The sequence below is a fragment of the Glycine max genome, chromosome 9, assembly GCF_000004515.6.
Source record: "Glycine max cultivar Williams 82 chromosome 9, Glycine_max_v4.0, whole genome shotgun sequence".
NCBI lineage: Eukaryota > Viridiplantae > Streptophyta > Magnoliopsida > Fabales > Fabaceae > Glycine > Glycine max.
The window spans coordinates 47,243,956-47,385,867 of NC_038245.2; the positions used below are offsets into that span (position 1 = coordinate 47,243,956).

The window sequence follows — 141,912 nt, forward strand, 5'->3', positions numbered from 1 at the left end:
TTAAAGTAATTTCATCATTTAGTTCAGTTTGACAAAATCTTCATTGATATTATTCATTGAGATACTACTCTTAGCGCCTGTTTGGATCCAAGCCACAAGTGTTTTTGAGAATTTTTCTACTCATAGCCTTCCTCTTTTCTTTTTTACAGGACTTAAAAATCATGCAGCCTATTTTGTAACTGAGCTCTCACCTTTATGAAATAAGACTTTAGTTGTTATTAATTCCGTTAAATTAGCTTTTTGTCATCTAATTTATTTATTAGATTCAATTTGATCTTTTAGTTTTTTTAAGATTCAATTTAGTCCTCTAATTTTTAAAAACAAGTCAATTTGCTTATACCATCTAAATTGAAACAAAAGTGTTAAGAAATTCCACTAGGTGATTTTAAATGGAAAAAGGAAAACATATCAAAAACACCAGATTCTAGAAACCCAGTTTTTCATTGACAAACTCTTCTCTGAACAATTCACATTATTCTAAACAACCAGCCCCTTTACTCCAATTTAAATGGAAAAAGGAAAACATACCAACAACACCAGATTCCAGAAACATCCAGTGAAAGTAAGGGGAAGGTTCAAGGTTGCACTGTGTTTAAGTTCAACATGAAGCCAAATAGGAAAAAGGACACATTAGTTAACCAGCCATGGGATGGTTAGAAATGTACTCAATAGCAAGATGACAAGAGTCAATTTTATCAGCTTCCTTGTCTGGGATCTCTAGCTTGAACTCCTCTTCTAGTGCCATTACAATTTCCACATTGTCCAAGCTATCCAAACCCAAATCCTTCTGGAAATGTACATCTGGACTCACCTGAGGAGAAGGAGAAAGCAGTAAACCAAATATTAAAATATTATCTGCAATGCTTACAATTTACAAGAAAGCTGCATGACCAAATATGCAAAATGGAAGAACATGCATTGCAAATCGCAATCAAATTAAAGCGAATGTTAGCAGCATTCTCATAACGTGTATGATACAGGATGAACAACAATTAAAAAAAAGTTTTGAAAAGCAAAAGAAATCTAAGGTCTTTGATGAATTGGTTTGTTCGAAAGATGTTCTGAAAACAATTTTGGAAGTTTCTGAAATGAAAATTAGTTTCTTTGAGTGGAAAAACAGAGATAGTTCATACTGTCTATCCTTAGCGGCATACTACAACATGCTGCATTTCATTATGATGTAAAATGACCTAGGGCAGACACTGCTTCAGATCAACTTAATGCATGACCTGGATATTTCATAAGTGGATTGACTGAGGAAAAGTGTGGTTGCTTCCAGCCAGTTTATCTTAAAGAGTACAAGAGAACCAAGAGATACTTAACATATAAGAGTATGTATTTTTTATGGTAATACTGAGTGTATTGAGTGAGAGACGAGAGAGAGAGAGAAGAGTGAACCTCAACTGTATAATTGAAATGGATGATTAAGATTAAAATTAATTAAAACAATCTATCATCAGTTAATCAATTTATCAATTTGAGCTCTATCATCAGTTTTTGTTATACAAACAGTGGTTAGAACTAGAAATAACATATAGCTATAGGAGTAATAAGACTCTGGGACAGCAAGCTTATGCTGTATTCTGTTTATTTAGTTGTATTGTGTTGTGTTTATCACTAGAATAAATTATTTTTATGCTAATTTAGAATGGTAAAATCTCTCTCTCTCTGTCTATATATTCATAGACAGGGAGAATGAAGACCCTGGAAACCCTTTTTATTTCTTTTGCTGAATGTATATACATGCAGAGTCATGGGTGTAACTACAACTTCCTCCACTGATATCCATCCAATATCAGCAGCAAAAGGAGTGTTTTTGTGCGAATATTAAGAAAATAGTATCTACAGATCTGAGACCTTAACAGAGATCTACAATGTTTAAATATTTGGATTCTCCTGATATTATTCACAAGACCATAACACTCTTGGCAGTGGAAGTCTTGTGAACTGGGCGCCCCTTTATAATCGACTTAAATCATTTGGTGTGGGCATATGGTAATATTGTTGTTCACTTGCAATTTGGTTTATGTTTATTTTTTAGATAAATGAATCCCTTGGGAGTTTTTCCAGTTTCTATATATGCTTAAGAGATCAATCTAGCTCTGAAGTTTCTGAATTTGGGGGAACTTACTCAAGTTTGTAGCTGTGCAAGAACTATGGGCAAAAGCTTATTATCTGAGTTTGGGAATGGAACAAGTTTTATATATTTGTTTAACAAACTATAAATATGATGAAACCTACTCTGAGCAAGTAGCCAAGTATACATTTATATTAGTGTAAATGGAACCAAAACGTACCAAAAAAAAAATATGTTCACTACTTCACTATGGAAACAATGCACATGTTGAAGACTAATCATCAGAGCTCTCCATTTAATACTGAAAATTAAGTACTGCTTATATTTTGTAAGGCCTTGTAGAAAGGATCAAACTCAACCTCTTTGCTGTGAATAAGAATAATTGGGGCCTTAGATGGATTTAGCATAAGATATTACAAAACCCACCCACCCACCCTACCCACCTCGGGCCGCTAATCGGTTAAGACTGTGTACATCTAATCCTTACCCCCTGTGGACCACCACCCGGGCACCCATTTAGGAAGATACTGAAGAAAACTATAATCAAAATACAATAGGGAAAGAAGTTTGAGCCACATTTTGCCCTAGTCATCCAGTTTTTTCTATATCATCTGTCTCAGTTGAATATACAGCTGAAAACAACAGAATTTGCTCTTTTGCATAAAATCTCTCACTAAATTTTCGAAAAATTCCCCAGGTGACCGGACACTACCCAGAAGGTCATTGAGCTAAATTATCGATCTTTCGGAAGATCCTTTTGGGTAAATCGACAGAATAATGATTTGTGATATGCATTTTTTCACACTAATTAATATTACTGACACTACCCATATGGTTACCCAGACTATGGGAAAATCCTTATGGCAAAATCAACAGATTGGGATACACAGTTTCACATAAGGCAACAAAGCATAAACACAAACCAGATGGTTAAGAAGGTAATTTTCAAATTTTGAGAAGACCCTTTGTGCACTGCTCAATAAACAAAACAACGATTTGGGATATATCCATTTCAAATTTTTTTCACATCAAATAAGATTACAAACACCACCCAGGTCAATATTGAGCTCTAAATCAATACAAAAATGGCCAGGGACACACGCATTCCTCGATTTTCCAAACTTTGGGACAACCCATTTGAACAAAAAATCAGCAGATTCACGATTCGGAATTTCTCTTTTCTTTCTCTCTCTCTCTCTCTCTCTTTTCTTTTTTTCACAATAACAAAACAACAAACCATGTAAAAAATGAAAGGGGCAGAAAAAAGAAGACACAAACCCTGGAAGGATCGACTTTGGGGAAATCTTTGACGACGGCGAGGACTCTTTCGACGACCTCCTCTTTGGAGAGATGATCGTCGCCGTGTGATGACATGGCACGCCATGGCTGCAGTTTTGGAGCGGCTTGGAGTGGCACACGAACGTGGCGGAGCACGGCTGCCCTCAGTGCCATTTCTCTCTCTTTCTTTGCAAATGAGTGAGTGTGAGCGTGAGGAGCTTTGGTGGAATTGGCCAATTGCGATTTGGGAGTAACGTAAATAACTAAACCCTTACTAAGTCAAAATCTTAGATATAAGTTTATAAATAATAAAAAAAAAAAATTGTAAGTAAAGCAAGAGAGAAAAATCTTGCTAAAAATGACAACCATGAGCGTTATGAGTACTTTCTTGGTTATTAATTAAATTAATAGATGAATTATATTATAAAATAATTAACATTTTATTATATAAATTTACATGTATATTAAATATATATTATAAATTTTAGTGTTATATATAATGACATTAATTATTTTATAACATAATTGATTTATTAGCTTAATTAATAATCTGAAAGTTACAAATTATATTTTGGTAAGGATCATACAAGTTACATATCCATAAATTTGCTAGGGATAATTTGGGAAATAACAAAAAAATGCTGAGTGGTTGGATACGCAAAGCCAAAAAAGGTTAGGATGTGTTTGGTTTGCATTTTCATTTTCGGAAAATTATTTTCATTTTTAAAAGATTAGAATTTTGAAAACATGTTTGGTTTGACTTCTTGTTTTCTGTTTTTTGTCGAAGAGGAGAAAAGCGTGTGAAGGAAAGGAAGGAAATGTATTTTTAGATTTGCTTAAAATTACATTCATTGCCACCGCGTTTTCATTTTACCCAAAATGAGGTTCTTGCTTTCAACTGTTGAAAACGAGATTTTATTGTTTTCATTTTTTGGTTCATTTGGGAAAATATTTTTACTGAAAATGTTTTCAAAAATCCAACCAAACACATCTCCATTACCATTTTTTATTTCTAGTGAAAATGAAAACAGGAAACAACCTAATCCGATTTTTCACAATCTACATTTGCTGGTTGTACCCCAAAATTTTTATATCCCCTAAATACCCCCACCATGGACCCACTCATGTTCATTCCCATTAAGTGGTGGTTACGCTTGTTGCTTGCTTTGCTTCTACCGTGACGGTGCCCCCCACTCCACCCCGTAGCAACCACCAACATTGTCGTTTTATGTTACCACCACCTCAACACACCACTATAACACCATCACTCATCGACCAACCACAATCACCATTGCACTTCCACCACTGCATTGCTTTCACACTGTGTCTCCCCAACCATCATCGTGTCGCAACCACCGCACCACTGCCTAACACACCACCAAAATTGAAATGGGATAACCCTTATGTTGTGTAACTTGGGTGTAGTGATTGTTGAAATATGTGTAACTTTGCGGATTGGGAATTATTTTGTTGTGAGGGTTTAGGGTTTCAAATGAGGGAAGGTGGGGGATTGGGTTGGGTGTTAGGGGGGAGACAAGCCATGCATGGAGGTGACGATGGAAAAAATGATGGTTGAATTTTGCAAAATGAAAAGGTGTTGTTTAGAATTGAGATTATGAACTATTGTTGTCGAATCTGATCTGAAGGGACAATTTAAAAATGATGAATTCTATTGAATTGAGAATCATTACTAAATAATTAATCCAAAATGATACAAGTATTTTGGAATACTTGTATCATTTTAGAATAATTAATCTGTATTGAAATATATCAAATATATTATGAAACATGTATGCTGGAATAATTGTACATTACGGATTAGTTGCTCTGGGGAACAATAAGACTAATAAAGAAAAAGGGAATATTAGTCCATTTGGTTTCTTTATTATTTCCTATGGAGTGCAGGAAACAAAAATTGGGTTGCAAAAAGCTTACGGTCCAGGACAGGCTAACACAATAATAGCTCATATAAAATCAGGCTTGGTCAACCCATTCTCCACAACTTAGCTCGCCAATCTGGACTACATTTTTTCCGGAAATACAATGTGAAATCCAGGATAATAGTGAGAGTGCCGGACAAAACGTTGCACCACCCTCTACTCACTATTCATCTTTTTTTTTAGATACACATACTGTACATACCTAATACGAACACATGTTTCAAATATATTCCATAACGTCAGTATTCATCATTGTAATTATTGTTCGTGTTGCTAGTAGTACTAGAGATCTTCCCAATCATTCCTCACCACGTACTTGCAAAACAAACATTTCCAATTCCTATAGAACAAAAAATTAACCTTGTGTTTGGATTAGGAATTTCAAAATTTTAGGAAATTTGAAATACCTAAAATTTGAATTGCTTTGATTTTAAATTCCTTCATTTTTCAAATGCTTTATTTGGATAAATCAATTCAAATTTCTTCAATTTTAAATTCTTTGTTTGGATAGGGCAATTCAATTTCCTCCATATGCAAAATTTCAATTTTATATTTTAAGTAGATGAAATTTTAATACTAAACTTTATAGAAAACAAACACAATCTAATTTTAAAATATTAATTAAAAAATATTTTTCAAATTTTAATAATTTAAAATACAAAATATTGATAATTTTAACTAGGGCTGTTTTAGCTTACCACAACTAGTGATGTTTTTAAACCGACATCAACCAAGACTATTTTTTGGTCGACATCAAATAGGATTTTTTGTGTGAAAGTATGCCGAGAATATTTGTCAGCTAACGTCAGCGAGGACTATTTTTCAACTAACGTTGGTTTAGTCTATTTTTCAACCGATGTTGGTTAGGTTTTTTTTACCAACATCGACTAGGGTTTGTTTGGCTGACACCGACTAGGGTCTTTTCGAATGACATTGACCAAGGCTATTTTTAGCCAACGTCGGCCTAAAAAATCCCAGCAGACATTGACAAAAAAATCTACCCAATATCGGCTAAAAAATAGCTTGGTCGATGCCAACCAATAGAACCTACCCGATGTCGGCCGAAAAACATCATTGGTCAACGTTGACCGAAAAATCCATAGTCGAAGTTAGCTAAAAAATAGCCCTAACCAATGTCGAACAAAAAACCCTACCCAACATCAGCTATAAAAATAACCTTGGCTGATGTTGGCTAAAAAATAGTTTTGACCGATGTTAACAAAAAAACTCTAGTGGATGTCGACTGTAAAAGCCTAGTCGATGTCGACTAAAAATAGTCATACCCGATGTCGATAAAAAATACCTAGCTGGTGTTAGCATAAAAAATCCTAGCCAACACCAAACAAAAATCCTAGCTAATGTGGTTAAGAAATAGCTATGACTGATGTCAGCTAGAGAACCCTAGTCGATGTCAGCAAAAAAAATTCTAACCGACGTCGGCTAAGAAAATCTAGTTGACATCAACCAAAACACTCAAGCTAACATCGGCGGAAAAATAACCCTAGCCGATATTGGCTAAAAAATAGCTTTGGCTGATGTTGGCTGGAAAAACCTAGTTGACATTGATTGAAAAACCCTAGCAGGCGACTACTCAAAAAGTTAGCCATGACTAATGTCAGTAGAAAAAATCAAACCAACGTCGGCCAAAAAAATCATTGGTCAACATCAACTGAGAAAAAACCTAGATGATAACGGTCAAAAAAATCCTTGGCCAACGTCAGCATAAAATTCCCATGACTGACGTCATTGAGAAAATAACCCTAACCAACATCATTTTAAAAAAAATCTTAGCCGATATTGACAAAAAATAGCTTTGGTTGACATTATACAAAAAAAATTTGACAAAAAAAACCTCGGCCAACATCAGTGAAAAACAACTTATGTCGATGTCGGCCGTTAAAACTTTGGTCACCCGTAATTGCAAGTGTTGAACGAGAAAGAGTCGCGACCAAGAATGTGAGTTAGAATTAGCATCTCTGAAAAAAGAATTTCAAATTCTATATTTTTGAGAGAATTTGAAATACCACTATTTTAGTCAATCAAAATGATTTATAAAAATATCAAAAATTAAATTTTCTTTCAAATATTCTATTCAAACAAATTATTTTTATCATGAATCATTTTAAATTCCTTTAAAAAATGAATTTCCTTATTGAATTGCTCAATCCAAACACACTATAAAAGTTGGACTTGGATTGTGGATCTTTCCTAAATCATGTATAAATGTCAATACCTTGGCTTTACTATACGTATCGCTTTTTAGAATAAGGACCAAAAATGTTTTATAATATTAATCAAATTCAAAAAAAAATCCACTAACATAACTCATAGAAATCATATAACTAACAATTTGATAAATACATTTATTTGCTTTTTGGCATTCCATATATTTTACTCTCACTATAAGTATTATTTACCAAATAAAATTGCTTAAATTTTATTTATAATAGAATTAAGTATCATTTATAAAAATTTATACTAATATATAATGTAAATATTCATTTTGATATAATTAATAACTATTTTTTTATTAATTATATGTTATTATTAATACTCTTATATTTTAATTTCATTAATTAAATCTGTGTATAAATATTATCAATTTTTAATTATATGAAATAACATTTGTTTTATAAGCATACCAAATTGCCAGCTAAAAAATGAAAGTAACTCTTATATTATATTATCTTAGTGTTGTTTGATTTTACATCACACATGTTATCACTCTTATGTCTTGATGTAAAATGTGAGCTGTCTAGTGATTCTATCAAATAAATTTAATTCAAATAATTGAATAAAATGTGTAAATATTGTAAATTCTTTAATATCATGATTAGGATTGACTCAAAGGTAAAGTAACTAAACCTTACCATTTAGACCTATCAGGAAAAACAATTGTTCTTAGTATTTATAAAGTAAACAAAGGCATGAGACATTGATAAAAAAAGCTACATATGATAGCAAAAAGGATAAATATATTTAGACAATGTTCGAGAAGATATTTTAACTAGTTTTTAATTTTTTTAATTAATTGAAAATGTCATTTGATTGTTTAATGAAAAAAATTAGTAACTTTCAACATTTTTAAATGTTATTTGAATAAACATTTTTTGAAATACGAGTTCCTATTTTTTATATTTTATTTTACTTTTATCCTTGATATATTTATTATTTCCTTTGTTATCTTTTTAAAATAAATTATAATTTAATTTTTTCTTTTATTTTACATTTTACAACTATTTCAACAACTAATTTTATCACACATTTATAATTTAATAAATTAAATTTTCGGTTTCTTATTATACTCTTCCGCTACTAGTTAACTTTTTAGCTTAAGTTAAATTAATTATTCAATTATTTTTATCAAACATAATCTTAAAGTAATTTCTTTTAAAACAAATTATTCTAAATCTCACTCAGTCACCGTTAAATCTAGCCAGTGTTGAATTCCAACCTATACAAAAGAAGGGTGTGGGTGATTCCATTCGAACACAAGACAACAACAACAAATCTTAAGTTGGCTTTCTTCTCTTTTGTTCGACCGTGTCACGTGCGAGAACAATGAGAATTGCCATTTTCCGCTCCCTATCTAAACCTTTGAATCTTATTCGATTCAATTTCATCACGACTTAAATACCATCGCATGTTCATTCATTGATGGTCATGTTCTTCCCTTAAACCTTCTTCAAAAAGTCAAAATTGAAAACCTTTCTCTCTCTTAACTCCTTCTCGTCATCGCCCCAAAGCTTCTCAACAACATGACGGGTACCTCAGTCTGTTTTATCTCATTTATTTGGATTTCAAACTTCATAGATAATAGAAAATAAGATATCGGTTTTCTTTCAATCATTGATTTTCCGTGTTATTAGTTTCGTGTTTTGTTTTTTTGTTTTTAATTGAGTCATTAAGATTTAAGGGAAACCGGTATGCAGATTTTTTTCATGTTTATTTATATTTCTCGCCCTGTGTAGTTTTGATTGTTCTCAAATGTTTGGCCTTTAGCGAGGTTTGTATGTATGTATGGCTGAGAGGTGCTATCTGCTGTTTCGGTTGGTTTATGTATATTGCTAGGATGCTTTTACGTTACCATCGATGTTTTGACTATGTTTGGATAAAAGTTGGGAAAGTAAGTTTATGAATTCTAATGCATAATTGGGAATTGCACAATATGAAGCAATAAGAAATTGTTACACTTTAGGAGTAAAAATACTTTTGAACTCTCTCAACTAAAATCCAAACATTCGCGAAATAGTGTAAAAGTTACATTCAATTATATTTGGTGGTAAAATAAGGATCAGGGCACCAATGACAGGCTAGGACTAGTGGACTGCGAATCTAGAGTCATTCAAGGACAGTTTTACTTAGTTGCAGCTACTCATCTAGCCCCCCTGGATGTTAGAGGATCCCCCTCAGGAGAGTTGTCCACATAGCAAGATTTTAGTGGCTTTAGGGGAAATCTAGTTGCCATCCAAAGGGAAATGAGAGTTCATTTTAGATCCTCGATGACTTGTGTAAATCCACATTGTCAAGTTGCTGTTCAATTAATTAATAAATAAATAGTCCAATTTGAGAACCAATTGTAATATATCACATGGAATTTGATTTTTAACTGAGTCCAATGGCGTTTTATAATCCATGTACCCGATCTTAGCCAGTGGGATAAGGCTAGTGCCTGTGTTGTTGAAAACCAATTGTATGTTCATTTACTATCATGAAAATCTAAAGAGGATGCTTCAAATTTCAGATAATGAAGAACCGATGATCGTACCTGGATCGATGTCTGAATTAGCGTTTAATAAATATAAGCGATGGCAATGGTGGTGTCTTGTGACACTCAGCATAGCCTTTCTTATAGTTGGCCAATCTGCTGCTGTTATCCTTGGAAGATTTTATTATGATCAGGGTGGAAATAGTAAATGGATGGCTACTCTAGTTCAAACTGCTGCCTTCCCGATCTTGTTCATTCCATTATTTACAATTCCTTCACCTCCAGAGGCTTCAACTTCTGCTTCACCTCCCATCAAAATTATTCTTTTGATATATTTTGGTCTTGGAGTCTTAATTGCTGCTGACAATATGATGTACTCCACTGGACTCTTATACCTCTCGGCTTCTACCTATTCGCTGATTTGTGCATCACAGTTAGCTTTTAATGCAGTTTTCTCATATTTTATCAATTCTCAAAAGTTCACTGCCTTGATTATAAACTCTACAGTGGTTCTCACTTTATCTGCTGCACTCCTTGCTGTTAACGAAGACACAGATGAACCATCTGGTTTCTCCAAGGGAAAGTACATTATTGGTTTCCTATGTACCCTTGGAGCTTCTGCAGTGTACTCTCTTTTGCTTTCCCTCATGCAGCTGACCTTTGAGAAGGTTCTGAAGAAGGAAACATTTTCTGTTGTTTTGGAAATGCAAATCTACACATCATTCGTTGCCTCTGGTGCTTCTGTCATAGGCCTATTTGCAAGTGGGGAATGGCGTACTTTGCATGGAGAAATGGAGGGTTTTCAGAAAGGATATGTTGCTTATGTTATGACTTTGGTTTGGACTTCAATAGCCTGGCAGGTATGCTCTGTTGGTGTTGTTGGCTTGATCTTCCTAGTGTCTTCTCTCTACTCCAATGTTATAAGCACAGTTTCTTTAGCCGTAACTCCTATTGCTGCTGTTATAGTTTTTCATGATAAGATGAATGGGGTGAAGATAATTTCTATGCTTTTGGCTCTATGGGGTTTTGCCTCTTATATTTATCAGAATTATCTTGATGATTCAAAGACAAGACATGCACAAGCTGCTACTAAGTCCCAAAATGATTCTTCATGTTGAGAATATTCAATTTGGTCATACCTTTGTCGAAGTTTCCTTTTTTCTTTTTAGATTTAAATCCTTCAGTACACCATTTGCTAGCTTTAGATTTTATTTTTCCTTCAGTCTCACTGAACTTGTGAGGTAGTATAGTTATGAAGTTATTGGTCATTCTAGATTATTGTTCTCTCATTTAAGAAATGAAAAGTTTATTGGTGTCTCGGACTGGTTGGAACTTGGAAGTCTCCGATCTTCGTATTCCAAATGTATTTTTATGGCTTTTGTGAATTGTAATAAGTTGAATAATCTCTGTATGATTAGTGGAAGTCTTAAGATTGATATAAGTTTTCTTTGCAATTTTTTTCATTATTAATTTAATTTAATCCTCTTTCAATGTCAAACTTCTTTATGCTATCATATCCAATTGAATTGCTAAAAATACTTGAGTTTCACTTTAACAACTACAGACTACAGATTATGAAGCCCACCTCTTTTTGATGATGCGGCCAACTAATAAAGAACATTGTCCTGGCAGTTGTTCAATCTAGTTACAACTTTCAACCATTCATAAGAAAATTACCAATGAATATCACCACACTCACATGTATAATAAATTATGAATTTATTTATCTTTTCCCTTTTCAATTTCATTAATGATCGCGAGCTCTTGTTTTTCTCGCTAAAGTGAATTATTCACTTAATTCATTTCAAATTTAGTTATTTTTCTTTTTCTATGGGTTTTTCCTCCTTTGCCTTCCAGAATACATGAACAAGGCTGTAAAATAAGAAAATAATTGTAATCTTAATTTAATTTCGTTATTATTCATATTTTTCTTGCTTCTCAATATCAATAAGGTTACAGCAAAACTATTGTTTGCATTAGCCCTGTTTAATTAGCAATTTCAACCCAGTTCATGGGGGGAAATATAAGTACAAAACTTAAATGTAGTTCTTTTAAGTGTTGGTTTTGAGAAGTGGAGTTTCACACCCGTAATTTTGTGTAAATAATATTAGAGAAAAGGATTATGCATTCCCAATATAAAAATATTCATTTAATCATAACACATCACATATATGATAAATATGTTGGCTTCTAAAATAAGAGAAAAAAAATTATACATTAACAGTATAAAAAGTTTTACATAGTTATCCAATCATAACTCACTATGGTAAGTTTATTGACTTTTAAAGTAATTATAATTTAAACAGTGATTTATAATTAGATGATCATGTAAAATTGTTTTGCATTATCGATACATAAGCATTAAACTCTTAAAATAATTATTTTAAAGTAATTCAAAGGTGATTTGTGATTGAATGATAGTATAAAATTATTTTACATTGTCAATATATAAACATTAAACTTCCATTATTATATTAGAGGTTAGCATAAAATATTAATGCGTAACTTTAACTTTATTTTTAATTAGAGAACAAGGTTAAAAGTACTTAAAATTTTGCGTGCGTTTTGTCCTAAATGAAAATATTTTGGTACTAACATTATATTGGTATAAGTGAAATTGAGTTTGAATTTTTTAAATAAAATCTTAAATTTAAGTTTTGTAGATGAAAAAAATAATTGGAATAAGATATTATACTAAATAGCATGTAGTTAGGTTTCTCAAAGATGATTAGTTATCAATAAACTCAATAGATAAATTGCACCTATAATATCATTAAAAAATGAAAGTTCTATTTTTTAAAATTCTTTTTAAATCCAAATGTAGTAAATAGAAAAATTTGATCAAGAAAAATAAAAGATTCTATTAAAAGTAGTTTAACTAAAATTAAGAATTAATTATTAACAAAATAAAAAATCAGTAGATACTTTACCCTTATAATATAATTAAAAAGAAGGAAAATACTTGTTTGATCTGCTGAAGTATAGAGGAGCGGTATGGGGTTCAAGAGATGGTAAAGAATTCGAATGATGAGAGAACAGTGAAGTTAATGAAGGAGTTGTAGGTGTGGATGAGGAAGAGTTGGCTTTGGCCCAATGACACATCACATTAATTGGTCATCAACTGATATAGGTGAGTATGCAATTGCATGAGGTTTGAGTTAGGATCAATGGGTTGTCCAAGTTGAAAAAGTTAGGTCCAATCTTGATTGTGCATTTGTGCTAAGCCTAGTTGTCATATGTTGACAGCAAATAAAAAATTTCCATGTGTAATACATCTCCCAAGTGATTGATCTTGACAACATCATGATATATGTTTTTTTTTTATAAATGTTAAAGTCCCCATTGTCGACATTAACAATTATTTTTCTGACTTTTCTCATGAACATCTTGTACACAACTGAGGTTTATAATTACATTGATATGAGACTTACTAATCATTTCTTACGGACAATAGCTTACTGTGATAAAATATTATTTTATCAGTGTGACAAAATATTTTTTATAATTGGATCAAATGACATCTTTTGCACTGAACACGACGGATGAGAATATTTTTTTCTTTCTTTCAAATGATTTGATTATCATTATGTATTGTTTAGTATTATATTTTTTATGTTTTGGATGGAATATTTGTTGGAAAACGAAGGCCTAAACACTTGAAAGATTTATATTAGGACTCATAACCAATCATATAAATAAAGATAAGATCTATAAATAAGATTTTATGGTTTTTAGTTAAAATTTAGTGTTAAATTTACTTTATGCGGTTGATCATGATCCATTGTTGTAAATCTCTCCCGTGTTTAGCCCCCCTGATTACACAATAATTGATATCAGAATCGATGATTTAACTTGGTGATCAGTTTGGACAAGTAAGATGAAGTGTGGTATTAAGTTCACTTATATGATTGTTCACAGGTCATTAATGTAAGTCTCCACAATATTTACCCCCTTGATTTTACAACAATTTGTATGAGAGCTAATAGTTTGATTTGGTAACCGGTTCATACGAGTAAGATGACGGTGATAAATCCTTGACCTGGGATCCTTTATATCGAAAGTCTTGTTAACGATCAGTTCAGGTAGCGTATCCCGTGGGTGGAATATCTAAAACATGTGGACCTTAATGACCATCATGAAAATATTCATGGATAAAAATGATTTTCATTGGATGGAGAAATTATCATGTGAATGAAATTAACACTTGAGAAAAAAATTATTAAAGTAAAGTATGAGATGAATTATCATATCGTGTAAAAATAAAAAAATTAAACACCATATAAATAAAAACATAGGCATAAATCTGACCCTATATTATAATTTATGAATGACGATAAATAAAGTTTTTCCTGCATAGTGAAATTAAAACGTCAAGAAGTGCATATATACGATGCATACATTGATTGTATATATTTGTGTGAACTGACGGGAAACTTGGGCAGGTGATAAACAAAAATAATTTTGATGATTATTTTTTCACTGCATCAGTACTCATTCAATGTTATTCGTGCAGCTTTCATTTCGTATCATTTAATAGTTTTGTTAAACTTTTTCTTGAAAAAAAAATTATACACGGATAAAATATAAAAAATTTCACACAGTAATTTAATCACAACTCATAAATTTTAAAACAACTATCTTAAAATAATTTAAACAATGATTTATGATTGAATAATAATACAAAATTTAGTCAATACATAAACATTAATCTAAAAAAATTGTAAAGTGACTAAACTCATGAAAATAAAATTTTGTTCAAAAAAGAAACACATATTATTAAAAATTTAAGTATTAATAAATATATCTTAAAACAATTCTCCTAAAATTCTACTGTTGAGTAAATATTAGGAATGCGTTTGGATAGAGAATTTTAATTGAGAAAAGTAATTTATGAGAAAATTTAAATTTTTTTAATTTAAAATTCATTGTCTGGATATTTTTTATGAAGAATTTAAATTTTTGAAATTTTAAAACAGAATTTTAAACAACTAAAAGTGTGAAATTTTAATTTTCTTATAAGAAGTAATAAATTTGAAATTCTATTTTTGATAGAAGAACCTTCCAAGAATATTTGCGTATTTCTCATCCTCTCTTCCACTTGAAAGTTCCCAAAATCTGGTTTTCGAACTCTCAACTCTCCCCTCATGCCGATTATTCTTTTCTTCAAGAAACATTGTTTGAGATCGCAGAGTGTTGATCGAGTGCGGGCGCATGGGGACACGTAGAACTGCACCCGTCAGTCAGGGAATAGTCATTGCTGCCTATCAAGCGGCGGAGGTGCTCACCAGGGCGGATGGCTTGGGCCATGCCTTAGGTCGTTGACTGAATGTTGTGGTCGGGTATGATGATATACGTCGTCGAGTGCCGATTCCCATGTAACTTCCCATGCCGCATCAATATTCTTCTCTTTGGAAGCACACCAATCATATCTTTTATTCTTTTTGCATTCATTTTCTTTCACCGTCACAATTTTTATTTTTTTTATCTAAACACAAAATTTTGAAAATAAAAGAATTTCAGTTGAAGTATTTAAAATTCTTAGAATTTAAAATTTCTCAGAATTTTAAATTTCCTCATCCAAACATACTCTAGGAAAATTTACACCAATAAGTTATGAACAATCACATAAATGAGTTTGATATCACATTTTAATCTAAAATCTTAAGGTTCAGTTTTATGTTTACCCCCTTGGGTTTCCAACAATTGATATTAGAGTCGATGGTTTGACTTGATGACTGGCTTAGACGAGTAAAATGACGGTGTGACTCACTTGTATGATTGCTCATTAGTCATTAGTGTAAATCTCATCGATATTTACCCCCTCTATTTCACAAAAATTTACCTAAACAAAACACTAAGTAAAGAATATTTTATATTTTCTTTTGTTAATCATGGAAATCTTTTATATTTATAACATTATTTAAATATTACTCCCTCCGATCCTATATATTGGTCACATTCTAAAAAGAATACTTGGTCCTATTTATAAGTCACCAACTAACCTATTAATAATAATTTTTCAATTATGTTCTTTATACTATTCTCAATACTTTATTATTAGGGAAGAGAAATATTGAGATTGAAGGTTGTTATTGGTCCATATCCATTGATGGAGATAGTAGAGTAATAGGTGAATATTAATAATGGTGTGGAAGAGAAAGAACGCGAGAGAATAATTTAGACTAAGCATTTAATTAATTATTAGTGAAATTAGTTGAATATGTAATTATGTTAGAGTATAATTGAAAACTTATTTTATTTTCAGACATATTTAATGACTTAACTTTCCTTCCTTAGTCTTAATAATTCAATTGAAAGTGACCAATATATATATGACAAGAGGGAGTAAAACATTTGTATACCAAACTCCATCTTATTATTATTCATAAATCTACTTTTTTTTACTAACCTTATATATGTTTAATCCTCACCTTCCATCACCAAATTCCTCTCTCTCTCTCTTTTCTATTTTTTAAATCCACCATGAATCTCTCTCATTTTTCTTTTGTCTAATGTGTGTATAGGATTACGCTTCTGTGAGACTGAGACAAGCATAAAAGCAATGTTATTATCATTACTTGCTATATTTTTTCCAAATAGATTATTTATTTGCAACAATATTAATTCGTTATAACTACAAAGAAATAAATTAATAAGCTATGGGGAAATTCGGAATGCAGTTTTAAGTAAAACGTATCTATTATTTATATATTTCTCTTTATATAAAGAATTCATGATGAATTAATGTTTGGAACAAAACTTTGACAGTGTAAAAACTTTTACGGTACATAACCATTAAACTTCGGTTGAAGTGTGTGGTCAGGCCTTGGCCTTATGCCATAAGGTAATTTTAATGGGTTTTTGAAAAGAATCGATTACGAATCACAAAGACCAAATGTGTGTTGAATCCACATGGTAGGAGTATATTCTGAAAAGGCAACGTGTGTTTATAATGTGAACTTGTAAGTTGTAACAGATATAAATTAGAAGCACAAAGGAAATGAAACTAGGGACCAAATTAGCGTACTAATTATTTTGGAATATCCCCTCTTCCAATATTTCATTTTGTGATTCTATATTTATTTTCTGTTTTTCAGTATAATCAAGAGGGGATAATATTCCAAAACATTGGACAACAGGTCCCGATAAGCCAATGTAGATGAGTTCTGGGAGTTTAGTGCAAATTGTGGCAGATGCAGTTGAAATTGTTGCCTTAGCAATATATGATATTTTCCATAACAGCGAGCATCAAAGAAATCAATGTCTTTTTTATAAGGTAGTGGAATTTACAAGTATTGAGAATTGTCTTTTAGAGTTGCAGATGTAGGGTGTCCTAGCTAGTCCGCAATGCTAAAGTGAGAACATTGAAAAGAATTTAACGATATTAACATAATTTGAAGCTAGCACCGTAGCACTTTTTTTTTTTTACAGAATTTACAAATTGCTTCAGAAAATGAGAGGAGGAACTAAGATGGTGTTGAAGATTAAATTGAGTGAACTATGTCTTTACAAAAGAAATAATGTTATTGGTGGCCTGTGATAATCTGATTTGACAAAACAAGGGAGGGATGAAGCTAAAAATAAACTGAATCTGTCAGTTTGCTAATGTTAATAAGGTTTCTAATGATTAATGGAACATGCAATAAATCATGAGTAAAAAGGAAACAGAAGGACTAAAGGGGGAATTCATGATAGAATAGCAAAAACTGTTCTATGGTACTGAAGCCTGTTCAAGTCCCTATGATTTGCTGCAGATTAGTGTTGTGACTTGTGACACCAGAATTAATAACCCAAACTCAGCCATGTTGCAATCATGATTCTTGACAGTTATCTTGCTTGGTGGTCTTTGGAAAAAATTTCAAGAATGGGAAGGCAAATTTATTGCAAGAGGTGTTATATTGTCCATAGTATCCATATGTTTCCCATAGGCAGACATAGCATCTGCAGCATTCATGTGCTTCTTTATTTCGCTTCCTAAATAAGTAATAGAAACTATTTTTCCCCGACAATATAAGGATCAAGATTGAAGCCTAAGTTGATAGACGTGTCAAATGCATTATGTACATTATTCTTTTGGACTTCACTAAAAAACCTCTAGTTGCTCTTGAGAATATATAGATGCAATTACTAATAGAGATTGATTAGTTTGAAGGTTTTGATTTTCAGTAAATATAAAATGCTCATCATTTGACCTTGATTATATTTTATATTCCTCAGTTCAAAAATGAATTGTATGATCCTTGTTCGTGTTTGAAAAGCAAAAACAGTTAAACTTATCTACTAAGATAACATGTTCTCCAACATTAGAAATTGAAGCCACAACCAATGTGGTGTAGTGTAATCGGCAAATAATCATATTTTTTAAGTATGTGATTAGGAGTTTAATATTCTGGTTTGTATATATGAAAGAACATTTATTAGTAGAGGTCATTAACCCCTCAAATAAATCTCAGCATCTTAAAAGATTAATCTTTAGTCCTCAATTAAAAGATAAGTTAATCCTGTTGTTCCAACTCTAGGAAACCATCATTTTTACTTGTAGTTACTTTGCCTTCGGTATAGTGCATTTTGGTGGAATTAAAAGTGGTTGGAGTGATGAATTGTTGGAATTTGTTACAACCTCGAATTGCTGTGTTGCAATTTGTTGCTTCTAAAGTAAGAAGTTCTTTTCATTTACTTTTACTGAGAGTAGGTGGTTGAAATTGACCAAATTCAGTGGTGCAAATTATATCATGGCGTAAGCATGGTGGTATTCTCAATTGAAAAGGAATTGATTATGAATGATAAGATTAAATGAGAGAAGAAAAGAGAAAGGTAGACTAAATAAAAATGACCTGACAAGTGAATTAATAGAAGTGTTCAGTGATTATCTCATAACATAATTCTTCAACTAACCTTGACGATCTGCCTGTTCTACTCCATGTATATTGAGGTAAATATTCTAACAATTTTATCCACATCAAAATTGATTTCTCAATTGAGACATACCCCATATATCCTAATAAACTAAAAAGAATCACACAAAGAAAGATTGAAAAATCCTTTTCTTTTCTCAAAACACTTTTTATACCATCACAACTACATTTAGTTGCACTTTGACACTATAAATAAAAACCTTTAGCTAAACCTATCACTTAATGTATTTAATGATTCACCAGTCTATATTAAAGTAGAGTATACTAGTATCTTAATTGTAGTGTACTATTTTATGAGTGGCTGAATAATTTAGTACGCTCTTCTTTAACTCCTAGCTTAAGTTGCAACGGGAATTGGGAGAAAATAAATTAATTTACTATCAAACCTTTTTAGCAAACACATAAAATAATTAAACTTGAGTTTTTGCAAATAAATTAATTCTCTCAACCATAAATTTTAATCTAACAATTATAATTAAATATTTCTTTTCTCAAAATAATTGAAAAGTATAAATAGATAGATAGATACAAATCAAATTCAAGATTACATCCCTTCTATATTTTTTGTGTGTGATCATTACCTCATTTCATTCTATTCAAACTAATTGACTGAACCTTCTCACGTATCTTTGTTAATAACAAAAACAGATTCACTAAAATAGTACTCATAAAAAATTCTAAACACACAAATGGACTAGTCGTGCGTGTTTCCTAAAATGAATAGAAGATTCCACCAAAAAGACTGACCGAGTCCACCCTATACTCCATCGCAGTCTATATTAAACAGTGTATAATTAGTTATCATATGGATTAATTGATGTAATGTTGTTTTAATTTAATCAGATATCTCATATATAAGTCCTTAGTAGGTATATTTTGTTAAAAATCTGAAAAGAGAAATTTGAAGTGTATAATAATTCAGTTAAAAATACATGTGATATAAAAAATATTATATAATTACGAAACCAAATAAAGTAAAATAAACAGTATATGCATTTAAAAGGGGTAGAAAAGGGGAATTAAGCTAGCCGCAGAAAGTGCTTAAATGGTGTGGGGCCCACTTATGAGCGTCACCAACACTTGCAATAGTTTTATGTGTTGTAATTCACCACCACAAAACCGCAACATTCATTTCAGATTCAACGCCAATGCCCCCACCATTTCATCTATTGACTTCCAGTTCAAGTGGGGAGCACAATCCGTTCATTATGCTCCTCACCACTATCTTCACTTTTGCTCCAACCCAATTTCAATTTTCTTGCTTTTTCATCCACCAACAATACATTATACAACACCTTCTTTTGAGTATTCCATTAGCCATTAGGATTACGATTATGTTGTTAAGTTTAAAGTTTCTTTTCTTGAAAAAAGTAGTATTTTGTACCAATCACTTCTTCTATTCACTAATAAGTTCACTATTCTTTTATTACTTTTGTTTAAACTCCTTAGTGTGTTTGGAAGTAGCTCCATGTCTCACGTTAAGCAAAAATTAGCGCAGAAGTTATCTTCGGAGCTAGAGTTATAATTGATGTGCCTTTTTTCTTTCAATGACTCAGTTTCAAACATGCATTTAATCTAGTTCAGACTCAATTTCCATATCATGATGAAATTATTATCTTTATATTTATATTTATCATTAAATGCTTTTACATTGACTTTTTAAACGCTTTTTTTTATTAAAATTCTCATAAAATGTCAATATTATAAAACAATTACAGAATCTCTTTGTTTAAGTGTTTAAACTCTAGTATTAATTAATTGCCTCCAATTGAACTAATTATATTTACATTTATTAGTACACAATTAAGAGCACGGTCAAAACTAATAATTGAAAGCGCTCAGTTGTCAGTTGAGAAGGTAAATAAATAACGAAGAAGAATGGAATAGTCTCATTGTGAAAAAAATGTATAGGTGTAGATTCCCAAGAACATTAATCCCATACACATTTGCCAAACAATTCAAGTCAATGTAACATCACACATCACATGTAATTGCAAAATCACACCAATGTCAACTAGTATATCAGTAAAAACTAAAATTAAAATAACACTAGACTTTGTGTTTCATGTAGTGAACAATTTGTGTACAAAGAAAATTAAAAAAAAAATGTTTCTCTTTTTTCTTTTTTTCCTTTATGATGAAGAAATGAAATGAAGAATGTGCACAAAACCGATAACATATGGAATGAGAATGAAAATTCACCGGATCGGGTCGGGTCCGCTCATTTGAAAGGTAAACAAAATCAACGGTTATGGTTGACTCGTCCAAAATCCGCAAGCTTCCTGGAACGGTTCGCGCAAAACGACGCCGCGGCCGAGAGATGAGGCTTCGCCGCTGCGGCCCTAACCTCCGCCATCTCCGGCGGCAATCCCTTGTTGTTCCACCTCCGGTTTGGACTCGCCCGAACTAGGGGACTCAGGCAAAGCGCCATGCCCGAACCCGACGCGCTCTTCGTGTGCCCTAGCCTCGACCGCCGCGCCGACGGCGCCACCGCCGGCGTTCTCCGCCACCACGGAGACGCCTCCGAGACGTATCCGCTCCCCGACGGTGACTGATCACACTCGTCGCCGAAATCCTCGGTCGTCACCGGCGACATTCCGCGATCCGACGGGCGGTACCGCCGGCGCGCGGCGGCGGAGGAATATTCCTTCGTCGTTCCACTCCGATCCTTGTTCCTCCGGCGTGTGGGAAAAAACGCCGAGAACCACGACGGCGATGCGTGCGAGGCCTGCTCGCACGACGGATCCGACTGGAACTTCTCCGATCTGGTCCTGAAAATCTTCGCGAATATGCGGAACTTGTTGAAGCGTTTCTTGAACGACTTCGCGTCGGCGTGGTATTCGGAATCGCCGGCGCAGAAGGTGGGACCGAGCTGCGGAGTGCTGTAGAACAGCCTCTCGCGGCGGTCGTGGTGCCAGTCGGCGGGGTAGTCAGACTTCCGGCGAGAGACGTAGGGCGAAACAGAGCGAGGGAAGATTAACGGTGGGGGAGGGTTAGGGTCTGAGTTTCTGGAATAATCGTCGGAGGCGCGTGAGATGACTCGCGTTAATTGGGCCTGCGGGTGATGGGCTTGGGCTTGGGCCTGGGCGGCGGCGAGGGATATGAGGCGTTCCCTTAGACAGGAGGCGCAGACGCCGACGGTGCTGCTAAGGTCTGAGGTATGTTTCTTGCACTTCATTTGAGGGTTGCATACGACGCCGTTATCTGCTTTGTGGGTGCGTTTTGGCTTTGGGCACCAGCATTCGTGAGGAGATCTGATGTCTTACAAAATAGAAATAGATTGAGAGCATTTGTTCAGTGTGAATCTAACTTCATTCAAACTTCCAGATTCTATTATATTTTCAGGAGGGACAACATAATCAAAACTTATAAATTATGCATTTTTTATCTACATCACAAAAAAACTTCTCCAAGTAATTATATATTTAGGAATTTTAATAAATTGTGTACGAATATCATTATCTTATATAATATTTAGAAAATAAATTAAATATATAATTGTGTTAAATGTTTTTAAAATTATAATTTATTATAATTTTATCTTATTTGAATAAAATCATTTTTTATATAAAAATCTATGAACTATAACCGAAAAAAAGAAAGAAAAAGAGATATAAATATAATAAATAGTATGATGTCATAAGAAAAGAAAAATAATGGTCATTAATAGAATATATTAAATATCATGGTATTTATATATAATTATCCATATATATAAATTTAAAGTGAAAGAAAATAATACTTGACGTGCATGTATTTTAGAGAGTGAAAAATGAAAAAGAAAAAAAAATATGATATATAATTGGGCTAATAAAAAAATGAAAAGTGGTATAAAAATATAGATTAAAAAATAGAGTAGGGACAAATTGAATTGTAAACTTACATAGCTTGAAGAAAAGGATGGAGAAACAACTTTGCTACCAGGACAGATAAGGAAAGGTTCACGCTCGATTGGGACACATGTATGATTCATAGAACATCTGATTATAGCTAGATTATTGTTTTTTTTTTTTTTCAAATGATGTATAGCTAGGCTATTGTTCATTTTTATATATTTTAATTATAGGAATAGGCTAGGGGAGATTAATAAAAAAAGTTTAGTAGATCTGAATTCGCTGGTTTGATTTAATGATCGACGAATTGCTTAATGCTTAGTTAATTTAACTATTAGTCAAGAGAGTCTGTTATAAATTTATTAACATTATATTTTATTCTTATGAATTAAAGAAATTGATTTAATTGAAAATACGACATCATTTTAAATGTGTTATGTTTAAATTTATTAAGTGTAATTAGTAGTCACTATCATTTTCATATACTGTGTATAATTAATTAAAAAAATTAAAATACATTTTTTTAATAATTACTATAAAAGATAACGATGTTACCATACATAAAAATTTATAATTAATGATATTGTAAAATTAGTATTGTGGTGATATTTTAATTAGTTTTATGAACTTAGGTGATATCCTATTAATTAACAGTTTTTTTGGTTGCAACCTATTAATTAATAGATTATTAATATGTATTGATTTAAAATTCAGTACAATGTATAAAGTACAAAAATAAATTATCACTTATTTAATTATAATTGAATTAGTAAATTAATTACTTTCATTAATTTAATAATCCGCCTAATTTTATAAATACTGATTAGGATATTTTAGTAATGTAAAAAAACCTCATTTTCCTCATTTCACCACTACTTTAATAGAAACAAAAAATATGTGATTGAGGATAATAATAGTTCTGTCTTGAGATTTTATCTCTTCATATATTACAAATAAGAATTAAATAATTTCTCTCCTCCCCATTTTTCAGTTTCTCTCTTAAAGTCAAAGTCAATACTCCTAAAAAAAGTCAAAGATAATAAATTATCTAACTCACGGTGAGAGATATGGGAGAGGAAGAAGGAAAATAAATATACCCATTTGGCCATTATATAAATGGATTTCCAAAAGAGAACCACTATTACTTGAGTAAATTAATTTCAATAGTTGAAGAATGTTGTGTGGTATTTACGATTATTATTATGTAACGTAATCTTATGGTTTACTAAGCAGATATCTTGCCTTGTGGACATACAATTATTTGTCAGTTGAATATTGAATCTTTGTTTGTGGTTTCTTACCGTTTTAATCCCCCAAACTTATTAAAAACTTTTTTTATATTTCAAAATTTTGATTATTTTGTCTTAGACTTTTTCTTTAATTATTAGTTTATCACTATTACGTATACGTGGAATGAAAAAATGGAACATTGAAGAGCGTGAATGGCACGCTTCACATGGTGCCTTGATTCAGTCAACTAGGTCAAACTTTGGCCTTTCGTCATCATGAGCCAATGATCTTTTAATGGTCTGCACTCTGCATACAACGGTTACCATCTTCTTTTTCATTGCACGCTGTAACAGCTGTGAGATTATTTCTTTTTCCTTTTTCTTTTTGGCATACGTGGCCCAACCTTTATTTTTAAAATTTAAAATAAAGGTTGAAAGTGAAACAATAAAAAAAAAAAATGAAAACAAGTTACCTTACCCTGAAGATTGAGTAAAATAGTAATTGTATTGGATTCACATTGTCTCCTTTTGCTAATTAAAAAGAGGGTATCATGTTACACCTATATATATATATATATATATTGTATCATGTCACCATTTTTTGAACTGAATTTAATTTTTATATATTGTTAGTATAATTTGTTTTAGCTCAATTGAAATTTTACTAAGAGTTTTTTTTACAGAAAAACTTATTTTTTATTTGAATGATGCAATGTTTTAAGAATTTATAACAGATCTTACCAGTCACTCCACATATTTATATTTTTTTTTATAGGTCTCACAATTTTTCTTAATGATAAAACATATTCTTGTGGAGAAACAGTTCTTACATCTCATTTATAGTATTATAAAATATGTCTGACCGTGCATTGTGAGCTCTATTTTTTCCCCATTTCCCCCCTACTTTTTTTTTTTACTTTCTTTCTTTTGGTTTTTACTTGTTTCTACCGTACAAAGTATGAGTGCTAATCTAGTTTGACTTCAATAGTGAAACCAGATAAAAACTAATTTTTAAGCTTAAGAACTTTGATAAGCAATTTTCATAAGAAAATGTTCTAAATATGACTTTAAAATAATCTTTACAAAAAAAATCAACAACTTTATCAAATATTATTATCAAACGATTGAAAATTACAATGTAAAAACTTCACATTATTAGCATATTTTAATTAAATTCTTCTTAGTTTATAGTTTCACTCATCGTCCTTTTTTATAATTCACGAAAATACCATTGGGTGGTTGTTATCGTGGCACCAGAAATGAAAATACAAAATCACGATAGCTAGGAGAAGGAAGGCATAGTTGTTGATGATATTATGTACATTGTTGTTTGAATCCTGACACAACATTTGATATACCCTTCTCGAGAAACTTAAAGGATGTGATGATTTCTAAATATATAATTGTGTGTGTTGATTTATTTCATCAATTTTCCACTTTATAGTTAAAAATTAATTTTTTTCAAAATATAAATCATTAAAATGAATTTTATTTCTCACAATATTTTTTTATACATGTTTGAAAATCAAAATTTGCTTAAAGTCTTCAATGGGTTTAATTATGTACTATTATATAAAATAGTAATAATAATAATAATAACAATATAATCATTATTAAAACTAGTTACTCTTGACAAGTGTTTGAAAAATCCCACTTGGAGAGCTAAAACAATATTTATAATTTTATTCGTCATATTTTATCAACTTTTAGAGGTGCTTTCTTAATATCCCACAAATTTTAGGCTAAACTAAATTAATTGAATGTTTGATTTTTAATTGCTAATGAAATTTTAAGTGAATGAAATAAGTTAATCTTTTATGTATCTCTAATTTCTAAGTGCAATTTTTGGATTGGAATAAGTTGATATATTGATTTAATTGTTATAAACCTTCTGTTTAATTCTTTAATATTTAAAAGAAATACATAAAGTTAACTTTTAAGAAATCGTCATCATAAGACATGAGTATCTATAAGAAAAAGAAATTTAACCTCGTTCGATAAAGAATGCATCCACTAATCTCATTCGGAGGGAAGACCGACTCATTATTTCTTTGGGTAAAATATATGGATCCCTTAACTTGTTTTTGTTTTAAAATTGGCTCTTGAATTTATAAAATAACCTCCTTATTTAATTAATGACAAATTAATCCTTTTATAAAATTTATTGTTATCAAATTTTTAACACAAATTTAAACTTTTTTTTGGATGTGAACTTTACTCACTCACCTATGTGAAAACTTTGAAAATCAGCTAATGTCCAGATAAAAAAGACAAACTACGTGAAATTACATCAAAAAAAAGGGTTAGATTATTATCAATAAAAACAAATTCTGTAAACATTCATACGCAGTATGAAGCAGAAGATACCGCGTCATTAAATGTCACGTCAACAAAAACCAACAAAGCAAACGCAAGAGCTAAAGTGATTTTGATGGTTCAATAGACTTTTATCATTTTTAATTTTTATATATTATGGAAGAAGTTTAATATTTAAGATAGCATCGAAACACGTCACAGCCATGCCAACATCTCATAAGCGTGTTACATTGTACACAAGCATTCATATAATTATGTAGAAAAAATAAATATATACCTTCAACTATATTAGAACAAATGATAGGGTACAAGCTGAGAAAAGTTTCAACATCAGCAACTGAATATCCACTACAATTAACACGGCAAACAAACGCTATCCATGTAACAAATCTTACTAACACAAATAAGCACCCCAAGGTGAAGCAACATAGCTTGATTCATAGTAGACAGAGACTAGAGATTTAGGCTTTCTTGGTGTCATCTCTGGAAGCTGAATAGACCAAGAATCTTTTAAACTTTGGTTCTTACTGTTAAAATATTACTCCCTATATTTTTCCAAACATGTAAATTTCAATCATTAAAAGATTGGTGTTCCCATTTTTTACAAAGAACTAGTCTCCCAATTTTCATTTAGTACTAAGGTACTAGTTCACGTGTGACCAAAATTCTATCGAAGGAAAATAAAACGATGGATATCCAAACATAAAAAAACTAATGCTTACACTGACTGTTGGGTGCCAGTCTGTTGTATCAACTGAGAGTATATATATTCATCAACTCTCTGTTTTGCCAAAGCTACCTGTTCACCAAATTCAAGTTTCAACAACAACAAAAAATACAAAAGCCCAAAACCAATAAACAAGCATAAAAGGACGTGTGACAGTTTCAACTCCATGTCAGAGGCACTTTGCCTATGATATAAAATCTCAAATTATATTAGTATCTTGATATAAGCTGAACAACCTATCTCTTCTTCAGTTTTTTGTTTCAAGGAAGATCCTACACCAAGGAAAAAGGAGGGAGGACATGGACAAAGACACAAATGATTTGAGAAGTTCATATATTTTGAATTGTCTTGTCTGATGCTCTTGCCTCTCCCTCTCCCACTTTCACAAGAAATAAATTCATATGATTAATTTTATTCAATTAAGGATTATTCATATGCACTTTCTAGTCATTCAGTTGAGAGAACCTAAACTGGCACCATGCTGGGGTAGACAAGTACTAGCAAAATTTGTATAATTTATTAATAGTATACTGCTGAATCTCAAATCAGTTCCCAGAGTGATAAAATGCACCAGTCAAACAGACAAATAAAGCACAATAACAACAATGATAATAATAACAAAAGATGTCTCAAACATCAAAAGTATATTGTTTTTCCTTCTAGGAACATTAGAAGGCTAAAAATCAATAATAGACAAGATCACCTGTTGAGCACTACCACCAAATTGAATTTGTCTGTGCTTCTGTTCACCCTTACCACCATAAACCTGCAATGTTTTCCAATTGATGAAGATATAAATCAGATGAAAATTAGTTCAGGGAATTTAAGTAGAAAAAAACAAACAATCTACAAACCAACATTCAATATACATTAGAATTACCCAAGCTCTAGAACTTACAAGAATATCATCGTTAACAACAAATTTTGATTTATCAATATATGTTATTTTTTAGAGGGGCAAGTGTGCCCCACCCCTCCCCATTTTTCTTTTAAAAATTATACATGTGGACTCTAGCTTTTTATATTTATCAATATATGTTAAAAACAGATCAAGTGATCAAATACACTATATGCTGCTTAATAAATAGTTAAATGTAGTACGAAAATCAAGGGGTTCCATACTAATCATTCATTCAAGAAATGTAGAATCCCCAATATTACTTGGTATTTTTTTAAACTAATGTATATCTTTTATAAGTATGGTTGGTCCCATATAAACACTGAAGCTAATAGGAGATCCAAGAAATCTTGTTTCTCACAAATAAGGTAAAACACCAAATTCAGGCCTACATTTTGGTGTCTGTGTCAATGTCCTACAATTAAGTCTTGCATTGCATGGTTCTAAATGCAAATGTCAGATCCAGGGGTTCTTTAATTTTATGCAGTAAATGGTATAGTAATAATTAAACATGAATCCAACAAGAAAATTCTTTTGTAGGATAGACTTTCTATTTGATGCAGTCACAAATTTAAGCTATTGATGTGCTTCAAGACAGGAAGAAGTAGAAAACTAACCTTAATCATTGCTCCAGACTCATTTCTGATTCTCGATATGTTTGAGCCACACCGGCCAATCAACCCACCAACCATTGTTTCCGAAATCAGCATCTCGAATGTAACATAATCAACTGCAAGATTGGTTGTCCTAGAGATGAAGTGATTGTAAGAAAATATTCTAAACTTGATATAACTGTTAAATGGCAGCCAAACATCTTTCTGATATAGAAAACATTAAATAACCTGAAGTTGGGTCAAGATATGGTTGGGATGGTCGAATTGCAGCATAATTGTATGTTGGGCTAATTGAAATGACTTGTCTTGGTGGGTTTTCCCTATACAAAATTTGAGTTGATATATATGTTAGGCAAAAATGACAAACTAATTTTAAAAAGTAAATTACAACCAGGTTCAGAATTAATATATAATTATATAAACAGAAGTTCACAAGCAGACCTTAGCTGACAACCTATCTCCTCCAAAGCCTTCATTACCGCAGGAACATCTCCTGATAACTAATTTCAACAAGAATGTTGATGAAAATTCAGGTTTCAGGAGTAAATATAAAGCAGTAACAAAAGAATATGATGGCAGAGCAAAGCATTGTTATTATTTCAGGAAAACTATAAGAGATTAATAACATTGATATTATGTTAGTCCATCTGTACATTTAACCATCTAAGTTGTTAACACACATAGTACATGAAATTTCAAAGAACAAACTAAAGTTCCTTGCCATCTTGGTTAAAATATTGAAGTCAAAATATATATGGTGAAGGCAAGGTTACCATCAAGTGTTTCAGAAATAACTAAAATCCTTCATAGTAAAAATTTTCATGAGCATCATTTTAGACATCGCACCTGCACTACTCTGTCAGATTCATGGGCAGAAGCACATAAAGGCAACTGATTTGGTGCAAGAACAGTAATAGAGGCACCAGAAGAGTCCCTCAACTTCTCAATGTTTTGACCAGACATCCCAATTAATCCACCTGCCTGGGACCCTGCAATCAAAAGTCTTATCGTATTGGCAGCCACATGTCCTGCAGTAACTTTTGACGCATCAAGACTGCTATCATCTTCCTGTTATATGGAAGCATCAAGACTATATTAATGCCTCTCAATAGCAGAGACAAACAAAATTAACACCCAACAGGGTCACATGATTATTAACAGGCATACATAATAATCTAAAAAATAATGGTCTACAAAAAACTAAAGTGGACACATGCCTATCAGAAGTACAAGAAAATGAGCAGGTTAAGACCCATAACAGGGTTTATAATTAAGTCAAGCATAAAAAAGTTTTAATCATGATGCATGGATACAGGAACATGTACTGTTTCCAAAATAATATCATACAGGGGTACTTTATAAGATAGCATATAGGTATGACAAGGTATATAAAACATTATACTACATGAAATCATTACAAAAATACATAAATATTTGGTTTGACATGTTATAGTATTTTAGAGCTATAGTTTTTTATGTTACAATTGTTGAATGCCTTTCAAGGATGCTTCCTAACATTGTTACATATTTCAACTTATTTCTAACCTGCTCAAGCATCTACCAAAATGTTCCAATATATATAGAGGCAAGAGTAGCATTAGTATTTCTCAAGTTCTAAAGCTAGACAAACAATAATAAACCATATTATTTTTTAAAATAAAAAATAAACAAGGTCCCCTATGATTTTTAGAATAAATTATGAAACGGGGTGATAACAAAATCAGCAATCAAAAGTCACAACAATCTTCAAAGCTCATGTCTAATACTCTAATTATATATTACAAAAAGTAAGTGAGCAAAAATTGATCAGGACAGTCTTACCTTCAAAATTAAATGGGCTATTTGCTCAAGAGCTTTCTCTGCATCAGTAACCTTTTCATCATTGTCCTTAGAACTAATAATGATAACACGCTCTTCATGTCTCTGCCCAAAAGGAAAACATGAGTTCTGATTTAGTAAACACCAATTAGTCTGAATAATAACCAGACACATCTATCTTGAATGCAAATTTAAGCACTTCAATCCATATATTAACCCTTCATTAATAATCAACAAAACTGAATGAAGTTTACAACATTTGTGGAGTAGGATTTATTTTCTGTTTATCATAAACATCCAAATATACAATATTCAGACAAGGATAAGGCTTTTTTTATTTTGGATCCTAGTATGCAAGACATGCTTGGGAAAATATTTTACACCTCACCTAGGCCTAAGTAATGGTGAACTTTATGTAACAGTTACACAATAGTTATCATCAGCAAAATAAAACTCCAGTGCAATAGCCATCAATCGTTGTTGGGTTTGCAGTCAAGAGTGGACATGCTTCAACTTTTACAATACAATACAACATTCCCAATTTTCTCAAAAAGAGATGCAGCTGAGAAATCAGTTGCCTTGGATTACATTATACCGAATCCAACCAAAGGGTAGAATGTGATGTCCACACACCATGCAACAAGCATTTGTTACAACAACTGAGTAGCAACTAAAAAGAATAAACAATCACTCCTAGCACTATCCTAATTTACTAATTTAACTCCTGACAAGCCCTAAACCCAAATTAGATACTGAAAATAGCTCTACCCAAAGTTGTCCTGACATTGTTTTTCTCTCAGCTTTCTCAGCTACTAAGTGTGTGTTTGCATATTCATCAAGTTGAACGTAATGCCAATTCAATCCCTCCCCTCCTTTTTGCATTGGAATGTGTAAAAGGCTCATTCAATGGCAGTGAAACAGCTTTCCAAACACACCCTAAACAGATGCCACAAATAGCAAGCACTAATGCAATCCCCACAAAAACCCCAAATTAGATAGTATACAATAATTAGTGTCTTGTTGCATTATAATACAGCAATTCAATTGTTCTAAAATCTAACTTGTACTCTTACTCTCTCTTTTTTTTTCTTTCTTTCAGGCAGTTTTTCAGCTACCAAACAGACACCATAAAATGAACACGTCAACAAGCTCCAAACTAAATACTTCATATTAGTTCTACCGAGAATTTGAACTTAAATTTAAAAACCGCAAAAAATAAAATCCCCTAATTCATTTTATCTCTGTTTCAAAACAGATTCATTCAATGAATAATAAATAAACTAAAAGGACTTACGGCAATAGCGTCAGCGATTTTGATGGTGGCTTTGGTGTCTTCTCGAATCTTCTGTATGCGATGACCTTCCTTCCCAATGACCTTGCCGATCTGGCGCGAGGGCACGACGATCCTGAATATCACGTCCTGTCCCTTGGCACGCTTCGCCGCCGACTGCTCCGGCGCGGAGGCGGTGCCGGAATTCTCGTCGTCGCGGCGGCGCTTCCCGGAGGAGGGGGCGGTGTCCTGGACGGAGAAGGGAATCTGGAGCGGCATGGGGAGGGGCATCTGCATCTGCATCTGCATGGGTAAAGGCATGTGCATGGGCATGGGCATCTGCATCTGCATCTGCATCTGCATGTGCATGGGCATAGGGACCTGCATGGTGGCCATCGGGTTCTGCGGAGGGACCATGGGGTTTATCGGAATTTGACCTTGCTGCGACATCGCTGCTTCCTCCAAGAGAGGTATCGGAGTGGGAAAGAGAGAGGGGTTTTCTTCGGGAGGAAAATATAGGGTTTTGTCCCGTGGAATTACTGGCTTGCCCTTCCAATATTAGTTATGTATCTTTAGCTGAAAATTAAAAATTTATTTTATTGAACTGAAAATGTAAAATTATATAAAAGATTAAAAAATTAAATTTTATTTTAAATATAAAAGATTAAAAATTAAATATAATAAATATTTAAGGATAAAAAATTAAAATCTAGAAATTTTTATTTTAAAAAATATTATTTCAAATTTAAAACTATTAAAAAATTTAATAAAATTTATTTATCCAACCCATCAAATAAATTTTTTAACTTATAAAAAGGTCTGAAATTAATTATAATGTTACGTAAAACACACTTATTGTTTGTTTTAACAAATGTAGTATTTTTTTTTTCAAATTACACATACCAATACTTTTTTATTTTTTTCTATCTATACACCAACCCTGTTAATGTTTGAAAATTTACATTAAAAAAACCTCAATGGATGTTAATGTGGAATTGCTCTAATATTTTTTATGAAATGTGAAAAAATGTGAAACAATAATAAGTTAGTTGGTGAAGATAAAAATAAAAAAATAAAAAAAAATCTCCCCGTCACACAAGGACTGAATTAATGCCAAAATGAAACTTCCATGTTATGATTTGTGGTGAAGAGATAAATAAAATGATTAAAAATATAAGAGAAATAATTTGAAAAAATAAAATAATATAAAATGTTGAGTTGTTTGGTTTAAGAAAAATAAGTGGGCAATAGAGTAAAAATAAATAAAATTATTTTGCTTGAATAAAATGAAAAAGATAGTTTAATATGATTTTTAAAAAATTCTAATACCCGATATGTGTGTAAAAAAAAAAAAAACCATCAACATCCGACGAGGATACAAAAGTAAAAACATATTCTCTAACCCATCACTCATGACACACTAATAAAAGTTTCTCTTAAATCATTTCAATCAAATAGTCAAAAAAATAACTTTGTCTTTACTCATTCTTTCCAAATCATTGTTAGCCAAACAAAAGGCTCCAAGATTAAAATACAATGACAAAAAAAATAAGATATATTTTTAAATTTCATTTTTACTTATTGTGTTCAAGCTAGTTGAGACCAACATGAAAAAGGTATAATATTTTTATAGATTTCTCGAAAGCTTCGTAACGTCTTGGTTTCCATCAATTTCTATTTTTTAATTGTTTACAAATTTATATTTATAATAAAGTAAATGAGAAATTTAGTCTCTAAATTTATATTCCGTTGTCATGTTAGCCTTTGGAACTAAGAAAACTTAAATACGTATTTGAATTTTTTTGAGATTTTATATAAGTTATTGAAATTAACTCCTTTTATTTTTTTAATTCTGGTCCCTAGTTTTGGGGCTTAATTATAATATGAGTTTAATGACTAAAATTTTTAAAAAAAAAACATTTCTAATGACTTAAATGAAATCCTAAAGATTTTTAGGGACTTGTTTGAGTTTTCTTTCATGATATGTTTGAATTAGTGATAGAGGATAAACTAGATAAGGATGGGATATAACAAAAATTATTCTATTAGTTGATTTGTAAAAAGCTCAATGGAACATAATAAAAAATGATGAATCATGATTCATTCTGTTTTATTCTTTAACCTGATTTTCTTCTCCCAATTAATATATTATTCTACAAATTTGAATACCTCTACAAGAAATGATCATATTCACATAAAAATATTTTTTTTTCAATAAAGTGACTTTGTTTTATTTTTTTTTCTCATACACTCACTCTTTATGTGTTATTTTTCCATTAAATCTCTTTTTTATTTATAGAAGACTGTCACCCATTATAATAAATAAGTTCTCTTGGTAGTTGAAACAAACATAATTCTCAATGCATTCATTCAACTAAGGTTCATATAATAAAATATAATCTTTCACTTTACATTTAAGTCACCTAAATCCTAGTGATAAAAATTCAATTTTCAATATGTATATATCTTATCTTTTTACTTGAAATTCTACAATAAATTTATATAGTAGTCATTTAAAGATAATAATATATTTAAAATAAGGATAATACAAGAATTTAAAAATCACAACTCAATTCATTTTGTTCTTTTTTTATAAATGGAATGAAAATGATGTTATATTTCATTATAAGATATTTAAATAATGGAACAATATTTTTATTTTATTATATTCCAATCCATTTATTATTTAACACCAAACCAAACATAGCCTTGAGCTATGTTCATCAAAGTATTTTAAATAATTTATAACTTTTTTTTATTAACTGAAAAATTTATTTGTTTGTTCGACAAATAAGTTTTCTTTAGTAATTTTTAATATTTTTTAAAAATTTTATTTGTACGTTAGCTTGTAATTTTTGGCTTATAGTTTTTTTATATTTTTTTATATTTAATATATTTATCAAATTTTTTGTTTACCACTTTCAAATAAATATAATTTTATTATTTTTCAGGTATTTCAACAATAATTAATTTTTAATTAATACTTATACTATAATAAATTGATTTTTTAGTTTTATGTTAATTTTTCAGTTAATTTTGTGGTACATAACCTTAGTTTTATGAACTAGAATGATAGAAAATACAAATTTAGGAACTAAAATGAATTGAAGGATTCAAATTAAAAAAGAATAAAAAAAATAAGAAAGAGAGAAATATAAAAAAGAAAAAACATTTGTTAATTTTTTTTTACTAAGATAATTACTTATGAATGAAAATGATATATTATTTTTAATAAAAAGTGTGAAACTCACCATTTTTATTTCTTTCTCCTACAATTTTTCTTGTATCAAACATATAAATTTTTTATTTCTCACACATTTCCCCCCTCAATTTTATCTCTTCACCCATTTCTATGAGACCAAACAAAGCATAAGTTCAACAATCATTATATGATGCATTGAGCTTTTTTTTCCACAAGCATCTTCCAATATGGTGAAATAGTAACTGTGAACATTTTTTTCTCACCAAAATGGAGATATTTTGCTGTCTTTTGTATCATTGATGGATGGATGTCGTAGCGTTTAGTTAAAGAAATATTGATTAAAATGTTTTAGCTGGGGATTAGTATTACTACAGTGTGACCTCTATACGGTCTAAGAATTTTGAAAACGTGTACATTAGTGAGGGAATTGAGAGAATATACTGATACATTTTTTCCATTCATAGAGAAAATTCCAAACTTATAAAATAAATTATAAATTTATTCAGGTAATATTGGCACCTTTTATTTTAAAGCAAATCTCTCATTTTTGAACTAAATACGTGACAATTTAATTTAAGTTCAGAAATACAATCTTGAATATGCGCAGTTATAGATATCAAAACTGATTAGAGAAGGAATAAGGATAATGTTAAAATATAGTAATTTTGAACACGTGGGCGCAATACATATACATGCACTGTAGGCAAAGTAAAAAAATGTTTGATACATAGCAATGGAAGCCCCCAGAGTGTCGTTCTTGTTCGCTTCTTCACTCTGTCCTCATAAATAATCATTTCCTTGCACGATTGATTGAGCTATCATTGAAGACGCGCATTTCTTCCTCTCCAGTTCTCGATTCGCCTCTGGCGGCGGTGCTGTGGAGTGAAGTGAAGTGAACCAACACGTCATATGATAAATTCGCCGTCAAAACCACTCTCTTCCATGAACGACGGTGCGTTTCGCATTTGATGAGCTGAACTCGATTCGATTCGGATTTCTGCGAAAATCCAAGCAAATGAATAGTTTCCTGATTGATTTCAGTGGATACTGCGTTTGCGAGTGTTCTGATCGGTTAAATTCAAGAATGTTTTGAACTTGAGAAACATCATATAGACATACATATATGTATAGCATTTTCTATGTGTATTATTCGTTTTATTAAAAATGCCAGAATAAGTGACATTTTTCTTTCTTTGCCAGAATAGCGTTGGATTTAGTTTTAATTCTATCGTTCTATGACTATATGAAAAGTGCATGTTTGGATTAGCTTATTTTGAGGATATAACCATTTCTCTTTATTTGTTGTTGTTGTAAACTTCCTAAGATAGTTAAAAAAATAAAAATAAAAAGTAATCTATTGCCAAACCCGTGCCTGTGTCACTATTGACTAATTGCAGAATGTGCTGCAAAAAATAATTGGAGATTCTCTTGCACTTTACAGGTGATAAATTTCTGCATTCTTTGTATTAATGGCATTGAAACATTGAATTATTAAGGGTTTTGTTTGGGGAGAACTGACATCGGAAGCTAGAATCTGTTGTTATGGCTTCAAGAGTGATTTTGCAAAAGAGAAGGAGCCTCTTCTTCAACCCTCTATGTAGTCTACCTACTCGCATTATTTTTGGATTCTCCAGTGTTGGGCACGCTCAGCCATTGGAATCTAGTGAATTAGAAGGTGTGAGCCAGTTTCCCTTCTGTCCATCTGCAACTACGGAAAATGTACAGGAAAAAAAAATATTTACTGTCAACAAAGATGATCTAGCAGCTTATGCAGCTTCAAGATTTATCTCGCACAGTTCCTTTAGAGTATCAAGTTTTGGATTTATATCTGACAAGATAGAGTTAGTTTATCTTTCAAGATTGGGGTGGTTATCCAGATGTAGCCGTAATATTTCCACGGCTTCAGCTGATCAATCTGGATTGACTAGCAGTTATAAGGGAAGTGAACAATCAGCTACTATACAGAAAAAGGAAGCTTCACCAGAGGAATGCGATGAAGCTGTTGAAGGCTTGAGCAACATAAAAGCAAAAGCTAAGGCTAAACAAATGCAAGAACCAAAGAAGAGTGCTGATTCTATTTTAAGGAAATTATGGACTAGGATTTTAGGAATTGGTCCAGCTTTCAGAACTATAATGTCAATGAGCAGGTTTAAAATTTTCTACCTCTTGTTTTTGTGTTCAATATAAATGTTTGTGTGACACTTGTCTGATTTTCCATTGACTAGGGATGACTGGGCAAAGAAGTTTCATCATTGGTGGGATGAATTTAAATCTACCCTTCAACACTACTGGTTTGGTACAAAACTACTTTGGGCTGATATCAGGATAAGCTCCAGATTATTGTTGAAACTTGCCGGTGGAAAGAGTCTTTCTAGAAGGGAGAGGCAGCAACTCACAAGGACAACAGCTGATATTTTCAGGCTAGTTCCATTCGCTGTATTTATCATAGTTCCATTCATGGAGTTATTGTTGCCAGTATTCCTTAAATTGTTTCCCAACATGCTGCCTTCCACTTTCCAGGACAAGATGAAAGAACAGGTGATTTTATTGTACTCGTCAAACAATACATGCTTGACTACTGGTGTGCTTTATTATCACTCAATTTTGGGAAGGCTTAACTTGTAGGAGGCATTAAAAAGAAGGCTAAATGCAAGAATAGAATATGCCAAGTTTCTTCAAGATACTGTAAAAGAAATGGCAAAGGAGATTCAGAATTCACAAAGTGGAGAAATGAAGAAGACAGCAGAAGATCTTGATGAATTTATGAACAAGGTCAGCTGTGCTTTTCATGATATAGTTGTTTTATGTTATAGACACCCCCTTATATGTACAATACTTGTATCATTATTTTGTATTTATTATGTTATTAAAATAGGTCAGAACAGGTGCCCGAGTTTCTAATGATGAAATCTTAGAATTTGCCAAATTATTTAATGATGGGCTCACCCTGGATAACATTAGCAGGTTGGTGCTTCTACCATTGCTACTAGTTGTGCTCTCCAGTTATTAATCTCATATTTTGGGATTCCGCTATTGTGTTAACATGCTACTTGGTTGTGAAAATGGAGAACAGGCCTCGCTTGGTAAATATGTGTAAATATATGGGCATCAGCCCATATGGAACTGATGCATATTTGCGTTACATGCTCCGCAAAAGATTACAGGAGTAAGATTCATTTATTCATTTTCCCTTTCTGTCAAAACTCTGTTTTTTTTTTATATATGCATGGCTCATTGGTTCTTCTCTGGTAATTTTCATTTTATGCTTTATGGTGAAAATTTTCTTTGTATCTGGTTGTTTAGATAAGGATTTTTGCAATTTCATAAATTTCTTATATTTTGCACTGCACACCACACTTGAAGGTTTATGTGTTTTCTAAACTACAGTATTTCTTTTACTAAATTTACCATATTCAGTTAATAACCTTATTAATGTTTTGAGGGACAATAGATGTAAATTGTTTGCCTTTGGCAGGATCAAGAATGATGATAAACTGATTCAAGTTGAGGGTGTCGAATCTCTTTCAGAAGCAGAGCTTCGTCAAGCTTGTAGAGATCGAGGATTGCTTGGATTACTTTCAGTGGAAGAAATGCAGCAGCAGGTTAATCATAAATGTTCCAGTGGAATTTGTAGCATTGAACTCTTTAACTCTGTTAATTTGCAACATTGGCAATTTTTATGAACAAGAAGCTGGTCTTCCTACTTTCAGACGTCAGAACCATTATCTTCCCATAGTTGCTATTTTTAGAACCTTTATCTTCTAATAATTGCTGCTTTAAGTACAACAATAACAACCGAGCCTTTTCCCACTACCCACTAGGTGAGGTTGGCTATGTGGATCAACAACACCATAACATTCTATTATGAATCATGTCTATAGACAAATCATTGACCGCCAAATCCTTCTTAATGGTTTTGCCTACAGTTTTTCTCAATTTCTCTCTAGCAATAGGGTTCTCCACTTCTGCTCCATCTGATCTAGTCTCCACACTTGTCAAATATATCTCAAACAAATCTCAAGACTCTTGAATAATATTGTGTTGGGTTCATAAAAAAATAATGTCCTAAAAACAATGGGTTGTTGGTATAGCTCTTAAATGCAAAAGGAATGGAAAAAGCTATCATCAATGTTGATTGGGAAAAAAAAACTGTATTAGGATGGTTCATAAGATCTAATATCTCCAACAAAGTGGTTTACATTAACATTTACATGATATAGTTGGAATTTGGAAGACATTTCGTAATGCTGAATAAAAGCAGCCTTCATATGGTTGTATGGTTGAAACAAATCTCATTTCTGGGAGATGCAAATTGTTATATTTTTTTGTAGCTTAGGGACTGGCTGGATTTGTCTCTCAACCATTCTGTGCCATCTTCCCTCTTAATTCTTTCTAGGTATTTTAGTATTTTCTCTGTTGAAATATTATCTTTTTAAGGATTTTCTGGAAAGGTGTGATCATCTCATTCTCTCTGTAGAGCATTTTCTGTTTCAGGAAAGGTCAGACCAGAGGAAGCTGTTCAAGCTACACTCTCTTCTCTGCCAGACGAGGTTGTAGATACTGTTGGGGTGACAACTTTGCCGTCTGAAGATTCTGTTTCAGAAAGGAAGAGGAAGTTGGAATATCTTGAAATGCAAGAGGAGCTAATCAAGGTTGGTTTTTTTGCACTATGTATTTTGTTATTAGGGATTATATATATGTTCTGGGAGGGAGCCATGGGGTTGTTGATTTTTCTCTCATAAGTAGCCTTTTTAAAAGCTATGCTTCATTTATACCTATCATTTTATGTAAAAGCTTTGCTTCATTTGACTGTAATTTTGTTAATAATTAGTGGGGCGAGGAACATAAGTTGTATAAATAAATAACTCATTTATGCTACTTGCATGTATGGTGAAGTCTACTAGTAAGAAAGAGATAAAGGAAGAGAGGGATAAAGATAAATTTATTGTGAAAATCTGCATGAGTCATCTATAAAAGAAGCATTTTTTATGTTTGAGTGTTTCCTTTTTCATTGCATTTTTTGGAGCACATTGAAATCAAGTATGTAAGAGAAATTTTCAATGATTGTCATCCAATTAACTTTATATATGAACCACCACAAATACTATTTTTCTTGTTGAAGTTGCTAAGCTATTGGTATACTTGTTGCTTTAATTTGAGATTGATGGGTGCAAAATATTTAATAGGAGGAGGAAAAGAAAGAGGAGACAGAGCAGGCCAAAATGGTAGAATCTGTTGTTGGTAGTGAAGAGAGGGCTTCAAGAACCAAACAAATACAAGGAGAGGTAAAAACAAAGACATTGAATAAACAGGAGCACCTCTGGGAGCTCAGCCGTGCATTAGCAATCTTAGCATCAGCATCTGTAAGAAGTGGAAGTAAATTTTTATTTTTGCCAGACTGTTTTTATGCACTGATAAATGATTCATTTGTCTGATAACTTTTCAGTCGGTGAGCAGGGAACGTCAAGAGTTTTTGAGGCTTGTTAGAAAGGAGGTATATAGATTCTATTGCACAATGAATACTTTCTGGGCATTCAAAGAAAAGTTTTCTTTTGGATGTAATTTAATATGTTTCTGCATTCACATTATTTAACATGGATTTGTTAAAAAATGATTGGCTAGATAAAACAAATGCATTTTGTTAGAAGTTTAGAATTTAATATTTGTCACCATTTTTTCCCAATAAAAAATCAGAAATTAAAATACTGTTCTTGTCTTCTTGATCTTGTCTTTTTCAATGTTTTCTCTATAGCTCTGTACTGAGAGAGAGATTTTGCTGAATATGTTAGTCTCTAATACAACTGTTCACCTTCTTGTATCTGTGTTTGTACACATAAGGTAGGGATATGAGCATATAAGAGGATAAGCTCAGCCCATAGCATGGTAACACTCATTTTCTTAGGGCTTTGAGAAAATACTTCCTGTTTTCTCTAATACTTACAAAAAAAAGTCATTTTGTTTTCACTTCATTTCTTATTTGCAAAGATTTGGGGAGGAAATTGTGAAAAAAACATTTTGGTGAAAAAAGGGAATTGACACAGAAAACTTTTTCTTAAACCAACTCGCTATTCATCATGTGCAGCTTCTTTTACATACAAAATCAATTCTAACCTATCACTGTACAGATGGAGCTTTATGATAGTATGGTAGGGAAAGAAGGTACAGAAGATGAACAGGAAGCTAAGAAGGCCTATAAAGCTGCAAGGAAGGAAAGTGATGGTGCTATTGAGGTGGCAATTGGTGATAAGGTTTCTTCAGCACTTGTTGACAGGGTAACTCTATGACCTAGTTTCTTTTTAATTTTGATGCTACTTTATAACTGAAAAACAAAAGAACAAAGCAGATCATCTGTTAATTGTTAGCTGAATTATATTCTGAAACTGGAAATAGTTAACAACATTGAGAGTTTTATATGCTTCTCAGGTTGATACTATGCTCCAAACACTTGAAAAAGAAATTGATGATGTTGATGCTAAAATTGGAGACCGCTGGCGGTTGCTAGACAGGTATTTTCTTAGTTACATATTTTCTTGAGAGAGCATTATGTGTTATATTCTATACTTTGAAACCATGGTTAATTGCTTCTATTTTCTATATCCAAATTATGAATACTTAAATATGGTATTTTCTAACGAATGGCAATTAGCCAGGCTCAATAGCAGAATCCATAGAGGATACCATGGCAGGGGGAAGGAAGCTTTTTATTGTTATAGCCTGTGTTACAATATATTGCTATTATTTTTTTATTAATGACCTGTTCTGAGGAAATTTGAAGAACTGACTCATAACTGTGATTGCAACAACTTAATAATCAACTTAATTGCCATGGAGTAGATAACAGTTTTATCAATTACGGATTTATTTGCTATTAGGATATCTACTGGAGTGTCAATAGGACTAAAACCCCAACGTCCCTGTTCAGCTGTTTCTTTTAGCAAATCAAGCTTTCTCTCTGATATAAAAATCATGGTAGATCAAGAAATCTCAACACCCAGATGATATCTCAATTCTTGGAAGAATATATTCCTAAATTTCTCTGCAAGCGGATCTTTGACCCATCTGCCCCAGTTATAATATTCAATAATCACTGTACTCATCCCCTCAATAAAACCTAGTAAAGTATTACTTGTATCATAGTCACATCATAATTAAGACTTGCTAGGCTGGAGCTTGCTTTAGAGCAGTAGTAGTTAAGCAACATTGGTTATTTTGGGGTGAAAAAATTACAAAAGCATCTGATCCGAAATCCAAGTGTTGCTATTAGCAGTCTAGAGTTTCAACATTTAGACGTTAGCAATGGAACCCTGCCGCCAATTTGGCATAATGAAGGGGAGGAGGTTGGTAATGATGTGTTTAAATATATTCAATCTATGAGATGTCTTTCCACAAGATTTTCCAAATCCTATTCCACTCCCATTTAAACTGAAAATTAAATGTTTTCACGTTCTATGAAACAAGCCCTACTTACATACCCACAATTGAATCCATTACTTGGGATCCCTTCTCTCTCTCTTTTATGAATTACTAGTAAGCCATTAACCACTTCTTGAACTCCGTGGCCGTTCCTCCTCTTGGAAATGAATCCGTCCCAAGTTTTCAATTCATTTAGAATGTATAAGATTTTAGTAAGCACTGAAACATGGATAAAGGTTTTTATTTCTTTTCCCTTATAAATCTTTATGACTAATTGTTGGAAACAAATGTCATTCAAATGCTTAGTCATGTTCTGGCAGGGATTATGATGGGAAAGTGACACCTGAGGAGGTTGTTTCTGCTGCTATGTATCTGAAGGACACTCTGGGCAAAGAAGGAATTCATGAGTTTATCAGCAACCTTTCCAAGGATAGTGGTTAGTTCCTGAGTTCTTTAAATTTTTTTAGAATTTTTTATTCGGTGTTATCTTGATTTGTGTAGCCTAGAGGGGTGCAAGTAACTGTGAAATTGTGTAGATAATCCAACATCATAATTTGAAAGTTAGTTCAGCTGCCAGATTGACTGCTCTTTTTGCATTTTTTTTTTGTAACAGATGGGAAAATATTGGTGGAAGACATTGCCAAATTGGGCGCCCAGAAAGAAGAAGCCGATAGAGACGAAGTGGGAAGATCATAGTGTTCCATTGATATTAACTTCATGGTTCTAGTCGAGTTCGACATCATTTTATCTGTGAAATTTTGTTGTATCGCTATGTTTTCTTTGAAATGTAACTGTAAAGAACGATGGTTGGTTTTCTGTAGTGAATAATGATCTCATAGAACCCCTGCCCCCAACAAAGTAATACGAGGTAGGGATCTTAGTACTCAATGGTAAGGTGGAATAATGCCAGCACAAAGAAATTAAAATTATTAATAACGTGTCAAACAAGATTAATTAATGTATTTGCCATCCTTTCAAATGCTTTGTTGCCCTCTGTACTGTCTGAATTTCAGTCCAAAACTTATTTAATCATTGAAGGCTTCTGTATTTGATCTCAGTACTCAATGGTAAAGCTGTTAGCCACATGGAATCACTTCACTCATCTTCCCCTTCCCCATTTTTTTTTGTATAAAGATGAAGGTCTCGCTAGGTTATGTGTTCAAATATGCAGGGGCAGTCTTGAGATTTTATGAATCCAGGGGAAAATAATCATTAAGAGCTCCTCTTATATATAAGTATTCAAAAATGTTTTTTTGGTAGATAAAAAAATTAAGCACATCATTTTGAAAATGATATATTTTTTGTATTAAGTGAAAGTGAATGACATAATTTAGCAACTTGAAAAGAATGTGACACATTTTTCACTCAATTAATTCATATATTATCGTCTATAGTTCAATACCCCTCGGAAAAAAAAAATTATGCGAATATCTATATATAAAAGAAAAAATACACACAATATCTATATATCATTTTCAATAATGATTCGATGTTATTTTATTTACTATAATTTTTTCTTTCTATTTATCTTTTCTTTTTTCATCACATTTCTTATTACATTTTAAATTTTCTTTTTTCCCTTTTTCTATCTCTCTTTTCACATGAATACACTTTTCAAAAAATATACAACCATCATTTTCTCATCATTTCATAGTATAACTTACATATATTTTTATAGTTTATTTATATGCCAACTTTTAGTTTTATTTTTATAATTTAAGTTTTGTTTTGTGTTTCTTATATTGTTAAAAGTAAATAAATATTTTAAGCCTATTGTCATATATATTACATATTATCGTAGTTACTTAAAAATTTATTTACATGAATTTTGTGAATGTAATACATCACGAAAAAAAAGAAACAAATAATCAAGAGAAAGATTTTCTAATTATTTTTATTTTAATTTAGATAATGAGATGATACAAAAATATTTTAATCTATTTAAGAAAATAACATAAAATAACTATATAATACATGGTATTTTTATTTTATTTTTTTGGGCTCCTAACCATGGTCCCCAAGTTGTTAACCTGACCAATGCACGTGACCGACCTTACCATTATTAATCATTTGTAAGGTAAAATTAATCATTATTAGATATTTTAATATTTTTTTTAAAAAAAAAGACATTTTAATAATTTCATAATACTATTAACTACTTGTGAGTAGTTAATACCATTATATGTTTCAATAACCTCATGACACTATTAACCACATGTCGATGATTGAGAATTTAACGTTGGACGATAAACACAACATTTTGTTAACTCCAATAATATATTGTATGTTACGCCACAACATAGGTTGAACATGACCAACTTTAGAAAACATTAGTCAAGACATGGTGTGTTTGACTTTGACCTTGAATTTGATGAATAAGGTTTTCTTTCTCGGTAGATCATGTTGTGAACAATTTGGGATAGACATTTATTCACGTGGAACAATCAACATTGATTTTATTTTTTTTTATGAAGCTTCGACCATACAAGGTCATGCAATTCACCTTGTTGTAGCCAATGAAGGCTTGTTGAAAATAAATATCTTTAATGACAAACAAGTGTTGTCAAACTCTTGTAAAAATATTGAGGGGTAGTTCTCTAAAATAAAAAATAACTAACCCATGCTTGCCAAGTTTTTCCACAATCAATTTCCTCTCATGAAAAATGATATCGAGTTTATCCACTTAACTAAAATCTTTTCCGTATGTTGGCTTTTCCTAATATTTTATTGTTAACTGTGGTTATGATGTTTTTGCTTGATTTGTTTATTCATAAGATCGACAAATAGTTATTTTTATCAACATGTATAGTCTTGGACCATAAATAATGATCTTTCTTTAGAGTTTGGATACTTAATCGATTCACATGCTTCTATTATGTCAATATTAATTATTACTATTGGCATTCTGAATTCAAAATTTCAAGGTCTTGGATAATATCCTGATTTTGCTGCAGTTAAAGGAGATCTGGGTAAGTAATTATTTAACACTTTGGCAATACACACATCATTTTACTAACTCACTTCAATAATACATTGTATGTTAGGCTAAAACTTATGTTGAACATGATAAACTTCAGGAAACAACACTCAAAACAGGATGAGTTTCACTTTGACTTTGAATTTGATGAACAAGGTTCTTTCATAAATCATGTTGATAATCTAAGATATAGATTAATTCATGTGGAATAATATGGACAAAATCATCATGAATATAATGAACATTGATTTTTTGAATCAAACTTTCACCATCCAAGGTGGTGAGGTTCACCTTGTAGTGGCTATGGATCATGGGGGGTAGACATTCCTTCGCGTTGAACATTATGGATAATTTCATCATGAATATAAGCAACATCAATTTCTTGAATCAAGCTTTGACCATCCAAGGTGGTGAGCCTACCATATAGTTGTCGATGAAGGCTTGTTAATGAGAAATCTCTTTAATAACAAACAAGTGATGTCAAACTCTTGTAAAAGTAATGTGAAGTGGTTTTCTAACACTTAAAAATAACTAACTTATGTTTCCTTAATTTTTTTCATTGTGGATAAGTGGTGTTCAAGATAATTTTATAAAAAAAATTGAATGAGTTTTTCTGTTAAATAGATTTTTTCTCCCACTATGAACATAATAATATTTTATACAAATACATAAATTAGTCTTATGACTTACACATATATGTATTTTAATAATTATAAACAAATCTCAATAATTTTACAATTTACAATTTGTAGAAAAAAATTATTTAAAAAAAAAATCAAATTACACTAAAATGAATAATAATGATAGAGTACAATCCTGAAAAAGTTACTTATTGTATAACTTTGATCCCTTCTCATAAAACAATTACCAACAATTTCAAAAGATAAAGCCAATTACCTCCCATCTCAAGGGAAAAAAAACATTATACTACCAAAGGCAGAAACACCAATAATTTGTGCAATCAAACAAAAGCAAAAGAAAAGAAAAAGCACTAGCTGATTAACGAAAGTGTAGCAAACGTGCAGATTTGTCTTGGCCTCAACGTTTGACCAATAGCACATGGACACCACAACATCTAAAATAATAATTCTATACTTTGATTTAATTATGCTAGTTTCACCTTATGACCATAGCATACAATTTATATTTATTTATTAACCTACCATTATATTTAGAAAATTAAACCCGAACCAAATCTGGTTTTCTGCTGCACAGAAAATCGCTCTCTTCTCTGTTCAAATCTCAATTTCAAAAATTAGAATTTCAATTCCCACCTTGTTTCTTTCTTCTCACGCTGTCAGACCCATCTTATTCACTCACTCACCACCTAGGGTTTTCTTTTCCACTTCGTAGCTATGCTCGACTCACTCCGCGTTTTTCCGATCGAACGACGCCGTTTTGGTGAGTTTTAGCTTCGTTTCGTTTCCCGACGCGGACTCATTGCTTGCTTTCGTTTCCCACGCGATTGTTGGAGGAGTCGTGTTGCGTTTGTTGACCGAGGAGGTGCAATTAGGGTTTCCACAATTCGGTTTTGGATTTGGCTTTGTGATGGGGATTTAGGTTCTTAGGAGCGGTGTTGTTGTTGTTGCTGTTGTTTTTGGAGTGGGGAATTTGCGAAGTGAAGAGGGATGTTTTACTCTCAGTTTATTTTGGCCAAGAAAGGGCCACTTGGGACTATATGGATAGCTGCGCATTTGGAGAGGAAGCTCCGCAAGAACCAGGTGGCGGATACCGACATTGGCGTCTCCGTAGGTGCGTTTGCTTTGTTCCCTGCTCTTTAATTTGGATTTTTAATGCGTGGAGATTTGTGTTTTGTTAGTTAGCAGTGGAATTTATGATTGCAATTAATGTTTTGGGAGGGTTTGTTTTAATGAGGATGTAACAGTTTGTTTTGTTGTTTCCTGATTTAATTGCCTTGTGTGGTTAATTTTAATTTTTAAATCATAGTGGGTTTAGTTTTGTGGATAGTTAGTTATTAGTTACAGTTAAGAAAATTATGCAGCTACGGGCTTTCTGGAATGTGAAAACTTTCTCCATTAATTGTGGAAATTGAAAGAGCTAGTGTGGTCAGTGGTGGCAGTGTGAGCTTTGTTGGGTTTGTACCAATAGGCTAACTAAACCAAGAGCTACTGCTTAAACTTGTAATTATGCTCAGGGTTAACACGTAACGACATTAGTGGGATTTGAGAGTGGCAAGGAGGGTAGTGATTTGGTTAGTGCTTTTGTGTAGTTATTGGTCTTAAGAGGTTGAAGTGTTCTCCGAAGATTTATTTTTTTGTATGTTTCTTGTTGCTAGAGTTTTTCTTCTCTTGTCATCCTTGTGGTGCTTTGCTCATAGAAACTTTTGTTGGGTTCTGCTGTTTATTTGCAGAAAAACTAGAAGGTTCTTTTGTTTTCTCTGTTGAGTTTGTTCAAGCTTAAGAGAGTGCCTTATGTTCTTTTGAGGGGAAAAATATGTAAGGATTATTTAGCATGTTTTTCCTAGGGATTCTAAATATTATATTCTATGTGATGTAGAGGAATAAAAAACATAGTTCTGAGACCAAATTAGATGATGAATGGGATGGCAGAATATAGAACAAAACTAAGGATGGGTTAGAATTAGAAACCTGGCAATATGCAAATTTCTAATGGAAGCTTAATAAATTATGCCTAAGGGACTATGGGTGCATTTGGATAAACAAGTGTTTGTTCAATAGGCCCTTATCACATAAGGTCTTATGCTGTAAATTTGCCTGTGAAACTTTTTGGAATAAGCTAAAAGGAGCCTATTTTGATAAGCTACACCATGAAGCTTATAGAAATAAGCTGAAAAGAACTTATGAGAGTCATAAGTTATTTTCATAAGCTCAAATGAGCTCCCTATAAGCTCTTCCAAAGGGCCCTTTTATGTACTTGAAATTAGAAAACACTACAAAAGGCATAGTATAAGGTGACTGGCTAGAAAGAACACTCTTAGAAGAGGGTGACTTGACTTACTGACAAAGGAGCATACCTTGTGGGGCTGTGCTGAGGACTTACTGATCCTATTAGGCTAGCATGAGGACTGTCTACCATTATTAATGTCATTTTGTGACCATGATAGTTGTCTGCATTTGATTTAGTTATTGCTTTAAGTGTTTGAATTGTTCTTATGGATTGTTTCTCTTTAAATCCTTATTTCCATGCTATAAATACTCTGAGATATACCATTCTCTATGGAATTGGGAAACCAATTAGGGTAATTTTGGAAGAAGACCCAGCTAGAGTGGTTTGATGTATGCCTCTTGGTTATTATTCTCCTAAAATCATGGATGCTGCACCTTCCATTTAGTCACTACGGAGTCCTTATTTTGGGCTTTTTCATTTCCATAAATAATCAATTAGTGGCCAAATCCACATGTTTTTAAAGTTTGAGGGTCAAATTTGTCAATATCGAAGTACAGGGACCTTTACCATTATTTACAAAATATAGGGTCTAAAAACACATTTATTGTGTTGAAATTAGTTTTAGATATAAAGGGAGGAATGAAATAAAATATAATGAAACACACTAACTCAGATGTATTTTAATGTATTGATGTGCTCATAAAAACTAAAGCACTAACCCTTAATTATACTAATCACAATCCTAACTAATCAGTAAAATAAATTTAATTCGGAAATAAGGTAATCAATCCTTAGATATACTGAAGAAATAGGGAAACTAAACCTAGAGGATAATAATATTTTCATAAATATAGGAAGTTACTCAAGTGAGAATATGAAAATAGATCATTGGATCTTATTTGAATAGTCAAGATTTAAATATAAATGTACACAACTTCTTTAAATGGTCATGTAATTACTATCTTTTAATCTTGACCATCCATATATATTTGTATGTTTAAGATTTACAGTTCTGACATTCTTAAAATAAAAACTGTTCTCATTTGGCATTTGATAGATAGATAGCTAAAGGTATAACGTAACAAGAAGATTGGAAAACCTTGTTATGTGAGGGCTCAAAAGAGAAACAAAATACAGATAAACAAACATGTACTATCATTGGGCTTTCCAATGCATTTGCTTATCTGCTACAGACACCCACTGAAAGAGACCATAAGCTGTGCTCAAAAGAGAGGCAGAAAAGACCATCTAGTCCCACAACAAATTTGTTTGTTGGCCAAATGGATTTCGTAATATACAGACATTTTTTTCAAAGAAAATATTCCAAAGAACCGTGCAGATTGCTCACTACCATAGTTTCTTCCCCTCCTCAGTCCAAATGAAATTCCTGATGTTGATTGTAAGAAATTGATCTAGAGTAAAAGGGACCCAGCTGTCAGCTAATCCTTAAAATATTATATTCCGGATGAATCTATCTGTAGGGCAGTGTAAAACAAGTGTGAGCAACTGTTTCTGAACAAGAGCCTTTTGTGGTCCCCTAATTTTTTGTCATATTGTTAGTCTATTGATCTTCTATGTTCGTTGTGCTTTTCTTCTCTTCAACATCTCAATGAAATTATTCTTTTAGGCAAAATAATAGTAATAATATATCAGTCTTAAGAGAAGGAGTTAACCATGGTTGGGAACTTTGGATAATTCGAGAGGAGGATTAGTTATAGCTATATATGGGGAGTGAGTGAGGATTATCCTATACTTGCATGAAATAGTTGTGATTGATTAAATTTTGTTATGACACATGAAAAGGGAAAGTAATATTCCTTCGTAGGTTGTATGTGAACGTGCTGCATTTGTTGTATCTAATTTTGATCATATTTTGTCATCTCATACTTATTTAGTCAATTGTATGAATGTGCAGATTCCATTCTTTTTCCTGAAATACCAATCGCACTCCGTTTGTCCAGCCATCTTCTACTTGGTGTGGTGAGGATATATTCTAGGAAGGTGAATTACCTTTTTGATGACTGCAGTGAAGCCTTGCTTAAGATTAAGCAAGCTTTTCGTTCCACAGCAGTTGATTTGCCACCTGAAGAGTCCACTGCACCTTACCATTCCATCACCTTACCTGAGACTTTTGATCTTGATGATTTTGAGCTACCAGATAATGACATTCTTCAAGGGTTAGTTCCTAATTATATGATTATTTGTAGCTTTAGCTATTGCTTACTGCAGTGACATTTTTACTTAAGTTGGTTTTTATATAATTCAATTTGCTTCATTTCATTTAACACCATCTGTCTGATTTTATCTAATGTTCTTTTAGATGACTGATACAAATTTTATAATAATGACAGAATTTTTAAGTGGCTGATATTTTATTTGGCTGTGCTTTTTCAGAATTGCTCTATATTCTAAATGGTGATTTTATGTAAGATGGTGAAGATAGGTATATTGGTTTATTAACGGAAGAATTTATATGTTGTGAACTTGCAGTAACTATGTTGATCACCATGTCAGTACTAGGGAGCAGATTACACTGCAAGATTCTATGGAGGGTGTGATTTACACTACTTCACAGTTTGGCTTGGATGGTTAGTATACCTTTTTGTCTCTTTCTGTTTCTCTTTGTACTGATTTCTTGATAGTGAATTTTAAATATGCTATGGAGAGATCTGTGCTAAGTAATTTTAATGGAAAACATGTCTTGCAGAGCGCTTTGGTGATGGTGATGCTTCTCAAATTGGGTTAGACCTTGATGAGGTAATTTGTCTTTTTATTTTTTGATTTTCCACAGCATTCTATGCATAGAGCTGATTGATGAAATGTGATCTATGTGGTTTTAATGCTCTGGCATACTGATTTGGATATTATGGTTTGTTGTGCTGGTTATAACTAGGAAGCATAGATGTAAGATGTGCCACATTGGTCGTAATATACTAGAGTGATATATTCATCTGAGATTTACAGGCTTGGTATGCCTGATATTAATTTGATGCTTGTCATTTGCATCATTACATTTGTAGATCTGTGTTGTTCATTTATCTCTGTCAGGAATAGGAATGTTTTGCTGTTGTCTACCATCTTTTGATGAGTATAGGTATGACCCTTTGGTGGTTATTGGAGCACTGTTATGCTTGATTTGACTTGACACGTACGTCTGTAAGCAAAGTATATTGCTGTGTATTACTGTGGAAAATAATTGATTTTAAATTGACTTGTAGAATTGTAGATACATTTTTCTTATTTTACTTCTGGAGATTTTAATTTGATTTGATAAAATCAGGTTTTGTTAAATGACAAAGCTGCTACTTCGGAGCATGATGGCTTTGGTGCTAATATTCAAATGTCTCATCAAAATGATGAAAAGAAACAGGAGGTAAGCAAAACTTAAGATGAAAGACAGTGGAGGCAAGATTGACTTGATATTTTAAAATATTTGCACGTCTATCAATCTTTGATTTTATTCCTTGTTGTATGCTTCATTTTCCTCTCTTTTCTTTGTTGGAAAGTGGATGAAATGAAAACAGTTCTGTTAACTACGGATTGTAGTTTCTGCTGGTTTTAAACAGTTTTCTGATTTATTTTGAACAGATTGATGATTTACCCACTGCTGCTGAACTCAGTGAATATGCTGAAGGTCCATCAACCCCTGGACTGGAAGAGCCAAATTTATTTGGAACTCAGATGGATCAGGGCAATAATGAAGTTGATTATCATAATTCAGCAGATTTAATATCATTGGAGGCCGCACCGAAAGAATCGTCGGATCACCAAAGGGAGAATGATGTAATTAATTGCTCCTTGCAAAATAATGGGAATCATATTTCTTTTGATTTGCATCATGAAGATAATGCCTGCGATCTGGTTGAAATGAATAGCAAAAAAGAGGAGCAGGAGCATTTAGCATGTCAGGTTGTGATGAAGGATCAAGAAAATTTGATACCTAATGATCATTGCTTAACTTTGTTACCCTTGGTGGACTCTTCCAATAAAGACTACACAGAATGTGAAGGTGGGATGATCAATGCTTCTGATGTAGCTGAGAAGGAGGACTTACAAGATGGAGTTTTGATGAACAATGACCCAGTTTCTGCTGCTTTGGATCAAACTATTACAAATTGTGTTGTTTCTGCTCCTTTGATGAACAATGAAAATGTTGCTTCTTCTGGTTGTTCTCATGTTACTTCTGATCAAGAGGACCTCTCATGTAAACCGTTGTCTAACATGGATGGATCTTGGGGTCCAGGATTTGATGGTCGTTTGGAGGATGGTAACACATTATCAAAGCATGAAGTTCTGAATGGCATTGAAATTTCCAAGAGTGAGGGGCAATTCTGTCCATTTGACGATGCTCGAGTATCCAATGTTATTAGTCCTCTACGATCACCTGGTAGACCTGAAGTTGTTGATGAGGAAGCTCAGGCCTCTCAAGAACTGAAGGAAGCAGAGACTTTAAACCATGTATCTCTTGAAGCTGTGCAGCCCGCTGAATCAATCCTTCAGCCATGCACCTCCCATCTTGGCCAGCCTTCTCGGTCATTTATTGAAGGTATTATAGAAAAATTAATCTCATGATTTATATTTAGTCCTGGTCTTAAATAGTGGACTATAGACCTGTTATAGCAGTTTAGCGTAACAGAGTGGTCCCTAACTGCTACAGGGCCACTTTAGCGGATTAGTTCAGTGTAGTGTCTGTCGGGGGCAAAATAGTGGGTGTAATGGACTGGATGGCAGCACTATCTCTTGATTCCATAAAAAGCCCTCTAAACACTAATGTTAAGCGTGTTTGGTGGAGGCTATTTTTGGAATTTCACTTTCCAAAACAAAATTTTGCTTATAAAATCATTCAAAAAGCTGCTGCTTCTCACTTTCTCCCTCAACCCAACCCTTACTTCCATGTATGACATCTCTCGACCTCATTTCTCTCAATTCAGCACTTTGACAACTTGTTTCTCTTCTCCGGCGACTGGTTTCTCACTTTCTCTACCTCTGTTTTCTCTGTATAATTTCATTCCCTGCCTCATTTTTTTTTTAATTTTTATTAATTATATGTATATAGTATATAGTATACATTATATAAACTATATTAAAAATTTCAGAATAGCGGCTATCCCACTATAGCATTTTTGGGGCCAGCTGCCATGCGTCACTATCCGTTATTCAAAACACTGAATTTAATTATTCACTTTTCTCTTTCTTTATTTACTCTGCTGTAACCGTTGAAGTGGAATGAGTACATTACAAGTATTTCTGTTATCAGTGTTGTCAAGATGACAATGAAATTGTGAACTCGCACAGTTTCATGATCTTGCTGCCTGCTTTTGAGCTGGATTGTGAGTAAAATCGTGGAGCTGTGGGATCGGAGTAAGATTATAGTAGGGTTGGTGTGAAATCAAACTTTTTTTCTTCTAATCTTGGTTTTTTTGGGTCGGCTTGCAAAATCTGGTTTGGTCCAAATGTTTTTTAACCCATTTTTTGTGCCCTAAATTGATACTTTCTGCTTCTCCCCCATTTCAGACCTTGACGAACACTGCCTACCTTCTCTGTCTCTCTATCCCTCTTGTCTCTTAGTTCGACGTGACCCTCTTTGTTGTGATTGTTTGCTGCTGTGCCTGTGGTGCGTTCAGTATCTCTCATTCTTGACCCTCTCTGTCTGCTGTGACCGTGACTGTGTGCTCTGTTTTACTCTCTTGTTATTGACTTGGTTATTAAATTTCAAATTTAAGTTTGCTTTATTGTTGTCATTCATTGATTTCTTTTTCCATATCTTCTATTTGTGTGTGTATATATGTATGTATGTATGTATGTATGTATGTATAAATATATAATTTTACATTACGATCCTATGTTTTAAGATCTTGCGACCCCCTCCAAATCCTAAGCTGGATCTCGATCTTGACAACATTGTTTGTTACTATAAATTTATAATGCAGTTTTGTGTTTTTTTTCCTTTGGATAAGAAAAGAATTTATTAAAACAGAAAAGGAATAGCAGGGTTTTCTAAATACAGATTTTAGCATTTCTTTCCGACTAAATACACCAAGGAACTGCAGCCTGAGAACACCCCCAAAGCCTTTTGGCATCTTTCCTATTACCAAATCCTCTGAACATGCCGGGTCTTCTAAAGGTCCGTGGGACAAACCAGTGTTCACCAAAAACATTGAACAAGTTATTCCAAAGATGCTGGTGGGCAATGCAAAATAAAATGTGAACAAGATTCAGAACTCATTGTCACCATGATGTTGCGTTGACTTTTACATTTTGACCTATGTTTCTCATTTGAAAATTCTTTTTCTTTTCTGCATGGGTAATTAACGTTATAGTGATAGTACCCTCTTTTTGTAATTTCAGTTGATTCTGTTTTGTTGTCAAGTTACTCCATTTAATTGTATAATCTTGTTGATGGGCATTATTAAACATGCTAGGTCCATTTTTTTAGTAATCTGTTGCTTATACTTTTACAGGTGAAAAATGTCATGTAACTGATGTTTCAAATCCTGCTTTAAGTTACCAAGGGACTATAGAGCCATCTGTATTTAAAGAAACGCCTGATTCGGGGAAAACAGATATGCAACTTGAGAGTCAGATATTTAGTGACAAAGTAGAAAGTATAAACAAATCTGCTGCTGCTGACATGCCAGAGCCTGAAAAGTTGCTCTCAGCTTACCAGCATGATGGTGAAGCAAATCATTTGCTGATGGCATCTACTCCTGACAATCAGGGTGCAACTGAAGGCCATACAGGTGCGGCAGGAGTAAAATGCATCTCTGGTAAAAAACGTAGCTACACAGAAAGTACTCTTACAGTGCAGAGTATGGATTTAATTGAATCTTACGGGGGAGCTCAATCCAAGAGAACTGCTGAGTCTGTTCCTGATGATGATGATCTATTGTCATCCATATTAGGTATAACAGTGGACTATTAATGCTTTTTGCTATATATTTGGTTACAGTTTACTTTCCTTGAGAATGAGGTTAAGGCTGAAAAAATTTGTTGTTGGTCCAGTTGGTAGAAAATCTTCAGTCTTGAAAATGAAACCCAGTCCTGCAGCCCCTGAAATAGCATCAATGAAGTGTGTTCGTTCTGCTTCTGCACCACGTACTAGTGCCTTAAAGAGGAAGGTGCATATGGATGATATGATGGTCTTGCATGGCGAGTATGTTTTTACAATGTTCCATCCTTTCATTTGTACATATCTATCCACTTTATTTTATATATTGATTTAAATAGAGTGTAAAAACATAATATTGCTTGTCACTGTTTTTTCTAATCTTTCAGATATGAGAGATCTATCCTTTTCCCTTCTTTTTACTATTTCTGATAATTGATCTTCTTACCTGTTGGAGATCCCACATCAACTAGTGATATGATCAAAATAAAGTATATAAGTGGGGGGCAACCTTCACCTTACAAGCTTGTTTTGTGGGGTTGAGTTAGGTCCTAACCCAATTTATAAGAGTATTCTTTTTTCTCTATTAATTGCCAAGGTGAGCCTGACTGAACAATTGATTTTGTTTTATTAAAGGTAACTAAAAAGTTAAAACCACTCAGCACAGTTGGAAGATGAGAGAAACTTTCAGATCTGCTGAAGTTTTTTTTTTTGTATCTTTTAATATATGATGTATAGTATGTTAAAAATAGCGGAGATCAATATTGGATGGTTATCCAGTTACCTGGCATATCAGACCCATTTGTTTAGAACTCTACTTTTTCCACTTATTGTACCCTTTGTCATGGTCCCTAATTAATCACTCCTTGTTTGTCCCCTGTGCTAGGCATATACTAACTTTTATTTACTAAAGGATAACTTGAGAACTGATATGCTGCATAAATTGACTGGCAATAGTAGTAACTTGTAATATACCCAAATTTTCTACTTCCATTCTTTAATCACATTTCATTTTATTTCAAATTTATCAAGCCACTTCTGTTTTTTTTTGCCTTATTTAGCATACCACTCTCCTTTTGGTTACCAGAATACTAATGCTATCTCCTTTTTTCTTCTGAAGTACAATACGCCAACAGTTGACAAATACGGAAGACATTCGTCGCATACGCAAAAAAGCTCCTTGCACTCGTCATGAGATTTTAATGATTCAAAGACAATTTTTGGAGGATGAAATTTTCCATGAACCAATATTTACGGGTGAGTTGTGTGTTTGGCTATGTTTATGTTGTGCTGTGGATTATTTGGAGTATTTGCTCAAATCTCTCTCACCTCCTTCTTAAGCAAGTTAAAATCTCTGGAACAATGTGATTATGTCCATCACTAATAATTTTCATTTATGTTTTTACTATTTCCTTCACAAAATCCTGAAAACAGAAAACAAATGAAAATAGGGTGCGGTTGTATTTTTGTTACTTCTGGTGAAAACATATCAACTGAAAATGATAACATAAAACAGACCAAACACATTCTATGTACATTTTATGTTTTGCAATGCAACTTTTTTCGTGGTACATTAATTTTAAAATGAGGATAAGGAATACTTGTATGATCATGCATTGGATCAAATCAACTGTTCTTCTAATGAGGACACTTTCCTCCATTAGTGAGGCTTCTAATGTATTTTGTTTCACCTCTAATATTTTAAGCGTTGGATATTAATTAAGAACTATTGTTGATGTATTTGACAAGTTCACCTTTTATGTTTTGGGCAGACTAAAGTGATCTACTAAATGTTGTTTCTGCATCTATGGGATGGTCATATCAGTTCATTTTCAATTGTTGTCAATTGCTTTTCAAAAATCTATTTTCATGAGAGCATGTGGCCATCATTATTCAGATTAAACTATTTTCATTTACATTAATTTCACATAGAGCCTCATCATAATCTTTTCTGAAATTTCCATGTAACATTATCTTATGTCAATTCTGACATTTCTTCCAGATTTGTCTACTGATTTGACTATTCTGCGAAATGAGACATTTGATCTGACTGGAATCAAGGTTTTTGATTATGGTTTAGATAGTTCTTCCGTAGAAAAAACAAATGATCAAGAGTCCTATTCTAGAACAGATACTGAAATTGATGGAGTGGAGGGTAATAATGAACCTATGGCAGTCCAACTCCAAGAAAATGCAGAAGTACAACCTACAGAAGTAGTGGAGGGTAATAATGAACCTATGGCAGTCCAACCCCAAGAAGATGCAGAAGTGCAACCTACTGAGGTACCTGTTTTGTCTGAGAGTCATCAGTCTGAGGTTAACTTGGGATCTCGTGATATTGATGCTCATGGGCACATGGATATTATTTCTCATGTGGAGGAGCTTGACAGTTCTCAAAATGTTGAATTGAACAATGTCAGAGCAAATATTGAAGTTTCTGAAGCAGGGAATTGCTCTGTTGGCCCTGGGCATGAATCTTCATCCTTAACTGAAGTCTTCAAAAATGATTTTGCCGCATCACTGTCTCGCGTGGATAAAACCAATGATCTTGTTGATTCTATCCACACAAATATATTGAGCATTCCAAATGCTGAGAATTTGAATACAATCCCTATTCTAGAGGATGACTTTGTGGAGGATCAAAGTGATAAAAATGGAGTAGGTGCTATTGAATGTAGCATGGAAACTGGAACACAAGTTCAAACAGATGGCTTGGAAGCCAATGATTTATATGCATCCTTGGCTATTGGTTCTAAAGAAACTGATGAATTTACTGATATTCAAGCTTCCTTTAATGGTGACCTACCATTAGAGGAAAATAGAAACAACTTGCTAGGGCAGTTAAATGAGGATCAAATTGTTGCTTCTGGCATGGAGTGTGATGGCAAGGATGCAAGGTCTGACTGCATATTTATTGAAAATGCTAAAGTAGATTGTTTACAATCTGAAGCACTTGGTTTAGATGAAAAAGAGAGTTCATTGAAAGATGCAGAAATCCCAGTCTGTCAGGAAGCTGGACTACAAATTACAATGTGCCCTGAAATTAGGAGTCCTTTTGTGGATCAGAATGATGTAAGTTCTCCAGTTTGCCTCAAGTTAGATGTCTCTTTTCATATATTTTATCTGTTGGATTTGTCTCTTTTTCTTTTACTAGCCTCATTTAGCATATCTGATATACCTGACAAAAAAATATTATAGGCAGAAATCTGTTTTTATTTCAAGATTTTTTTTAATTGAAACTGTAATTCTGGACATGGTTGAAAATAATTTGGTAATGAATTTTGGATTTTAAGCAGGAGTCGAAATTGAATTTTGAAAGTGGTGTTCTTCATACATCATTCTTTGCACTTTCTTAGTTCTCACAACAATTAAAGCTAATTTGCTTGGACTAGTGTGTTGTGGTTGTCAATCCTTTTCTGTCTTGTCACTAATTTGTTGTTTTGTATCATACCATATTTTAAGTGTTATTTCCTGAAGCAGGTCATGCTTATCATGCAATATTTTTAGTGTTGTTTCTTGTAGCTGATCATGTTCAACATATGTTGTACCCTAACATACAGTATGTTATTGAAGTATTGTTTACTATAAACGCAATTAGAAGCATGTAGGATTTTTTTTCATTAATTCCATATAAATTAACTACTCAAGTCTTACATTTGTATCAGCCCTAAAAATAAAATTGGTACCAAAGAGATATGGTGCAGTAAGGTAACCCATGGGCTCCTAAGGTTCAGAAAAATAGTGATGCTAGTTATAGCCTGTATTTTTGTATTTTTTAACATTGCAACAATTCTGCCCACCACTTTTATCATTAAGGCAGTAGTGGTGAGTGTCTCATCTTGCTCGAAAAGCCCTCCATTCTACCAGCAAGTTCCCTAACTTCTAGCACTTTGCCACTTCTCATTGACATTGCCTTAAACTGCACCTTTGACGTTATTCTTGATTTATACATATAAACTTTTTTTTTATTGTGCTTGTTCATGTTCTCTTTCTACTGAAGTGGTTTAAATATCTGTTATTGTGGTTCTGCATTGCAATGACTGTATGCTAAGTATTTATGAAATTTGATTTTGAAGCAAAATGTGATGCGTTACTTGCCTTTGGCTAGGTAGTTTTAATTAAGATGATGTTTATGTGATATTTCTTTACTATTTTATTCTCTTGCCTAATTGAGTTCTATGGCTACATGGTGCAGGAAAATGACATGATTGCTAATGACACAGGTTTGCTTCTAAATGCTCTTCATTGTTTATTTTATGAAAGTGCCTTAATATTTATAGCCATATGGAATTGATCTATCAAAGACTAACCACTTGAGCATTACCACAGTTAAAAGGCTCTCCATTTCCTTTTCTTGGAATCGTAGAAAAGCTGTATTTATTGTAGGAGGAGAGTATATATAGTTGTCTATCAAGTAGCCTTCTTCCATCTAATTAATTGGAGAAGGACTTTTCATTGCATTTTAATCAGTGGTCGAGTAACTTACGACAAGGTTTTTTGCAGTAGTAGGGTTTACAGTTTATATTAAAACACATGTATTTTTTCCATAATTTGGTTCCAAATCAGACTTTTGCTGTCTGCTTTCAGGAACCATTTATATGGAGCCCAACTTCGTAATAGTACCTCTGGTACTTCTTTTAATATATATATATATATATATATATATATATATATATATATATATATATATATATATATATATATATATCGATCTTTGCCGATCAAAAAAAAAAAAAAGTCTCCATTTTAGATGTCGACTTCCTTTCCTCAACACTTCCTTCATGAATCTTATAACAGAAGTTATTCTGTGTAGTTTATTGTTAGTGGACACTGGTTCCAGCCTTTTCAATTAGTTGGGAATATGCAAATAAATATTAATGTCTGACAAGTTTAGGCCTTGGTGAAACAGGAGATTGAAGCTTTTCTTACTGCTATTTCTTATGTTTCTTTGATTTGCATTAATTTATTCTCTATGTATACTCCCAGTGTTTTTGAATGTTGGTGATGATGAGATAATTGATGATGATGATTATCAATCATGTGCTGAAGGAACTAACCTTGAAAATAGTGGATGGTCTTCCAGGACCAGGTTTGTTTGTGCAAAACTCTAGTAACTAACCTTTCTCTGCATAGAAAGTAATTGAACTATTTTTTCCTTATTGTTGTTTTGTAATCATTAATTTTGCTGTGCCGATGGGTGGGTGGTACATGAGTTCTCTCGTACACTTAGTACAGTTCAAATACTTTCCTTTCTTTGCATAGAAAGTAATTGAACTATTTTTTCCTCATTGTTGTTTTGTAATCATTAATTTTGCTGTGCCTATGGGTGGGTGGTACATGAGTTCTCTCGTACACTTATTACAGTTCAAATACTTTCCTTTCTTTTAAAATCCCCCCCAGCCATTTCCTTAGATGGGACGGAATCCCTAGAAGATATGGACAAATCACTGCATCTGCAATTAAAAGGTCTCTTTCACTTGAAAGAAGCCCAGAATTTGTGGTTGTGTGCAGATGATCCTGTGTATATCAATTTTGTTTAAATTCATTTGAGTTTGGTAAAATTTTTATGCAGTGATTCATGGTTTCATGCATATTATATTTCAATAGCTAACCAATGGCATTTATCCACAGGGCTGTTGCCAAGTATCTGCAGACTGTGTTTGATAAGGAAGATCTACATGGAAGGAAGGAGCTGCATCTTGACAATTTATTAGTTGGTAAAACACGGAAGGAAGCATCTCGGATGTTTTTTGAAACTCTGGTATGCTGTTGAGAATCATTTTACATATACATTTATTCTATATTTATAGTCTAATGATCTTGTGGCATTAATTTAACATTTTCATGTTTAGGATTATAATAATTGAAATATTTTTATTAGAGAAGAGAAAGAAACTATTAACAATGGGCCAAGGACAGCATCTTTTGAAAGCACCCAAAACAGATAGTGGGAAAAGTGAATCAAAGATAAAAACTAATAATCTAGGAGTCACCCAATCTCTCTGCAAGTAGGAGTCAATACCCTTAAAATAACGTTGAGCTGAACACCAAATGTGCTGAGATCAGTGTCAAAAATTCTAAATCTTGGTCATTAAACATGTTCTATTGATTTAGCTTTAATGCTAGTTCTTAGTTGAATAAGTATTTGCTTGGAGGGTCACAGGTCACTTTTATTGTGAGATTTTTCTAGTGCTCTCATTGCTTGGATGTGTTTCTTAATATGCTTTGTTTGAATTCTTCAAAGGCTTACTTGGCAACTTTTGCATTGGTTCATATTTAATTTCAACCATGATTGCAGGTTCTCAAGACCAGGGATTATGTCCATGTAGAACAGACAAAACCCTTTGCAAATGTCAGCATAAAACCTCGAATGAAGCTTATGCAGTCAGATTTCTGAAACCTCATGTAGGAATGACAGATATAGTTGTAAAGATCCATTCGGTGGTAGTTTGGCTGGTATCTGCAGGGTTGGGATAATATTTTCAACATTTCTCCCCGATTCTAGCCATATATGGCTTTTCATTTATAATTTTTTGGAGATAGGGTTTAGCTGTTCAGTTTTAGTTTTTGAAGTGGCACTTGTATAATAATCATCCTATTGATTATTCTGGGTCTTAATGTATATATTTTTGTAAAATGTCACAATCTGTAAGTTGCAGAGGCTAATTTGTATGTCGTTTAAACGCATCCCTCCTAGTAAGAATGACATTCTGCTTTCTCTAGGCATCATATTTATGTAACAGAAAGCACCTTGTAATTTAACTGTCAGTGGACAAGGTACATCATTTCTGTACTTTTATTTGTATAGTATCTAACTGCATTTATCCTTTTAAGAGTATGTAGTTTTCCATACCAAAGTCCACTTCTAATCGTAAAATTCTTTTATCTTTTTGGTTAAATTATTGGTTCTTGAAAATATTATGGCTTTTTGTTTTAATCTCTAAAAGATTGTTTAGTTTTAGCTTAAAAAAATTTAACAAATATCGCATGGTTTTAGTCCCAAAAAAATTATAAGGAATAAATTGAGTTATAATATTTTCAGGATTGATAACTTTAATTATTTTTTTCTATTGAAAATTTCCCTGTACAGAAAAGGGAAGAAATAATTCAAGGTGTAGAAGCATACATCAAAATTAACATGCCTCCAAAAGAAGCTTAGTACCTTTGTGTTTTGTTACTAAAGGATTTTTTTATTAAAATTATGAAAAGGTAAAATGATTATTTGAGTGTTTTACATGAAATAGAACTAAAAAACTATTTTATTACTTTTTCAAAATGCCTTTGTTGAAGTCCAAATTACTATAAACTTGACAATTTTTTTTTGTTTAATGCTCTTCGTCACTTATTTTAGTCTCCACCTTAAATTCGTCATTAACAATAATGTTTTATGTTCTTACGAAAATGGAGGTTTCAGTTTTATATTTCTGCAAAATATAACAGTTTATGTTTTTTATTTTATTTTTCATTCATGCAATATTTGCCACCACTTAATTATGTGTTTCCAGATGAGATGTTAGAGACTTCAAACAAGAATAGTTTGTATTCATACAGACATAAAACATTTTTGTTCTTTTTTTTATAAAAAAAAGCTACTAATAATCCAAAATAAAAACAAGAAACTTTGACACAATTTTATTTAAAAGGAAACCGAAAATGCCAACCAAGAAGGCACAAAAAATTGAAAGAACAAATAGGCGTTGGAAAAAAGTAACGTTAACACAGCTGGCTGGATCCACTTTCCCCCAACGGTCATATTCCACCGACCCAAACAAATGATGTCAAAAAAAAAAAATATGACCGTTATGTTACATAGGAACCCCCAAAACACCTATAATAGCAAGCACCGCTCTCACATCATAAACCCAATTTACGATCACAATCTCAAACACCTCAACTTCATTTCTCTGCTCCAAAGTCTCAATCTTTTATCCAAAAACTCAAATGGGCATGGCCACAATCACAATGGGAGGAAACCACAATTCCTCCATCACTCCACGCCACTACAACACCCACAAGGTGTTCCTTTTCTGCAACTACATTCTCTTGGGTGCAGCTTCTAGCTGCATCTTCCTCACCCTCTCTCTGCGCCTCATTCCCTCTCTCTGCGGCTTCTTCTTCATCCTTCTTCAGGTCTTTACGATTGCGGGCGCGGTCTCCGGGTGCGCCGCCGTGGGGACTAACAGGTGGTACTCTGCACACATGGTGGCCACTGTTCTAACGGCTATCTTTCAGGGTTCTGTTTCGGTGTTGGTGTTTACGAGGACCGGCGATTTTCTGGGTCAATTGAAGTCTTATGTTAGGGAGGAGGATGGTGCTGTGATTCTCAAATTGGCTGGTGGACTCACCATTTTGATCTTTTGCTTGGAGTGGGTGGTTTTGACACTTGCATTTTTCTTGAAGTATTATGCTTGTGTTGAGGGGAATAGTGGGGCTGTTGTGCCTGTGAGGAGTGGGAAGGTGCAGCAGGATGAGGACTTGAAGGATTGGCCTTGGCCTTTTCAAGTTTGATTCTTGTGATGACAAGAAGAAACACAAGAATAACAATGACATGTTCCTTTTGAAGTTGTTGCAGCTGTTTTGATGATAATCTTTCAAATATGTTGATTCGTTGGAGAATTGGATGCTTTTTTCTCCTGATAGAGATATATGTGTGTGTGTTTGTGTTGGCTATCATCATTATGTAATTAGTTGTGTGTGTGTAGTTATTCTTTAGATTCATCTTATTTGTTGTTGGATTATTATTACTTCACATATCATCTCCTTCTTGTTAAGCAAGAAGTTCAGTTACTATATAATGGTATCAGTTTTGAGTAACTTTATATCTGGCTTGATTGAGAACGAGAGTTCGGTTACTATATAATGGTATCAGTTTTGAGTAACTTTATATCTGGCTTGATTGAGAACGAGGATTTTAATATTTTGAGTTTTATTGTTGGGACGTAAAAGTTTGAATCCTAATTTGATTGAGTGATCATAAACGTTTTGAAGTTTTATCTTTTTTCTTTAATTTTGTGTCACAGAAACACCTTTTACAAAATCCAGGGAGATCCAGTTTCCTTTTAGGAGGAGGTGGACACCTTTTACTTTAAAGGAAGAATCGGCTCCCCTAAAATAAGAAGTATCCCTAGTGTTTTTTTCCAAATCAATCAAAATTGATTTTAATTAAATTGACTTTTTTTTACCTAAACCATCCAAGCTGCAGTGCAAACATTTGTAAAACTGCATGCATCAAAGCTTATCAAGGACATGTTTGGATAATTTATACATTCCATAAAATTTAATTATTGATTGAATAAAAATATATTCTTGTTATAATTACTTTAATTATTATTATATAATCGTTGTAATCGAGCCCGCACTATTAAGGTTTGTTTACAATTTAAAAAAGTTAAGTATTTTTAGTGTAAATTTTCTTTTTTTAAGTAGATTTTAGATAGATTAGGGATTAGGTAGATTTTATGCAAACTCAATAAACTCTCAATTTATAACTGTATTTTGTTTTGTTGCTTTAGTTATTTTCAATTGATGTGTTATTCTTAAATAAAAGAATTTTTATTTTTAATAACATCAAATCCTTAATAATAATATTATTGAAATATTTAATTGATACATTATTTATATACTTGAGTCTGATAAGCTTGAGTGCGACCCATGATCACTGCAATACAAGCAACCTCTGAACGAAACGAATAACAAATTGACGGCAAGCTTGCGAGGTTATTGTTATTTTCTCGTAAAAGGGTATCACTAAAACTCCACCTTTTTAACACTGGATTAAAAAAATCATTTTTTTTTTTCTCAATTTTTATTCAAACCCAACCCTACTAGGTTTTGAGTGATCCTCGGGAGAGAGCTATCTATGACTATGATCATTTTGGAGAAGAGGATCCGAAGAAGGGTACTCATGAGGTGCCATTTAGTGCTGACGATGACATGGGAAGAGGAACTGAGTACAAGTTTTCCTGCACTCTGGAGGAGTTATATACAGGGAAAACCAAGAACATTAAGATCACTAGAGAAATTGCTGATGCCAAAGGGTGAGTTGTTTGTTTGTTGCTGCAATTACCAGCTGCATCATTATTCCTGTTTGTTTCTAATGCTAATGCTAATATATGTTGTGCTTAGTGGTAGGTAGTGCTATTAAAAATGGTTTTGATTTCGGTTTGGTACTGAGATTGTTGGGTTCGAATGAAAAAGTAAAGAGTAAAAATTAACTTGTGTGGATATGGATTACGTACTGTTTAATAATTTTGATTCAATTAATCATGAAATTGTTTTGCTTGCATGGAGAGTGCTTTGCATGAAAAATCAGCATGCTTGTTGAGAACTATGGCATTGTAGAAATGCCCTTCTGAAGTTGTCTTGTTGTTTTACACTGCAATGGTGAACAGCGTAGTAACCCACCCAGGGCTGAGTCTAATGTAATTATTTTATTATGACTAATCTTTTAAACGTTTCTGACTGGAAAATCTTCAGAACTAACCTAGTAACTCATGTTCCAATAGACATCAAGTTTTTTCCTGATTGTGTATCATCTGGATCAAAGTCATTGGAAGTAAATATAAACTCTAAATACATTCTACCGGGATCAAATTCAAAAGAGATTTCATTGTGAGGAATTCATCAGGAAAATTTAACAACTCTTGAGCTATATGAGGCTGATAAATATCTAACATCTATGCAAGATGTCTAATTAATTATGGACTACTGCCTCTTGTAGAATGATCCATTAGTTAGTACACTGAACTTGTATTGCATGTGTTGTTTATATCATTTCTTATTCTTTAAGAACCATCTATCCTAGTTACATGGATATTTTTTATACATTATATGCTTTATACATCAGAAATTTGTTGTTGTAACTTGAACTTGTGACCTATGTATGCAAACCTCACCTCAAAACAAAACCACTTGGATTGGATGGTTTCAACAAAAGTATGCAGGTGGAGGAGACGCTGAGAATTAATGTGAAGCCTGGTTGGAAGAAAGGTATGAAGTTCGTCTTCCAAGAGAAAGGTGGGAACAACTACAAACAGCCACTTGTTCTCATCATTGTGAAGAACCGCACAGTGTCTTCATTCGTGATGGAAATGATCTAATTGTCGTCCAAGAAATTTCTCTTGATGGCCGTTATGTTATTGTATCTCACGTCACTGGATCGTGGATCATTGCATTGTATATCAACGAAGTTATTCGTCCTGATTACGAGCAGGTCTTTCCAACACTTGGAATGCCTTTCTGGGAAGATCCAACAAAGAATGGAATGTTGAGGATAAAGTTTAACATCATATTTCCAATTCATCCCACTGCGGACCAGAAGGCACAAATCAACAAAGTCTTATCCCTCCCATCATAAAAAATTGTGAGACGTACGAGTCCATCATAAACAAGAAAATGGAATAACTATTTATCAAATCTGGTAGTATTGTTTTTTGAACCTGTTTAACTTTAAAAACCCTAAGGTTTAAACTTTTTGACTTTTGTACTCTTCAAAAAATCTATTAAAGTAAAATAGAAGTTCAATTATCCAAAAATTGAATTTGTCATTTTGTTGCCTATTTTTAGTCCTCTCAGGGACTAATATTGATTAATAAATATAAACAAGGAATGGATAAAATTCAACTTACTTCTTAAATACATGGCTTTTCCCACCATCGTGTGGGGATAATGTATAAATATTATAGTCATACAGCTGCAGCTTTCAGGGAAAGAAAATCTGAAATTTTATTGGTATAAAAGTCTGGCTGTATGGAGTTGTTAGGGCTCTGAAGCATGGCCAGTGTGGTGACCCCTGAGAGCACAAGAAGAGTTTTGCAACCACCATTTTGTCCAAACAAGATATCAGTGTCTAATCTGTCCCCAACCATACATATCTGTGACTTCGAAATGCCAAATCTGTGGTTCAATGAAATTACAACAGAGTAAAGGGAAATTTTAGATCAAAATATTTTGCTAATTTCGTTTACAATTTTACTATTCACTGTTTTAAATAAAAAGGTTATATTAAAAATCAAGAGGTGCATCTGTGACATTAAATGTAACACTTTTTAATAAAAACTTTCTACTTTTAATTTCTTAATCATTGTCCTTAACAAACCGATTTATTTATACTGTAAATTAATTAATGAATCTTATAAGGTGTGCACATGTGTATATGAACAAACATGCACATATAATGTTAGCATGCCAAATTACATTGAAAAATACATGCAAATGTGCTTTGCCCCTTTTCTATCTGTGTTTCCCCTACCCCTACCCATGGGGCACCTGTGGACTTCTCCCAGTACCCACCTCAATGGGGGTCCTCGCACATTGAAAACTATGAAACTAACATTTCATCTGTGCCTAAGAATCTGTGATATAATAATCTGTGATGGAACCTTGCCCAATAGAAATCTCCACTTCAACCTCCTCAGGCATGAACATTTCTTTCTTTATTGCCACTACTTTAAAAGCAGGAAAAATGTGCCATTACAGCAACAAAGATGATTTAGGGATAGAAAATGGAGAAATGATGATTTGGTGCAATAAAGTATTAACTAGATCAAGACTTGGGTCTAGACTTAACATGTCTTATCATAGCAAGACAATGCATAAACATTATGCAACACAAAGTCATTCACTCAGGCCAGATTATTTATGCCATAGATAATTTATCTATCATGAACTAAGAATAAGGAATGAGGTCAAAGAAAGCTTTACTTGTTTGCCAAGTAATCCATCATAAACGTTGAGGGTTTTCCAACAACTAATGGCTCACGTTGAGTAGATCCACTGAGAGCGCCAACCATTGAGCCCCCACCTGAAATTCAAGTACAAATTATAGCAGCTTTAACTATTTGGATACAATTTTTAAGAATAATTAATTATTGGGATAATAACAAGTAACTGCGTATTGATTGTGTTGAACTGTTTTCTAGTTTGTGAGACTGCTAGGAAGTAGGAACTGCTCCTTTGGTTGAAATGCAATCTACTCTAACTCTATAATTGTAGCATGATAAAGAAAGTTTGAACAAGTAGATTATAGATTATTATGTACAAAGTAGTAAATAAAATCAATAGTACGAGAGGGAAGAAGGACAAACCTGCCCATTCTTGAGCATCTGTGAGATGAGTAACAGCATCTCGGTTTGTAGCAATGAAAAGACATCCAGGGTTTTCACGTATACAGAGTGTCCCATACCTTTCATCACGAAGGAAAAAATAATATTTAACAACCCATGAAGAGTTTCTATTCACCTCAGCATAACTTCGAAATAGAATTGCCATCTTTGTCATATGCTAAAGGGCTTTGATGTTTCACACCCCTTTCTCTTATATTCCTTTTGTATCGTCTCTTCATTTCTATCTTTATTCTTTTTCCAAGTGAGAACATCATCTGTCACTTATTCTCTCTTCCTTTTTTCTTTTCATTCTATCTTTTTCTTCCTTCTACTCATCTTAGACTCAATAAAGGGGTGCGAGACAAACATTATTGTATTTTAAAAATTAAAATGCATATAACATCAGGTAATTTAGTAAAATATTACATGCTCATAAAAGCCAGATATAGACAACAACAAAAAAATATATATCTTCTGCATGTACAAGTACAAATTTGAAAGAATAAAAACAAACTGGCTTTTGCTTTGAATCTGAATCACAGAAACACTTCATAAAGAAAACAGAAAAAAATAGAAACATTATAAAAAAAATATCAATCCAAAACAAGACCTCTTATTTTTCAATCAAAAGGCTGATATGTCTCTAACTTGGGTGCATACACATGTCCGTAGAATGTTTCAGTGTCAGTGTTCGAAATCTTACTGGATTTTATAGTAGTTGAAGTAGCGATCAAACCCAACAACAACTGCTCCAACCTAATAATACACACATTTTTTTAGGAACTGGCAATAATATTATACAAAAAAATTGTCAATTATCAAGAAAAGCAGGAAATGCATACATCTTCATCATGCTCCATCAAAAATCCTGGCTTCAGTTCTATTTTTTTCCCACCATCTTCCTAATGAAAGAACATACATATAGAAAAGGAATAGATAATCATACATAAGAATAATTCCATAGTAATAAAGACTTAAACTTGACATAAGGAAAATGTTCAAATCACAAACCGATGCATCAAAAGTCAAAACCTCAATGCAATTAGATCATCCTTCTTCATTAGAATAAGAAATGTTTGAGCCACAAGAATCTTTTACCTAAGCCATAATACAAGCAACATGTACTAAATTCAGCTTTAAAGTACTGTCTCTCATTCTTAGGAAATGTCCTCTCAGGCATGCATGGGTAAATGTCCTTTGACTCCTTTACCGCTTATCAATGACCAACTCCTTTAACACTCATGAATAATTTTATATCTAACATTTTATTGTTGCATATTATGATATGAAAAAAAGTTAATCTGTCTGGATAATCTTTTTTCTGTGATAAATTACTATATTATTATCTTCTCCTTTTCCCTTGGAAGCACGTAAAAGAAGTATGTTCATCATCTACTAGTTTGGTTAGACTTAAAGCGTCCTGCTTCTGCTACTCTTACTCCAAAACTCATTCACTCATTCATCTGATGATGAGACTATTATACGCCATGTGTTATCATTCAAATCTGATGTATATGCATTATCAGTTAAACTGAGTTGAAAAACAAGAAAGAATCGAATGATATTACACGGTGCCATGTGATCAAATTTTTTAAAAAAAGTATATAAAAGAGCAGGCAGTAAAGATTTTGCATACACAACACAATACATACCGGCCCACCAAGGTACTGGTATCCAGCAAGCTCAAGCTCCTTCAAGATGCCATCTTCTCCGATGACATAAACCTAAATCATGCTCATAGATCAATCTTTTACTTTCGACTTTATACACTGGTCCGAGAAATAGTCAACATTGTGAAAGATATAGCATTCAAGCGTAACATAATTCAAATGATAATGTTATAAATTACTGCTCAAGAAATATACACACAATTACATAAATCATGCAAGCGTTAAGTTCAGTATTGCAATTACTATAAGACAAACTTTATGTTATATATGTTACCCATCTTAGGTTATAGTAAGATGATATTAAGTTCAGTATTGCAAGCATTGAGTTAAGTATTGCAATTACCCATCTGTTACAAGAGCTCCTAACTTGATTGATTAAATACTTAATATTAGTCTGGATTATACTACAAAGCAAAAGATGATATATGTTGTTACCTTTTTATCTTTTGGGAAATCAATGGACTTCAGATATGCAGCAGCTGCAAAGGATGATGCGAAAATCTCCTCCTGAAATAACACAGGAGTTAAAGAATAGGAATTCATTATTATTCACTAAACGAATTCAGTGCAAATATACAGTGATGGAACAACAAATCTGGACTAACCTCGCTGACATTCAGGCCAAGTGTTTCAAACTTCTTTCCATATTGCTTCCTAGACTTTGTTGAGTTATTGGTGACAAAAACTAATCTTTTGCCCTGAAGAAATTTATCAAGAGACCCGAATCTCAGACTTTTTGCTTAAAAAGAACAATAACAAATTGAAGTCTAGTTAATATTGACACTCGCAAGTAATGGCCTAGTGCCTACATTAGTACACGAACCTTTGACCGAAGCATGTCAAGCGTTTCAGGCACTCCGTCTATTAATTTATCACCTTTCCATATAACTCCTGCAAATTAGTAAGTTTTAATGGAAAAGGAAACTCTAGTAAGAAGGTACTATTATGTCAATATCAATTGAAAAGAAACCAAGGGAGTAAATAAAGAAAAACAGAAAAAGAAGCAAGAGTCATTGATATTGTAATTTTCCCCTGATGGACCTCACAAAAATTCAACTATCACCAATTTTTTTCCATCAATTGCTCTGGTCACTATTGCGAGTTATTACTCGAAATTATGAATAATTTATGATTGGTTTGATTAAACCAATAAAATAAAGTACTCAGACTCTATTTACAAAAAATCAATTGGTAATATATATACAATCTCAGTAAACAAATGCTCAGTACAATATCTATTAACGTGACACCCAGACAAGCTGAATTATTAAAGGCTAATTTATTCTTTTAGTCTTTTTTTTATTTATTTAAATCGTTCAATTTGGTTATTTTATTAATAAAAAGTTTAATTTTGTCTCTTAATTCTAAATAAGAATGCAATTTACTCGTCATGTAACACACCTTTTAGTATTCTAAACAACGCTTATGGAAAGCGCAGCATTGGGCAAATTGACCACAGAGGTTACTTTTACAAACTTATTTCTTAAATGGGTATGTTTCGAAGCTTATTCTTAAGGGATCTTTTCTTACAAGTATTCCGCCATGCAAACCGGTGAAACACATGACTCGCCATGCAGACCGGCGAAACAGCCTTGGGACGCGAGACAAGTGGTGCAGGTTTCGCCATTACCACTGGCGAAACAGGTGGCAGACTGCACGGGTGCAGGTTTCGCTGGCGAAATGGATGGTGCAGGTTTCATTTAACATATAATTCTTTCATATACTTTCATTTATCATATATTAAGAATCATAAAGTAAGTTTTTTTTTCAGTATGTATTTTTTATTAAAGATAATCTTGTTTCAATCAAATCACTTCAATTTGAATTCACTATTTAAGTTAAGCTGAAATAATTCTGTGACATGACAACTTTTTCAAGTCTGATCGGTTGACAGAGTAAACATTTTTTTGTAGAAAATACTTTAAAAGTAATATCTAAATTCTAAACTAATTTCTAATTAAGCGATAATGTAAAACTCTTTAGTTATAAAAAAGAACCTCTTCCAAAAAAAAAAAAAACGAAATGAAGAAATGTTTTACAGTTTTAGTTGGGAGATTGGAGTTACATACCGTCACAATCGAAGATAAATGTCTCGACGGAGTCGATGAGTTCGTCGGCGTTCTGAAGCGGCTGCGCCAACGCGCGAGTGGTGAAGGTCCCCATTCCAGAACTATGACGGTTATAATTGGCCTTTCTTTTCCATTTGAAGATCGCGGAGTTGGGTGATGATAGAGAGTTCCGAGCAGCGTCAAAGAATCTATAATTTACGGGAATTGATTGGAACCATTGTCTGTGACTGTGACGAACACAGGTGACTGTAACACTCTGTGTTAGCGTGCTGCTCCTGAGCATCTCCTACGAAATTGCAAAGTTGTTTTTGTATTTTTTGGGTTATTAATTTTGTGGTGCGTGGATGGGTGCACCCACTACTACGAAGGGGGGAGTGGTTATTTGGTTGAATAGGAGCCATAGGTTTGAGTGGACACTTTTGGATCATAATCTCATGCCCAACCTGAATTTTGTATGGATGTCATTATTTAACATATATTTATTCGGGAGAAAATAAAAAATAACCCATCCTCGTAATTTTGAATAAAATTTTGAGAAAAAAAAAATATTAGTTTAAAAATGACCATTGTTGCTCTATAATTAGATCTTCCCCATCCAAATTGCAAGCATGATCAGCCAATTTGTATGCGCGTATGTACCATTTTACTTTTGAGGATTTGTATTCTTAACACTAATAAATGACACAAGCTCACATAATAAAAAATTTGGTTATCACTGTTTGAAATTGATTTCCCATACATTAAGATGCAAAAACCAATTATAAAATTACACATCAATTATATAATATATGACTAAAAAAATTTATTATTACTTTCGATTTCTAATGTAATCAACAATAAAAAGGGTCTATCATATTCAAAAGTATACTTCCAGTATCAAAATGGTTATCACATTTCTTTCATATCAAAGTAAATCGATTATCACATTCATGCTTACACAACCAAATCAACATAATGAAGAGGTTAGGGTGAAGATGCAGGTAAGTCTCCATTCGGAGACACCTATTCCAAACCATTATATTAGATTTTTTTACATCAGATATTGATATTTTTTATTTTTTTTCCTCTATTTCATACTTCACCCATTTATTTCCCTTTCTTCCCCACTTCTTGGATCCATAATATGTGAGACTATCATCAATGCTGAAGGCCTCGTCAACCAATATCATTCCTTTCGCCTCATTGGCCCCGATCCTCGCCTTTACATACCCCTCATCCCTTACCCTACGCACTCTCATTGCAACAAACCACCACTCCATCTTTAACCCTCGTTTTAGTTTTTGTGTGTCTCTTCTTAGTAGAGGGAAAGTGAGAGAAAAAAAAAAGGAAAAAATAAATCATTAATTTTAATACTAATTGATCTAACGGTTAAAAAAATTCATACAGTGGGAGATCAATGTTTAGAAAAATGAACTGATCGTGGATCTAGTTGAGGTATTAAGTTGATGGATTATTTGTGAAACTAGTAAGTTAGTAGTTGTGATGCGTGAACCAGTAAGTGACAAAGTATAGATATATTATTTGTTTGACAAACTAAATTAGAATCTATAAAGGAAACAAATAGAAGAAATGAGAGAATTTGTGTTTCATTCTCATCGTGTATAGAATTCTCTTGGACCAGCAATAATAACGCATCGCGAGTAAAATTAATTTCTAACCCAATGGATCATGGGACACTCATGATCTCTGGCATAGAAAAAAAAAACAAATCAAAGAAACATTTGCAAGCACATGCAAGGAAGCAAAAGCAATAACTGACAAAGATACTCTTACCAACCCAAGCCCATGTTTCGCAAAAACATCATCCACTTGGTTGGCCTCCCTAAAGATATGCCTCCAAGATGAATGTCTATGGAATCAAATTAACGAGGTGGGCACATTCGTGAGAAGGTAAGCAATCATTAATCATCGTCAATGAACTTGATAACAGTCTTAATTATGTCATAAATTTAATAATTAATCATGATGTACCAGTAGTAAGTTGATCAATTAAACATTATTCAGGTCCTTAATTTAATAATTGAGTGTGTCATTTTTTATATTTAAAAAAATAAATTTTAAAAATACTTAATATAGGTTCAACCAAATTGCTTCATTAGTTCAACCAGACTAATTTACCAATTTAACCACTAAACCAATTGGATCAATTACATGTCCAATCTAACAAGAGGTTTGAATTGACCGAATCACTAGTTTTTTATTCAACTAGATAGCTCGAGTTGATTTTTAAAATTATATGGAAAACTTATCAATGTCTCTCATCCTAACTTATCATCAACTTATATTATTAATAACACATTGTGTGTAAAAATAAGAATATAGTATTAGATATGTAAATATAGAAACATTATTATTAGTATTAACTACAATGATTATTAGAATCATAACCAATGATTATTAGAATCATAACCACATAATTGTATTGTGCATATAAAAGACTATCAGATCAATGGAAAAGGCACGGCCTAAATTATCTTACATGGTATCTTGGTTTGATCCCAAACCCTAAATTATCTTACATATAGCTCCTCTCTTTTTTCACTAGCTAGAATTTCATGTTATTTACACCCAATTTTTATTATAATTTTTTTTTAGATCGGACCTATTAAACTTTTTTATTCCTCTCCTTCATATTTCATTTTTAACATTCAACTTCATTTTTTTGCACACGCATGCATACATACATATATATATATATATATATATATATATATATATATATATATATATATATATATATATATATATATATATATATATATAAATCTTTTGAGTATCCAATTTTTTTCCCACAATAGTATTAATGTAATTGGTTATGTTTTTTTTTTAATTATTTGAGTGAAACAAAGGACGGAACTTTTTTTTAGGGCACAAAGGGCAAAACTGAAAACTACACCACAATATCTTTGTTTATAATAGGTTAAATTACAATTTTGGGTTTTTTTAAATTTTTTATTCACAACTTTAATATTTTTTTGTGATTTTAATTCTCACATTTAGAAAAATTACAATTTTGAAAAAATTCTTAAATCTGCATACGTTTTCTCTTTTGTTTTGATTAAATTGAATTATAAATCTAACATATTTATTTTAATTAATGAAATATAGAAATGAAATAAATATATATAAAATTAAAAATTAGACTAAAATATATAAAAAAATATATGTAAAATTAAAAATTAAACTAAAATTATAATTTTTATAAAATGTAGGAAATAAAATTAAAAATAAAAAAAAATTAAAATTACAAATTAGGAATTAACATGCACCAAAATTACAATTTGATGCAGCTTTTTGGTACTTTGGGATGCCGAAAACTACATCTGCAAAACTGGAGCCAAAAACGCGACGTTGGCGCCAAACTCGAAAAATTTCCTCCCCTTTTATCGTTGTTTATATTCCAAACACTGCCATTTCGTCTTCCACCCACCCACCACACCGGAGTAATTAGGGTTCGTAGATTCCGTCATCTTCTTCTCAGATCTCACATTCGCAGTTCCTTTCTCCGTTTTCCAAACGCGCGAGAGGTGGAAATGGCAGCGCCTACGGAGATAATCGACGTCGACGCCGAAAACTCTCCTACTCCTACTACTATTTCTCCTCAAGATTCGAAATCGAATCGCGCCAAAACCACCACGCGAAAGCGCAAGAAGGTTCCGTCGGTGCTGCAAAGCCTAAAGAGCGCCGAGGAGAAGCAAGCGCACATCGAAACCCTCGAGAAGGAACTCGACGCGCTGTTCCGCTACTACAAAGAAGCCATGGCTCAGAAAGTGCGCGTCGAGCTGAGCCTGTGCGGTGGTTCACGAAACGTCGTCGTCGCGGCGCTGATGGAGGAGAGCGACCTTCCGCTGTCGAAGCTCGTGGACGAAATTAACGACAAGTTGAACGGAGAAGTAAGTAACGGCGCAATCGTGCTGGCGGAGCCTGTGACCTACGCGACGGTGAAGAGTAGCGTGTTGTTTGTGGGACAGAGAGTGACCTACGGCGTGTCCAATGCTGATGCTGATGTATTGGAGGACCATGCCGAGTCGTGTCTCTGGTGCTGGGAGGTGATTGTGGATTGTTGTTTTTGTTGAATTATGTTGGTACATTAATTTTCGCGTTAGGAATTGTTATTCTAATATAGATTGGGAGCTTTTGTTTATTATTGATGGACCTGCTATGTTGGTGATGCAGACTAGGGATTTGAAATTGATGCCAAAATCTGTTCGAGGAGAGCTTGGTGTTCGACGCACTTGCCGGAGAAGGATCCATGAGAGGATTATGGCTGTCTCTGGTATTGTGTTCTGTCACTCATGTAGCTAGTTTTGTTTGTAATTCAACCGAGATTGTGTATCAATATGTGTTTCTAATTTCTGCATCATTGTAGTATGTGTTGGTTTGTTATTGCTTATCCATATACATTGCCTTCCCGAACATCCAAGTTAGTACATTATACTCTTCTTGAAATAAAGAGGGCAAGGTAGTTCTTATATGAAGCCTGGGTGTCATGTAAATTGTAAATGTATATAGTTTGGCTCACGCTAATCATCTCAAGAATTGAGTTATTTACTTTGTTATTCACTTGGCAACCAATTAAATGTTATAATTATATATTTATGTAATTATTTTATTTGCAAAAAAGGTTTATAATTGAATTGAAGTTCTTGTTTTAATATGATGCCAACAAAGGTTACATGGCTGATACTATACCAATGTTTGCCATAATTGACATTTATTGTAGTGTTTCATTGTATTTGGCCCTTAAAAATTGATCATGTTTAGGGGATGGGGTTGTTTGCTTGTTTAATGAGTTTTTTGATAAAATTGGTTTGCTTTTCAGAAATGATAGCAGCTCTGAAAAAGCAAGAGAGTCAACCAGATTACAATGATGGCTTAATTAAGGCATCAGCAAAGGTCAATAAAGCTTTTCCTGAGGCAGATATCCGCTTGTTAGTGGATGGCTTGTTGCAGAAAAACAGTGAAGACATGTACTTAAACACAGTCCTGACATGTTTTGATTGTTGTCACAAATATATAAATTTGTGTGTTGATTTGTTTTCCTAAAATATAATTGTAGGGACAAGAAAAGAGCAAGCCAAGAAAATAAATTGCTAATTAAGCAGTTGGAGAGAAATAGAAAAGAGGCTGAGAAAGAGAAAGAGAAAGAAAGCATGCACAATGAACTGCAAAGAGAAACACTGCTCAATGTAAGGGCTGCTGTTTTGATCCAGTTATGTGTTCTTTATAGCTGAAGTTGCTTCTTCCTTGTTGTTGTCCTCACTGGCAGTGCAATCATGTTTTACATATGTTCAAATTGAATATTACAGTAGTTTGTATATATATAGTTTAATTTAATTTTCCAACTTAATTCATCTGATGAAAAATTGAAGATAGATTTATCTTTTGATTATTAGATTTTTTCCCTTAACTGCCTGATTGTTTTAGGAATCAAATTTAAAATTGTCACAAGATGAGGCAAGAAATGATGAGAAAGCTTCTGAAAAGAAGAAACAGCAAAAGAAACAGGTAGATGAGGCAGAAAAGGATCAACGGCGTAAAGAGAAAGCAGAAGCTGAATTAAAAAAGAAGCGTAGTTTACAAAAGCAAGCTTCAATTATGGAGCGCTTTCTGAAAAGAAGTAAAAACAGTCCCTCTCCATCTGAGAAGGACAAAGTTTCAACTAAATCAACTGCATCTGATTTGTTAAGATGCAAGAATAAAAGTTTGTTTGAGTCAGCTACACTTTCAATGGATTGTACTCTTGCATCAAGTAGTGATGTTATGCTAGAAGATATTCGCAAGTAAGCATCTTTTTACTGTTCTTTTTTATACTAGTAGCTCTATTTTCAAATCTTACTAAAAATGTATCACTTTTCAGGACACACTTTTCTTCATGGCGCTCTTTAGGACAATTAATTCGCTTGAACAGAAAACAGAGATGGGGCTTACGTCAGAAACCTCGGACTAAAGTTTTTAAGGAACTTAAGCTGAGTGCTATTAAAACTGCAGTTCATGATGTTGAGTTGGACATGGAGAAACATGTCAACAGATTGGGAGAATGTAGTTCTGATATCAGTTCATGCCCAATGAATGAAGATAGTTCTCCTCCTGATACCAAGAAGTACAGTCGGGGTAGACAATTATTGCAGTTTGATAAATCTCACAGACCTGCCTTTTATGGTGTTTGGCCCGCAAAAAGGTTAGATTATTGTATGGTTTTTTTATTTTGACTTTTAATTCAACTGTTTGATACTGAGTTTCTTCTAAATTCTAATTTTGCAGACAATCACTACTGTCAGGCTCATTTGTTGATATAATTAAATGCCTATTAATTATTATGTTAGAGATAGTCTCAATAGTAATTTTGCTTTTGTATGTTATGCATATCAGTATTTTGAAAATATCAATAGTTGAATTGCTTATGTTATTAAAATATGTATTTCTAGTCATGTTGTTGGAGCACGCCATCCTTTAAGGAAGGATCCAAGTCTGGATTATGAAGTCAGCAGTGATGAGGAATGGGAAGAGGTGCATTGAATTTGTGTTTAATTGAATTAATATACAAATACAATGAAGGCCATCCATCTCTATTAACAACATTCTGTCCTTTTTAGGAGGAACCTGGTGAAAGTCTTTCTGATTGTGATAAAGATGAAGAGGAATGTCAAGAGGAATGTACAAAGTCTGATGAAGAAAGTGAAGATGGGTTCTTTGTACCTGATGGATATCTCTCCGAGGATGAGGTAAAGGCTTGATGTTTTTTTTCTGGCATCACCTAAAACAGTAATTGGCATCTGTTTGAGAATGTCTTTTATTTATATGTAGGGTGCACAAGTGGACAGAATGCAAATAGATGATGACATTGAGGGGGCTGATAGCTCCCCTAGCTGTAAGAATGACATTGAGATCGAGGAGTTTTGTGCTTTACTTCGGCAGCAGAAATATCTAAATAATTTGACAGAGCATGCTCTTCGGAAAAATCAACCCTTGATTATATCAAATTTGATTAATGACAAGGACCTTTCGTCTGACCACAATATTAGTGGTACTCCTAAGCTGGAGCAGATGTGTTTGCAAGTCTTGAGTATGTACGTAATTCCTGGCATCTCATGTATAGAAATATCTGAGGACAAAATGCAAGACGAGGACCAAGAAGTCTGCCTCTCTACTGGTAAAGGTGTTGCTAGTCTAATATCTGGTGTAGCTGTCATACCTGACTCAGACCTACCCATAATTGTAAGTTATGCATTTGAGTTGCTAATTATCAAGTATCTATCCAGATGTGTGTGTAGTTTGTTAGACATAAAGTAGTCAAAAGTTTAAAGTCAAGTTGGTTGAGGATCAATTAATCAAAATGTCATTTGAGCTGACCCTACCAGGTGCAGGTTGATTTGGGAAAGCTGCCCTTTTGATTTTCTCTCTTTTTAATATGTGGCTTATTTTTTTTGGTGTATCATGCAAGTTTTATCACCTTACAAAGATTTTATTAACTTTTCAGGTGACTACTATTCAAAGTTGTTCTCAGGGTATGAATAAAGTTTTGGTGTCTTTGCAACAGAAGTTCCCTTCTGTATCTAAGTCCTTACTGAAGAATAAAGTGCGTGAAGTATCTGACTATGTTGATAACCGTTTGCAGGTTAGTATGGGTGATCTAGAAATTGCTGCTAGGTTTTATAGTGAAAGCCATTAAATTAACGATTTAAGTACAATTTGCAAGTGCATATATATTAACCACCTCACAACTGTGTAGGTGTATGAATCAAGCACAACTGATATCATTTAAACTTTTTACAGTTGTGATCCTAGGTGTGTTGTATAAATATCATTTCTTCCCCCAGAAACCCTTGATGCTGTTAGGAATTTCCATGCACTTAACCCTGTTGGGTCCCCAAGGTGGATAGCAGTCACGAGTAATCACCTACATACATTTGACCCACAATGAACTTGGGTGGTTCAATATGTGGAGTGGAAATGCCATGTTTCAACTTATCAATTGCTTTTACATTGGATTCATAGAGTTGAGATGAACCAAAGCCATGTGGTGACTATCATAATTTGATAAAGGGTTGATTAATTCCTACCAAATCTTTCAAGCTGGTTCTCCTCTCTGGTCCAGAAATTATTCATAAAGTCAATGGGGATCCTTTACCATTATTTTTATCCTGGACTTTAAGAACATGTTATGAATGAACTGGTTTTTCACCGATGTGCCTTCAAGTGCTGATGTCAGCTTGGACTTGGATGAATGTTTCAAACCTTTAGTCATGGTCTTTTTTATAAAATTTTCTTGATCATTTAGATGCTGACCTGTAAATGTTGAATTTGTTCATCACGTGCTAAAAACCAATGCTGTATTGACTGTCTGGGAATTATATATACTGCTCTCTGATCGAGTCTAAGTGTGTATCTACTATGCTGAATTTTTTTATCTCATTTTATCCAGGTGAAGAAAGAAGTTCTGGATAAGCTTGGCTTGGCAGTTAAACCTGGTATGCTATCTTGAGTCTTGACTGTCCCAAGCACTTCACCCAAAGTCTTAATGTTTGTTTCAATTTCTAAACTATATATCTGATTGAACTGACAGAAAAAAGTAGCGTGGGACCAAAGAGCATTGCTGCATTTTTTTCAAAAAGGTGCTTGCCGCCAACTGGAGAAGGTGCGAAACCTGGTGAAACTTCACCACTGCCCCTCAAATCATCTTTTGCCATTGATGAACGACCGCAAAGTTCATATGATATATAATGTCTGACATCTTATTGCCCAGTGGCATTTTGCTATTTTCAGATTTCTTAGTATAGACTCTGTTAAAGTTGGAGATAGTGGGTTGCACTTGATGCTCGTTGACCACTGTAGGCAAGTTCCTGATTGCCATTGTTATTGTCAATGCTCCCTTAACTTTTGTTTTGCTAGTTTGGGCTTGATAAAAGTTTATGTTAACTGATTGTAAAAAGAGAATACTATTTGCACCCCATTTTCTTTTAGTCTTTAATTAAGCCTCTTTGCGTGATTACTTTTGTCCTTACTCACTTTAAAATTGTGAGGATCATTTATTTGGATTTATTAAAACTTTAAATATATGGAGTAAATCTGTAGAATTATCATTATAAATATTTATTAAATTAAGAAGACTTATTATTATTATTATTGTTAAAGCAATTATACTTTTTTCTTAAAAAATGTTTTAGAGTTGAGACATTTCAAATTATTATAAGATATTATAATTCAAATTCATTAAAAGTAACTTTGTGTTTGACCAAGTTTAGTGATACAAGATGACTTATGAATATTTTTATAGATCAAAGAAATAATTAGAGAAATGACAAGTAATTTTACAAAGCTGACACTATTATTAATATTACATTAAAAAAAACTAATATAACACTTAGATTAGGACATAAGTGAAAAAACTAATATACTCTTTTCTTGCCCCTGCAAGCTTAAAGAATACAGACAACACAAATATCTTCGGGATTGATGAGAATTGAAAACAAGCAGCATTCTCTTGCCACTTGATGGGTCTTCAATATTTGTTGAATCCGGCTAGCTTAAACGAATTTTAACACCGATCACACAACCACAAGTGTATCCTTTGGTTGCATTCAAAACAGGGAGACTAGGTACATGTGAACCTTTGGAACAAATTTCATTCAGCACTTCTGGTTTTGCTGATTGCATATGCCAGCAACAAGGGAATTGAAATACCATAGCCTAGGAGATGGAGTACTGGGTTCATCTCGTAAGCTTTTAGAAGAGTTCTGCAATTCTGTAACGGAATAGTAAAGTAAATGACAAAATGAACAAAACAAGAAGGAAAAAAAAAGGAAAAAGTAAGGACAACCAAAAAATGCCTGGAATTAGTAAGAGGACAAAAGTTAGGTGTAGTACTTTCTAGTTAAAATCAGAGTTTTATCTTAGTAACTAGTACCAATCTTTAATATTGAGTATTGACCTTTATTGTGTAGGTTATTAAGGTTTAACTTTTAATTTTTTTTTTTTATCAGAGAATAGTACTAAAACTCTAAAACCACTAAGGTAATGTATCTATATTTTTTCTCATCCCCCCTCCCACCACCACCAAAAAGAGAGAAACATAAAATTGTTATTAAACCAACCTTCTTTGATTTGGTTAACGCACTACATCCTTTATTAACTATCGTTTGGGCTCCTCCCTCTACTATAATCGATGTATACTATTTTTCTACACTTTTGCTTGCATGGACCGCACTGCAAAGTACAGTATTAGTTTAATGCCTTACCATAAAATGTTTCCAACATATTGCCAAGCACACCACAAAAAGAAGCTTCCGAATCCATCGCTTGCTAAGATGAACATTAGATACCATGCTGCCATTCCATACAGATTTTCTAGAGTCTATACGAAGATCATCTTTTTTCTTTACCAAAATTGCTAACATATGTTCCCGGCAAATTGCTCTTTCAGCCGTCAGAGCTCCAGTGACCAAAATTGCAGGCAAAACCACAAATAATAGATGGGGAAGAACCACCACCATAATATCTGGAGACCCAACATACTCAACCTCCCCCTTTCCATTAGAAGTCTCTATGGCCCAACCCATATAGGTCATGTATACCATATTTTTCCCTTCAGTAAAAACTTGCCCCATAAACCAGGGAAACAATGTAAGATAAAATAGGTATCCTAGCCAACCAAACCATAATTTGGGGATCCTGCAGAGCTCCTGGAGAAACCATAATACACCATTTACTAAGCCTTTATTGGCAATGAAATTCTTGTAAGTGTATATCTTCTTTGGAAAAACAAGGAGAGCTTTTGGAAGAAGAAGGAATATGAACAAAAAGTAAAGAGCAGACCAAAATAATGGGTAATAAAGGGAAGCCCATTGACATCCCATGACCAAAAACTCTTTCCAGCTCCAAGAAAGCTTGAGGTTATGACCATTGATAGAAAATGGCATCAATTCAGTCAAAGTTGATCTGCCTGCGATGTCATTTGCTTCAATTTGAAGCCAAAATCTATCAGGAGAAGCATCCTCAAATGCTCTGTAATTCCATGGAGCAACATAGAGGTCCCCCCTGGAGTTATCACCAGCATGCTTGATCATATGTGTTTCTACAACTAAATCAAGGTTTCCAGATCGTGAATCATAGACCCTAGCTACAACTGATACAATTGGAGAAACAGAAAATACCAGAGCTCGAATTGTTTCATAAGATGAAGGGGACACAGATTGACATTCATAGTTGTGACGGCATGAAGATGTTAACATGAAGCGAGAGTCTAATGGAAAAGTGGGCAATATAATTGCACGTTTGGTCCCAGATTTGAAATCAACATCAACATATGAAACATGACCTCTATCAATGGCTAAAATACGAAAGGCTCTACTCTTTCTCCAATCGCCCATCTCCCACTCCCAAAACTCTTGAATTGGTGGGGCTCCCAACGAACAATTTACAGTACTTTCAAAAGCACTCTGGTGTATATTAAACTGACAAAGTTTCTGCCACTGATGGTGCCGCTTTAAGTTCATACCAAATTTAGTATGGAGATGCCCACACAGGTAAGCTGATATGGAATGCTTTAGGAAAACATCTTCCAAGGTCCTTCCAGAACTTGAGGGTGCAGAAAATGAAAGTGGAAAATGCCCAAAGGAAATTTTGGTAACTGGTTTTTCTGACTGAGAATCCCACTTTGAGAGTTCCAAGTCTAGATCTTTTAGTAATTGATCAGTGGGATGCCCAAAAAGATTAGTTGGACCTCGTAAGCCAGTTAACATTGTGCTATCAAACCCAACAAAGAGATGTTTCCGGTCTTGAGTCTGTGTGATAGAATGCAAGTATGTAAAAATGAGTAAGGAAGAGCATCATAGCATCAAGCAATATAGTAATTAAAAATCAAGCCTACTGTTAGAGAGCTCTCAAATTCTCAATTCTTTAGTCTAGTCCAAACATATAAATGCATATTTTTCCAAACTCTGATTTTCCAGCATTATTATTCAGAACTGAAGAATATCTTGACCAACAAAAATGGTTCAATAGTTAATCCACAAAATGACAGAGGACAAAAATAACGCTTTGGCAAGTTCAATTAATTTTGATATTTAGTCTCTTAGAGTTTATCTCCCCTAAAGTAAAGCTTCAATTTAAAGGTAAAGTAAACAGTTATAACATCTTGAGAAAAATCAAGGAACTAGATTTTAACAACTTTATAATTCATCACATGTGTGTGTATTTTCATCATGGTTTCAACAGTTAATTTCTCATCAATGGTTACAAGCCTCACTTCCATGACGCAAATGGAGTCTGTTAAATGATCCATTTAAATAACAGTAAATGAATGGGTGACACTGACCTCAAGGGTGACACTATTGATACTCCCATTTCTTCCTAACTGCCCATTGATGCTGTATTTAGAAAAGAAATCAAAGGAACCACCAACAACCGGTACACCAAAACTGTCATGGTTGCCTCTGAGGTCAAAAAACAAGCTCTTATGGAGTCTACTTCTCTTAATAACAGTGTCCAGTACAGTCCGGTATTCCACCCATTCATCCTCATTCTGCTTCATTGTCAGCAAATCCTTGCTTTTACCATCTAGTACATAACATCCACAACATTAGAACAAAGAGTTTAATTTTTATACACGGTCAATTGTCAACTATTAGAAATCACCTCTAAATACTAATTCCAGTCCTATATATAAGAAACAAATACACAAGTCATAAGACCAACAAAAGTGGTTAAATTGGTCAATTTAAATTAATAATGCCATATATTTTAATTTTATTCCAAAACTACCCATAACCTTAAATGATTTAAGTGGTGTTTTTTTTCTTCTCAAAAGATAATTTTTCTAACCAATGAGTATACCTTTTGTTTCTTATATAAAGGACCCGATGTAGTATAATTTTTAGAGTTTAATTTTGATGTAATATCAATGTAAAGATTTTTCCCGTGTCAACTAACCAGAAATCCTGACAGGCTATATAACAGGTATGACTTTTAAAATAATTATTATAAAAGTAAACAATCTTATCATTCACGTTAAACTATAATCTGATGAATGATAATGTAAAAAACCTTAAAAAGTAACTTTTACTCTCTTTTTTACCGAGAGAATTGAAGATAGTGTCGAGGGAATTACAATATATAACTCACTGACAATTCATTCTAACTTTTAAAGAAAGCAAAATGTTAGTAACATAGCAATCTCTAACATATTCTTTTGACCACACTCTCTAGTACTGGCTGTAATTCAATAGAAATCACAAATTTTTGTGTGTCCCACTTCTTATTTAATCAATCTCAATTCTCACCTATAATTTTGTAGTTTCCAATAATTTTTTAACTAGTACTAGTACAAGGGTACTAGTATTATTAGCACTCCTCTTTAAAATAGTGATTGCAAAAAGTCAATAATCTTAGTAGGGCAATACAATATGATTAGAGGACCACGAAAATGCAGTCTAATTAAATTCTTGTAACAAATCCTCAACATTATTATTTGAGATCCCAGAAACATAATCAGCTTAAAAATTGAAACCTGAAAGATGGGTAGTGAGAGTGATGGAAGATAGGGGGAACCTGTGAGGTCGCCAGTGATGAGGACGAGGGAGGGGTTGATGACGGAAAGAGCGGGGCCCACGAGTTTAGCGAAATCGAGGGCTCTGTTTGGATGGTGAACGCTGAAATGAAGATCGGAAAGCTGAACCACCCAAACCACAGAATCGGGGCCTCCTCTGACGTGTTCGACTCCTTCATTGCTTTCAGCTACGCAAATGCCATACAGAATCAGAAGAAGAAGAAGAAGAAGCCTGGTGCTCCTTCCACGGTGATTTTGGGTTCGCAGATTCATCTTTGAATTGGTCAAATTCAGCGCACAGGATTGGAGTGCTGCTTTTTCTGCGTCATGGACACTGAAATCATCTCGTTCCTTCCTTCCACTCAGATTATTTCTATTAATTAATAATCTCATTCCTTAAAGTTAAATTAGATTTAATTACTCATTTAATTATTAAAAATACATGTGTACTTTTCATTTTGTTTTAGTGTGTATTATGTTGATTTGTTCATTTGAGGCATGCACCACGATTTAAATAGTATATTATCTACTAAAATAACATATTGCGATGGGATTTTTTTATTTACATGAACCTTTATAAATTGAATTTATTTAATACAATTTTTCAATTCAACGATTGAATTGATTAATTTCAAATTTTAATAAAAAAAAGTTTTTAAGTTAATTAGTGATATAAATACAAAATTTTAACACCTAGTATTAAATTATCCTGTCCCATTTTTATAAATACTTTTTTTGGTAAAATCATTTTTTTAGAGGATTTTTATAAACATATTCCAACAAAGATACATATATGATCTTTACAGTCTTTACTCGGGCACCACCTGTGCTTAGTAAAGACTATTCAATAAATTTTGGCTAAACAACCATATAAGATCTTTTTACCCCATATAAGTGGCAAGAATTTAATTCAATTATCAGTTAAATAACACGAGATAAAATGATCTAATTAGATAATAGCAAGCCTTTTAATAATGGTAATGTTCATACCCAATAAACAGTTGCGGCCCCAGTTGTCTTTTTAAGTGATTTTACATTAAGAGGAATGCTAGCCATTTTTTCTAAAATAAAAATTTTATCAATGAAAAAATAAGATTGACTAAGAGATTTATTTTTATTTGTATAATGATCACAATAAAATTAAAACCTATAATCTTTTATATATATGAATGAACAAGACTTTTATGAAAATACTATATTGTATAAAAATATGAGAACAATTAATCACAATCAGATCAAGATTAAAAATAATAAATGATTGAGATTAAAATATTTAAAGTTTCAAATTAAAATTTAATATATCATCAAATATATAAAGTATTAACCAAACAATAAATAAATATATAAAAATCTCAATTATCACTCTCTAAAATATTTTAATTAACTCATTGTTATTATGATTGTTCTTACCATCATAATTAACATTGATGTTATCACTAACATAATCATCGTTGTCATCATCATTATCATCAACGACCAAAATCAGTGTCATCAATCCCGCCACATTTGTTATCATGACCTTCTTATTACCATTATTATCATCAACCGTTACCACCATACCGTCGTATTCATATATAAATCCTTCATCACCAAACCAACTCATTTGGGCTCTAATTTCATTTTAAATTTATGTATGTATAACTTTCATCAAATTTAAGTAATTAAACTAAGTTTTAAGTAAATGAATAAAAATGTTTTCTTTCTTTTTTTGGGTACATAATAAAAAAGTTTTCTTTCAACACTTATTGAAACCTACAAGAAAAATAATAGTTTCTTTTAAAATTCTCTTGAAATATGTAAATTAAGTAAATGTCAATTCTACATGAAATTCATTTGAAATATATAAATAAAACAAGATAATTTTACCACATATTGCACTATTATATTATATAGGACTTGATCTTAGGCCCAGTTAAATATACCTAATCAGAAAATTGGGTCTAACCCATCAAATATGGTTTTATTTGGACTGGTTGAGTCTTAACTTCCGGGTCCTCCAACAGAGCCTTTCTGCCTTATTTGAGTTCAAATTCTCTCTTCGAAGAAAATCAAATAATTTTTTTTAATTATTTAAACATATTCTTTTTTTTAAAACATGTTGTTTTGACGGAATTTTAGAAAAAAAGAATATTGTTTTGACGGTTTAAAAGAAAAGTTTAATATGTATAGATTAATAATATAAAATAGTTTTACACCGTTATTTAATTACAAAGTACCATTTGAATTAATTTAAATAATTATTTTAAGAATCAACAAACTTATTAATATGTATTGTGATTTGATGATTATGTAAAAAAAAATTATTATGTCGATATATAACCTTTTATTCTTAAAAGAAAGTGTTGGTTTGGCTGCATTAATAAAATGAATACGAACGTAAACCGGAAGAGGAAATAAGTACACATATATCCTAATAAACTCCGGGAAAAAAAAGGATTATTTAGGAATGTTGAACTTAATTACATAGTTGTTAAAATGAGTAGACATGACCAATGAATTAGTTTACGATATATAAAGTTTTACACGAATGAATTTAATCGTTGGATTGATAATTTTATAAATAAGGTGAAAATATGATAAAAAAAATTAATCAATAAATACCAAATTATATTTTCAATTATCATATATAAATACAATTACATTGTTACTAATAAAAAAAAAACCCACCGTATTCACTCACATCAACTCATGCATATTAAAATAGAAAAATAGTTCAGTTAGGTTGAGTTGTCTTTTGATACATCTTTTAATTTTACCCCCACCTAATCATTTTATATTTTATATTTGAGTTAGGTTGATACATAAGTTACAACTCACTTCAAGGTTGTGCACTACGTATATTAGCATGTCAAGCAAAATATTGTGATTTATGAGAATATTCTTAGAATAATATTACTTATAAATGAACAATAATAAATATTTAATAAAATAAAGTTTGATACATATCTTAAGGTTTCAAACGGTATTATTTTTTTATAAGCTTCAAAACTTCAATAAAATAAATAAATAAATACATTTTAACTAGCTAGTAAACGGAAGTCATCTCATCAAATTTATTTTACGGCCCACTATATATAGGTCTTGACACTACATGTAGGTCAAAAGTAGCTTTCTCTGTCAAATTTCGAGGGCTTGTTGTCGAGTAGTAGATGTGAAATACCATATTCAATTTACTTCACAATTTGGACATGCTAAAGAATAACTCGAGTTTCTACCTTTTCAAGCTAGTTTTCTCTGCTAAATCCCAAGACACGACTCGAGTTCTTTATGCACTTAATCTAATAATAACAATCATCATCATAAAATATGTATAGGAATGTAGTCCTATATTAAGAAATCATGCTAAAACTTTTTCATTTTTTTTAAATACTCCTATATTGTTACTATTAAATAAATATACAAAATGTTAAACATCTTTAAAATACTGATTAAAAAGTAAAAAATAAATAATAAAAAACTATTAATGTATTTTGTGACTTTTAATGTAACATTTGTTAACCCACTGTTTGAATTTCTTAATCAATATTAACACAAATTACTTGTATTTACCCATTTATAATACCAATGTAGTAACATTTATTAGTCATGTTTTTAAGGTGGCAAGAGGGGATGGCACCGGCAACAAGTTTTAATTTAATAATAATAACCAACACTTTATTTTTAAAAAAAAATTGAAGTAAAGGTGGTTAAGCCATGTGTTTTACCGTCTTTGATTCCTTTCTTGGCGGTCAAACTTACAGTATGGAATTGCACCCTTCGAGATCAATCTTTATCTGTCATCACCCCCCAACCCTCCCATACTAAATTATTCTTTTGTTATCACTCATGACTCATGTCTACTTCTCTCTACTCTTTTTTCTCCATCTCCACATTTTAACTTTGTCAACAACACACTTCTACTTCACCATGTAAATGTATGACCCAATTGATTTCAACTTGAAAACAAGCAAAATTAATTAATGTATGTATATGAATGAAAAAAAATACTACTCCTACTTGCATTAATTTGCTAATTCTGGCGCGGATAATTATGACTTACTATATTAGTTCAACATTTTCATACTTAAAATCAAATTCGCTAAACAAAAAAATATTTAAATTAACATCAATGCACCGTGTGTGCATAATACTAATAATTTAGTACACTGTATCTGTGAAATTCCACATTGGAAGCTTGGGAGTTAGATTTTCCTCCAATTTGTCTCTTCACAAACTTTTGTGAATGAAATATATAACCCGCAAGACAAGGGTTGTTGTCCTCGCATAGGGGCACAAGGTGCAACAATAATTTTGCTAGCTAGCTAATTTCCTTTTGCCCTATTAATTTATGCTAATGGTATATATATATATATATATATATATATAAATTGTTAGTGATTAAACATAGTAGTATCCTATTACTAGTAAGTAGCTCGACTTGAACAAGAACCATATAAGCTAGTATTTAATAAAAAAATAGTAAAAAAAAGGTTGTCTGTCATGCATGAATTATTGTTTGTGGCTTTGTTCAGAGAAGAGAGAGTATCTTACTACTCACTCAGAGAAAAGTACCAAAAGAGAGAGACAGTTCCGTTTGTAGCGGGGGAGCAGATTGATGATTAGGACCAATAGATAATATTTAAATAATGTGTCATATATTATGGACCGAATGTGAGAAAGTTATGGGATATATGGGTGTTTGTTCGTGCATATATATATACAAAGAGAAAGAGACCAAAAACTCATTACAAAGAAATTTCAAAGAATTCATTTTTATGTATGGTAAAAATTAAAAAAAATAATTATTAATTAGAAATTAATGTTGTTAAGATGGTTTTTAAAATACTTATTGTAAAAATAATAAATTTATTATATAATTAATTATATAGTTGAATGATAAAGATAAAATTATTTACACTGTACATGTACTAGTGCTATTTTACCTAATTTGAAAAGCAAGTTAAGGTTCTGACTTCTGATGGTGATAATAGGGTCTGACATGAGGTGACTAATGTCCAAGTGGGCATGAATAAATGGGTGTGGCGAGGGGCTGGGTGTTGTTTTTTGTCACGCTAATTTGTCAGAAATTATTATTATTTCAACTTCCCCCCTACAGGTGTTTACAGCCAAGAAAGAGAAAAAAAAAATGGATGGAGCTTGGAAGTATTCTGGACTTTGTTGAATCATTGTGATCAATGTGTGCAAATTAACCATAGCAAAATACTACTATAAATCAAGATCATTTCAAGTCCAAATTAAAGATTGGCGAACACAAATATTTTAGGGGATGATTCAAGATTTGGTTTATGGGCTATGGCTAATGATTTCATGTGTGCTTCACCAATATTTTGACCCAACTTCTTTAGCTAATCTTATTCTACTCTCTCACAAAATAACATTTCAAACCTAGCTAACATGTTTTTAGTAGTTTGGCCGAAAAACCCTTGAAAATCTTACACTGGATTAATTTATTGCTGTTCACGTGACTTTCATTTTATTTTCTTACACGTTGTTATACATAACGAACATTATTTTCTTTGGTGAAAATATAAAGAACATTATTATACATAGTTTTTTTTTTTTTTAATATACACATTAGATTCTAAACATAACTCATTCATACGGTAGATTTCATAGATAATAATTAGATCAGTATCCGTACAAAAATGTAATTTTAAAACTACATATCAAATTATGCACAAGATTGTCATTCATGTCCACACGTGTTTATGCATAATATGAATATCTGGTAGCTAAATCTTCGATAAAAATAAATATATATTTAGAATACTGCGAAATCTAATCATAAAAAATAGTGCACCTACTGTGAAAATGTCAAATATAACTTAATCAGTAATTTTATTTTAACTATATGAACTTTCTAATCATTATCCTTGAAATAATAATTAAGAAATTAAGAATGCAGCTTTTTTATACAAAATATAATATTTAATATTATTAATATACTCTTAATATATTGGTTAATGAAATAAAATTAATTATTGATTTCTTAATTACTTATTCTTGAAGTATACAGATTCATAAAATCTCTTCTTACAATGGACACAAAAACTAAGCATCTTTTCGTTTACAATGTGTCATTAGCATCTTCTTAATCTTCTTAATTAATGAATCTCTATTAGCGATTACAATGTGTCATTAACATCTTATTCGATAGTACTATTAATTGAGATTCCTCTCATTCAACCACTTTTATAAAAAAATAAAGTTTTAACAAAAAAGAAAATCATAGTTCATAATATCTAACTTTATACTTTATGAAAAAAAAGTAATGTATCACATATCACATCAGAATTTATTTTCCATGAAACATGAAGGCAGTGATGCATCAATCAGCACATTAGTGATTTTGTGTCACAAGTCACAACTGTTCAGAAAAAGCTCTTAGAGTGAATCGTAACACCGTATCACAAGGGCGCATTATATTTTTCAATACCGCGAGCAACTAGTAGTACTAGTGTGTTTGGACTACCACATTAATTACGAAATGGTCCCCGTGTGTGGATCTTTTCATTAGCCCTTGAAGTAATTTTTTTTTTCTGATTCAAAGATTTCAAGTGCCCTAGAATGTATAAGACGCGTCCCATTTCTATTGTGTGCGCGTGTGTGGTGTGTACGTGCATATCAGCCAGAAGAAAGAGAAAATAACTCAAAATATAGTAACTTAAAGTATACTATAAATGTTCTCTCATCTCTATGCTATAAATGTTTTTTTTTCAATTTTTTGAGCTCTTCAAGAATTTGACCCTTCTCCTCCTCCTCCTTCTTCTTTTCTTTCAAACCTCCTCATATAAACTAGTACTATATGCTTCTTCTTCTTCTTCTCCTTCATGCACAAACTGCTATTTTCACCCTTTATATATCTATCTACTCCTGAAGATTAGATTACCTTGAGGGCTTTGTGCTCTCTGTGTAATATTCTTCAATATCATGGGGTCTATGAATTTGTTAGGTTTTTCTCTCTCTCCTCACGAAGAACACCCTTCTAGTCAAGATCACTCTCAAACGACACCTTCTCGTTTTAGCTTCAACCCTGATGGATCAATCTCAAGCACTGATGTAGCAGGAGGCTGCTTTGATCTCACTTCTGACTCAACTCCTCATTTACTTAACCTTCCTTCTTATGGCATATACGAAGCATTTCACAGAAACAATAGTATTAACACCACTCAAGGTTTTCACTTCTTTCCCCACAAGTTTGTAACATTTTTTTTTTTCTTAGAGTTTCCTCGAGTGCACCCTCATCACTAATCACAAACTAAATGAAGAGAAAACAAAGGAAACTATGTTTCAGGCTTCTTCATTTTTTTACCTGGATTTATTTTTTGTTAGTCCTATGGAGAAATATTTCATAGATATTCGTTTCTCATTAATTTTAACCTTTTTTTCTCTTTATTTTTTTTTTTTATTTCTCAGATTGGAAGGAGAACTACAACAGCCAAAATTTGCTATTGGGAACTTCGTGCAATAAACAAAACATGAACCAAAACCAACAGCAACAGCCAAAGCTTGAAAACTTCCTCGGTGGACACTCATTTGGCGAACATGAGCAAACCTACGGTGGTAACTCAGCCTCTACAGATTACATGTTTCCTGCTCAGCCAGTATCGGCTGGTGGTGGTGGTAGTGGTGGTGGCAGTAACAATAACAACAACAGTAACTCCATAGGGTTATCCATGATAAAGACATGGTTGAGGAACCAACCACCGAACTCAGAAAACATCAACAACAACAATGAAAGTGGTGGCAATATTAGAAGCAGTGTGCAGCAAACTCTATCACTTTCCATGAGTACTGGTTCACAATCAAGCACATCACTGCCCCTTCTCACTGCTAGTGTGGATAATGGAGAGAGTTCTTCTGATAACAAACAACCAAACACCTCGGCTGCACTTGATTCCACCCAAACCGGAGCCATTGAAACTGCACCCAGAAAGTCCATTGACACTTTTGGACAGAGAACTTCTATCTACCGTGGTGTAACAAGGTTTTTTATTTTATACCCTAAACAAGGATGTGTATGAATATTTTTTATTTAGTTTATGCATATAAATTTGAGCCGTCACAAATCTTTCACCACTGCTTCATATCTCAATTAAAAAGTTCCTCTAGTCAGTTCTCGTTGTTTTTTTTAAAAAAAAAATTGTGAAATGATTATGAAATTAGGGTTTTTGACTTAATTGAAGGCATAGGTGGACGGGGAGGTACGAGGCTCACCTGTGGGATAATAGTTGTAGAAGAGAGGGACAGACTCGCAAAGGAAGGCAAGGTATGATGATCTACAACGTTCCTCTATTTTAGGGCTAATTTTTTGCCAATGTTTTTCTTCATTTGTCCCCTTTGTGTGCGTTTTTTATGACTAACATCCATTTGTAGTATAATATTAACTTGTGCGTTCTTCATCTCCACATTCATTATATGGCGTAATGTCTTTCTTCAACGTACATTGTCTTGCAGTTTACTTGGGTGAGTACAAAAAGATATATATTCTTTTAAATTATAATTGTATTATTATTTTTTTTGGGCCAAAAGTAAGAAGAGAACGTTAAAATTTGTTTACATTTGGTTATCATTTGTTGTCACTACTTGCAGGTGGTTATGATAAAGAAGAAAAGGCAGCTAGAGCCTACGATTTGGCAGCACTAAAATACTGGGGAACAACCACAACAACAAATTTTCCAGTAAGTTGCCACTTTTTTTTTCCTGTTTATGTTAAATAAATTAAGGGTCGTGTTGCACGAATTCCTCTAGCCAAAGTTGGCGTTGGCACTATTAACAAACAACAATGGTGAATAGGGAAGCTTCAACTTATGGTTGTGTCCCTGCACAACGAAAAAGTTTCCTCATTTGATGGGATGTGTCTCTTTATAGAAGAAACTGTTATTTGTCTTATAATGCAAACTATGTATGTATATGTATCCGTAATCACTTGATGTAGTCTTTTGACATGGAATACTTTATGTCTCCGTCAACAATCAATGCATTTTAGATTAGCCACTATGAGAAAGAGTTGGAAGAAATGAAGCACATGACTAGGCAAGAGTACGTTGCGTCATTGAGAAGGTATTTGCAAGTGCCACTACTAATTTATATATTTAATAGTTTTTTTTGTTGCTAATTTTTTTTTAGAAAATGGATTACTTATTGATAATATAAAATTACTATGCCACAGGAAGAGTAGTGGGTTTTCTCGCGGTGCATCCATTTATCGAGGAGTGACGAGGTACAGTTGACTAGACTTTAGCTAATATGTCTCTATACAAAAGTTTATCGTTTGTGAATATACCATGTTAGATATAAATTAATGATTCTTGAATGAGTAATTGGTTCTTAAAATAATTTGACGTTGAAGCTTCTTTCAAAAGAAAAACTTATTAGTGAAATTATTTTTGTGGTAGCTAGCTATATCATTTGAATATTAGTAGACGAAAATATAGATAACCAAAAATTTAAGTTTATAAGAAAATATAAAAATAAAAAATTCCTCATTTTTACTCTAAACTATAAAGCATTGTTTATTGTTGTTAAATATATTTATTGGACGGGAAAGGCAAGGTTTGATGTGATGTAAAAAAAAAACATTGATCATATATATTAAATAGTTATTTGTTATTTTAATTATTTGATTGCAGACACCACCAACATGGAAGGTGGCAAGCGAGGATTGGAAGAGTTGCTGGCAACAAGGATCTTTACTTGGGAACTTTTAGTAAGCTAATATTCAGTTATTTAATCCTATGCACCGAAAATATCTAAAGCAGATATGACAGTTTACCTCAAATTTTAGCATGGATAAATATTTTCTATTCAATGAAAACATGAGTTTATACAATTCATTGAGTTATTGTACGTGCACTAAATTGTGTATAACAATCATCATAGTTATATACTTTAAAGCAAACAAGAACTTAAATACATCAAATGAATTTTGAATGTTAAGTTGGTCCCTAAATTAAATGTGTTTCTTCTATAATTTAAACTTAATGACATATAACTCAGAAGTAATTAATTTCAATTATATTGATCACTAGTGAAACCAATTCATATATGCACTGCATGCATTTGTTTAATTATAACTAATTTTGGATACTTATTTTATTAACATTTAATTTTCAGGCACCCAAGAAGAGGCAGCGGAAGCATATGATGTAGCAGCAATCAAATTCCGAGGACTAAGTGCTGTTACAAACTTTGACATGAGCAGATATGACGTGAAAAGCATACTTGAGAGCACCACTTTGCCAATAGGTGGTGCTGCAAAGCGTTTGAAGGATATGGAGCAGGTTGAACTGAGTGTGGATAATGGTCATAGAGCAGATCAAGTAGATCATAGTATCATCATGAGTTCTCACCTAACTCAAGGAATCAATAACAACTATGCAGGAGGGGGAACAGCAACTCATCATAACTGGCACAATGCTCATGCATTCCACCAACCTCAACCTTGCACCACCATGCACTACCCTTATGGACAAAGAATTAATTGGTGCAAGCAAGAACAACAAGACAACTCTGATGCCCCTCACTCTTTGTCTTATTCAGATATTCATCAACTTCAGCTAGGGAACAATGGAACACATAACTTCTTTCACACAAATTCAGGGTTGCACCCTATGTTGAGCATGGATTCTGCTTCCATTGACAATAGCTCTTCTTCTAACTCGGTTGTTTATGATGGTTATGGAGGTGGTGGGGGCTACAATGTGATGCCTATGGGAACTACTACTGCTGTTGTTGCAAGTGATGGTGATCAAAATCCAAGAAGCAATCATGGTTTTGGTGATAATGAGATAAAAGCACTTGGTTATGAAAGTGTGTATGGCTCTGCAACTGATTCTTATCATGCACATGCAAGGAACTTGTATTATCTTACTCAACAGCAATCATCTTCTGTTGATACAGTGAAGGCTAGTGCATATGATCAAGGGTCTGCATGCAATACTTGGGTTCCAACTGCTATTCCAACTCATGCACCCAGATCAACTACTAGTATGGCTCTCTGCCATGGGGCTACTACACCCTTCTCTTTATTGCATGAATAGGTGGAAAACTAGGGAGAGAAGGAAGAGTCAAAAAGGTGATGAAGAAGATGCATATATTGCTGACTTGTTTCTTCCTCTTGTGAAGTTGCTAATTTGATAGTGTGCACTTTTGAAGATGAGGATATATAGGATTTCTTTCACTATCTCTAACTTGCAGGATCCTTATTTCACTAGGGTCTAAGTAATCTAGCCTCAAGTTTAGTCATGGCAGAAGCATTTGCTGTGAATTTTGGGAATTAACTTTGGAGAATGTGTGGACAGATCATTGGGATGTTTTTATTATCAGCGGACTTTTTAATTCTGGAATAACAACGATCATACCAAGGGTGGAGTTTTCCTCAATGTATATGCATGGCACTTGTTTTTAGTTTCTTAACCAAATTCTTTCTATACATTATGCATGGTAATGGGTGTTAGTGATTTCCTGATTGGTCTGCGATCACATAGTTTTGTTTACGTTTACAGACACAGTATTTTGCACCTTTACTAGATATACATAAATGGATCAGGAACGAAAATTTTTCTTAAATTTTAGCTTTTAACTATTTTTGAATTTTGTAAGTCTTATATCATATATATCCATTGCTTCTATACGTATGTTATTTGATAAAATTTATATAACGAATGGTTGTTGAGATGTATATGTTTTTGTTTTATAATTCGAAAAGAGAGGAATGTCAAAATCATGAAACGAGAATAAAGTGAAAGTAACATTGATGATTTTTTATATATACCTACTACACTTTGTCGATCTTTGGAAATTCATTTGAAAGTTATTTTGTTACCAAGTGTATACAGTAAAATATTTTGATAATATATAGAATGACAATATCATCTCAGGAATATTTTTTTCTAATATAATTTAGTGGCAAATAACATTAACAACTGAGCATAAAGATCAAGGTTACTTAAAAACTAAAATTCTTCAAACTACATATGTAAGTAATAAATTTACTCTTTTGTTTTTATCTGATTTTGTGAATCATATTCCATACAATTTTTTTTAAAATAATGATGCGATCGATAACTTCTAAAATTATGATAGATGTAACAATTCATGACAAAATCATAAAGCAAAAATGTTACATAAACCGTAGGCGAAAATTAATTAGGCTCAAAGCTCAGTTCAGTTGGTGGTCAACGATCAAATTATGATGTGGAAGAATTTTATTAACTTAAAATTATTTAAACGAATTACATATATATATATATATATATATATATATATATATATATATATATATATATTCTTAGAAGTTAATAATGAGTGTTGAAAATTAGTAAAACAAACAATCGATTTAGGAACGAAAATGGATGCTAGGGTGATATGGCTCATTGAAACCATAGATAGAAATTAAATGACATGCTCCAAAAACAATGTTCCTTAACCTTAGTTTATTCTACGTTTTAGCTAGCTAGCCAGACTCTTTTGCTGGTCGTCAATATCTTTTGTCTACTGATTCATTCAATGAGTAAAAAACAAAGTGAATATATATATATATATATATATATATATATATATATATATATATATATATATATATATTCCCCCCTTTTCACTCTTTTGTTTGTTTCTCATTCGCGTACTCATGGTTATTACGAATATAATAACAAGAGTTATAGTAAAATAATAAAAGGGTAAAGAAATATGTCTAAATGGCATGAAAACCAATGAAGGTTATTGAAGGAAGGGCAAATGGGAGTGTAAACCGATATTTATCGGAGAAATCAGCGGAGTACCCGTGCCTCCTCGGAAAGAAAACCTAATATTTATTTTATCATCTCTCTGAGCATCTATTTGGTTGCAGGATTGTTTTCACCCTTATCCATGCACAAACACTGCCTCTTCATCAAAGAGATTTCCAAGAAAAGTGAACTTTGTTAAAGTGTTGTAGCATGTAGTGGGTCGCAATCCTTTCCCTTACTTTTTGTTCCCATGCTTTATTATCTCTCCATTTATTACACTAACTTTTCATGCATATAGTAAATAGTACTATTTCTAAACATATGCTCAAGTTGAAAATAGTTTGCTATTTTTTTATAAGTAAAAATCAAATATATTATTAAAAAGTTTATAATAATTTATATATCATATTTAACCAATTAAGTTAAATTTTTTGATTAAAATAGTTTAATATGAATTTAATATTACTAATATTAAATTTGAGTTTTGAATCATATGAAAATATATTAAATACTTGAAAGAAAGTTATACTCTTAATAATTTTCCGTGATAGTTATTATGTTCAACAAAATTGTCTATCATAAAATATATGTGTGATATATTAATTAATATGAATTTTATTATTACTATCAGAAATATAGACGATGTCGCGTCATTGTGTCCATATTTCTATTATGTTATTTAATATACTATAATAATCTCCAATTACAATTTTTAAATTCTGCTCGACGAATATTTAATTGTCATAGAAAAATCACAATTATTTCTATTATGTTATTTAATATACTATAATAATCTCTAATTACAATTTTTAAATTCTGCTCGACGAATATTTAATTGTCATAGAAAAATCACAATTATTTCTATTATGTTATTTAATATACTATAATAATCTCTAATTACAATTTTTAAATTCTGCTCGACGAATATTTAATTGTCATAGAAAAATCACAATAATCTTGATTTTGAAAAAATATTCTTCCTTCCCCTTTTTTTATAAATTGCCTCCCCGTTGACAATAGTAATTTCCAACTGCATTATCCCATAAATTACCTGTTAAATTAATTAAAACAATAATTAGTAACAAGTGAAGAAAATAAAATATAAAAAAATGTGTTAAAATGAGTTGGAATAAATAAAATGAGGATAAAAGTTAATTTCTTGGGACTTTGTACCATATTTTTGTCATATACAATTAATACCATACAAATAGTTGGATAAATAAAAATGAAAGAGAAGATATCAATGAAATAGTGGAGAATGATTATTGAATGGTTACTTAATTTTGATTAGTGGGTCAATTTTAATCTACATGATATTGTGTTGTTGTGATGGAAACTAACTTGTTGGAACAGAGGATTCCAAAAAAATATAGATTAAAGAGGATTAATTATTGTTACTAAATATTATTAAGCATAAAATGATCTAAAAAATATGGAAACAAAAAATAATTACACAAAATTATATCTACTTTATATATATTGGTATAGATTTAAATAAATTTTAATTTTTTAATAATTATATTATAGACATTATGTTCATACCAAAAATATTCCTATGTTATCTAAAGTTTTGTATATATATATATATATAGACACCATATATGTTAAAAAATATATGTATATAAATGATATGATGCGATAGAAAAAAAATATTAATAAAATATTTAAATAGTATTCCTCATTATTAATAGTCATTAAATCATCCTTACAAGTTTTATTACCTGCTGACTAAATCCTTAGGTTTTGACCCCACTGCATGGCTTTAGTGGGTGAATGATGGAGCCACGAAATTACGGGCCCGGAGGTTCCTATTTGACCTCTGGAGGACTTGAAAGCCACTATTTTTTATGCTATATTTCTTACTTTTTGGGTATGGGATAATTTGTTGGACTTGAATTAATTGAAACAATATAGTTAGAACTTTAGCTTGAACTTTTGTCTGCTACTAAAAAGTAACTAAAATAATCTTATTAACTCCTTTTTTTAAATATTTTTATTAATACACTTTTATTATTAATTTAACAAGTAACATAGATGAGTCTCATTAAATAAAATGTAAATTTGGGTTATTGAATGAGACTTCCGTAAAATTTTTTTTGATATTATTATTAAGAGTAAATTAAAAACATTGTGTTACTATAACGTTAATCTTCATTCAAATTATATCTAATTAATTGATTAATTCTGTAATACACTGTTTGACACATTTTAATATATTATTGAATGAATTATATTTATCTATTTAGTAATATAAAAGTGTTTGAAAGACTTTATGGAATAGTTTTCAATTTTTTTTAACTCATTCTATTAAATTTTACAATCAAGCAAACAATTAAACAAATTCTTTTTTTAATAAGAGTTTATTAAGTCTTTGATTAAGTTGTTTATTTAATTAAATACCCTTTTCATGTTGGAAGTGGAGAAGAGATTATGGGATTTGGGTTCGAATAGTCCAATATTATAAAATTGCATGCTTCATGCATGTGCGTCTGTGTCTAACTTCTCAAATAGAATACTATCGTAAGCTAACAAGCTCTAGGAATGCTCACTCATGTCTTTTTCTTGGGGTTTATGTTAATTTATTAAATCCAATGCCCTAGCTTTGTGGTTGTGGAAACTGTTTGGGATTTAAACTTTTTTGACTTTGACTAGCTAGGCTTCCATGCACTATTAACATTCTTTATATAATAATAAATTATTAAGCATGTATTAATGTATAGAGGCATCCCTAATAAGTATTTTTTTTAATAAAACTCTTAATATTACGAATGATAAAAATCTTTCTATCGCTAGATTCAAATTTACTGCTTATATGCACCAAGAAATATTTTATTCTTAGTTAATTAATCATTTTCTATGATCAAATTAAATCATTTAGTATATTTTTATTAATTTTTTATTACGGTTAGTAATAATTGACTTCTGCTTATAATTATTTTCGGATAAATTATGATAAACCTTACTAGATCACCAGACTAATGGTAAACTCAACCTACATATTTTTGAAGTAATAATTCAAAAATGATTGAATTGATAAATAAATTCAATTACCATGTGGCAAGAAATTGTAGATATTTGTATATATAACTAATTAAAATATTCAAAATTTTAGTTAAATAACGTGCCAGAGAGCAAAATCTTATTTTTAACATTTGTAACAATCAGTTTAAATTTATGAACTGCGACAAATGATAGCACTTTATAAAATTAATAATGTTATTTGAACAACAATAAACTAGACTTAGACAATATTCAGCAACCACGAGTGTGTTTGTAAAGTTACAGTATAGTATATATATTTGTTACTGAATTGTCTAGTTTATTGTTGTTCAAATATGAAGGGAAAAATTCAGCAACCACAAGGAAGAAAAGGGGGAGCGGTTGAAGGACTTTGCTTTTTAGTATTCGTAATTTTATGTCTTCTACTGCTATACTTAGTGAAAGCAAATCGAGTTTTTAAGAAGAAAATTAAAATTAATTAACAACGGTTTCCAAGAAATTAGAACCCGCTAGCTAGTGGTGGAAGTTTTGGTAGTATGCAGGGTCTTATGTTCAAAATACTTGTTGTTGTCATTATACACAAAAGGGGGAGCGGTTGAAGGACTCAAATATAAAGAGAAATATATTTTATTATGTTTATTTCTCTTATATATATTATTTATTACACATCATAATAAAAGACATAGACATATAAAATAATATTGTGAAAACTGTTATATGAATTGGTGCATGTGTCTCAAGACTCAAATATAAATCCTTGCTAGAAGTACCTCCTCCAACTTATATTTTATTTAAAAAAAAAATACTTGTTTTTGTACTTGAGAATACACCCACTTGAACAAATAGAAGAGATGCCAAACGCTGTATTAGCTCTATATTCCTCTCTTTCGTCCGATCCAATAACAGGCCAATATCTACAAGTTGTATATGATTGATGATTTATTAAGACAAGAAAAAACTCAAAAAAAAAAAAAAGACCCCAAAACTTATTGATGGGAGTACCTCGATCACTATCACATGAACCGAATGCTTAAATAAATGCATAGTTTGTTGAGCTTGATCAATTTTCTATTCCCACTTCCAACAATATGTCCCAATCACCAATTAAGCTCTAGATTGTCTAATCCTTGTCCTCTGAAGAATACCACAATCAACCTCGCTGGAAAAAAAATAATGTTGCAGTTCCCAAAAAGTTTGAGATAAGTAATTCAGCTAAATAAATAGGTTGAGCAATTTTGTTTCACTTTTTTTGCACTCTAGTATGCCTTCGGCACCAAATAAGATGTACATACACAAGCTAGCCCAAGATCCATCAAGGCACATTGACCAACACCAACACGCAACAATGCCCTTTTTACTCCACTTCAAGCATGCATACATTACTTCTGTCACAAAAGAATCTATAAAGCGTTGTTCCTCTCTCTGCCTTCTAAAGTACTTATATTTATTCATGTTCAAATGAAGTTAATGGTATATCACTTCAATCCGATCTATTATATGCTACACATAAGTTAAAGCAGGCTTTACAAAATTTTCACCGAAATTAAATAATTTTGTTGTAGCATATGTGTGTATTTTAACTATTAAATAGTGATTTTCTTTAAGAAAAAAAAAAATCTTCGGACATATATAGTCAAATTAATTCATAACTTAAGACTAATAATTTGACAGAAAAAAACACAAAACGTAATTTTTACTACTATTTAAATATGCCGAACCTGTTTCTTTGAGTCTAATTTGACAATTTACTCGTTTTATAACGATTAACTAATTATTATTTATTTTAATTATAACTCACTAAAATCTCCTAATTAATTTTATACCAATTTTTTTTATTGATCACATTATTCAAAAGTGAATATATGTATAGCAAGCAATTTACCTAGCTAGTTTTTCTCAAGCAATCTTCCTTGGAATTTGGGCAATGTGGATCTCTATTAGCAAAAACAAATAGAGCATCAGGAAAGATATAGTGGTAATGGTAGATATATAGAATGAATTTTGCAGTCTATAAATGATTTGGTAGTATAAGGTGGCTGAAATACCTTTAATATTCTCTTTTTTTATACTCATAGTAGTATTTTGATTGAGAGTCAATGACTAATTTTTCTACATGGCTACCTTTCTCAAGCAATCTTTCATAGAATTTGGACAACGTGGATCCCTATTAGTAACAGCAAGTAGAACATCCCGAAAGATATAGTGGTAATGGTAGATATATAGAATGAAATTTGCGGTCTATGAATGATTTAGTGGTGTAAGGTGGCTGAAATGCCTTTAGTACTCCTTTTTTTTTTTTTTATACTCCTAAGTATTTTGGTTGAGAGTCAATGACTAATTTTTCTACCTGGCTAGCTTTTTCTCAGGCAATCTTCCTTAGAATTTGGACAACGTGGATCCCTATTAGCAACAACAAATAGAGCATCCCAAAAGATATAGTGGTAATGGTAGATATATAGAATGAATTTTGTAGTCTATGAATGATTTGGTGGTATAAGGTGGCTGAAATGCCTTTAGTACTTTTTTTTATACTCCTAGTATTTTGGTTGAGAGTCAATGACTAATTTTTCGAGGTATTCATATTCATTTAAGGGATCGATCTCAAGAAATAAGGTAGGTTATCTACCAACCATGCTACATCATTTTAGTGCTTTAGTACTTGGTTTGCTCTATAATTTTCATATTGTTTTGGTCATTTGCTCTAGAAAGTTGAACTTGAACTTTAAGTCCAGTGGATATGGTGTTGCTGTCTTTTAGTCTCACATTATACTGTTGAGTTTGGGAAAGTGGCCTAGGCTTGGGTCAGCTACTTGCACCACCATTTTTACTCTTCACACCAGTCATTTTCTTAAAATTTTATAATAAAAATATCATTGATGAGAACTAGTTTCAAGTCCATCACCCTGTAATATGAAGAGACAAAAGAACTCCACAAATTAATAATGAACTATCATAATCAATTTTGACTACATGATACAATCGCAGAACAAGTAATTGCTATCAGAAGATAAAATTAGAACTATATATTAATAATTAATAAAGCATCACATAGTTAAAACAAATGGCTTTCTATTTGAACTACTTCCATATGCATCAATCTTCAAAAGCCAGCATATAATTAACTTGAAGGCATTATAGTTCTGCCCAAAGAAGTTTGTGAAAATTTCAAAACGGCTACAGCTAAGTGTTATACAGAGTAGAGAAAAATCAGCGAGTACCTTGGCAGATTCAGAAGGAACTGTTCCATCTCCATCAACATAAGAATATAGTGGCTGAAAACAGAGATGATAAAATTTCTTAATACATGCATGTATACACACACAACAAAGTACCATTAGCAAGAAAAAAGAGAATTATGTCCCAGAAAGAAAAAAATAGAGTAAAAATGGCAAAATAAAAAAGCAGTGCAATTTTCAATCTCTTTCGTATCAGTCATAGATATTGTCTTGAAACTAAAATGTATTTACAATTTTAGATTTTTGAATGTTTTAGAAGCACTAATTTAGTAATTTATATTTTTATACTTAAATGGTTTTGTATATTTTGTGTTTTATTGTCATATAATTAAATACATTTTTTTAGATCAATGGTGGATGTTTGGGACTAGTGCTCCAATTTTGCAAAAGATGACAATTCATATTCTTAGTCAAACTACTTCTTCTTTTGGATGTGAGAAAAAATGGAGTGTCTTTGAACACATCGATACCAAGAAAAGAAATAGACTAGAACATCAAAGACTAAATGATCTAGTCTATGTTACTTATAACTTGTGTTTGAAGGATAAGTATTTTAAATTTTTTATGACAAAACAAAATTCAAAACATTTATTTTTTTACTTTCTTTTAAACATAATTGATTTCTTGTTATATTTGTGATGTTTGATTTTATATTTTAGGTCCTGATACAAGAAGACATGTTATGATCCTATTGACTATGAATTCGGTGACCATATTGATTTTTAAGTAATTGAGGAAGAATCACTTTCTAATCCTGATATAGATGAACTTGATATAGATGAACTTGAGAATACTTTGTATCACGAGAATGTAATTTCATTTGATGAATCATCAATAAATCATGAAGGCGAATGCTTATTTGCTTAGTTAAATTGAACACATCTTATTTGTTACGGAGTTAAAATCTTATTTTTTTACTTGTTATTTAATTAGATAATGATAATCTTGACACCATAAAGTTTCAAGTAAACAATTGGTGATGTTGACAGTTCAACCAATAACATGTTTGAATTTGATGAAATTAACCTCAATGACTATTATAATGATTCATTGAAGAATCAATTACTTTTAGACTTTAGTTGAAGTTATTATTGAATTTTATTTAGTACTGGTGAACTTAGATATTATGTTGGATTAAATTTGCTATATGTTATAATTTATGACATTTTTAGTTGAACTTTACTTTTTTTCTATCATCAACTTATGCAAATTATATTATTTTTTTATTTAATATTATATTAAAATATGAAAAAAATTATTTGATTAAAATCGATTTCACTCCTATTTAAGTTCCATTGAGCTATTAATGTTGAACTAGTGTCTTTTCACCGGTCATGAGAACATCGGTGGATAGAACCCGTGACAGTCTTATCTAGTGCTTTTACATTTGCAGCTGGGAGATTTTAGATAGCTCATAAAATCGTATCTGGAAAGCCATGGAGGTTGTTTCGCAGCCTCTGTGCACAATTCTTACCCCCACGCGCAAACACTCACTTCTCATTCCACAACAAATCCCCAATCCTTCTAAACATTTTCCCTTCTTATCCTTTCGCGCCACCACTCTCTCCACTTCTTCGCGTTTTTCTCCTCCACCTCGTAATTTCATTTCGCTTTCCTTGATTTCCTTTACTATTTATTTTCAATTCCTCATATTTTTGTTCGTTTATTTCGTCGTTGATTTTATTTTATTTTTAAAATTTGCCTAATACTTCGGCCTGAGAATGTATTTCTGTGTTTGTGGATTTTGTGGCAGTTTTGTTCGCGACGCCGGAAAACCAATTGAGCATCGGGGAAGGAGAGAACACCGATGCAAGTGATTGGGCACTACAAGGTACTTCATGTCTTTAGCTAAAATATAAGCTAAAAAAATGTAACTTATTTTAGCAGAGCGTTTCAGTGAGTGTTTGAATTCGCGTAAATTGAAATATTAGTTAACGTGGATTTAGGTAAATGTTCACATGTTTGATTTTTGGTTGAGGTTGAGGAATTGATTCTGTGTCCAAAATTGATTTAAAGTTGAAACAATTTTAAGTAGCTTTTGTGTTGGATAAAAAATTTCGTACTCAACTTTACTACTAACTTGCTTTTAGAAAGAAAAGAAATCCAAATGTAGACCACATCACTTCAAAATTAATTTTACAAGCATCCATCCAAATAGACATATGTGTTTTAATTCATTCATCGAGCATTGGATGTGACATGATGCTATTACAGTGTATTTGTTTCTGAGTCAATGAACACTTTACGAGCATTCCATCAGAAGCTTTAAACTATTGCTTTTGCGTAAATGAATAAATTTGACGTGTTTTCACTACTGTATGTGCATATTGGATGTGTATCCAAACACACTCTTAATCTTTACAGTAAGACTGACATGCATGTAACTCTCTCCAATTATAGGTCAAGCCCCTTGTATGGTAAGTTGAAGGAGTAATTTGAGGAGTTAGATATTGAGTTTTGAACTGCAAAGTTGTTTTCTGCTATTGACTTATAGTTGAATTGAAGGGGTTCCTCGGGTTTTAGGCTTACAATATGTCATCATTAGTTTGGATTAGTTGGTATAAAGTAGCACATAACTTGGTATTATTTTGCAGATTTTTATTCCCTGAGGAAGGATGTTGAAATTATGTCACAGCGTGTTGGAGAGATTAGAGAATCTTCTGGTCTACAGCTATTGGAGCAAGAACTTGGCAATTTGGAGGAGCAAGCAGCTGATAGCTCCTTTTGGGACAATCGGGGCAAAGCTCAAGAGACTCTCTCGACCTTGGCTGATGTCAAAGATAAGATAAAATTACTCAATGATTTCAAAACACAGGTTAGATTTACTTGTATCAATTTTCAACTATTATTTTAGGGAGGTCCAACATGTAATAGTAATAAAGAATGGGGGTTCCAAGTTTCAGTGTTCAATTTTAAATGCCTGACAGAAAGATCACTGGTCTAGATACACTAACAAACAATAAATAGTGGAACATAATTTTGTAAATTGAAATCCGTAACACAGGGCTGTTTCAACTGCCAAAAGGGAAGCTTTATATGTACAGATAAAAGTGCAGCCTTATTGAGTTTGATATTTTTTCCTAACAAGTAAACACCTTACTCTATTTCTCTAAATTTATTTTTACATTACCAATTAAATTCATTACTTTTAGATTCATAAAAAAAATTGTCATACTTTAAAAATTTAAATGTTGTTTTTGTACCTGCATTGCGGGTGCCTCTTCTAGTCTAGTTAAAAGGAAAAGGATTGATCTATTTTTCAAAGTGATGCACAAAATTTATTTAAGTATAATTCTCCCATTTTTTGTTTTCTTGCCCCTTGTTTTTTTTAATCTATTGTTCTCCAATTCCTTTATCTAAAATAAAATTTCAAATTTTAAAAGTTATTTTGTTCACAAGTTTCTTTCAGAATGATTGAAAATAATTTTAAAATTTTATTCCTAGCAGTTGATTATGTGGGATTGCAATTGATGATCACATGCGATTCATTCATTTAAAAAATTCAATGAAATTTACTATTTTCAATTATTGATATGATGGTTGAGTGCTATTTATTATAAAAAAATGTGAGATTAATTGTGTTGTATATTAGGCATATTCTAGACTATGCTTTGCCTAAATAGGTGTAGGCTTATCTTCAAAACATTGGATTGAGCCTGGCTTGTTACCCATCTTAGGGGTGGTTGACTTGGGTTTTTTGTGAAAGTTTATTCAGAGGCCTGCAATATGAAGTCCTTCAATCAAGCCAAGAAACTTAAAACATTTAGTGTTCAAATTGGTATAACCTTTAATAAAATTATATTCTGTTTAGTATTTGTATCTAGGAAATAAAGGAAAACTTGCTGTTGATGAAAATAAAAATCTAAAGGAACTAACCGACCAGAAGACAGGTGAAAAGGAAACCATCCCATCTGCATACTTGGCTTTTAAACATGGCTGAATTAATATTCATGATATGTGAATAGTGTATGCCGGAATCTTCTTTTTCTCTTTAAGGACTCATTGATCACTTGTTGAGTGTCTCCACTTCTCTCATGCAAATTAATCTATGTGCCAATATGGATCTTTATCACAATGAATGTAGGTTGAGGATGCAGAAACAATAGTTAGCTTGACTGAGGAAATGGACTCCATTGATAGAGGGCTTTTTGAGGAGGCTTCCAATCTTATTAAAGAACTGAATAAATCAATAGATCGATATGAGCTGACTCAACTTCTATCTGGTCCTTATGATAAAGAAGGTGCTGTTATCTCTATTACAGCAGGTGCTGGTGGTACTGATGCACAGGTAAATAGCTATCTATGTACAGATACTACAGTAATGAACTTGTTTCTGTCATTCCTAGTCCTAGGTGAAAACATTTTGGTCTGATATATTATACTGGTAGTGGTAGAAGGCCAGAACTTAAATGCCAAGAAAAGCTAGAATTTATCTTTTCTTTGTCCATGCAGTTATGAGTTAAGACTTTAGAATACTACCTTGATGTCTCAACATCGTTAACCTTTCCAGGCTTTTAGGAATATTTGTTCATCTCTACCAAGTCCAAGTATTGATAAATCATAAATAACAGTCATATACAAGCAAATCTGGACAAGCGTTCTCCTAACGTATGGGGTGTGGGTTTGTTAAGCATTTAAGATTGTGCCATTTAGAAAAAGTAGTCATATTTGGTGCCTGTTTTACTGATTTTTATTTTCCATACTATAATACATGGGATTTGCGCTGTCTAGTGTGAGAAGATGCAATGTATCCATCTTTTCAGTTCCTTTTTCAATTTGTGTTATATTTTGAGATTTGAGTACTTGATGGTGATTCTGAGTATTCAGCTTTAACTTCTATATGAAAATTATCATCTCCAGTGCAGGATTGGGCCGACATGCTTCTTAGGATGTACATGAGATGGGGTGAGAAACAGAAATACAAGACCAGAGTGGTTGAGAAATCCCCCGGAGAAGAAGCTGGAATTAAATCTGCTACCATTGAAGTTGAAGGTCGTTATGCATATGGATATTTGTCTGGGGAGAAAGGAACGCATCGCATTGTTCGTCAATCACCTTTTAATGCCAAAGGCCTTCGTCAGGTAATAACCAACTTTTTTTGGTAGTTGAATGTCAGATTGCAAGATCAGGCCCCAAACACTAAACTGAAATATAGTGTTTGTGAATAACAATGATGCCCATGCCTACTCCTCCCCTTCTTCCCCCACAGAACAAAAATAAAATAAAATAAAATAAAAACGTGCTTAGTCATTTTGTACAGATTTGCCATTGGGTATTTAATGAATTGTTAATATTATTTTTCCCTTTAATTATCAAATGTATAATTTTTTCTTTTAAATTCCAATGTTTCAATATTTATAAACAGACAAGCTTTTCTGGTGTTGAGGTCATGCCTCTTCTTCCAGATGAATCTATGAATGTTGAAATTCCTGAGGAGGACCTGGAAATTAGTTTTTCAAGAGCAGGTGGAAAGGGAGGTCAGAATGTGAACAAGGTTGAAACTGCAGTTCGGATCACTCACATTCCAACTGGTGTCACTGTTCGCTGCACAGGTTCTTTTCCCTCCTTTGGCACTTATTTAATCTCAAGAGTATAATTTTCTTGATTCATGGGAACAATCTCTCTATGATAACTCATATTTGAAGACACTACTTAAAAAAATAATTTAGTGTCACATCTACTTCAATAGATTAAAGTTTCAAACATACGCCACTAAGTGTTCCTTATTTGGGAATTTATCCCTACTCTAACCCTTTCAGTGTGACTAAAATCTAGAATTACTCATTTAGGAAACTAATTTATAAGCACAAAGAGATCTCTGCAATGTCCAGTAAGCTATTCTCTACAGCCTTCTATGTTTGGAACATTCGAACATGTAATACTATTTGAAAGTTGAATTTGAAACTGTTTGAGGTGACTTCATTTTCAGTTGTGATTTACTTGGTTTATTTGTGATAAAACAGTTTATCAACGACATTTATTTTGTGCATTGCACATTTGCACAAATCTAGCTAATTTAAATATTCTGTGAATGGTAGTGTGATTTGGATTTTTGGTAAAGATGGTTTTCAGGTTTTACTTTGGCCTGCACTGTGTATCTTTAGGTAGATTAATATATGGATCTGGGACTGCTCTTGCTTTTGTCAAAATTTAAGAGCCACTTCTCTTGTGCTATTTCTAGTCTGAATCCAATTCAAACATCTGTTTTTAATTGCAAGTTTTAACTTTAAACAACCATTATGCAGAGGAGAGATCCCAACTGGCAAATAAGATCAGAGCTTTAAGCCGTTTGAAAGCCAAGTTGTTGGTTATAGCTGAAGAGCAACGCGCATCAGAAATTAAGCAGATTCGGGGGGACGCAGTCAAGGCTGAATGGGGGCAACAAATACGGAACTATGTATTCCATCCGTACAAACTAGTAAAAGATGTAAGAACGGGGCATGAAACGACAGATATCACCTCTGTTATGGATGGCGAGTTGGATCCCTTCATCAAATCTTACCTCAAACACAAATACAATATGTCACTGTCTACAAGTGGGGTTAACTAATTATATCTTTTGTAGTCACGAATCGTTCCTACATACTATTAGTTGGCCTTTGTATCCTATACTAATATAAATTAAGTCGACAATCTGTTGTTTTGCAAGTCTTTTCCATTGATAATTATAATTGTTGCTTTTTTTTGCTGCATTAATTAATTATTGATGTTATCTCAACTGGAAGTATTAAGTTAAATGCATTTTTCAATGGCTTCTTCCTGCCATATTTTGAAACTGAGAGTATCACCACCTGCCATTTTTACTGACCTAGTCTCCTTACATTATCCCAATTTCCCGCAGCTCCATTTTCAATCTCTGAAATATGCTGTAGGTTTCATTCTTTCCTTAAATAGCCACTAGTTTATTTACAGATTAATTGTTCTGTATTTTAGAAGTAATATGGAGTTTTGTCACATAGCGGTGCCCATTGGACATTTCTAAACCTTAATTTTTCAATGAGGAAATCCATTCAAGTTTTCTGTCAGTTGTCTGAAAGGGTGTTATTCAGTTTCATAGAGAGCCTCCAACTAAAAATATTTTATACAAATCTTTGGAGAACATGCACAGATGGGCATCAAGTGGCCTTCTTTTTTCCAAGCATTAAGCTCAAAGAATATGTGTTTCCCTTCTGTTCAGCAGCTTCTACTCGACTTTTGCCAATCTACAGAGTCATTTGTACAAGGTATCAGTATGTTACAAACAGGTAGTTTGATCGATGTCCAGTAGTATAATAAACCAAAAAAGTCGTAAAGAGTGACAAAATGCATATTATTGAGATGGAAAATACCTTGTCCATGACCCAATAACCAATAGTTGGCATGTACTGAACGAGATACATGACAGTAAGCACAGGCTGCACTCAAAGGATTTAAGGATTAAAGTTGCAATCTGGAAATTATAGTTCATACTAATTGAAAGAATTCACAACAATATCCTCACCATAAAGAGTGCACACTGCACAATACGCATGCAAGAAAATTAGCCATCTATCATTAGAAGCCAAAGATGCAACAGAATTTCTAATTAATGAAAACATTCAATCTTCTGGGTCGAGTGAACAAAAACTCTCGGGATCCCATAAAGTAAAGCAGGAACAAATACTCCCAGCATCATACTCAATTCCACAATGTTACTAATTAATAAGAAACCATTATCTTGCCAATTACACAGTTATCCAGAGGATTGCACGAACAAAGTAACACACTATCAAAGTAACACATTTAATGATATATTGTAAGGACAATGTTTTATCTCAACGAACATTGAACATGCACTTGTCTAATAGGAAAAGAAAGTAACGTGTATGAGCAGGTAACATAAAAAGGGATCAGGTAAACCTTAAAGGTAACTGAAAGCAAGTATTAAGCAGATTCACTGCATGAAATACAGAGAATCTATGGAGGCACAAACATTGAAAATGGCAGTGTATTTAAACAGAAGTAAATTGCTAATATCAATGCTTTTACCTGATATGATATCCAAGCTTCCTTTAAGCCATGCGTTACAGCAATAATAGTCAGCTCTGCACACCTTTCAGATGGCACACGCTTCTGTGGAGACAGAATTTTACATGGATGAAACAAACTTTCAATGATTCAAACGATGTATCCAGTGCAAAACCACATGGCACGAGTTCAGGTGGAAAATAGTAAAAACTAGCAAGCAAATCAAAACGAAGGGAAGAGGATACTGTATAATCCAAGTTTTGCTCTACGCTGCTTCTTTTCAATATATATCTCATTTTCTTTTCAAAATAACATTACATATTTTGCATATTCGTAGTTCTGGTTTCATTTAGCAAACATGACATCAGCAAGCCATATTCATAGTTTTAAAATAACAATTCAATATGTGCCTACTATATATCAAAAGAAAAATAAGTCGTGAAATTACATTCATCAGCTTTGGCTAAAAAAAGTACAATTAAAACAATTTTCTTCATTCTTGCAAAGCATGCATCTATAAACTTAGAAAATGGTAATGTATCTTGATTTATCACCCTCAGAGAATTAGAAGTTTCTAAAGATACCTGTACTACGTATTATGGTGGGAAGAAAGTAAAGAAAAAATACACTCAAGTTTTGTCTTTCTTTACAGTAGTAATGGATGGCGAATTAGCAAATACACAAACCTCAGATGGAACCCTTGATCCAGCGTTATTTGATGTTGCTATTGGACCAGGACAGATCACAGTTACCTGGATTCCTTTCTGACAGAGCTGTCACCATTAAATGATTAGTACTGCATGATAATTAGAACAAAATAGCATCCCTTGTACCCATTTTTTCTTCTCATTGGACGAAAATTACTGCATTTTATCTTCCAGTTATGCACTACAATATGGTTTATCATGGTAAATAGCAGCCCTTCTGCAGAAGATAATATACACAGTCTACATACCTCTGAGCGCAAGGTATGGAAGTAACCATTGACTGCATATTTAGAAGCAGAGTATACAGCCTGACCTGGGGCAGGTGCCTTTGCTGCTGCACTACTCATCTGATAGTAAATGAAAATACAAAAGATTATCAATTTATGAATGGGAAAGGGGTTACAAGCAATATTGAATAAGTTCTCCAAAATTACGTGCATTAGTTATTAGCATAGCCATTAATGCAAAAACATTAAACACGTCAATATAATTTTACCAAACAGTTAAAATTATGATGGTCCATTTAAGGATAATATGTAACTGAAAAGCAGATTAGTGACTACTTTTCTTTTTTGTTGCATTTGTTTTGATTAAATAAACCAATGCAGTCATAAACATCTGCCTGCAAGCTCCACCTGCTGTAGTTTCTAACCACTTAGCGTGTGTTTGGTTTGTAGTTGGTGCACTTTCCAAAGCACCCAAACATGAAAGGAAGAAATCCATGGATTTCCGTTCAACATGAAAATAATAGTGAAAACAAAAACACACTTAATATACTATTGCCATCCAGATTCCATAACCAGAATAAGATATTATCAAAGAATTCCTGCATACCACCACAAAATGACCATGCCCCCTCTTCAACATGAAAGGTGCCAAGAGCTTTGTAAGAGTTATTGTTCCCAGAACATTGACATCAAATGTAGCCTAATCATCAGCAGAAAAGTGTAATATAAAACTTCAGATGACTACTTTACAGTTTTGAAAGATGACTAAAAAGGGGTTAAAAACAAATTTTAAAGTAAAGCCTTGGTAAATATGTAGCAGGAGTAAGAGCCTCCTTTGTGAGATACCTTAAGACCTTCCTCGGTTACATCTAAAATTGATGTTTTCTGCAAAACAAAACAAAACAAAACAATCAGTTCATGATACCATTAATCTAATAAATATATGAAAATAAATAATCATTAAAACAGATAGGTGAATAGAAATTTCATCAACTCTCATCAAAGCATCATCACTATATTATACCGGCATGAAATGATAAGCAAGCATCAATCCAATGGCATTTTCTCAGTGCTGGTGTTCAGTTAATATAGATAATTGCTACAAGTACGCTGACATGCATGCTCACCAGTGAAAGTAATCACCTTTGAAGTAGGAATTTCTGCTGATGAAATGTTTCTAAACTCATAAAACCACCGAAACAGACACACACACATGCCCTGTACAATGAATTAGTGACTAATAATGTTGTTCATAAATTCTATTTCCAAATTAAAGGAGGGAAGTCAACCTCTATTTCCTCTTGTTTTACACTAATAGGTGTAGCTTTTAACATAACCATATAGAATGATTGTTTTCCTGGTGCAATTTCTGATTAATGAAATCAATCAAACCATTAGATAAAGCAATCAGTCACTTACAGGACGCTCAAAAGCTGCATTATGCATCATGTAATCAACCCCAGAATCTGGAAAAAAGGATTCTGCTTTCTCAACAGCTATCCAAAGAGAATCCTCTCCAGACGATAAATCCAATGGTAAAATCTTGACTTCATCAGGTGCATGTTTACCTGGTGGTGTGCAAACCGCATATTAATAGAGCATGGCATGTGTCTATTTTCATTATTTGTATAGAATATAATAAGTAATTTAGACCTCACATGTAGCTGCCAGTAATTTAACATACCTTTCAGCTGTGTCCTTACTCGGTTTAGCTCAACTTCATTCCTTGCAGAGATTATAAGCTTGGCCCCTAAACTTGCAAGCTGTTTAGCCAAAATCTCCCCTTCATATACATCATTGAAGAAACATAAAAGAAGAAGAAGGAATCAGTTATGCAAGCAAAATTAGTTACAAAAAGTAAAAGATTCTGGCTGTTTAAAGGAATACTTCTATATTGTAGAGAAGAATTTAACCCTGAAATAATAAAATACTAAAATACTTTAAAACAGGTATTGTAAGGCATTGAAGATTAGAGGAGTGCTGGTAATACACTTTCTAAAAGACTTTCTACTATCGGTTAAAAATTATTGAAAACAACAAAACTAAGAGAAAGACTCATTAAATGAAAAATGATACTACTAGAATTTGTGATTTGCAATAAATTTAAACTAGTAACAGAGGGTGTGTTTAAATTTAAAAGAGTGAGTTTGAGAGTGTCTTGCTAGCATTCTCTGGCAGATTAATTAAATCAATACACCTGCTCAATGGAGAATTGAGTGCATAAAACTGTCCTTATTAAATTAATCAGAGGTTAATTAATTTTGTTCCTTCACTGATCAACGTGATTTCCGGGTGAACTAGAATTCGAGATTGAATTTGATGTAAGTCCAATGTCGACATGAATGAATGAACCGACCCAATAGAAATAGAAGAGTGATATTAATTTTTTTATTTTATTTTAAAAAAGGTAGATTTATTGTTATACCAATTCCACGGCTAGCACCGGTAATCCAAACAACCTGGGAGGAAATGAAACATGAAAAAAGACAAAGTCACTTATTTAAGACACGTGGAATGAAGCACTCGAATGTGTGTGTCTCATTCATTCTTTTAGCCATATCTTCAATCTCTTGGCGTTTAGGCTGCTTCTTAGACATCAAAGTAAAATCGGCTGATGATAAATCAAAACGAGAATTAGAATCGGAAAAAAAAGGGTAAATGAAGAGAGAAAGTAGTGGAATGATAGTGAAAATACCATAAGCGGTGAGGAACTTGTATAGAAAAATGAAGAAAAGGAAGACGAAAATGAAGACCACCAACATGGGGCTTTGCGATGCAGTACAATACAAGCTTAAGCTGTGCAGTTATTTTCTGGTTTTCGTTCGTTGCTGGGGCGTGAAATGCCTTCGCCATTTTTTGAACCGAAACGGAAAGGCTATTATTCACTAAGGCGATTATTTCAAAGTAGATTAGTAAACTTTTTTCGTTTGACAATGCAAACTTTTTTTTTAAAAGATACTACGTGTATCCTCAAATTAGGAGAGTTTAAAAAATGCTATAATTGCATCTCAGGAAACAAAATGTTATGATTACATTGGAATTACTAACATTCTATAATAACTATTTTTTTTACTAAAAATATATGTTTTTATTTATTATAAATGTCTTTAATGTATATAAATTTTATCCAATTTAAATAAAATTATTATATATGATTTTTTTTCTTTAAATATTTTAAGTTTTTTTAAAAAAATTTATTGTTCTTTTTTATTTCTCCATCACTTCATTTCTTATTTTCATTTTCAATGTACTTATACTTCTTTTTTTTAAAAGAAACACGTCTAGGACATTTCATTCGTAGTCATAGGAGTAATACAACGAGAAATTTGATAGAAAAATGAGGTAGTATACAATTTTGACACCCTAGTTAATTTGTGAGTGACATGATTTGTTTGTAGTCGAACAAAATTTATCATAGAATTTGAAAAACTAGAAAAAAGATGTTTACGTTTATCAATGAGAATCTAAAAATGAGAGCAACCATTTGAGAAATGGTTTATTCTGTCCACCATAGCTTTAGCATCAATTTCAATGTCCTTATAGTCTTATACTTTTAGGAGGTGCTTACTTGTATTTTTTAATTATTATTTATGGTTTTTATTTTTTTAATTACAAAAATATCTCGCTTTCATTTTCTTTTATACAATTTAGTGTTTTTCCTACAAATATTTGAAAATAGAAAATAAATTAAAAAATTGAAAAATTTATAATCAAAAAGTAAAAACAAAAAATGGAACAAAACGAAATCTTTGCATTAATGTGGTAGAAAATATAAGAGAGGAATTTTTTTTGTTTCACATCAATAACAACAGTACTGTGAATGACAAAATTATCTCTCTAAATATTTAACATTTGAACTCAAGATTACTAGTTAAGTCGAGAAAATTATATCTTTCATTGTTATATATATATTGAAAATTTTAAATCATGAATTTAGCTATTACTTATTGTTATTGCTAATAATTTATTTTGTAACTGGAGGGTGGATTAGATAATGAAGGAGGCCCGAGGCAGAGAGAAGAACAGAGTTGGGCCTAACGTGTGAAGCCCAGAAATTGGAGGAGAAGAGGGTTGTGTTTGGGTGGCGCATTATCATCCATCTAACAGAATCAAAAAGAAAAGAATAGAGAAGAGAGTGAGGTTTGGTGGTGTGGTTTAGTGTCAAAATGGCGGCGAGTAGAAGCACTTTACCTCTGATGAAGTACTTGAGAGTGCGCGTGGACGCTCTTCCCCGCAACACTCCCTTGACCCTCGCTTCCAACTTGTTGATTCGCCGCTTCTCCGAAGAGGTTAGGGGTTGTTTTCTCGACAAGTCCGAGGTCACAGATCGCGTCATTTCCTGCGTCAAAAACTTCCAGAAAGTCGATCCTTCTAAGGTGAACACAGTCTCATTTTTCATTTTCATCTTTTAGGATTGCGCTTAGGCCTAATTTGTTTCTCGATCGTGTTATATTTTCAATTGTTACGAACCCTAGAAAAGCTGTTTTCTCTCACAGTCACTTATTGATGATGTTAGATTAGAATAAAGGTTTTAAAAAAGGTTTGCAATCTCGATTTTAGCTGCAACGTCAATGATGTTGGAGTGTTTCACGACCGTAATTGTGACCGTGACCACAGTCGCATCTGTATGCAATTTCTCGCAATTTCAAGAAACCCTAGTTTAGAATCTTAGTTTGAGTAAACCACTAATTTCGTCGTGATTTCGGCTGCAACATTGATGATGCTGGAGTGTTTTCAAACCGTAATCGGTCTCATTTGTATGCAACTTCTCGCAATATCAACGAACCGCTGCTGCATTTTAAAACCTTAGTTGAAGTATTAGAATAAACTACTAATTTCGTCCCTCGAGTATGAAGTATTACCTTCACTTTTAAATAGTCTCTAGAGTAGTAAAACAACATAAATAATACCCCAAGTACGAAAGTAATTCACATTTTTTTCCAACCCTTCATTGTTGTTGTATATCCGTTTTGGGCATTTGAAAAAATAAACGTTTGTTGCCTCTGAAATAGCAATCCAAACACACTGTTGGCCTTAAGTTGATGTATTTTAGTACAGTTTAGGGACCAGTTTGAATGATTTTTTTTTTTAATATTTGGGGACTACTTAGCATGATTTTTAATGCTTAGGAGTTAGGAGATTACTTACATAGTTTTTTCACTTTCGGGACTATATAGGGGACAGAGTAATACTTCAAGATAAAATTGATGGTTTATTCTATGATGTTAGGTTTATATTTTCACTGTTTAACCCATGGACTGTTTTCCAATGTATTAAAGTTTTGACTACTTTATTGGGCTAACTTAATTTTTTGGTTTCATTGGTTTTGAAGTTTTATATTTCTAATGTTTATTGACGTGATTCTGAGTGTTTGTATTTGACAGGTTAACCCTAATGCTCACTTCCAGAATGACCTTGGATTGGATAGTTTAGATTCAGTAGAGATCGTGATGGCTCTTGAGGAAGAGTTTGGGTTCGAGATTCCTGATAATGAGGCAGACAAGATCAACTCCATTAAACTTGCAGTGGACTTCATTGCATCTCATCCTCAGGCAAAGTAGTGGAATTCGTGTATAATTTTTCTTTTGTTTCTCAACATCTAGTTTAGATGACGCATCGACATTTTTGCTTCCAAAGTGGAACTTTGTTTTCTCATCCCTCAGAAGAGTGTTAGCTGGGGATGTGCCAGCTTCATTTGGCGGTATTGGCATCCAGAACTTCACATTTTGTGTTCCTCCAATATTCGTGTCAATAAGAATTGTGTGTTAAATTTCCAATTATGAAATTGTGAGGTCTTGAGTTGTCCTCAGCAACGGATGCAATATGCTATTCTCTTTTGCTCTGTTTTCTGTTATTATATCATCTGTAATAGTTTTACTCATGTTTAATCTCCATGCATCATAATTGAAGTTATACATTTATAGTTTACTGAATGGTCCTTATGCAATGAGTTGTTTCCGTGTTAAGAAAGAACTGCTCTTTTAGAGTTCCAATCTAGCTTCAGGTGATTTATTGTTGCATGCCATGAGTTTGTTTGAGTTACAATTTGAATTTTCATGTATCTTACACCCAAGAGTCTCAATGATGCTTGTCAAACTTGCCAGTTAGCTCAAATACAGTGGTATAAGTTTACAATTTTAGGCAGAGAAATTGAGTTGAATTGCCAAAAACTCATTTCTTCATAGGCTCGGGTGGAACTTTTAATCTTGTCCAAAATTGAGTCTCTGAGTGCGTGATTCATTCTTGACAATTGGTCTTGGGAATTTTAAAAAAAATTGTGGCAAAGGGTATATGTCAGGATGCGCTATAATCTCTGGTTTGTCAAGTGATACTAGTCATTGCATGCATTGGACATTTATATTGAGTGAATAAAAGTAATATTGATTTTTGTAGTTGTATTTTACAATTTTCTTTTGTGAATAAGAAAATGGTATACACGATACAACTATAGATATTATAAAAGAAAAATATATGTTTTGATAAATTGTAACTGAGTGAAACAAATAACAACACTATGTAAAATACATATTTAGACATGTACCATTCCTTTGGACAAAAAGTTTCTTGTTCAAACTATTTCACATTTTACAGAAATGAAGACTATGTAAAAGGAAATCATTCTAGTTTCTCTCATTCATCGATTTAGGGTTGTTCATTGTGATCTAAAATCAGACATCAGTCTCTTCTCTTTACGTGATGATGATGTAGATTATCAACTCAAGATTGCAGATTTTGGATTGTCCAAGACCAAAACCGAGGAGTTTGATGCAAACTTTTGGAAGGATCAAGTTAAGGCTTAAGAGGTTCATCACCTACATGTCACTAGAATCAACCATGGGACAAATTGAAACTTCATTAGATATATGATCTCTTAGGTACATTGTAATCAATATATATGCATGGCAAATAGAAACATTGCCATCAATCCAATAATCATCATCTCGATTACCACACACCCAAGAGACCATGTATTCAATGGTGTTTCAATTTACTACATGACTGATTTTGGTGATACGAAAATGGTGAATCTCTAAATTTGATCTTCCAAAAGTTAACATCAAATTCCTCGTCTTCTTAGATAATCCAAAATCTATAATCTTGAGTTGGTACTCAACACCATCCTCACATGAGGAAAAGAGAAGATGTTGCGTGCTTTAGATCACAATGAACAACACTATATTGATAATTGACAGAAATTAAGCCCTTTGAAAAGCATGCATGTGTAGACTCTGACTTGCTCCCCATGAATGGATCCCGTTTTATTAAGTCTCCAAAAACCACAAGGGGCAAACTCCAAAAGGAGATTGTAGACAAAACAACCATCCATCGTGGTGATTAGACTCCAAATGCATTCTTATATTTACTGCATTATACTTGTAAATCATTTACTGCATTAGACCAACGTATCATGTTCACCTTAAAACATAATGATATAATAATTGTATATATTTTATTCTTGATTTTGTCTTTATTTGATTGTCTTTGCTTGATAATTATTTGAAATCAGACTTTTAGTCAAAGCGTTTGCCTTCTTTGTATGTTACATTTTTAATTTCCTTTTGATAAAAAATTCTCTTGAATCAATTCTTGCTTTAAATGTCGATACTTTTTTATGTTATAGAAAAACTTGCACTATCTTTTGCATACACAATGGGAAGCTCACTAATTTGTCATTGAATTACTTTTAATGAGAATCTCAATTTGCAGAAGCACGCTGGTTGTACATCTCTTATTAGGACCCTTTATTAAACACTTGTTCAAAAAATCTTTACAAAGCAAACTCGGTTCCAGAAGGTACTAGCGGTGCTTCTTTAAGAAATGCAAGTTTGAACATTAAATACAATAGTTAACATTATATAATGTTAGTGTATGTTGTTGTAGGTGGTGGTGATGTCCAGGGACGGACGTAGGTGGTAGTTTGGGTGCGGCCATGGTTCCCCTAACTTTAAATAATTTTAATTATATATATATATATATAATATTAATATTAGAATAGTTATTTGTATTTTGGAATTAGATAATGATATATAACTGCTACGTATTTTTTTATTTTTTGTAAATTATTTTATTCTCCTTTTATAGTTATTATTGTGAAGATCATGACATTCTTTCACCTTTTTAGATAAATATTCTATTTTTCTTTTATAGTTATACTATAGAGATAATTATATTCTTTTATCTTTTTAGACAAAATATTGGAATATTATTTATTTTTTAATAGTATTTTCATTTTATCACTCATTTAAAGACTACAAATAATTATATGAATCATATGAATTTTACTGTTAGTCATCAACACTCCCCAGCCTGCACCCTATTATATGTGGATCTTTACTGCGCGCACCAAATTACAAAGCTTTTATTTATATATATATATAGATATAGATATAGATATAGATATTTAGAAGAACATTATTTGGATACTTGTGCACTAAACATATGAATATATAAAAGTTAACATATGGTTTATATATATCACGTTATTCTAAAAAGGAATGTTATACCTAAAATGATAGATAGATATAGATCGAAGAGAAATGATTGATTCTCATATGTATGATTTTGCAGAAGAGAGAAAAGGATGAGGATCCTTCAAGAAACACTTGTTCAAGAAATCTTCACAAAGAGGACTCAGCCCAGAAGGTAAAGGAGGTGCTTCTTTGAGGAATGCAAATTTGAACATCAAGTCCTTTGAGGTAGGAATGTGGTTCCATGCCGGCAAGCCGGTGATCATCTCAATCAGCCATGATTTCTCAAAATAGCTTGTCTCTCCAACAAAAAATAACAAACATATGTGCCTTAGAGCAGCACGCTCATGAGTGCAATGGTGAACCAAGAAACGAAGACAATGAATAAATAACAAAAGAAAAGATTGACAAGGGTTAGAGAGGATGTTTCTTGCATAAAGCAAAGAGAAATAGCCATTTGCTTCAAAAAATTACTAATTATTGTTAGCCGCCAATAAGGACGTTATCCCATAGTGATCATTCAGTTAGTACCATATATCGTTTACAGGTAGCTAATGCCAATTAGATAAGTTTAATGGGTGTATATTCAGATTGGTTATCTGATTTATTCCCATGTGTACATCAATAGCATGCATATGAAAGTCAATCAATCAGAAAAATCATATATTTTTCTATATATCATTATATTCAGTCTTCAATTCTTCTTTTTTTGCAATTATTTTGGACACGATGCATGTTCTTCTATCAATGTATCATGCATGATCATGGTTTTAGTCCTGCATGTAACCTGTTAGTTTTAACCTTTTATTTTGGACACGATACATTACTTATTAATCATGTAACTTTTTAGTTTTAACATTTTTTTATAATTTTCTTTTTTAAAATTATTAATTAATTTTAATTTCATTTTATTTTTAAATTATTGATACACTGTATCAAACTCAAGATATTTTTTTTAATTTACAGAATTTTAATATCAAAGTAATATTCATCAATCCTAATTAAAATTGAATTTTAAAATTTAAAATCATAACCCAACTAAGTCTTAGATTACTTAAAACCAACGTGTTTTACTTGCATTAATAAATTTATTTTTTTAAATATAAAATGCCACCAAAATATATTATTTTGAAATTAGAATTACATTTCCAAGTTCGAATTACAATCTTGTATATATTTCGGTCTGATTTTTACTTAACTGATTTTTTATTTATTTTATTTTGTTAGTTATGAAATTCTTATTGATTGTGTCTAAGAATGATTTGTTGAGTTTGTGTGTACCCAAAAGTTTCTCCATTTTCTTATACAGTAATTCTGATAGGCAGTTGCCCACTTTAGTTTTTTGTATTCCACTCTCCATAGAGATCAGAGGTACTTCGGTTAATAATCCCGTGGGCCTTGGATTCTATAGTCTATGTTGCAGGTGGTGATGTCTATAGATGTTAATTTTGTTTGTTTGCTGATATATATAGATTAATTTTTTTCCCTGTTAGATGTTACTTTTGTTTGTTGCTATATAGAGGTGAATTATATTGATAAAGTTTTGGAATTAGTTTTTTTTTCTTTATAAAACGAGCATGGAATCAATATTTCTGTTGCCTTTCGAATTTTAGTGATAAGAATTAATTATGAAATAGTCAGCAAGAGTCTGAGTCGTAGCTTGAAGGTGAGAGGTTTTCACACTTTAGATTTGGAATTGAATCAATTTAGTTCTTTAAAAAAATGAACGTGGAAACAAATTTCTTGTTGATTTTTGTTCCTTATGCTTTAATTTGTCTTGTCATATGAGGTTCCAGATACAAATCATCATGCAAGTATCATGAAGATGATTTGGGAATTTGAATTAGATATACTCTACATGTTTTGCTCTGCTATTCTTGCTGTCATATTCTATTGCTGTTGAATTTTGATCAAGTTTCATCATGAACTTAGTTATCTGGAGATGTTCCTGCTCTAATGAGGCTTTGGAGAAACTATGTTCTTAGGCTCTTAGCTAAGATTTTAGATTTGTTAGTTAACTTTTGTATATTTTGACATATACTTAGTTACAATTATTCTGAAGTTTAGTTTATCATTTCGACTAACCTATATATCAACTAAAATTTTGTTTAGCACCCCCCTTCCCTTCCCCGCCCCCAACAAAAAAAAAAGGATTTCATTTCAGCCCAACAAACAATTAAACTACAATTTGGCCCATCATACAATCAAGCCTACAATTCGGGTCATTCAATGTTTTCTATTTCAAGTTTTGAATTTTGTCTTATAATCTCTTCATCTCTAGAGCAATCAATCTTGTAGTTGATTAAATCATGTTACATACGTGATGCTGATGATTTCAGAAACAATGGTCGGAGGGTTGATCTCTGTAGTTTTTGTCCTGTTATGTTGTGAATTGTGTGCAACGTTTATTTTCCCACTGGCTTCTAGTACCTTTTTTTTCTTTCACATGTTTCCTCCTTTGGACAAGCACTATATTTTGTTGTGAAATTTGAACTCTGGTTTTAAGAACTAATATCTTTTATTAGACTCAATCTTCAATTAGCTTCTGGTACAATGCAATTGCAACACAAACCATTTTTTCGTTATAATATTATATTAAAAAAAATACAATGAATTCTTCTAAACCTAAAGATTTATATCAACAACAATCTTTATAACGAAGTACTAGTTAAAAAACTAACAAATAAAATATAAAATTAAATACTATACTTGTTTTTCAAAAATGTTTTTTTAAATTATTCATATCAAATACTAATTAGCATTTAAAAAAAGGTTAAATTAGTTTTTTTTCTCTAATTTATTATTTAGGTTGAATTTGGTCATCTAATTGATTTTAGATTTGATTTGATCCTCTAATTTTTAAAATCAATTCAATTTGGTTCTCTATTTTTTTTTAATTTAGTCCTCTAATTTTTAAAATCATTTTATTTTCTTTGGAAAATGTATATTTTATGGTGGTTTTGAACCACCATAAAATATAATTTTTTATAATTTAAATCAAAGGACCAAATTAAATCGATTTAAAGAATTAGATGACAAAATTGTCTAAAAAAATAAATTGGAGGACTAAAAAATAATTTAATCTTTTAAAAAATAACCTTATGTTTGAGTTACCATATCATGTAACGAGCATTACTTGAACACAATTGAGTGATACTTAGAAATCCAATTAAGTTATTAAATTTTAAAAAAACATTAAATAAATTTTTAATATATCATTTATCTTTCTAATTGATGACTTATTTAGTCCTCCTATAAATTACTCTCACTAATTATTCATTAAAGATATTCTTAAGAAAAGTATTTAATACAGCATTAATTTTATAAAATGATATTTATTTTGAAATAATTTATTTTGTCTAAAAAACGGTATAACCAGAAGCGGAGGTAGTAAGTAGTAAATTTTGGAAAATAATTGGTGGTGGGGTAAATTATTAAATGGAGAAATGAAGGCACTAAAACTTTAGAGGACTTTGAGTCTACATCTAATTCATCATTGACTATTCATACGCGTTCCTGAAGTCATCCCTGAAATAACGTGGAAGGAGATTCAATTGAACACAAAATGTCTTTCTCACTTTGCCTTCTTGTGTGGTTTCACGACTTTTGTAAGGTCTCGTAGACTTTGACTTCCTCTTTCTCTCATCTTATTTAATAAACAAAATCTATATAAAAAAAAAATGACACAGAAATGCAATAAAGAAACGGTACCATTGGCTATTGCTACGCCTAAGTGTCCTTCACTCCAAAATTGCAACACTTCAACCATCAACATCATTTTATTTCCAAGTAAAGACCACGTCCAATCGGCAAGACAAATAAATAATAAATAATCAAACTTATCTCAGAATGAAATTTAATTAATTAAATATTGTACTATAGTGATGTGATACTTTAGTGTGTGTGGCATATAAGTAATTATGATGTCATGAGGAGGGCAAAGAAGTAGATAGGTTCTTTATAAAGTAAGCTCAACTCTTGCAATTGGAAGTAAGCAGTGTCAGAAAGCAAATATTGCCTATTCCGCAATATGGCGGAAAATGCTTCGATTGAGCTGAACAAGTTTGTGTTCTTTTGTTTGTTGGTGCTAATACAAGTGGCAGTTTCTGAAATCATTTTTGAAGAGCGTTTTGATGGTATTTGCTATTTTCTTCCCTGTTTTTTTTTTTTTTTATGCTTACTTTTTAGTTATATCATATTCATATGTTTCAACTGTTATCACATGCGTGTAGTTAGTTAGTTTGAGTTGGTGAAAACTGAATAGTTAGTTTATTGGTAATTAAATAGATGATTCATTGTATATTTATATTTACTCTAGTAAGTGTATGAGCCACGTATGTATGTATGGCCAGTGTGTTGTTTTTTTTTCTTATTTAGTGAATTTCAATTTCTTAGATCACCCTTCTCCACCAATGATTTCTAACACCAACTTCCTTAACAATTATTCCTTGTTTGGTTGGATATGGAGAAAGCACCAAATACACTTTTTTCCCCTTTTGTCTTCTGCTTTCACAACTTTGCATCACTACTTTATGCACAAAAGCAAAGTGAAACAAAACTTTCATGGCGTCATTACTAAAAATATCAATTGAAAATGAAAAAACAAACCAAATAGCTTCTACCATCTCAAAGGAATTCAACTTGTAGTTTATAGGGTGGTTTGGTTTTTCACTGATGATATGAATATATAATGTGATTATGATAATGTGTTGGTTTTTGTATAGATGGATGGCGAGGTAGGTGGGTGAAGTCAGACTGGAAAAGCAGTGAAGGCAAAGCAGGTTCATTCAAGCACACAGCTGGAAAATGGGCCAGTGATCCAGATGATAAAGGTAGTTGTTGTTTAGTATAGCTTCAATATGCTCTTGCTACACATAAAATGTGAAATGGATTATTATAAGTTATTATTAGTATTTTAACAAAAAAATTTAGGATGGGGACATTAGATTAATGATTTCTATGTTTAAATAAATGGATTCTCAACATTTAAGGCTGAACTAGGGTAGGAAAGAAAGACATCTGACTACAAAACATCCATGAGCCAATGATTCTGTTAGCATATCTGTTAGGTATGATAACATTTTGGAGTTAGTTTGTATTTTTTTAAATGCAGAATACAGATCTGTTAGCATATGTGGTAAATGCAGAATACAGATCAGAGGAGAGTAATTTACTCCCACAAAAATTCAATTAGTGAATACACTTTGCATTCTGAGGAACTTGTATTTGTTTCCTTTCTTAATATGTACAAAATGGTAGTGACAGGAATTTGGTTGGTTTTGTAACATGTTGCTATTTTGTGGGATATTGTAGGTATTCAAACATCCAGTGATGCCAAACACTTTGCCATCTCTGCAAAAATACCAGAATTCACAAACAAGAACAGAACATTGGTCCTTCAGTATTCTGTAAAATTTGAGCAAGAGATTGAATGTGGTGGAGGTTACATCAAGCTTCTCTCTGGATTTGTTAATCAAAAGAAGTTTGGTGGGGATACACCATATATGTATGTTGCTTATTCCATTTTCTTCACTTTGTTTTTGCTTCTTGATTTATATCAAGTGAACAAATAGTAAACCTGCAACCGAACTGAGCTAACTTCTTCGAAAAATATTAATCAATTTTGATTATCTCCTCTTTTGTATTATTGATTTTTAGAAGCTTAAGTAAAGTAATGAAAAATTGAATTATAACATGAAATGAAAAATAATATATCAATGCTGAAATTTTGGTTCTTGCCAGACAAGTAATCAGGGGTGTAATATACTATTATAGAGACTTCATTATAGTGTATAAAACTATGTCCAGAAGTAACATAAAAAAGAAAGCTTATGCAGTTATTTTATATGCATGTTATTTTTATCTTTTTATTACAGGAAATCTCATTTTGCTTCACTTGCATTATTTTTAGGAAACTTTATGTACCACATCTGGTCTAACTTCATTTTTTTTTTCTTTATCCATGCTTTCTATTTTTACCTTAAAAAACAGAAAGAAAGAATGTCCTGTTGACACATTCTCTATAGTTTAATGTTTGGACCAGATTTATGTGGCACGGATACAAAGAAGCTCCATGTGATACTCTCCTACCACGGTCAAAATTACCCCATAAAGAAGGACCTGCAATGTGAAACTGACAGGTTAACTCACTTCTACACATTCATTCTCAGGCCAGATGCCACATACAGTGTCCTGGTTGACAATAGAGAGAGAGATTCCGGAAGCATGTATACAGATTGGGATATTCTTCCTCCACGAAAAATCAAAGATGTCAAGGCCAAAAAGGTTTCATTTTGAGCTGTTTTACTCACTAGTTAACTTCTGATATTGTGCTTTAGCATGTTATGATGCTTTTGGTCTTCTACATATCTTATAACAATATTATAACTCAGTTTGGATTTCCTGTTTTACCATGAAGAGAATTAACTTATCCTAATCAGATCCTATTGTTGAGATATCTTTTTTGTTTCTGACAATAACTTGTATTTTGAAATTAAAACATCTTCCAAATTGCAGCCTAAAGACTGGGAAGAAAGAGAATACATTGAAGACCCTAATGATGTCAAACCTGAGGTATCCAAAATTTCTAACTTCCCCTAATGATAACGAAACAAGGGGATGGTAGCTTTAGTCCATGAGATGGCAAGCTCATTTATTTGTTTATTGCTATTGCAGGGATATGATTCGATCCCAAGAGAAATTCCTGACCCAAATGCTAAAGAGGTTAGTGTTAGTTCCATGCTTATCTAGTTTGATGCATTATTTGGTTTTCTAATGTGATTACTTCTCAACAGAGAGATAAATGAAGGGTTTTTTTAAAAAAAAATTATACGATTTTTTTTTCCTTTTTATTAGCCTGAAAACTGGGATGAAGAGGAAGATGGGAAATGGAAACCACCAAAGATACCAAATCCAGCATACAAAGGACCATGGAAAAGAAAGGTTTGTTTATCAAGTTTGAGGAGCTAACCACTATGGCACAAACATTAATTTTTCCTTATTCTTTTTCAATTTTCTTTCATTATCCATTCTCTCTTACTTGTAACCTCTATGTTGACAGAAAATCAAGAACCCTAACTACAAAGGGAAATGGAAAACTCCATGGATAGATAATCCAGGTATATCTAGGTTCTTTGTATAATTTAATATATGTTACAGATTTTCCTACATACTAAGGAATGCTTAAATTTCATTTTTTTTCCTTTATCAGAATTTGAAGACGACCCTGATCTTTATGTGCTTAAGCCTATCAAGTATGTGGGCATTGAAGTTTGGCAGGTATGATGAATGTAAACTTCCAAATTTGGTGTTGGCATGTTATATCATACTGTAGACTTCTCTATCTCCCTCTCCATGAAGTGCAAAGCTGTTAGGCTAAAATGGATGGATGCAGTTAATATAAGCCAAATATTGTGTTTCAGGTTAAAGGCGGTTCAGTTTTTGACAATGTTTTGATTTGTGATGACCCTGATTATGCAAAACAAGTTGTTGAGGAAGTGTTTGCCAACAGGGAGGTGAGATTTTCTCTTGCATTTGATTTAGCTCCACATCTGACCTATAGGTGGCACATGGGTTACATATTAAACAACAACTAATATTTTTTCATATATAAGTGTTTATAAATATTTAAAATGTATTATTTATTTTAACATTGTATAGCATTGTTGATTTTTTAAAATATTTAAATATAATTATTTATACTAGCATTGTATAACATGTATGATGAAATGTGTTCAAACTTCAATGTAGTCCTATAATCAACTGTCATCCAAATTAGGCTGCAAATTAAGTCACTTGCACATTAACCAAACAAGCAACTATCAAGACTTATTTGGATGGCAATCAACAATAGGGGATACCTTGAAAACAAATGGTAAATTCAGTGACTGGATTGAAAATTTTAAACATCATGGACGGATATGAGCGCAACTATAAAATGTATGGTCTAGAAACTTAATTAAGTCTTTTTGAAGTTATATTTGATTTGCCTAAAAAATTGTCCATTTAGTAAAAAGAACAAACGTATTCAATTCTTCTTAATACGTGTCTTCTCTTAGGGTACATGTTAAGATGACCCTTATTTTTTGGTGTCTCAGATTGAAAAGGAAGGTTTTGAAGAAGCAGAGAAAGTAAGGAAAGCCAAAGAGGAGGAGGTACATCGACATACACTTTTGAGTTCCATCATCTGTATTGAGTCAACCAGGTTTTTCTTCCCAGGGTTCTAACTCTTATTTGTGCAGGAGGCTCAAAGAGCAAGAGAAGAAGGTGAAAAGCGTAGACGAGAGAGAGGTCATGATCGACGATACCGGGACAAATATAGAGACAAATATAGAAGGGTATGTATCATACATGAATACATTCAATGTTTATTCTTTTCCTGTTTCATGAATCTTCACTCCTTTTTGAGGATAAGACAAATGGCATAGGTACTAGATTGGAATAAGACTACAGTTCTAGAGCAATGTTCTAGTATTTATAAATGTGTCTTTGATCTAATCTCTCTTTTAAAATGTGTGTGGAAGGTAAACCAATTTTCCTAATAATGTTATGGGGAGTATTTTACTTTGAGTTAAGCCTTACCTTCTATGAATTTGTCATTAAGTTCTCTTAATAATTATATATACTTGTAACTGGTCATTTTTAGAGCAGAATACTATGTGATGCCCTTGAAAGTTGAAACTAAAGTTTAGCCAATGAATTATCTAGGGAAGGATGAGCTTTGTTTTGAAACATTAGCTACAGTACTTCAGTTAGATCTCAATAAATGTATTTGAAAGAGAATAAAAAGGGATTGAATTGGTTTATTTGTTACTCGTGAATCTTGATGACTTTGGCAAACTGTTTTGAGACTTAATCCTCATAAAAAAAATGTTTTAAGGAATTGTGATGGGGTGGTAAATAACATTCTCCATGATGTTCTTTTTTGGAAAGAAAAAAAGGTACCGATTGCTGTTATGGTTATCTATGTTTTGGATTTAGATGCTGATTTCCCAATACTTTTTCTATTGCCGTGTTTTGCAACAATGATTAGCTTTTCTTACACTTGGTTATTTTCCTATGTGCAGCATCGCCACCATGATTACGATGATCATGTAAGTCGCCTTTTTATTATTAGTTATTCTCTCCAATGCTAATTAAATTCATTGAAATAGAGGTGACATTTTGATGATCAATCTCCAAATTTGTTCACCTTTATTTTTGAATCATAACCTTCACTACCATAAAAGAATCGTAACTTTGCATGTCATAACATTAATTAAAAAAAATTAAAGTTGAGAAAAAAACTTGTCTTGTGGTCTCAGCACGTGGTTGAGGAATGAGTGTGATTGATTTGCAATCTAAGACATCTTTATGGATGTTGTCGTACTCACAAAATGACTTTCTTTGATCTGCAGGACGAGCTTTGATGGGATAAAACGTCCTTCTCAGTTCTCACTTATTTGGTTGACAAGAATTTCGAGATTGTTATGAATTATAGTTACGTTGATAGTCCATCTCATGTTAATTTCCAAGGGAAACATTTTAATTTTAAATAAAAAGTAGTCTATTTGCTGCATATCTTTGTATTATTCTTCTCTTCTCTTCTTTCAGTTGTCATGCATTTACTACAGACTGGGGAATCTAAACCCAAACCCAAACCCAATTTGCCATTGATAAGAAGCTTGCAACAAGGGCTATAGAAATGTGCACGAGTTTTTTTTTTAGCAGCGTTTTTACATTCTTCGTATAACATCCTAATAATTATTTGTGATGTTGTAACAAACATAAACAGTATAAACTCTATAAATAATGTTATTTTCACATAAATTTCTCACAATTTTACAATAGAAAAAAAATGTGAGATAAAATGAGTGATGTGATGAATAAAAAACAAGAAAAAAGAAAGTGTTGCAAAAAATATTGTGGGAAATTGTTACAATAGTATTTTTCAAAATCTATATTAAATCAACAAAAAAAAACTAAAAATATTTTCCTTGTATAATTTAAATTCAGCAAAAAATGTATTAACTGCAACATGCCAACACCCTTTTATTTTATATTTGAATTTCATATTTACAAAGATAAAAAAAAATGAAAGAAAATTGAACATATTTTCGGTGTTTTCTGTTTCCCAAGTGTTTACAGGAAACCTTGCTAGGATCACCATGTATGCTGCTTTTCGGTTACTCTTTGTACATTAAGTAAAATAAAATAAAATGACCAAGAGTGAATTTGTCATCATAGAACCTTTAGTGTATGTTCAAACTTCACTATTATTCAAAACGGAGTGTGACTTAAAAGACCCCCTTGCAGGCTAAAGCCGAAAGAGGAACAGCAAGCATATGATCTGCTTTTTCAAAATAAAATCACGTTATCGACAAAATACATTTTACGTTTGCACAAGTTATAAAATTCAGAAATAGACTTGAATACATGCAAATTGGGGTCTTCTTAAAGCTGGTTACTCGAGTACAAGTTGTAACGTTGCATGTGAAAACATAACCAAAACATGAGCATGAATTATTGAATATTTAGGTAGACTAATTATAGACTCCATATGAGATCACTTTACCCTTTCAAACAAGCAGTAGCTGATGAAAAAAAAAAAAGAAATTTATATTTATTCATCCATTCTTCATTGTTGCTTTTTTAATAAACGGTTGCTATATGTACCCCTTCATACTTCAAAGTGCAGGGTCTCCTAGTTTCCGTAATTACTATTTTGTTTTCCAATGCTGACATGATATCATACGAGGGAGCGAGAATAATAAAGCTATGATATCTTTTTTTATTCGTGGATCCTCTGTCCTTCGCATTGATTGATAATAGTAGAAACATCATGCAATATCAGAGGAAATCAAAATATTCGGGTCAAAATTTAATTTTCAATATATAACATTAGTCAATCTAACTGGAAAACTTATCGCTGTTTCAAAGTTTACAAGCAAATCGGTTTAAAATCTCTTTTCATATGGGCACAGAGCTACTAATATGCAATTAAGATTATTAAATAATGCTACATAAAAGGTCAACCTAAGATTACATTGATTACCAATGCCCTCAAATAATGTCTTGCGAGGTAGAGGAAGCAAACTTATCATCTTCTACGCACACCACCAGAACTTGGTCCACGCTGTACTGCAGATCCTGGCTGCTGCTGTATTGGAGCACCAGGTTGCCCGCCAGCTTGTTCCTCAGGCATATTCATAGCTTGAGTGACGGCATTCATTACTATGAGTCCAAGAGGGATCAGGTAGATCCACTGGTATCGAGAAAGATTCCAGATGAAAATGTTAATTTAGAAGTACATACATTTATAATTTTGTTTTGGGGGAAAAAAGGTATAGTTATGGCTTTAAAGATCAAGCCAGCATGTAAACATGTAGTTGTATACTCACGTATTTAGCCCAAAAGGACCTTTCTATTGGCTGTACAGCCTCACCATCTCCCTCCTGCCCGCCAAGTGCCTCTTCAGCAAATATTGGAGCTCTGTGGAAGCAAAAAAACATTTGTTGGATTAGAAATAGAGAACACACTAGTAAAAACTAGTCACAAAGATGATGGATGCAGCAACTACTTCATGTATGATGTTAAAAAGCCAAAAGCAAAATGTTTACCCTTCCTTCCTCCCCAGCATATCAAAGAAAGACAATATTAATCTTAATCAACAAAGTCCAGACAACTTCATGGAAACATTTGGTTGGGAAAGCTATTGTCCCCTTCTGATTTTCCATTTTTATCTTCAATTTTGTTTTTATTCCATTGAGGTACTTTAGGAAAAACATGCTTACATTGGAAACAATAATATTACCCTCAGATAACTACAACGAACCTTCAATCCGCCTATTTTCTATCATAAGTTCATCCATGAAAAACCAATACTTAACCCATTTAAGCCCAATCCTTCAGCTGTCCCAAATGATAGCAGGTTTAAGATTGTTCCTTTGTGGATTTCTGATTATGTCCCGAACCATATGAAAGTCAGACCAAGGTATCTCATCAAATAATCAGCATTCGTTTAGATTTAGTTAGATGAGTTTAATCCTGAGAGCAAGATTTTCCTCTAAACCAAATAGATGGGCGGGTTGGTTACTGAAGCATCTTCACAGCATTTGCAAAATCAATAACATAAGACATGAATAAGCAAAAGATCGATTGATTAGAAAACATTTGAACATTTGTCAAACATACCAATTACGATTTCTTTTTCTTGTATACCAGTTACGATATACAAGAAATGATACTGCATAACTCCAAAAAAAAAATAGTGGTGGAGAATAGTGAAAGCCAGAGACAAGGCTCTATATTCACCACCAACTTCATCTAAGCAGGCTTTCTACCATACCAGTAATAAGTATGTGAGAAAACCAGCATCATGCATTACTGAAATTCATATTCAAGAAGAAGAAAAAGAAAGAGAATAGAACATGTTTTCCGTGCTTTTTATTGGGTAAAAAGTAGCCATGCAAGGAACACTGTGTGCTGCTTTTCTGTAACTCAGTATATGAAGTAAAAAAAACAATTAAGAGCGAAATTAACAGTCACAGAACATATACCTCGGTGCCTGTTCACTGCTCTTTAGAACTGTGTGTGACTTGAAAGACCACTTTGCAGGCTAAAGCCAAAAAACATGTATAAGATTAGCCTTTGCAATATAAAATCAGGCAATAGACATGAATTTTATGTTTGCACAAGCTTATAAAATAGATTTGATGACATGGACATGGACATGAACATTAGGGTTTTTGCACACCCGGTAACTCTTAAGAATAAGGACAAGTTTTGGCATGACAGGTTATAAAATCAACCAGAGCATGGGAATGGATTATGGAATATTCAGGTTCTAAAGGCACAATAAACATGGATCAGGACCATAATAGATTAACAAGGAATGTCTAAACTGCCACCAACCAGCTTTGGATCTAATCACTCTTTTAAAATGCAAGATCATAAATTACCTCTTATGACATTGACATACATACATACAACAATCATTCTAGATGCTTACCAAAAAACTATATATATGGCAAAAACACATAAAACTGTTGAACAATTTCTGTATTTATATATGGTGTTGACATACAGCAATCATTTTAGATGCTTACATAACTATGACAAACTAATAAAAGCAATGAATAATTTCTGTATTTATATCATTTTGGGTATGTTAAGGAAAGAGATAGTATTATTGACTATTGAGTCCTGGTACAACACAAACAATTAGAATAAAAGATATTGGCCCTGCCTTTTTAAGAAATCAACTGTGTGAGTACCAAAGAACAGAAGCAAGAGGAGGAGAAAATAGACGACAACAAGTTGAAAAGTTTTAAAAGTTGAGCTAAGCTCAATGATAATAAGATATAAGAGCAATTGTCAAAAGTAGAAGTGACTTACAAGCTTGAGATGCCGAGGATAAGGGCAAGCCCCTGGGGCACCATAACTGACAGCCAAGACGTTAACACCTTCCTGAAAAAGAATTTGAAAGAGTGAAACTCAATGAAAATAAAAAGAATGTGAAGATAGATCTATTAGAAAAGCTATACAACCAAAGTTCAGTTCAGCTTCTTGGTTGAAGTATTCTACTACAGTATTGATAGGGAACACCATTCATGCTCTTTCAAGTTTTTCCATTTATATGAAATATGAGAAAGCAAATGCTAATACATGCCCTCAAAGCACTTGTTGAGGAATAAAAAATGAAAAGTAAAGCTTTTTAAGTTCCCAATCACCTAATGTCTTCAATGTTGTACTTTTCATTGGTTAATTTAAAACCAGAACCTTTAGGGCACTACTTACTACTTAGCATGACCCATACAAAAGAAAATCATTAAATGTTCAAAACCCACTTTCTCTACTCCTTCAAAATCAACTGTCTCACTACCAAAACAACAGCTATTGAAGAGTTGAAAATAAAGCCAACTATGGTCTATGACTCTTTTTTTCCCTTCATATGAAAAAAGGAGGTAGAATTAAAAAGAAAACAATTTATACAAAAATGCCTTTTGAGCATCATGAACCAAGTAGCTAGGCTATGACAGTAGCTTAGATGAACCAAGTCCCTTCATGTATCAAAATTTGAACTAAGAGTAGAAGTTATCTTCGCAAATATAAAGAGAATCAATGCAACATAAACAACATATTTTATTATAATAAGGCAAATTACCATTTGTATTACAAAATGCTCCTCCAATCCATCCCCTGGAAGACATCGCTGGATTCAGAAAGGCAGAATTGTTAGTTCTAACTTGGAGTCAATAGCTCAAAAAGTCACTTAAACGCCAAATAAATAAAAGAGCCACAACCACCAAAACAGCATAACAAGGATTCAAGCTATTGAAAACATTCTAAAAGGGAAAAAGAGTACCAGCAAAAGAGAGAGACTGAGAAAGAGAGAGAGAGAGAAAAGAAACGGATCATTTTTCATTTAATATCACATGATAAGTGCAACACAAATCATGCAAAGTATTTATTAGAACAACATTGCTAACTACCATACCACAGTATCACCATTACCCATGGCACCAAATACAAGCTAGAAAGGGAACAAACAAACCAAGGAACTAAAAGCTTGACACTCCCCAAGCACAGACCCGACTACTAAACCATAGTACTAGTGAAAAACGAACCTTAATTTTTTTATTTATATTTCATACTATCCAATGCACAAGAACTAGATTCACACTTACTGCTTTCACGGAAGAAATAATATATTCCCGGCCGGGAGGGCTCAAAACATTGGACGGCAATCTAATCGTATAGAAATCATCTCCTTGCAACAGCTCCTGTAAAAAGAGAAGAGTGCTACATCTTTATACAAAGCAAACATGCCCAAAAAAAAAAACAGTAATACATAGAAAATTAGCTCAATTAAAAACAGAATTACTTGAAACTTCTTCTGCTCAACGTCAGTCAAAGGATCGCGCTTAAACCGCAGCTTCGTCAGCGTCTATCACAACAGATCAAAACCACTTCTCAGCTCAACATCACAAATCTCGCATATATTATATCCACTAGAACTCAATGCAATAAGACAGAACTAACGCGATAAAGCATTTGCAAAATTGAATAGAAGTAGATTCGAATCGACACAAATTCAATTCATAAATCACATATCAACTCTTAAATTATAGCATAAACAGAGAGAGAGAAGAAGAAGAAAGGGGACCTGGGCGCCGTGGCTCCAAGTCTTAAGGCGAGCGGAGAAGTTGCCGGCGTCGGAGAAATCGGAGTCGCCGAAAGCGTGTTGGAGAGGGAAGTGGATCTTGGAGTCGGAGGAGGAGTCAGAAAAGCTCTTCCTCAAGGTGGAGGTGGGAGATGGGTGCGAATCGGAATCGAAGGAGGCTCGTCCTCCCTCGATGCCGAACTCTTGGTCGTCGAGGAGAAGCTCGTCCGATTGGAAACCTAACGCGCAAGTGAGCAACAGAGTCAGTGGCAGAACCCACCGGAAGAGTAATACACCCATTTCTCAAAGCGAGGGATTTCGTTTTTCTTTTCTTCCGCACTACTCTACTCTGGTACCATTAAGTTCCTCTCCCTTCCGTCCAATTTTCCGGTACTTTATATATATACACGGTTTGTTTGAACTCAAATAAATTTGAGAATTATTTTTATTCGATCTAAAATTTTGTATTAAATTTTATTTTATAATAAAAAAATTTAAATATAAATTATCTTAGTCAAAATTAATTTTATGAAAAGTTCAGAAACAAATTCAAGGGAGACAAGTAGGAGTCTTATTTTTTACGATAATGATAATATTAAAAATGGAAATTTATAATTTATTATGTTTCATTCTTCTTTCGAAAGATGGAATGGAATATTTGTTCCATCTTTTTATAAATTACGCAAACTAGAATGGTATTTTTTAATCCATTTCATTCTAAACTATTCCGCTCCATTTGCATGTCATTCCCCATTTAGATAATTTACTTTACGTGGAGGTAACATAGTTTGAAATAAATTAACAGGGAGCTAAAATACTCATATTTATTTGTTTCCCTGATTATGTCAACTCAACGATTTGACAGGGTGAGAAATCATTCATCCACACATCACCAAGACTCAGCTTTGGGAGCTTTCTCCATTCGCCCATTAGGGTGTTTTTTAGACATCATTCCAGATTTTGTTGGGCCTTCAATTTCTATTCTTTACATTTCAAAGAAACTGCGTTTAGAACATGGTCTTCAGAGCACACATCTATTGGGAAAATATCATCAGTAAATGTTATTAAACCTGACGGTTGTCATGCTATGTAACATCTTTATGATATGGCTGGCCATTTTGTTTCACATAATAGGAGGATTAACCGTCTACTTCAAAAGCTTTCCTTTCGACTTCTTGACATTGGACAAATAATTTTATGTTTTCTCTTACTGACTTTGGAATGATTTTTATGAATTTGACCCATTTTAAATAAATATTATCTGCTAAATAAATTATATCTTATGGTGTATGTGATTTTATTTATTGTCAATTATACCTTGCAAATTTATTCTTGTAAAACTTTATTAAAGACGTCATATTGATTAAGGACATTAATGTCATTAGTTGAACCAACAACGAACGAGGTATACATATCAAATCTATAAGTCATCCGATGCTATTACTTCTAACACAATAATTGCTTTGTCACTATGCAGAATAGTTGCTTTACCACTATCATCTCTTTGGTGTTGACCTTTGATGTTGTAAGACACTTTTGATTACAACATTTTTTTAGTTAAGTTTAAACAAAACAGAGGAACTTGATCACACCGATGTCTTTACTTGTTGATCAGAGCAATATTCATCATTACTCATCATTAAAATACCACTAAACATTAAGAGACTAGTTATTAGAAACAAAAAATTCATTCCACTTTGGTTCGACATTACATATGGATGACCTATATATAACATGTTTGGTGGACACCGATTAGGAATAGAAATTGGGAAAAAAAATTTAATGTTTGGATTATTTGGAGAATTTGAAGAATGGAGATGTTTTTGAACATTTGTGCATTTGGGGTTGGCAATTTAACATGCAATTGAAGTAAAAAAAATAGGATTATTGAGATCCATTTTTGTTTAAAGAGAAGGAAATACAAACAATAAAATAAAATTTAAGAGAATAAATAGATGAAATGAGGTAAGAGAAATTGAGAGAATTGTTATAAAAATGTTATCAAAATATATTATTTATACATCACAAACACCGTGTAACTTAAAAAATTCTACGGTTATAAAAATATTTTATAACGACTAAATTCACTATTAAAATGCTTTGTTTTATAGCAATGCTAACTAGTCTCAACTGTAATAAAAATAAACATTGCTAGCCAGTGGAAGAAAATAGAACAAATTCTATATCTAAACAAAAAAAAGATTACGATTGTCTCCATACAATTTTTTTAATATTATTTTGCTATAAAGATCTTCAATGATGGGTTGCTCTCCGATGGTCTAAATATTTTTTAAATCTATTGAGAAAAATCAAGTGTGGGAGCTGGTATCTCAACCAAAATCGAAGAAGCCCATTGATGTGAAGTGGATCTATAAGATTAAGACAAATCCAGAAGGCAAGGTGGTCAAGTATAAAACTAGACTTGTGGTTAGAGGATTTTTACAGAAAGTTGGGATTGACTACAGAGAGGTGTTTGCACCAGTTGCTAAAATTGAGACTATTAGAACAGTAGTGACAATTGCTAGCCTAAAGAATTGGACAATGCACCAACTAGATGTGAAGTGTGCTTTCTTAAATGGTCCTCTTGATGAGGAGGTCTATGTGAATCAGCCACTTGGATTCTCTATAGCTGGCCAAGAGTCAAAGGTTCTCATGTTGAGAAAAGTTCTTTATGGACTTAAGCAAGCCCCAAGAGCTTGGAACAAGAAAATTGACAGTTTTATGATAAAAATTGGCTTTGATAAGTGTAGCTGTGAGTTTGGAGTCTATGTAAGATCCAAATCAGTAGGTAATGTCATTATTATATGCCTCTATGTGGATGATTTGTTGATCATCGATGGTAATGAAAGTGAGATAGCAGAACTGAAAAGGGAATTGATGAGTGAGTTTGAAATGACTGATATGGGGGTTCTATCCTATTTCCTTGGATTTGAATTCAAGAAGACTGAGAGAGGTATTTTGATGCACCAGAGCAAGTATGCAACAGAAATATTGAAGAGATTCAACATGGTTGAATGTAATTCAGCAGCAACACCAACAGAGGCAGGTCTTGTACTTGAAAAGGAGGGCAAGGAAGACAAAGTCGATGCAACTGAGTTCAAACAGATTGTTGGTTCTCTCAGGTACTTGTGTCATTCAAGACCTGATTTGGAATTTGCTGTTGGACTGGTAAGTAGATATATGAAAGGACCCAGAATTCCTCATCTCCTAGCTGCCAAGAGGATTCTAAGGTTCGTAAAAGGGACCATCAATGCTGGAATTTTATTTCCAAATAAAGACAATAGCAACTCAGAGGAATTGATAGGATATACTGATGCAGATTGGGGAGGAGACAGAGATGACAAAAAAAGTACTACAGGTTACATATTCATGTATGGTGCAACACCAATATCGTGGTGTTCTAAGAAGCAATCCATAGTGGCTCTATCAACATGTGAAGCTGAGTATGTTGCAGCTGCAATGAGTGCTTGTCAAGCTGTCTGGTTGGACACATTACTACAGGAATTAAAAATCAAGGAGAGTGATGGAGTTAAGCTTTTTGTGGATAATAAGTCAGCTATAAGCCTGTCAAAGAATCCAACCTCTCATGGCAGAAACAAACACATAGAAACAAGGTTTCACTATCTTAGGGATCAAGTGAACAAAGAGAAATTGAAAGTGGAGTACTGCTGCACATTTGATCAACTTGCTGATATTTTAACCAAACCCCTCAAAGGGGAGAGGTTTAAAATGTTAAGGGACAAAATTGGCTTGATGGACTTAGGAGATCAAAATTAAGGGAGGGTGTAAGAGTTTAATTCTGTTTTGGCTTTGTGTATAAGAGAGAATAACAGAATTTTAAAATTCTGTTATAAGTGCTAGTCTAAGAGTGAAGGGTTGTTACTTTGTTTTGCTTGTATAAAAGGGCAATCATACATCTTAATAAAGTGGTTGTTTTCATTCTATCATTTTCAGTCTCTAGTGCTATTCCTAGTGTGTGTGCAATTCTGTGCTTAGAAAACAGTGAGTGATACACAAGTGAATGTGTGAGGGAGTGAATTGCATCTCTTGCAATTGAGTGAAGAACAGTGTGTGTTCCAACATTAATGTCATTAGTTGAACCAACAACGAATAAGGTATACATATCAAATCTATAAGTCATGGGATGCTATTACTTTTAACACAATAATTGCTTTGTCACTATGCAGAATAGTTGCTTTACCACTATCATCTCTTTGGTGTTGACCTTTGATGTTGTAAGACAATTTTGATTACAACATTTTTTTAGTTAAGTTTAAACAAAACAGAGGAACTTGATCACACCGATGTCTTTACTTGTTGATCATAGCAATATTCATCATTACTCATCATTAAAATACCACTAAACATTAAGAGACTAGTTATTAGAAACAAAAAATTCATTCCACTTTGGTTCGACATTACATATGGATGACCTATATATAACATGTTTGGTGGACACCGATTAGGAATAGAAATTGGGAAAAAAATTTAATGTTTGGATTATTTGGAGAATTTGAAGAATGGAGATGTTTTTGAACATTTGTGCATTTGGGGTTGGCAATTTAACATGCAATTGAAGTAAAAAAAATAGGATTATTGAGATCCATTTTTGTTTAAAGAGAAGGAAATACAAACAATAAAATAAAATTTAAGAGAATAAATAGATGAAATGAGGTAAGAGAAATTGAGAGAATTGTTATAAAAATGTTATCAAAATATATTATTTATACATCACAAACACCGTGTAACTTAAAAAATTTTACGGTTATAAAAATATTTTATAACGACTAAATTCACTATTAAAATGCTTTGTTTTATAGCAATGCTAACTAGTCTCAACTGTAATAAAAATAAACATTGCTAGCCAGTGGAAGAAAATAGAACAAATTCTATATCTAAACAAAAAAAAGATTACGATTGTCTCCATACAATTTTTTTAATATTATTTTGCTATAAAGATCTTCAATGATGGGTTGCTCTCCGATGGTCTAAATTTGTATTCACGTTTTTTCATACTGTGGAAGTGAAAAGAGTACTCCCGTTGGAGTTGCTCTAAAGGAA

General features: G+C 32.5%; 17 protein-coding genes across 22 annotated transcripts; 10 read left to right on the forward strand and 7 right to left on the reverse strand.

Annotated features, from left to right (window-relative positions):
• Positions 1-422: 422 nt before the first annotated feature.
• Positions 423-3,637, reverse strand: LOC100818873 (acyl carrier protein 1, mitochondrial). Its single transcript, XM_003534446.5, has 2 exons — positions 3,356-3,637; positions 423-811 (listed from the first exon to the last, which is right to left on the reverse strand). The coding sequence occupies exons 1-2, from the start codon at positions 3,527-3,529 to the stop codon at positions 635-637; spliced, it is 351 nt and encodes a 116-aa protein (XP_003534494.1). The 5' UTR covers positions 3,530-3,637; the 3' UTR covers positions 423-634.
• Positions 3,638-8,788: 5,151 nt separating this feature from the next.
• On the forward strand, positions 8,789-11,444 carry LOC100819409 (probable purine permease 11-like). The gene is given in 2 exon segments (NM_001254455.2): positions 8,789-9,060; positions 10,040-11,444. Coding segments are annotated over 2 exon segments (1,089 nt in total). The 5' UTR covers positions 8,789-9,053; the 3' UTR covers positions 11,122-11,444.
• A 9,716-nt stretch (positions 11,445-21,160) lies between these two features.
• On the reverse strand, positions 21,161-22,096 carry LOC102667071 (uncharacterized). Its single transcript, XM_006587734.2, has one exon. The coding sequence runs from the start codon at positions 22,094-22,096 to the stop codon at positions 21,161-21,163; it is 936 nt and encodes a 311-aa protein (XP_006587797.1).
• Positions 22,097-26,562: 4,466 nt separating this feature from the next.
• LOC100808887 (poly(rC)-binding protein 4) lies at positions 26,563-32,214 on the reverse strand. 3 transcript variants are annotated; one of them, XM_014762386.3, is made up of 9 exons: positions 31,648-32,214; positions 30,357-30,458; positions 29,382-29,603; positions 28,977-29,035; positions 28,764-28,855; positions 28,539-28,651; positions 27,727-27,789; positions 27,019-27,095; positions 26,563-26,786 (listed from the first exon to the last, which is right to left on the reverse strand). In XM_014762386.3, the coding sequence occupies exons 1-9, from the start codon at positions 32,071-32,073 to the stop codon at positions 26,774-26,776; spliced, it is 1,167 nt and encodes a 388-aa protein (XP_014617872.1). In that variant the 5' UTR covers positions 32,074-32,214; the 3' UTR covers positions 26,563-26,773. The 3 variants fall into 3 exon arrangements, 2 of the variants coding, with proteins under 2 accessions (XP_014617872.1, XP_006587798.1); XM_006587735.4 differs by having other exon boundaries at positions 26,563-26,841; XR_416133.4 differs by lacking the exons at positions 26,563-26,786; positions 27,019-27,095 and having other exon boundaries at positions 28,539-28,668.
• A 3,323-nt stretch (positions 32,215-35,537) lies between these two features.
• LOC100809432 (LETM1 domain-containing protein LETM2, mitochondrial) lies at positions 35,538-43,167 on the forward strand. 2 transcript variants are annotated; one of them, XM_003533529.5, is made up of 15 exons: positions 35,539-35,777; positions 36,267-36,972; positions 37,051-37,363; positions 37,451-37,597; positions 37,701-37,789; positions 37,899-37,991; positions 38,301-38,427; positions 39,157-39,221; positions 39,303-39,477; positions 40,012-40,188; positions 40,272-40,319; positions 40,951-41,097; positions 41,249-41,331; positions 42,559-42,674; positions 42,852-43,167. In XM_003533529.5, the coding sequence occupies exons 2-15, from the start codon at positions 36,368-36,370 to the stop codon at positions 42,932-42,934; spliced, it is 2,268 nt and encodes a 755-aa protein (XP_003533577.1). In that variant the 5' UTR covers positions 35,539-35,777; positions 36,267-36,367; the 3' UTR covers positions 42,935-43,167. The 2 variants fall into 2 exon arrangements, with proteins under 2 accessions (XP_006587799.1, XP_003533577.1); XM_006587736.4 differs by lacking the exons at positions 41,249-41,331; positions 42,559-42,674; positions 42,852-43,167 and adding an exon at positions 40,664-40,708 and having other exon boundaries at positions 35,538-35,777; positions 40,951-41,103.
• Positions 43,168-46,351: 3,184 nt separating this feature from the next.
• LOC100809967 (sister chromatid cohesion 1 protein 4) lies at positions 46,352-61,762 on the forward strand. The gene is made up of 14 exons (XM_003533530.5): positions 46,352-46,967; positions 49,999-50,260; positions 50,574-50,671; positions 50,791-50,840; positions 51,364-51,456; positions 51,672-52,629; positions 54,545-54,985; positions 55,086-55,236; positions 56,090-56,226; positions 56,972-58,041; positions 59,165-59,192; positions 59,956-60,058; positions 60,601-60,730; positions 61,268-61,762. Exons 1-14 carry the CDS (start codon positions 46,844-46,846, stop codon positions 61,364-61,366), a joined length of 3,744 nt encoding a protein of 1,247 aa, XP_003533578.1. The 5' UTR covers positions 46,352-46,843; the 3' UTR covers positions 61,367-61,762.
• Positions 61,763-62,805: 1,043 nt separating this feature from the next.
• On the forward strand, positions 62,806-63,790 carry LOC100527525 (uncharacterized). Its single transcript, NM_001250370.2, has one exon. The coding sequence runs from the start codon at positions 62,911-62,913 to the stop codon at positions 63,475-63,477; it is 567 nt and encodes a 188-aa protein (NP_001237299.2). The 5' UTR covers positions 62,806-62,910; the 3' UTR covers positions 63,478-63,790.
• On the forward strand, positions 63,764-66,068 carry LOC100810499 (uncharacterized). Its single transcript, XM_006588270.1, has 4 exons — positions 63,764-63,817; positions 64,798-65,006; positions 65,446-65,524; positions 65,913-66,068. Exons 1-4 carry the CDS (start codon positions 63,764-63,766, stop codon positions 66,066-66,068), a joined length of 498 nt encoding a protein of 165 aa, XP_006588333.1.
• A 424-nt stretch (positions 66,069-66,492) lies between these two features.
• On the reverse strand, positions 66,493-72,233 carry LOC100820476 (phosphoglycolate phosphatase 1B, chloroplastic-like). Of its 2 annotated transcripts, NM_001289391.1 has the most exon segments (10): positions 66,561-66,864; positions 67,672-67,771; positions 68,055-68,152; positions 68,776-68,828; positions 68,915-68,974; positions 69,725-69,796; positions 70,178-70,249; positions 70,348-70,440; positions 70,566-70,633; positions 71,812-72,146. In NM_001289391.1, coding segments are annotated over 10 exon segments (1,110 nt in total). In that variant the 5' UTR covers positions 72,095-72,146; the 3' UTR covers positions 66,561-66,653.
• Positions 72,234-75,073: 2,840 nt separating this feature from the next.
• LOC100811035 (chromatin assembly factor 1 subunit FAS1) lies at positions 75,074-80,803 on the forward strand. The gene is made up of 12 exons (XM_003533532.5): positions 75,074-75,860; positions 75,988-76,087; positions 76,634-76,781; positions 76,871-77,000; positions 77,239-77,594; positions 77,672-77,992; positions 78,240-78,321; positions 78,408-78,536; positions 78,619-79,029; positions 79,292-79,429; positions 80,237-80,282; positions 80,378-80,803. The coding sequence occupies exons 1-12, from the start codon at positions 75,075-75,077 to the stop codon at positions 80,533-80,535; spliced, it is 2,805 nt and encodes a 934-aa protein (XP_003533580.2). The 5' UTR covers position 75,074; the 3' UTR covers positions 80,536-80,803.
• Positions 80,804-81,068: 265 nt separating this feature from the next.
• LOC100306263 (putative metallophosphoesterase) lies at positions 81,069-85,765 on the reverse strand. The gene is made up of 4 exons (XM_041005158.1): positions 85,360-85,765; positions 84,128-84,369; positions 82,050-83,594; positions 81,069-81,556 (listed from the first exon to the last, which is right to left on the reverse strand). The coding sequence occupies exons 1-4, from the start codon at positions 85,748-85,750 to the stop codon at positions 81,437-81,439; spliced, it is 2,298 nt and encodes a 765-aa protein (XP_040861092.1). The 5' UTR covers positions 85,751-85,765; the 3' UTR covers positions 81,069-81,436.
• Positions 85,766-92,052: 6,287 nt separating this feature from the next.
• Positions 92,053-96,745, forward strand: LOC100526744 (babyboom 1). 2 transcript variants are annotated; one of them, NM_001250170.1, is given in 9 exon segments: positions 92,150-92,531; positions 92,774-93,344; positions 93,544-93,626; positions 93,815-93,823; positions 93,950-94,038; positions 94,347-94,420; positions 94,530-94,580; positions 94,990-95,066; positions 95,474-96,723. In NM_001250170.1, coding segments are annotated over 9 exon segments (2,124 nt in total). In that variant the 5' UTR covers positions 92,150-92,287; the 3' UTR covers positions 96,400-96,723.
• Positions 96,746-105,636: 8,891 nt separating this feature from the next.
• LOC100775574 (peptide chain release factor PrfB1, chloroplastic) lies at positions 105,637-110,969 on the forward strand. The gene is made up of 7 exons (XM_003534450.5): positions 105,637-105,917; positions 106,075-106,152; positions 106,916-107,136; positions 108,406-108,609; positions 109,187-109,402; positions 109,687-109,873; positions 110,567-110,969. The coding sequence occupies exons 1-7, from the start codon at positions 105,758-105,760 to the stop codon at positions 110,869-110,871; spliced, it is 1,371 nt and encodes a 456-aa protein (XP_003534498.1). The 5' UTR covers positions 105,637-105,757; the 3' UTR covers positions 110,872-110,969.
• A 207-nt stretch (positions 110,970-111,176) lies between these two features.
• Positions 111,177-116,246, reverse strand: LOC100776120 (dehydrogenase/reductase SDR family member 7). Its single transcript, XM_003534451.5, has 12 exons — positions 115,937-116,246; positions 115,797-115,852; positions 115,667-115,700; positions 114,926-115,024; positions 114,661-114,809; positions 114,088-114,126; positions 113,849-113,941; positions 113,263-113,361; positions 112,994-113,080; positions 112,329-112,412; positions 111,650-111,715; positions 111,177-111,523 (listed from the first exon to the last, which is right to left on the reverse strand). Exons 1-12 carry the CDS (start codon positions 116,001-116,003, stop codon positions 111,437-111,439), a joined length of 960 nt encoding a protein of 319 aa, XP_003534499.1. The 5' UTR covers positions 116,004-116,246; the 3' UTR covers positions 111,177-111,436.
• Positions 116,247-117,261: 1,015 nt separating this feature from the next.
• On the forward strand, positions 117,262-119,188 carry LOC100499669 (putative acyl carrier protein). Its single transcript, NM_001251150.3, has 2 exons — positions 117,262-117,617; positions 118,626-119,188. The coding sequence occupies exons 1-2, from the start codon at positions 117,408-117,410 to the stop codon at positions 118,800-118,802; spliced, it is 387 nt and encodes a 128-aa protein (NP_001238079.2). The 5' UTR covers positions 117,262-117,407; the 3' UTR covers positions 118,803-119,188.
• Positions 119,189-125,685: 6,497 nt separating this feature from the next.
• Positions 125,686-131,265, forward strand: LOC100776652 (calreticulin-3). The gene is made up of 14 exons (XM_003534452.5): positions 125,686-125,845; positions 126,434-126,541; positions 127,023-127,215; positions 127,736-127,994; positions 128,226-128,282; positions 128,385-128,432; positions 128,565-128,651; positions 128,770-128,827; positions 128,920-128,987; positions 129,131-129,223; positions 129,806-129,862; positions 129,950-130,045; positions 130,775-130,801; positions 131,105-131,265. Exons 1-14 carry the CDS (start codon positions 125,740-125,742, stop codon positions 131,114-131,116), a joined length of 1,269 nt encoding a protein of 422 aa, XP_003534500.1. The 5' UTR covers positions 125,686-125,739; the 3' UTR covers positions 131,117-131,265.
• A 1,292-nt stretch (positions 131,266-132,557) lies between these two features.
• Positions 132,558-137,222, reverse strand: LOC100777187 (UPF0510 protein INM02-like). The gene is made up of 8 exons (NM_001254554.1): positions 136,855-137,222; positions 136,573-136,635; positions 136,376-136,471; positions 135,853-135,900; positions 135,084-135,155; positions 134,246-134,304; positions 133,088-133,178; positions 132,558-132,951 (listed from the first exon to the last, which is right to left on the reverse strand). The coding sequence occupies exons 1-8, from the start codon at positions 137,149-137,151 to the stop codon at positions 132,787-132,789; spliced, it is 891 nt and encodes a 296-aa protein (NP_001241483.1). The 5' UTR covers positions 137,152-137,222; the 3' UTR covers positions 132,558-132,786.
• Between the last annotated feature and the right edge of the window lie 4,690 nt (positions 137,223-141,912).

Excerpts from the sequence above, each read along its gene's own strand:
- LOC100775574 (XM_003534450.5), top strand. The coding sequence starts at position 105,758 with ATGGAGGTTGTTTCGCAGCCTCTGTGCACAATTCTTACCCCCACGCGC. Across the intron at positions 106,153-106,915 it reads AAGTGATTGGGCACTACAAG|ATTTTTATTCCCTGAGGAAG; the intron begins GTACTTCATGTC and ends ATTATTTTGCAG. Across the intron at positions 107,137-108,405 it reads TCAATGATTTCAAAACACAG|GTTGAGGATGCAGAAACAAT; the intron begins GTTAGATTTACT and ends CAATGAATGTAG.
- LOC100776652 (XM_003534452.5), top strand. The coding sequence starts at position 125,740 with ATGGCGGAAAATGCTTCGATTGAGCTGAACAAGTTTGTGTTCTTTTGT. Across the intron at positions 125,846-126,433 it reads TTTTGAAGAGCGTTTTGATG|ATGGATGGCGAGGTAGGTGG; the intron begins GTATTTGCTATT and ends GTTTTTGTATAG. Across the intron at positions 127,995-128,225 it reads AAGATGTCAAGGCCAAAAAG|CCTAAAGACTGGGAAGAAAG; the intron begins GTTTCATTTTGA and ends TCCAAATTGCAG.
- LOC100527525 (NM_001250370.2), top strand. The coding sequence starts at position 62,911 with ATGGGCATGGCCACAATCACAATGGGAGGAAACCACAATTCCTCCATC.
- LOC100809432 (XM_003533529.5), top strand. The coding sequence starts at position 36,368 with ATGGCTTCAAGAGTGATTTTGCAAAAGAGAAGGAGCCTCTTCTTCAAC. Across the intron at positions 39,478-40,011 it reads TGCAAGAGGAGCTAATCAAG|GAGGAGGAAAAGAAAGAGGA; the intron begins GTTGGTTTTTTT and ends AATATTTAATAG. Across the intron at positions 40,320-40,950 it reads TGAGGCTTGTTAGAAAGGAG|ATGGAGCTTTATGATAGTAT; the intron begins GTATATAGATTC and ends ATCACTGTACAG.
- LOC100809967 (XM_003533530.5), top strand. The coding sequence starts at position 46,844 with ATGTTTTACTCTCAGTTTATTTTGGCCAAGAAAGGGCCACTTGGGACT. Across the intron at positions 46,968-49,998 it reads CGACATTGGCGTCTCCGTAG|ATTCCATTCTTTTTCCTGAA; the intron begins GTGCGTTTGCTT and ends ATGAATGTGCAG. Across the intron at positions 50,841-51,363 it reads TTGGGTTAGACCTTGATGAG|GTTTTGTTAAATGACAAAGC; the intron begins GTAATTTGTCTT and ends TGATAAAATCAG.
- LOC100777187 (NM_001254554.1), bottom strand. The coding sequence starts at position 137,151 with ATGGGTGTATTACTCTTCCGGTGGGTTCTGCCACTGACTCTGTTGCTC. Across the intron at positions 134,305-135,083 it reads ATCCTCGGCATCTCAAGCTT|CCTGCAAAGTGGTCTTTCAA; the intron begins GTAAGTCACTTC and ends TTTTGGCTTTAG. Across the intron at positions 133,179-134,245 it reads AGCAGTGAACAGGCACCGAG|AGCTCCAATATTTGCTGAAG; the intron begins GTATATGTTCTG and ends TTGCTTCCACAG.
- LOC100499669 (NM_001251150.3), top strand. The coding sequence starts at position 117,408 with ATGGCGGCGAGTAGAAGCACTTTACCTCTGATGAAGTACTTGAGAGTG. Across the intron at positions 117,618-118,625 it reads AGAAAGTCGATCCTTCTAAG|GTTAACCCTAATGCTCACTT; the intron begins GTGAACACAGTC and ends TGTATTTGACAG.
- LOC100306263 (XM_041005158.1), bottom strand. The coding sequence starts at position 85,750 with ATGAGATTATTAATTAATAGAAATAATCTGAGTGGAAGGAAGGAACGA. Across the intron at positions 84,370-85,359 it reads CATCACTGGCGACCTCACAG|ATGGTAAAAGCAAGGATTTG; the intron begins GTTCCCCCTATC and ends GTTATGTACTAG. Across the intron at positions 81,557-82,049 it reads TATGTTGGAAACATTTTATG|AATTGCAGAACTCTTCTAAA; the intron begins GTAAGGCATTAA and ends ATTCCGTTACAG.
- LOC100810499 (XM_006588270.1), top strand. The coding sequence starts at position 63,764 with ATGGTATCAGTTTTGAGTAACTTTATATCTGGCTTGATTGAGAACGAG. Across the intron at positions 63,818-64,797 it reads TGATTGAGAACGAGAGTTCG|GTTTTGAGTGATCCTCGGGA; the intron begins GTTACTATATAA and ends CAACCCTACTAG. Across the intron at positions 65,525-65,912 it reads CTGGATCAAAGTCATTGGAA|GTGGAGGAGACGCTGAGAAT; the intron begins GTAAATATAAAC and ends AAAAGTATGCAG.
- LOC100776120 (XM_003534451.5), bottom strand. The coding sequence starts at position 116,003 with ATGTTGGTGGTCTTCATTTTCGTCTTCCTTTTCTTCATTTTTCTATAC. Across the intron at positions 115,853-115,936 it reads CAAGTTCCTCACCGCTTATG|CCGATTTTACTTTGATGTCT; the intron begins GTATTTTCACTA and ends ATTTATCATCAG. Across the intron at positions 112,413-112,993 it reads GATCAAGGGTTCCATCTGAG|AAGCGTGTGCCATCTGAAAG; the intron begins GTTTGTGTATTT and ends CTGTCTCCACAG.
- LOC100818873 (XM_003534446.5), bottom strand. The coding sequence starts at position 3,529 with ATGGCACTGAGGGCAGCCGTGCTCCGCCACGTTCGTGTGCCACTCCAA. Across the intron at positions 812-3,355 it reads CCAAAGTCGATCCTTCCAGG|GTGAGTCCAGATGTACATTT; the intron begins GTTTGTGTCTTC and ends CCTTCTCCTCAG.
- LOC102667071 (XM_006587734.2), bottom strand. The coding sequence starts at position 22,096 with ATGAAGTGCAAGAAACATACCTCAGACCTTAGCAGCACCGTCGGCGTC.
- LOC100811035 (XM_003533532.5), top strand. The coding sequence starts at position 75,075 with ATGCACCAAAATTACAATTTGATGCAGCTTTTTGGTACTTTGGGATGC. Across the intron at positions 78,322-78,407 it reads GTGATGAGGAATGGGAAGAG|GAGGAACCTGGTGAAAGTCT; the intron begins GTGCATTGAATT and ends TGTCCTTTTTAG. Across the intron at positions 78,537-78,618 it reads GATATCTCTCCGAGGATGAG|GGTGCACAAGTGGACAGAAT; the intron begins GTAAAGGCTTGA and ends ATTTATATGTAG.
- LOC100808887 (XM_014762386.3), bottom strand. The coding sequence starts at position 32,073 with ATGTCGCAGCAAGGTCAAATTCCGATAAACCCCATGGTCCCTCCGCAG. Across the intron at positions 27,790-28,538 it reads AGTCTGGAGCAATGATTAAG|GTTTATGGTGGTAAGGGTGA; the intron begins GTTAGTTTTCTA and ends AAAACATTGCAG. Across the intron at positions 27,096-27,726 it reads TTGGTGGTAGTGCTCAACAG|GTAGCTTTGGCAAAACAGAG; the intron begins GTGATCTTGTCT and ends TTTGGTGAACAG.
- LOC100820476 (XM_014761552.3), bottom strand. The coding sequence starts at position 72,094 with ATGCTCAGGAGCAGCACGCTAACACAGAGTGTTACAGTCACCTGTGTT. Across the intron at positions 68,829-69,724 it reads ACCAGTACCTTGGTGGGCCG|GTTGGAGCAGTTGTTGTTGG; the intron begins GTATGTATTGTG and ends GTGTATTATTAG. Across the intron at positions 66,865-67,671 it reads ATGGATTACTTGGCAAACAA|ATTTGGCATTTCGAAGTCAC; the intron begins GTAAAGCTTTCT and ends ATTGAACCACAG.
- LOC100526744 (XM_006586582.4), top strand. The coding sequence starts at position 92,288 with ATGGGGTCTATGAATTTGTTAGGTTTTTCTCTCTCTCCTCACGAAGAA. Across the intron at positions 93,627-93,949 it reads GACTCGCAAAGGAAGGCAAG|GTGGTTATGATAAAGAAGAA; the intron begins GTATGATGATCT and ends CACTACTTGCAG. Across the intron at positions 94,421-94,529 it reads TACGTTGCGTCATTGAGAAG|GAAGAGTAGTGGGTTTTCTC; the intron begins GTATTTGCAAGT and ends ACTATGCCACAG.